The sequence below is a fragment of the Salmo salar genome, chromosome 02 (genome assembly GCF_965601325.2).
Source record: "Salmo salar chromosome 02, fSalSal1, whole genome shotgun sequence".
NCBI classification, from domain to species: domain Eukaryota; kingdom Metazoa; phylum Chordata; class Actinopteri; order Salmoniformes; family Salmonidae; genus Salmo; species Salmo salar.
In genome coordinates this window covers 80,623,967-80,768,145 of record NC_138292.1, presented here as the reverse complement: position 1 = coordinate 80,768,145, position 144,179 = coordinate 80,623,967, and the positions used below count along the sequence as shown (strand labels likewise).

Genomic DNA, 144,179 nt, shown 5'->3' with positions numbered 1-144,179 from the left:
AAAATTACCATGCAATGGTAAAATAAGAATTATTGTAAGGGATGGGGTGGATGGTTTATGGATCCCGCCTTCTGTTAGGGTCTGGCCACATCACCTCATCCACATCACAAGCAATGTCATCCCTGGCTAGGCAACGGGGAAAATATTGCCTTGCGTGCCGTATCCAACCCTGGACTGACCCCACCTCAATGTCTCTGCATGCCTCTCCCATTGCTTGCAGAAGAGGCAGGCGGGCATGTGGTTGGCGGTCATACACTTTCCAACGCTAAGCCGAAAATAATTCCTCAATCGGATTGAGGGGTAAGGGGGCAAATATACAATTGTGAAGTTATGTGGTTGGTGAACCAGTCCCTGACCAGAGCTGCCCGGTAGAAAATAACATTATCCCAGATGACAACAAACCAGGCTGCTCTGGTCCATCCTGTACAACTGTATTAGGTAGTGCATCCAGAAATATGATTATGTGTGCAGTATTGTAGGGACCTAGGGTGGCATGGTGATAGAGAACTCCTTGCAGACTAATGGCTGCACACAAGGTGATATTTCCCCTGCGCTGCTCTTAGGGTTCGTTCCTTTCGTCCTTGTCAATCATTGGCTCATTGGTGAAATTATCATTATGACAATGTCTTTAATTAAATCATTCAAAAACCTTTATTAATGCAATTGCAGACAGAAGTTGACAATCAGGAACATAGCATGCATGTTTCCGAGTGAGGTCTGCCCTATAGGTCCACGTTGCTTTTATCATGCTTGTAGTCAACCCCTGTGATGTCATTGCATACGTCATTACCTGCTACTCCTCATACCAAGTCCATGCATACACAGCTATACTAACTTGCAAGAGAAACAATAGTTCCAGTGTTTTCTAAGGCCTCAGCAGTAAATGTCCACTCCCCCAAGTTGATGTATTGTGGAATGTCTGACTAGTCTCTTATTGTCACGTCCTGACCAGCAGATGGAGCTGTTGTTGTAGTTTTGGGGTCAGGACGTGGCAGTCTTGTGTTCTGTGTTGGTCTTGTGACTCCTGATCAGGAACAGCTGGGGATCGTTGTTCCTGATTGGGAGTCATATATGTAGGAGTATGTTTGTCACTTGGTTTTGTGGGTAGTTGATTTTGCACTGCTGTATGTAAGTACTTAGCCTGTAAAACTGTCGGTCTGTCGTTCTCTTTTGTTTATTGTTTTTCCCGTGTTCACGTTTATTTAATAAATTATCATGATGAACACGCAACCTGCTGCACCTTGGTCCATTTCCACAGAAGACAGCCGTTACAGAACTACCCACCACCAAAGGACCAAGCAGCAGAAGAGGAGGAAGCCACAGGAGAAGGAAATGGAAGAATGGACCTGGCAGGACGAAAGAAAATTCTGGGCGGACAAGTTAAGGGAGCTAAGGGAACCCGAGAGGCAGCCCCAAGATTTTTTTGGGGGGGGGGCACACGGGTAGTTTGGCCAGGCCAGGGAAGAGCCGTAAGCCAGCTACCCGTGACTACAGGGAGGTGCGTACGAGGTGGAGGGCGTCATGTTACGCTGAGGTGCGCACCATCTCGCCTATACGGACGCACAGCCCACTTCGCCCAGTACCAGCGCCCCGCAGGTGCCAGGGCAAGGGGAGCATCGAGCCGGAAGGGGTGATGCCAACCCTGCACTCAAGACCGCCAGTGCGCCCTTTCGGTCCGGTGTTTCCCGCTAGACACACTAGCATGGAGGTGCGTGTCTCCAGGCTGGCACGTCCTATACCAGCCCCACGCATCAGGAGTCTAGTGTGTCAACCCAGCCTCGCCAGTCAACAGTCACCAGAGCTGCCCGCCAGTCAACAGTCGTCGGAGCTGCCCGCCAGTCAACAGTCGTCGGAGCTGCCCGCCAGTCAACAGTCGTCGGAGCTGCCCGCCAGTCAACAGTCGTCGGAGCTGCCCGCCAGTCAACAGTCGTCGGAGCTGCCCGCCAGTCAACAGTCGTCGGAGCTGCCCGCCAGTCAACAGTCATCGGAGCTGCCCGCCAGTCAACAGTCGTCGGAGCTGCCCGCCAGTCAACAGTCGCCGGAGTGGCCGGACTGCGCTGAACTGCCGGAGTGGCCGGACTGCGCTGAACTGCCGGAGTGGCCGGACTGCGCTGAACTGCCGGAGTGGCCGGACTGCGCTGAACTGCCGGAGTGGCCGGACTGCCCTGAACTGCCGGAGTGGCCGGACTGCCCTGAACTGCCGGAGTGGCCGGACTGCCCTGAACTGCCGGAGTGGCCGGACTGCCCTGTTCTGCCGGAGTGGCCGGACTGCCCTGTTCTGCCGGAGTGGCCGGACTGCCCTGTTCTGCCGGAGTGGCCGGACTGCCCTGTTCTGCCGGAGTGGCCGGACTGCCCTGTTCTGCCGGAGTGGCCGGACTGCCCTGTTCTGCCGGAGTGGCCGGACTGCCCTGTTCTGCCGGAGTGGCCGGACTGCCCTGTTCTGCCGGAGTGGCCGGACTGCCCTGTTCTGCCGGAGTGGCCGGACTGCCCTGTTCTGCCGGAGTGGCCGGACTGCCCTGTTCTGCCGGAGTGGCCGGACTGCCCTGTTCTGCCGGAGTGGCCGGACTGCCCTGTTCTGCCGGAGTGGCCGGACTGCCCTGTTCTGCCAGAGTGGCCGGACTGCCCTGTTCTGCCAGAGTGGCCGGACTGCCCTGTTCTGCCAGAGTGGCCGGACTGCCCTGTTCTGCCAGAGTGGCCGGACTGCCCTGTTCTGCCAGAGTGGCCGGACTGCCCTGTTCTGCCAGAGTGGCCGGACTGCCCTGTTCTGCCAGAGTGGCCGGACTGCCCTGTTCTGCCAGAGTGGCCGGACTGCCCGGTTCTGCCAGAGGTGCCCGCCTGCCCTGATCTGCCAGGGTGCCCGGCCTGTCAGGATCAGCCCGAGGGGTCCTCCTGCCCTTCGGTCCAGCCCGAGTGGTCCTCCTGCCCTCCGGTCCAGCCCGAGTGGTCCTCCTGCCCTCCGGTCCAGCCCGAGTGGCCCGCATGCCTTCCGGTCCAGCCCGAGTGGCCCGCATGCCTTCCGGCCCAGCCCGAGTGGCCCGCATGCCTTCCGGCCCAGCCCGAGTGGCCCGCATGCCTTCCGGCCCAGCCCGAGTGGCCCGCATGCCTTCCGGCCCAGCCCGAGTGGCCCGCATGCCTTCCGGCCCAGCCCGAGGGGCCCGCATGCCTTCCGGCCCAGCCCGAGGGGCCCGCATGCCTTCCGGCCCAGCCCGAGGGGCCCGCATGCCTTCCGGCCCGGCCCGAGGGGCCCTCCTGCTCCCCGGCCCGGCCCGAGGGGCCCTCCTGCTCCCCGGCCCGGCCCGAGGGGCCCTCCTGCTCCCCGGCCCGGCCCGAGGGGCCCTCCTGCTCCCCGGCCCGGCCCGAGGGGCCCTCCTGCCCCCCGGCCCGAGGGGTCCTCCTGTCCTCCGGCCCGGCTCGAGGGGTCCGTCTGCCTGGCGCAGCTATCGGCTCCACCGAAGTGGGCGACGCCGAGGGTGGAGCAGGGTCCACGTCCTGCACCGGAGCCACCTCCAGGATAGGTGGGTTGGGGAGGGAGGGTGTAGCACAGTGCCGTCGTTGACGGCAGCCACCCTCCCTTCCCTCCCTTATTGTTTAGGGGTTATTGTTTATGGGTTTTGTTGGGGATTTTGTTTGTTGGTGTTTTTTCGTTGTTAGGTGCATTCCGGGGTCTGCACCTTGAGGGGGGGGTACTGTCACGTCCTGACCAGCAGATGGAGCTGTTGTTGTAGTTTTGGGGTCAGGACGTGGCAGTCTTGTGTTCTGTGTTGGTCTTGTGACTCCTGATCAGGAACAGCTGGGGATCGTTGTTCCTGATTGGGAGTCATATATGTAGGAGTATGTTTGTCACTTGGTTTTGTGGGTAGTTGATTTTGCACTGCTGTATGTAAGTACTTAGCCTGTAAAACTGTCGGTCTGTCGTTCTCTTTTGTTTATTGTTTTTCCCGTGTTCACGTTTATTTAATAAATTATCATGATGAACACGCAACCTGCTGCACCTTGGTCCATTTCCACAGAAGACAGCCGTTACACTTATCTCCCCCACAGAGCTCCTTCTTCACAGTCACACATTTCTCAGAGGGGCCTCTTTATAATGAGGCAGAGAGAGAGAATTAGAAAACAACTGTGGAACAATATTAAAACCTCAATGTATATATATTGTTAATCTGTAGTCTAGGACCCTATAAATGTAAGGAGGGAGGGGTCTTATAACCCCTCCACTTCTATTCATATAACATAAGCAAAATGTATTATTCTAATACATCAAACATTTGAACAGTCCATATCATGACCCCTAGGTGAACTGCCCAAAGTTCTCACAACAGAGGTGAGCTTACCTGAGGTCTATTTGTAGTGCTAAGGCTCAGACTAATTGGTGTTCAATTACTGTAGAAGGGTCAAAGACGTATAAGGTTTTGAAAGTAGCAAAAAATTATATTAGTTCAAGAATAAAGCCAATAATTCATTTTTATTGTGATTCATATGAATGTACCCTAGTAAAACGTCATTCAGTATTCAGTTTTTCTTTTATGCCCATTTTTAATAATCACAAGGTTATATATCCATGCTTACACTGGCAGAAATATAACTACCCAGAACAAAAATTACATTATTTTATTTTGAATACCACTTATTTGATGTGCTTTTTACAAAAACTTCCTGCCTTACACTGAAGAAAAATGCAAAAATCTACAAAAAATATCTTACACTTCATCCTTTGTTAATAATGTTAATAATAATCACTTTACTATAATTTGAGCCTGCGTCAACACTTTACGTTGCATTAAGGTGCATTATTACACGATTCATGATAGTTAATGTTGTAATTCTGCATTGTTACACTGTAACTGGTCAATTTATATTCAATGCAGGTACACAAATGCAATTTCAAGATACCTAAACAAAATTGCTACATAAAATGCCCATCAAACTACTTCAATTCAAACTTGTACAGTCTCGACTTTTCATAAAATGCCCCAAATGTGAAGCTGCTATTAACTAATATAATTCATAATCAATTTTTTTATCCATAATTGTGCGTGTAATATTATTTTAACTAATATAATCCATCAGTTATACCTTAACTGCAGTGCAATTAAACACTAACTACAGTGTAATAGTGCAACTTAATGTTGTGTTATCCACCCAGCTATATATACTATTGTATCCTATTCTGTTGCTGAAACCATGAAAACAATGCCTTGCTTTTCTTCTGGCTAGTCTTTCCTCCCTAGCAACTGGATCTGCGTTAATCATTTGTCTGTGCTGTGCAGCCTTCTCCTTATTAGACAACGGCATCAACAGTATAAAGATAATGTGCCTTGAAAATACCTTAAAATGCCATAAAATAGTTTAAAATGATAATATTCAGTATTCATACAAGTAAATATGCATGATATTGCATGATTAAATGTTGTAATCTAGTGAAAACATGGGATAACAAAGCTACTGTCATTCAGCATAATGGGTGACATTTTGGTATAACATGAAACTTTTGTTGTGCTGAAGGACAAAAGCGTGATACCGAAGGACGGATTTCATACATAAACATATTTAACAGGCAGTTCCTTGGCCACCTATATAAAGTAATGACCTTGACCTATAAAGATTATCCTTACCTTTTCATATTTAATATAGATTTTATAAAATAATAACATGAATTGTATGTTTTCTGTGTTGTACTGAAGGACATGTGTTTTTGTTACAAAGGTTACTAGAGGGTGAAAAGGTGAATTCATCAAATATTTCAGAGAGATTTACTCACCTCATCACATTGATAGAGGGTCTTCAATGGGTCTTCTTTGTGATGTCACACACTGTCACATGATTACCATCATGTGATATGCTTTAAAATGGCTTTTTACCTTTGTTATACTGAATGACATTGATGAAGCGTCAAAGTCCGGACAAAAGTTATTCAAGTTTTAAAATAATTTTTAGATACAGTACGTCGCCCATTATTCAATATATTGTTGCAAACACTAACACAATTATGCCATGGGTATTCATTTATATTTTTAGGATGAATTTCTACATTTAAAAACACTTTTGTCATTAAAATTGTAACCCAGACAGTTACACTGAAAGACATTTTGACACTTTAGGGCTCAATAACTCCCTTAATTTAATAGTTTGCAACACAAATATTTCTGGGTCAAAAGAAGGGTAAGAGTTGAGTGATTTAATATTATATTAATACATATTTATTTTTTTATGTTAAATGAATGGCCTTCGGACACCAAGTGTTTTCTCTCCAGTGTGCACTTTCTGGTGGTTTCGAAACCACCAGAAAGTGCACACTGGAGAGAAACCTTATGCCTGCCCCGACTGTGACAAGAGCTTTGCTTTCACTTCAGCCTTAAAAAGACACCATACGTTACACACAGTAGAGAAAACCCACTCCTGCTCTGTGTGGGGGAAGAGATTTACTCAATCATCCACCTTGAAGGATCCCTTCAGGACGCATTCAGGAGATAAACCCTGCTCTGTCTGCGGCTTATCTCCTGTGTGAGTTCTCATGTGTCTTTCCAGTGATGAAAGCTTTTGGCAATCTCTTCCACACACTGAACAGCAGTGAGAGCTCTTAGCTGTGTTGTACTCCTGCTGTTGTTCAGGTTCTCCTGATGTAGACGGACTCTCCTACTGGTTATTCTCTCCTATGGGAATAACAAAGCATGGGTTAGACAAAGCAGAAAACTAGTTAATGTTGGATTGTTCATAGAAATAGAATCCAATCATTAAATTCAATGATGTCACAATGGGTGGACTAAAGATACCCAGGTTAGGACAAGAGGATTCTAATATCCCATACATTTTTGCATAAAATGCAGACAAATTCTAAAATACAGGACCAGCAATGCAAGCAAATATGGCTGAGAGTGAACGTTAGCAGTGCAATCCAGCATCACAATACCAGGAAATGACTGCATCACAATACCAGGCAGCCATTGCGAATGTACCCATGAGTTTACCAGTCAAATTGCCAGGGTTAGAGGTTCCAAACCCTTCCTAGGAATTCTATTTTTATGGTATTGTTGTTTGACTGCAGTCTGATTCCCCACCATTTTTCCCCAAACTGTATACCTGCTCACTCCCCCTCATGGATTTACAAAATACTGGGTCAGTGAAAGCATTGGCTAGAGGGAGTTTCTTACATCACTCCATTCCTATTGAATCCATAAGGGGGAGTGAATGAACGCACCCTTAATGAAGAAAAGGAGAGAATGGGACCTCCACTTACCATGATGATCCAACCCAACTTCTTCTCCATCAGAATTGATCAGACCACCACCAACTTCTTCTTTTACCTGCAGTTCCTCTAAGGCATCACTAATCCCAGGTATCTGACGGAGGCCCTCGAGGTGCTCAGGTAACATTGACACATGGTCGTTGGAGGTACAGTCAGTCGGTGGATCAAGAGCATCACCATCAGCAGGGACCAGGCTAGCATCAGGGACCTGGCCAGCCTCTCTGGAGTGGATCAGCTGATGTCTTCTCAGACTTCCTGATTGTGAGAAGCCCCTTCCACAGTCAGAGCACTGGTAAGGTTTCTCTCCAGTGTGTGTCCTCTGATGGGCCCTCAGGTGTGTGGATTCAGAGAACCCTTTCCCACAGACGTCACAGACGTGACCCCTTTCTCCTGTGTGTCTTTTCTGCTGTTTAGTGAGATTCCACGTAGAGAAAGTCATTCCACATATAGAGCAAGAGTGAGGTTTCTCTTCTGTGTGCATCCCCTTGTGTTTCAGGAGTACTGTGTGCTTCAGCAGGTGTATTTTCATGGCTCCTGTTTGAGCAAACCTCTTCCCACAGTCAGGGCAGGGGTAAGATTTCTCTCCTGTGTGTATTTTCTGGTGTTTGTTAAGGTTGCCCCTCTCACTGAATTGCTTCCCACACACATAGCAGGAGTATGGTTTGTCACCAGTGTGTGTTCTCGTGTGTTTGTGAAGGTCTGATAACCTTTGCCAACCTTTTCCACACACAGAGCAGGGGTAAGGCTTCTCTCCTGTGTGTATCCTCATATGTATTTGCAGTCTTCCTCCTCCTTGACTACAATGTTAAATCTGGGTATTTCACTGCAGTTGTCGATGTCTCTATGTTCAGGAACCAGTGACTCTGGAGGGTTGGGTTCAGTGGAGCAGGAGAGAGGGGGGTCGGATGGGTGAGCAGAATCCTAAAATAAGGGATGACTATAAAATAGCAACGTTCATCATCAGCTACCACTTGTGCTTATCAAGGTTCCAAAACGCGTACGCACTGCAGTGTTCTAGAACGTTTGCTTTAATACTTTTTGAATTGTGTCCCATTGTGTTGAAATTGTGGGAAGGCATGCGTTCGGGCTCTGTCCCCCGCGTTGAACGCATACATTTCCCTAACACCCAACTGCCTCTGATCTGGTGGAGTCACTAAACACAAATGCTTCATTTGTAAATGATGTCTGAATGTTGGAGTGTGCCCCTGGCTATCCGTAAACAAAAAAATCAAGAAAAATCATGCCATTTGGTTTGCTTAATTTATTTTTTACTTTCACTTTTCATACTTAAGTATATTTTAGAAATTACACTTAGTTTTGATACTTAAGTATATTTAAAACCAAATACTTGCTGGGTGACTTTTACTTGAGTCATTTTCTATTAAGGTATCTGTACTTTTACTCAACTATGACAATTGGTTACTTTTTGCAACACTGTAAATGTGAAGCATCCGGTTGGCGTTTCCACACTACCAAACATGGTGATGAGAGGAAACCCAGTGTCCGGCTGTGGGAGAAGATGGAGTGAGATGGATTTAGGGCGACATTCTGCAAATTTTCTCACCGATTAAACATTTGATCTCCATTCAGTATTCTGTTTCCAAAACTAGAATCTGTAACACAGTGGACTGCGTTTTGTAGACTTTACCCTTTGCCAAAGTTTCCAAAAAATGGTGTTGTTTAGACGGGCGTATTGAGCACACACACACTTAAGAGTAGACGTTCCCTAACGCAAATATGCAAATAAATGCTAGGATCTCACTAGCTCGTGTTCGGCTCTGCCCACTTCTTTGCTTGTTCTGAAAACTATGATACATTTTCTCCCATTGGAAACGACAGGCTATGGTTGATCTTGGGTTAGTTATAAAAAATATTTGGTAATACTGTTGACCAATCACCGACGAAGGGGCGTAGACTTCAGCTACCAAATTTCAACTTGCCTCAAGAAAATGAAGTGTCCTCGAACGTCACAAATGTTCGTCATAGTACATGTGCACACTATTTCGACTGGAAAGCAACGCCAGAGGTTTAGCATTAACCACCTAACATTAGCTACAGTCATTCCATAGAGGTTGCACCATTGTATATGTTCTACTACGGCATCTCTCAGAGCATGGGCAGCGCCATTGAGGCTATCTCCATTTTGAAGTAGTCCATTTTCTTCTTCTACTACTTCTATGAGTTGGTAAACAAACTGAAAGGGTGCATACTGCCACCTGGACTGTGTTATTTGAACAGATATAAAGCCAAGGTTGGCAATTGACTGTCACCTGCAGTTTTGGAACGTTTGCTCACAAATATAATTAATTGGCTGATCCCTCCTGATGACCTGAATGGAATTATGAGATCCTTCCGTAACCCACAGGAAGTCCCACCCAGTTGATTACTTCTAAATGGTCAACGTCCTCAATGGTACTAGTCCTCCATCTATCTCTGAGTCTATCTCACCTCACCCATCATGAATTCTTCTATAGCTTCCTAGGAATGATGTAGTTAGCGCACTGAATTATAGCAGATTATTCTGAAATCACCGTCATCATTCCACTGACCGTTCACCACGAGCCCACATTAGCTAGATAGCTAATTGCTTTCTATGCAGAACTGATTGAAAACTAACTAAGTTAGCGAGTTAGTAAGCTAGGCTTTAGCTAACAAGCTAACTTGCTTTCCTTGACCCGATAACACAAGGATATGGAATTGTGGTTGGTAACATCGTTGGTTCCACGTTTATAGTCCGTGTTTGGCAATATCAAAATCTAATTTAAACCGTATCAAATGATATCGGACACATTTTCACACACTTGGAAAATAACCCAGCTAGCTAACTATCAACGTTAGTGTGTTTCTTCTTCCGGGCCAGCTTCCGGGTTAGATTCCTCAGTCGATCCGCGTTAGCGCCACCATCTGTTCTGGAGTTCAAACAGCAAAAATATTAATGGGACTTTGTCTACAGTACAGTAGTGTACATACAACACAGTATGATATAAACAGGGTTGGGTAAGTAACTTTCTAAATGTAATCTGTTACAATCTGTTACCGGTCCAAAATTGTACTCAGTAGGATTACCCAAACTCAGTAATGTTATCTGATTACGTCCCCTTAAGAGGCATAGATGGGTTGGTTGTTTAGTAACAAAACCAACACATGCGCAACTATGGGGAAAACAGAGTTGGCTGATGCCGCGTTCACATGCTAGTCAGAACTAGGAGGACATTTACGACTTGCTGATTCGTTGAATACAGCAGGTGTATAACTACAAGTTAGCAAGTCGAACATTTTATAGTTTCGACTAGCACTTGTACTTAGCATTAGACTGTTGACAACATGTATACTATATTTAATCTCCAAATGTTTATTGAAAACAAATACATTTTCACAATGAGCACTTGTCTCACATACATTGTTATGGTTGTTGGTTAGCTTGCTAGTGAATTTTTGCCATATTAGCATAAACATGACATCAGTCAAAACACCTCAAAACAAGACATTAATACAATGAGCACCACCTACTGTTGCCCCACATGGCAACTTATTTCATTTATTTTACTCCTTTTTCTCCCCTATTTCGTGATTTCCAATTGGTAGTTACAGTCTTGTCCCATCGCTGCAACTCCCATACAGACTCAGGAGAGGCGAAGGTCGAGAGCCATGCGTCCTCCAAGCCGCACTGCTACTTAACCCGGAAGCCAGCCGCACCAACGTGTCGGAGGAAACACCATCCAACTGGCAACCATGTCAGTGTGCATTGCGCCCGGCTCGCCATAGGAGTCACTAGAGAGCGATGGGACAAGGACATCCCAGCCGACCAAAGCCTCTCCTAACATGGACGATGCTGGGCCAATTGTGCGCCGCCTCATGGGTCTCCTGGTCGCAGCCGGTTGATACACAGCCCGGGATCGAACCCAGATCTGTAGTGACACCTCTAGCATTGCGATGCCGTGGCTTAGACCGCTGCACCACACGGGAGGTCCCCATGGCAACCTCTTGTCACTGAGGGGGTTTGTTTATCTGGCCCGGCTTACACCGGTGGGAGGAGTTTGAACCAGGTGGAAAGTGATTGCAGTAGTTTTGGAAGCAGGCTGCCTCCTGGGCATGAGCCAGGTGCTCTGGCTGACATGAAGTTGCCTCCAAACAAAAGTTCCATAATAGAGTAACAATTTCATTAGTCATTACTCATTGCTGATTAAAACAGACACTCTTCATTTCTTGAGCTCAGCAGTTTCATAGTTTATATAAAATAAAATAAAAATGGAGATTGGTTTGTGAAATCATTGCAATGATTTATTTAATCATGATACGACTACTGTGCACAGGTACTGTTGTATCAGGTGGTGACATTCCACACAGACACCGAGACCCGTCTGCGAGAACTTCAGATAAAACATTTAAGTGCTTATGAATGAGAGACAATTGAACAGAGTAATATGACATACAATAAAAAATAAAGTTACTCAAATAGTATATTTAGTGTAAAACAGACAAGCGTCTCAACTCAACGGATGGTCATAAAAAAGGCATTGATCACAAATCTTAATCGTAAAATAACACTTGCTTGGCTTTTCACCCGCTCCCAGAACCTGAACGTAAAGGACTAATGCACCTCTATGTGTGGACTCCCACTGATGATGGCATAACAGCCTGAACCTTGGTTTTTGGCCCTCCTCAGTCTAAATTAAGAAAAGAGCATACAAATAATTTTGAAAATAATATTTGTTTTTGTGCGGACCCTCCACAAATGAAACTCTCAAGGCAAACAGAGCCCAGTTAGCATCCATCTTTCATAACTGTGGTGGGGATCGGAGAAGGGGAACATACATAAATAACGGTAACCCCTGTATATAGCTCCGCTATTGTTATTTTACTGCTGCTCTTTAATTATTTGTTATTTGAACTTTTTTTTTAATGTATTTTCTTAACTTCATTGTTGATTAAGGGCTTGTCAGTAAGCATTTCACTGTAAGATCTACACCTGTTGTATTCGGCACGTGTGCCAAATACAATTTGATTTGATGCTAGCAAGCACATGAATTCCCACTACTTTTAACAGTCGAGACAAAAGTAGTGAGATTAACCACAGAGATAATATACTTGTCTGGTTTCCCGGATATAGATTAAGCCTAGTCCAAAGGCTGTATGTATGAAGCGGATATAGATTAAGCCTAGTCCAAAGGCCGTCTGTATGAAGTGGATATAGATTAAGCCTAGTCCAAAGGCTGTCTGTATGAAGCATCTTAAAGTAGGAGTGCTGATTGATGGTCAGCTTCACCTTTTCAGATCCCAATAAATAAGGTTACATGGACAGGGACCTGATCCTAGATCAGCACTCCTACTCTGAGACACATGATACTATTGAACATGCTTTTTAAATCCTGAACGAATCTTAAATCGGTGTCCGGGAAAGTGGCCTTAAATGTTGTAAGCAACGTAGCGGTGGTTAAAGGCGCAATCTGCAGTTCAAACTAGAGGTCGGCCGGTTAATTAGGGCCGATTTCAAGTTTTCATAACAAATCAGCATTTTTGGACGCCGATTATGGCCCGATTACATTAAATTCCATGAGGAAACTGTGTGGCAGGCTGACCACCTGTTACGCGAGTGCAGCAAAGAGCCAAGGTAAGTTGCTAGCTAGCATTAAACTTATCTTATAAAAAAACTATCAATCTTCACATAATCACTAGTTAACTACACATGGTTGATGATATTACTAGGTTAACTAGCTTGTCCTGCGTTGCATATAAATCAATGCGGTGCCTGTTAATTTATCATTGAATCACAGCCTGCTTCGCCAAACGGGTGAGGATTTAACAAAAGCACAATCATTGCACTAATGTACCTAACCATAAACATCAATGCCTTTCTTCAAATCAATACACAGAAGTATATTTTTTGAAACCTGCATATTTAGTTAAAAGAAATTCATGTTAGCAGGCAATATTAACTAGGGAAATTGTGTCACTTCTCTTGCGTTCATTGCACGCAGAGTCAGGGTATATGAAACAGTTTGGGCCGCCTGGCTCGTTGCGAATTAATTTGCCAGAATTTTACATAATTATGACATAACATTGAAGGTTGTGCAATGTAACAGCAATATTTAGACTTAGGGTTGCCACCCGTTCGATAAAATACGGAACGGTTCCGTATTTCACTGAAAGAATAAACGTTTTGTTTTCGAAATGATAGTTTCCGGATTTGACCATATTAATGACCTAAGGCTCGTATTTCTGTGTTTATTATATTATAATTAAGTCTATGATTTGATAGAGCAGTCTGACTGAGCGGTGGCAGGCAGCAGCAGGCTTGTAAGCATTCATTCAAACTTTACTGCGTTTGCCAGCAGCTCTTAACAATGCTTGAAGCACAGCGCTGTTTATGATTTCAAACCTATCAACTCCTGAGATTAGGCTGGCAATACTAAAGTGCCTATTAGAACATCCAATAGTCAAAGGTATATGAAATACAAATGGTATAGAGAGAAATAGTCGACGTGTCATAATTCCTATAATAACTACAACCTAAAACTTCTTAACTGGGAATAATGAAGAACTGGGAATACTGAACCACCAGCTTTCATATGTTCTCATGTTCTGAGCAAGGAACTTAAACGTTAGCTTTTTTACATGACACATATTGCACTTTTACTTTCTTCTCCAACACTGTGTTTTTGAATTATTTAAACCAAATTGATCATGTTTCATTATTTATTTGAGACTAAATAGATTTTATTTATGTATTATATTAAGTTAAAATAAGTGTTCATTCAGTATTGTTGTAATTGTCATTATTACAAATATTACCACACACATATATATATATATATATATATATATATATATATATATATATATATATATATATATGAGTGTGGTAATATATATATATATATAAAAAATAATTTAAAAAAATTGGCCGATTAATTGGTATCGGCTTGTTTTGGTCCTCCAATAATCGGTATCGGCGTTGAAAAATCATAGTCGGTCGACCTCTAGTTCAAACAACAACAAAAATTGAAAATGTCCCATTTAAAGGTGCCAGTACTGCCAGTGAGGTCTCTCCAGATCACTCTCAACTCTAGGTAGGCCTAGAGGCATGGGTCTCTCCACTCTGGGTAGAGGCACGGGTCTCTCTACTCTAGGAGCTGGCCTGGGCCTTCCCGTCCTGGGTGATTGGTTTGGTATGTCCATGCTGTCCGCGCTGGACGACTGCTTAGGCCTGCCTAGCTGGCGGGTCGGTCCGATGGGCTTGGGAGCGTGGGTCCTCTGGTGCTGCCGGAGTCCCTGTAGATAGTAGAAACTCTTCCCACACTCCTCACACTGATGGGGCTTCTCTCCCGTGTGGACTCTGAGGTGAACCTTGAGGTCAAATTCTCTGAAGTAACTCTTCCCACAGACGGAGCAGAGGTGGCTCTTCTGTCCAGTGTGCATACGGAAGTGACATGTAAGTTGGGACTGTTGCTTGAATCTCTTTCCGCACTCGGGGCAGAGGTGGGGTCTCTCTCCCCGGTGAGCGCTCTCGTGCTTCTTCAGCCCTTCTTCTGTGATGAAGCCCTTCCCACACTCAGCGCATTGGTAAGGCCTCTCCCCGGTGTGCATTCGCATGTGGATCTTAACGTAGTAATTACTGCGGAACCTCTTGCCACAGTCAGGGCAGGGGAAAGGCTTCTTGTTGTTGTGAGCCAACCGGTGTTCTTCTAACTGTGCCTTCTCAGAGAACTCCTCCCCACACAGCGCGCAGAAGAAAGAGGACTTCTCTCCGCTGTCCTGAGACGTCATGTGTTTCTGTACTGACGATAGATCTGGACGGTTGAAGTTCTCCTGAACTGCTGCTGCGGCGACGGTGTGATTCTCCCGGTGGTGTTCAGGACCTCTTGATGTAGAGGGAGCTAACCCACCAGCAGACAACAAACTAGGGTTCCCATCTGCAGGGAAGATAAAAGGTCGACATTTAGGTTGTGGCCCCAAAACGGACCCCTATTCCCTATATCAGGGCTCTTCAACCCTGTTCCTGGAGAGATACCCTCCTGCAGGTTTTAACTCCAACCCTGTTCCTGGAGAGATACTCTCCTGTAGGTTTTAACTCCAACCCTAACCTAGCGCACCTGATTCTAATAATTAGCTTGTTGATAAGATGAATCAGGTTAGTTTCAACTGGGGTTGGAGCAAAAACCTACAGGAGGGTTTCTCTCCAGGAACAGGAGTTAAAACCTACAGGAGGGTTTCTCTCCAGGAACAGGAGTTAAAACCTACAGGAGGGTTTCTCTCCAGGAACAGGAGTTAAAACCTACAGGAGGGTTTCTCTCCAGGAACAGGAGTTAAAACCTACAGGAGGGTTTCTCTCCAGGAACAGGAGTTAAAACCTACAGGAGGGTTTCTCTCCAGGAACAGGAGTTAACCTACAGGAGGGTTTCTCTCCAGGAACAGGAGTTAACCTACAGGAGGGTTTCTCTCCAGGAACAGGAGTTAACCTACAGGAGGGTTTCTCTCCAGGAGCAGGAGTTAAAACCTACAGGAGGGTTTCTCTCCAGGAGCAGGAGTTAAAACCTACAGGAGGGTTTCTCTCCAGGAACAGGGTTGGGAAAGCCCTGCCCTGTATAGTGCACTACTTTTGAACCGGGCCCTTAGTGCTCTAAAACAGTAGTTCACTACTTAGGGAATCGGGTGCCATTAGGGATGTATCTTAGGGTAAAGTAGTGCACTATGTAGGGAATAGGGTGCCATTAGGAATGTATCTTAGGGTAAAGTAGTGCATTATGTAGAGAATAGGGTGCCATTAGGGATGTATATTAGGGTAAAGTAGTGTACTATGTAGGGAATAGGGTGCCATTTGAGACACACACGCCCAGTGTTAAGTCCTTGAGACCAATAAGCTGTTCATAGCCTTTGTTCCAGATCTATCTATACCCCACTGCTGTCATTGTTTGGATGTGACAATGAGGGACAGGGAGTTGGGCATGTTAGCACAAACAGACTGGCCCCCAGCTACTTTTAAAACAGCATACATAAACCTCCCAAAAGACAATGAGAAAATATCAACGTTTAGCTGTATTTTCACATAAACCTGATAGGGACATTTTCAACCTCATATTCATCATCCCATCACCACCTCAACATCAACGTACAGTACAGTGCCTTCAGGAAGTATTCACACCACCTCAACATACTGTACAGTGCCTTCAGGAAGTATTCACACCACCCCAACATCAACATACTGTCCAGTGCCTTCAGGAAGTATTCACACCACCCCAACATACTGTACAGCGCCTTCAGGAAGTATTCACACCACCCCAACATCAACATACTGTACAATGCCTTCAGGAAGTATTCACACCACCAACATCAACATACTGTACAGTGCCTTCAGGAAGTATTCACACCACCCCAACATCAACATACTGTACAGCGCCTTCAGGAAGTATTCACACCACCCCAACATCAATATACAGTACAGTGCCTTCAGGAAGTATTCACACCACCCCAACATACTGTACAGTGCCTTCAGGAAGTATTCACACCACCTCAACATCAACATACAGTACAGTGCCTTCAGGAAGTATTCACACCACCCCAACATCAACATACTGTACAGTGCCTTCAGGAAGTATTCACACCACCTCAACATCAACATACTGTACAGTGCCTTCAGGAAGTATTCACACCCCCTCGACTTTTCCCACATGTTGTTGTGTTACAGACAGAATTTTAAATGGATACATGTGAGATTTTGTGTGACTGGCCTACACACAATACCCCATAATGTAAAAGTAATGACATAATGTTTTTAGAAATTGTTATAAATTCATTAAAAATGAAAAGCTGAAATGTCTCGTGTCAATAAGTATTCACTCCCTTTGTTATGGAAAGCCTAAATAAGTTCAGGAGTAAAAATGTACTTAACAAGTCACATATTAAGTTGCATGGACTCACACTGTGTGCAATAATACTGTTTAACATGATTTTTGAATGACTACCTCATCTCTGTACCTCACACATACAATTACCTGTAAGGTCCCTCAGTCCAGCAGTGAATTTCAAACACAGATTCAACCACAAAGACCAGGGAGGTTTTTCAATGCCTCGCAAAGAAGGGCACCTATTGGTAACATTTTTAAAAAGCAGACATTGAATATCCCTTTGAGCCTGGTGAAGTTATTAATTACACTGAATTTTTCTCCCACTTTGACTAGAGTATTTTGTGTAGATCATTAACAACAACAAAAAATAACAATTAAACCCATTTGAATCCCACCTTGTAACACAACAAAATGTGGAAAAAGTCAAGGGGTGTGAATCTTTTCTGAAGACACTGTACGTGGGCCACAACATCAGCATACGTTGCTGAAGGTCTTTCCAAAGTCTCTCTCACCTCTGTGTGTTTTCATGTGTGTTTTCAGGTTCCCTGGCTGAGTGAAACCCTTTCCACACAGGGAGCAACAGTAAGGTTTCTCCCCGGTGTGGATTCTCACGTGTAACTTCAGCTTGGACGCGTCGGATAGTTCTTTGCCACAGGTTGGACATCGGTGAGTCCTCTTCCCTCTCCCCAGCTGCTGTCCTGTAGTTGGACCTGCTGCCTCACCAGAGAACACACCCAGACTCTCCTCTGGAACAAACACACAGTTAGTGTATCTCAAACGGTACCCTATTCCCTATATAGTGCACTACCTTTGACAAGAGCCTATGGGCCCTAGTGTGCACTATGTAGAGAATAGGGTGCCATTTGAGGGACAGCCTACAGAGTGAATTCACTAGTAACCCGTCAGAAAGGCTATATAATAGTATTACAGTCATGACGTAGCCATCGTGAGTCTCCATCACAGGCTCTCTTACCGGTGTGCTCTTCCTGATGTCTCTGCAGCAGCTCTTTGTTGTTGAACGGTGCTCCACACACGTAGCAGTTGTAATCTAGATGTGTCTGCAGGTGTAGCAACAGCTCATATTCCCGGGGGAATCCCTCTCCACATTTAAAGCAGCGACGGTTGTTAAACCTCTTGGCTTTGGGTTGCTTCTGTTTGCCTTCTTTGACTCTGGTTTTCCGTTTGACCTGTTGTTTCTTCCGGTGTTTTCTCTGTCCTCCTGATGAAGAGGGACCACCGCCACCGGTCTTGGCTGTGTGACAAAAGAGACTGGGTTTAAAGAATTGGTCAAATACATTGTCCGTCGCCCAAATGGCACGCTATTCCCTATTTAGGGCACTACTTTTGAACAGAGCCCTATATAGGGGACAGGATGAAATTTATAAATGCAGCCAAATTAAGAGGCTATAGTTGAATGATTTTCTGTTGACAGTATGCCATTTATAACACAGCCAAATTAACAGGCTATAGTTGAATGATTTTCTGTTGACAGTATGCCATTTATAACACAGCCAAATTAACAGGCTATAGTTGAATGATTTTCTGTTGACATTCTACCTCCACTTACCAAGACGAAGAGCAGGTTTCCAACTGGCGTCGTCTTCTTCAGAATTACCCGAACCATCAACGTTCACCTCTTCCTCTTCTTCTTCTTCCTCCTCTTCCTCCTCTTCTTCAGCTCTGGCCTTCAACCGAGGTGTATGACTGGATGCCTTGCTGCCATGGCTTGGATCAGGACCCTGGGACTCTATAGCTTTAGGGCTGGATTGGTCACCAGGATCCTACAATGAAAACACAAGTCATTCTTGGTTAACAGTCTGTAGTAATATAATGTTTGTTGTAGGATTTCCCAGGGTAGCGTCCTCCTCGGCCCCCTTTTTGTTCCTTGTCAAACAGGAAGTGTATATGTAGCAGATTTTGAGTGGCGGTCGGCTAAATCTATGCCTAACTTTAACCTAATCCCCACCTATTCTAACCATAAACCCAAACCGATTCCATAAACTTCTAGATTTCAGAGTGAACCCCCCCCCCCCAAAACAAAACCTGAAAGCGATAGCCTTAGCTTACAGCAAACCAAACCACATACCTTTCTGATAAGGGATGTTGGAAGACCACTTCCTCCACTGCCGTAGCGAGGGCCTGTGGGGATGGGTGGGGTTGGTTCCACTATAGGCTTCCCAGGGTGCATCTGCTGCATGTGTGACCGGATGCCTGCTCTGTACCTGTAGCTCTTGCCACACTCATGGCACTGGTAGGGCTTCTCTCCAGAGTGGACTCTGAGATGCACCCTGAGGTCAAACTCTCTTGCGAAACTCTTCCCACACAGGAAGCAGAGATGGCTCCTCTCTCCGGTGTGGATCTTGAAGTGACAGGTCAGCTGGGATTGTTGTTTGAAACACTTGCCACACGCAGGGCATCGGTACGGCCTCTCTCCTCGGTGAGCACTCTCGTGCTTCTTGAGCCCCTCCGCTGACAGGAAAGTCTTATCACACTGGACGCAGTGGTAAGAGATCTTCCCACTGTGGATCTTCCGGTGGATCTTGATGTAACTCTTGCTGGAGAATCTCTTCCCACAGTCTGGACAGGGGTAAGGTTTCTCTGGTTTCTCATGGGAGTGGGCGATCACCAGGTGATCATCCAGAAGGCCTTTTTGAGAGAACTCTGCCCCGCAGAGAGGGCACTGTGGATTAGACTGGTTCTCTACAGTGTGAGTTCTCATGTGTATCTGTAGAGTTGGAGTTTGGCATTCCTCTCCTATTGGCTTAGCTGTGCGGTTGTCATGGTATTGGTCCAGGACTCCTATTGGCTTAGCTATGCGGTTGTCATTGTATTGGTCCAGGACTCCTATTGGCTTAGCTGTGTGGTTGTCATGGTATTGGTCCAGGACTCCTATTGGCTTAGCTGTGTGGTTGTCATGGTATTGATCCAGAACTCCTATTGGCTTAGCTGTATGGTTGTCATGGTATTGGTCCGGGACACCTATTGTAGGAAGCCTCTCCACAATGTCAGGCCAGAAACTGGGATTCCTGACTTCTCCTGCATGGAGAAGATAGTGTTAGTTCATGTTAAGTCTAACCAGACAATGTCTGGGGTCAGGACAGTACCAGTATCACCCTACTCAGATAATGACTGGGGTCAGGACGATACCAGTATCACCCTACTCAGATAATGACTGGGGCCAGGACAATACCAGTATCACCCTACTCAGATAATGACTGGGGACAGCACGATACCAGTATCATCCTACTCAGATAATGACTGGGGTCAGGACAATACCAGTATCACCCTACTCAGATAATGACTGGGGTCAGGACAATACCAGTATCACCCTACTCAGATAATGACTGGGGTCAGGACAATACCAGTATCACCCTACTCAGATAATGACTGGGGTCAGGACGATACCAGTATCATCCTACTCAGATAATGACTGGGGTCAGGACGATACCAGTATCACCCTACTCAGATAATGACTGGGGTCAGGACGATACCAGTATCATCTTACTCAGATAATGTCTGGGGTCAGGACAATACCAGTATCACCCTACTCAGATAATGACTGGGGTCAGGACGATACCAGTATCACCCTACTCAGATAATGACTGGGGTCAGGACGATACCAGTATCACCCTACTCAGATAATGACTGGGGCCAGGACAATACCAGTATCACCCTACTCAGATAATGACTGGGGCCAGGACAATACCAGTATCATCCTACTCAGATAATGACTGGGGTCAGGACAATACCAGTATCACCCTACTCAGATAATGACTGGGGCCAGGACAATACCAGTATCACCCTACTCAGATAATGACTGGGGCCAGGACAATACCAGTATCATCCTACTCAGATAATGACTGGGGCCAGGACGATACCAGTATCACCCTACTCAGATAATGACTGGGGTCAGGACGATACCAGTATCACCCTACTCAGATAATGACTGGGGTCAGGACGATACCAGTATCATCCTACTCAGATAATGACTGGGGCCAGGACGATACCAGTATCACCCTACTCAGATAATGACTGGGGTCAGGACGATACCAGTATCATCCTACTCAGATAATGACTGGGTCAGGACGATAACAAAAATATATCTAAAGATTTGTTTTTACAAAAGCTTAAAGGGATACTTCGGGATTTTGGCAATGAGGTCTTTTATCTACTTCACCAGTCAGATGAACTTGTGGATACCATTTTTATGTCTCTGTGTCCAGTATGAAGGAAGTTAGAGGTTGTTTTGTGAGCCATTGCCAACTAGCGTTAGCGCTACGCTAGTTAGCAATTATGATTATTTTTTAAATGTTTTATTTAACCTTTATTTAACTAGGCAAGTCAATTGCGCTGCCGCTAGATAGCAACTTCCTTTAAACTGCAAGCAGAAACATAAAAATGGTATCCACGAGTTTGGGGAAGTAGATAAAGGGCCTCATTACCAAATCCCAAAGTATCCCTTTAAGAGGACAAACGTATTTCCACAGTTGAGTCACTGGGCAGATGTACGAGTTCTCACCTTTGTGCACACTCTGGTGTATTTTCAGATTTCCTTTCTGAGCGAATCTCTTCCCACACACAGAGCACTGGAAAGGCTTCTCTCCCGTGTGTATCCGCTCGTGCATCATCAGTTTATGTGCATCGGATGCTTCGTAACCACACGTTAAGCAGCGGTGAACCTTCTTAGTTTTGAACATGGTAGTTCCATCTATATGAATGGTCTGGTGTAAGAGCATGTCGTAGATACGGGAGAATCCCTCTCCACATTTAAAGCAGCGGTGGGTCATCTTAGCTTTCTTCTCCTTCTTCGGTTTCTTCTCCTTCTTCGGTTTCTCTTCTTTCTTCGGCTGCTTTCGTTCTGGACTCTTCTTCCGTTTGGTCCCCTGTGTCTTCTCTTTCTCCTGGTGTTGTTGCTCCAGTGCTCCTGGTGTTGAGGTCGTTCCCTCACTACCGTGGCAGGAGTTAGGACTCATTCCTGTGGAGAGAAGAGAGTTCAGTGGGTCAGTATGGGTAGAGTTCCCTCACTACCGTGGCAGGAGTTAGGACTCATCAGTATGGGTAGAGTTCCCTCACTACCGTGGCAGGAGTTAGGACTCATCAGTATGGGTAGAGTTCCCTCACTACCGTGGCAGGAGTTAGGACTCATCAGTATGGGTAGAGTTCCCTCACTACCGTGGCAGGAGTTAGGACTCATCAGTATGGGTAGAGTTCCCTCACTACCGTGGCAGGAGTTAGGACTCATCAGTATGGGTAGAGTTCCCTCACTACCGTGGCAGGAGTTAGGACTCATCAGTATGGGTAGAGTTCCCTCACTACCGTGGCAGGAGTTAGGACTCATCAGTATGGGTAGAGTTCCCCCACTACCGTGGCAGGAGTTAGGACTCATCAGTATGGGTAGAGTTCCCTCACTACCGTGGCAGGAGTTAGGACTCATCAGTATGGTTAGAGTTCCCTCACTACCGTGGCAGGAGTTAGGACTCATCAGTATGGGTAGAGTTCCCTCACTACCGTGGCAGGAGTTAGGACTCATTCCTGTGGAGAGAAGAGAGTTCAGTGGGTCAGTATGGGTAGAGTTCCCTCACTACCGTGGCAGGAGTTAGGACTCATCAGTATGGGTAGAGTTCCCTCACTACCGTGGCAGGAGTTAGGACTCATCAGTATGGGTAGAGTTCCCTCACTACCGTGGCAGGAGTTAGGACTCATCAGTATGGGTAGAGTTCCCTCACTACCGTGGCAGGAGTTAGGACTCATCAGTATGGGTAGAGTTCCCTCACTACCGTGGCAGGAGTTAGGACTCATCAGTATGGGTAGAGTTCCCTCACTACCGTGGCAGGAGTTAGGACTCATCAGTATGGGTAGAGTTCCCTCACTACCGTGGCAGGAGTTAGGACTCATCAGTATGGGTAGAGTTCCCTCACTACCGTGGCAGGAGTTAGGACTCATCAGTATGGGTAGAGTTCCCTCACTACCGTGGCAGGAGTTAGGACTCATCAGTATGGGTAGAGTTCCCTCACTACCGTGGCAGGAGTTAGGACTCATCAGTATGGGTAAAGTTCCCTCACTACCGTGGCATGTAGCGTACATGCTACTGTGTGAAAACAGTGGCAACGTATTCCCTATATAGTGCATACAACCGTCTCCCTCTCTACAGTGTACTATATAGGGAATAGGGCCCTGGTCTATAGTAGTGTTCTATATAGGGAATAGGGCTCTGGTCTATAGTAGTGCACTATATAGGGAATAGGGCTCTGGTCTATAGTAGTGCACTACATAGGGAATAGGGCTCTGGTCTATAGTAGTGTTCTATATAGGGAATAGGGCTCTGGTCTATAGTAGTGCACTATATAGGGAATAGGGCTCTGGTCTATAGTAGTGCACTACATAGGGAATAGGGCTCTGGTCTATAGTAGTGCACTACATAGGGAATAGGGCTCTGGTCTATAGTAGTGCACTATATATGGAATAGGGCTCTGGTCTATAGTAGTGCACTATATAGGGAATAGGGCTCTGGTCTATAGTAGTGTACTATAAAGGGAATAGGGCTCTGGTCTAAAGTAGTGCACTATATAGGGAATAGGGTGCCATTTGGGATGAACATATTCTTTAACTCACCTTCTGTCACCACTTGTAACCAAAATATGTTTACATATCTTACATTACTCATCTCATATGTATATACTGTATTCTATCCTATTCTACTGTATCTTAGTCTATGTATTACTCATCTCATATGTATATACTGTATTCTATCCTATTCTACTGTATCTGTCTATGTATTACTCATCTCATATGTATATACTGTATTATATCCTATTGTACTGTATCTTAGTCTATGTATTACTCATCTCATATGTATATACTGTATTCTATCCTATTCTACTGTATCTTAGTCTATTCATTACTCATCTCATATGTATATACTGTATTCTATCCTATTTTACTGTATCTTAGTCTATGTATTACTCATCTCATATGTATATACTGTATTCTATCCTATTCTACTGTATCTTAGTCCATGTATTACTCATCTCATATGTATATACTGTATTATATCCTATTTTACTGTATCTGTCTATGTATTACTCATCTCATATGTATATACTGTATTCTATCCTATTTTACTGTATCTTAGTCTATGTATTACTCATCTCATATGTATATACTGTATTCTATCCTATTCTACTGTATCTTAGTCTATTCATTACTCATATGTATATACTGTATTCTATCCTATTTTACTGTATCTTAGTCTTTTCATTACTCATCTCATATGTATATACTGTATTCTATCCTACTGTATCTTAGACTATACTGCTCTGACATTGCTCGTCCAAATATTTATATATTCTTAATTCTATTCCTTTACTTTAGATTGTGTGTATTGTTAGATATTACTGCACAGTTGGAGCTAGAAACACAAGCATTTCGCTACACCCACAATAACATCTGCTAAAAACGTGTATGTGACCAGTAACATCTGCTAAACACATGTATGTGACCAGTAACATCTGCTAAACACGTGTATGTGACCAATAACATCTGCTAAACACGTGTATGTGACCAATAACATCTGCTAAACACGTGTATGTGACCAATAACATCTGCTAAACACGTGTATGTGACCAATAACATCTGCTAAACACGTGTATGTGACCAGTAACATCTGCTAAACACGTGTATGTGACCAATAACATCTGCTAAACACGTGTATGTGACCAGTAACATCTGCTAAACACGTGTATGTGACCAATAACATCTGCTAAACATGTGTATGTGACCAGTAACATCTGCTAAACACGTGTATGTGACCAATAACATCTGCTAAACACGTGTATGTGACCAGTAACATCTGCTAAACACGTGTATGTGACCAATAACATCTACTAAACACGTGTATGTGACCACTAACATGTGATTTGACTTTGATTTACCAAGATGAGGAGTATCCCAGGAAGCTTGTTCTACTACAGAATTCAACAGATCACCAACTTCCTCTTCCTCCCCTTCCTCCTCCTCTTCTTCATCTTCACCCTCTTCTTCCTCTTCCACCTCCCACTCTTCCTCCTCCTCTTCTTCCTCCTCCTCTTCTTCTTCCTCCTCCTCTTCTTCCTCCTCCTCCTCTTCTTCAATATGAATGTTCATCCCAGGTGTTTGAGTGATGTCCTCCTCATGTCTTCGGTCAGGACCCAGGGACTCTGTCGACCCCGATTGAGCCCCAGGATCCTAGAATAAAGACAGGACCTTTTCTAGTCAAGTTACCGTGGAAACCAAGTTGGAACAAAAATGGGTTCAATAGAACAGTAAAATATAGAATAATAATGTTTATAATGCTAACAATATCTCCTATTAAAATATTTGTTATTATTTTCTCCCACCTTGTTGATGTGTGATGTAGGGGAACTTCCTCCTTCACTACCAGAGCCATGGACAGGACCTTCTCCTGTAGAGATAGGTTGGTATTATGGGTTATAATGAGACTACCAGAGCCATGGACAGGACTCTCTCCTGTAGAGATAGGTTGGTATTATGGGTTATAATGAGACTACCAGAGCCATGGACAGGACTCTCTCCTGTAGAGATAGGTTGGTATTATGGGTTATAATGAGACTACCAGAGCCATGGACAGGACTCTCTCCTGTAGAGATAGGTTGGTATTATGGGTTATAATGAGACTACCAGAGCCATGGACAGGACTCTCTCCTGTAGAGATAGGTTGGTATTATGGGTTATAATGAGACTACCAGAGCCATGGACAGGACCCTCTCCTGTAGAGATAGGTTGGTATTATGGGTTATAATGAGACTACCAGAGCCATGGACAGGACTCTCTCCTGTAGAGATAGGTTGGTATTATGGGTTATAATGAGACTACCAGAGCCATGGACAGGACTCTCTCCTGTAGAGATAGGTTGGTATTATGGGTTATAATGAGACTACCAGAGCCATGGACAGGACCCTCTCCTGTAGAGATAGGTTGGTATTATGGGTTATAATGAGACTACCAGAGCCATGGACAGGACTCTCTCCTGTAGAGATAGGTTGGTATTATGGGTTATAATGAGACTACCAGAGCCATGGACAGGACTCTCTCCTGTAGAGATAGGTTGGTATTATGGGTTATAATGAGACTACCAGAGCCATGGACAGGACTCTCTCCTGTAGAGATAGGTTGGTATTATGGGTTATAATGAGACTACCAGAGCCATGGACAGGACTCTCTCCTGTAGAGATAGGTTGGTATTATGGGTTATAATGAGACTACCAGAGCCATGGACAGGACTCTCTCCTGTAGAGATAGGTTGGTATTATGGGTTATAATGAGACTACCAGAGCCATGGACAGGACTCTCTCCTGTAGAGATAGGTTGGTATTATGGGTTATAATGAGACTACCAGAGCCATGGACAGGACCCTCTCCTGTAGAGATAGGTTGGTATTATGGGTTATAATGAGACTACCAGAGCCATGGACAGGACTCTCTCCTGTAGAGATAGGTTGGTATTATGGGTTATAATGAGACTACCAGAGCCATGGACAGGACTCTCTCCTGTAGAGATAGGTTGGTATTATGGGTTATAATGAGACTACCAGAGCCATGGACAGGACTCTCTCCTGTAGAGATAGGTTGGTATTATGGGTTATAATGAGACTACCAGAGCCATGGACAGGACTCTCTCCTGTAGAGATAGGTTGGTATTATGGGTTATAATGAGACTACCAGAGCCATGGACAGGACTCTCTCCTGTAGAGATAGGTTGGTATTATGGGTTATAATGAGACTACCAGAGCCATGGACAGGACTCTCTCCTGTAGAGATAGGTTGGTATTATGGGTTATAATGAGACTACCAGAGCCATGGACAGGACTCTCTCCTGTAGAGATAGGTTGGTATTATGGGTTATAATGAGACTACCAGAGCCATGGACAGGACTCTCTCCTGTAGAGATAGGTTGGTATTATGGGTTATAATGAGACTACCAGAGCCATGGACAGGACTCTCTCCTGTAGAGATAGGTTGGTATTATGGGTTATAATGAGACTACCAGAGCCATGGACAGGACTCTCTCCTGTAGAGATAGGTTGGTATTATGGGTTATAATGAGACTACCAGAGCCATGGACAGGACTCTCTCCTGTAGAGATAGGTTGGTATTATGGGTTATAATGAGACTACCAGAGCCATGGACAGGACTCTCTCCTGTAGAGATAGGTTGGTATTATGGGTTATAATGAGACTACCAGAGCCATGGACAGGACTCTCTCCTGTAGAGATAGGTTGGTATTATGGGTTATAATGAGACTACCAGAGCCATGGACAGGACCCTCTCCTGTAGAGATAGGTTGGTATTATGGGTTATAATGAGACTACCAGAGCCATGGACAGGACTCTCTCCTGTAGAGATAGGTTGGTATTATGGGTTATAATGAGACTACCAGAGCCATGGACAGGACTCTCTCCTGTAGAGATAGGTTGGTATTATGGGTTATAATGAGACTACCAGAGCCATGGACAGGACTCTCTCCTGTAGAGATAGGTTGGTATTATGGGTTATAATGAGACTACCAGAGCCATGGACAGGACTCTCTCCTGTAGAGATAGGTTGGTATTATGGGTTATAATGAGACTACCAGAGCCATGGACAGGACTCTCTCCTGTAGAGATAGGTTGGTATTATGGGTTATAATGAGACTACCAGAGCCATGGACAGGACTCTCTCCTGTAGAGATAGGTTGGTATTATGGGTTATAATGAGACTACCAGAGCCATGGACAGGACTCTCTCCTGTAGAGATAGGTTGGTATTATGGGTTATAATGAGACTACCAGAGCCATGGACAGGACTCTCTCCTGTAGAGATAGGTTGGTATTATGGGTTATAATGAGACTACCAGAGCCATGGACAGGACTCTCTCCTGTAGAGATAGGTTGGTATTATGGGTTATAATGAGACTACCAGAGCCATGGACAGGACTCTCTCCTGTAGAGATAGGTTGGTATTATGGGTTATAATGAGACTACCAGAGCCATGGACAGGACTCTCTCCTGTAGAGATAGGTTGGTATTATGGGTTAGACCAGGGGTCTGGGTTAGACTCAGGCCCCCTGGGGGGGGGGCACTTCCAGCATTGGGGGGGGGGGAGCCCCCCCCGCAGACACGCCATGTCTATTTCTATGGGACAAGCACTGTTCATGACACAAACTGTTCACACCCCTCTTGTTGGTGGAGACAACATTTTGCGGGTTTAAAGCTTATTTCCTGCAATTCTACACATTTTTGTCATGGGGTACAGGGAACATTTTTGCCATATTGAAGCCATGTCTAATGTGTATTCATGTGATATCTGAGTGACTCAAACAATGCAACAAAATCTATGAGCTAAAAATCCTAGCTAAGAAAACGTTAGCTGACATGGGTTAGTTGACCTGGACATTTCTGACCAGTTATAAATAGTTTTCCAAGGTATGTAATGACTGACATGACAACAGGAACTGATGATGAACTACCCAGTTTCTACATTGCACCTTGTGCGTTCTACTATTACAACTTTCAAGAGTACATTTAAAGCCAGACTGAGTTCCTTAAAACCACTGGGTTAGATAATGAGTCAGACTCTATTACTGTGTAACTAAAGAACAGTCAGCCTTCTGCCTCCACTTACTATGTTGAACAGAATCCCAGTCAACTAAAGAACAGTCAGTGTTCTGTCTCCACTTACTATGTTGAACAGAATCCCAGTCAACTAAAGAACAGTCAGCCTTCTGTCTCCACTTACTATGTTGAACAGAATCCCAGTCAACTAAAGAACAGTCAGTGTTCTGCCTCCACTTACTATGTTGAACAGAATCCCAGTCAACTAAAGAACAGTCAGTGTTCTGCCTCCACTTACTATGTTGAACAGAATCCCAGTCAACTAAAGAACAGTCAGTGTTCTACCTCCACTTACTATGTTGAACAGAATCCCAGTCAACTAAAGAACAGTCAGTGTTCTGCCTCCACTTACTATGTTGAACAGAATCCCAGTCAACTAAAGAACAGTCAGTGTTCTGTCTCCACTTACTATGTTGAACAGAATCCCAGTCAACTAAAGAACAGTCAGCCTTCTGTCTCCACTTACTATGTTGAACAGAATCCCAGTCAACTAAAGAACAGTCAGTGTTCTGCCTCCACTTACTATGTTGAACAGAATCCCAGTCAACATTCTGCCTCCACTTACTATGTTGAACAGAATCCCAGTCAACTTCTTCTCCATCAGAATTAATCAGCCCTCCAACTTCCTCTGCATTATCCGTCGCCTCTTCTCCATCCTCCTCCACCTCGTCCTTCTCCTCGACTTTAGCCTTCAGCCCCAGTGTTTGACAGAGGTCCTGTAGGTTATCAGATACCATCTCCTGCCCCTGTGATGTGCTCTCCTCCTCACAGTGGATGGGTTTCTCTGCTTCTGTTGTGTGTGACCGCTGGTGCAAATTCAAACTTCCTTTTGTAGCAAAATTCTTCCCACAGTCGGGGCAGGGGTATGGCTTCTTTCCTGTGTGGATTCTCATGTGGATCTGTAGAGATGATGAAGTTTTGAAATGTTTCCCACATTCTGAGCAGCAGTGAGACGACGTCTTACTTTTGTGATTCTCCTGGTGTTGTTCAGGTTCTGCTGCTGATGCAGACAGACTTTCAACTTTTTTGCCGTGTGACTGTTGGTGTATTTCTTTCAAATTTAGCAAGTCCTTTCTCTCCTGTGTGTTGCAGCTGGTGTCTTTTCAAGGATGTACAGAAGGTAAATCTCTTGTCACACTCGGAGCAGGCGTAAGGCTTCTCTCCAGTGTGCAGTTTCTGGTGTTGTTTCAGATATGCTTTCTGAGTGAAGCCCTTCCTACAGATGGAACAGGAGAAAGGCTTCTCTCCTGTGTGGGAGAGCTGGTGGGCAGTCAGGTTGGCTTTCTGGGTGAAGCACTTGCCACAGACAGAGCAGGAGAAAGGTTTCTCACCAGTGTGCACTAGCATGTGTTGGTTCAAATTTCCCTTTTGGTTGAAGCTCTTCTCACACACGGAACATTTGTAAGACTTCTCCCCGGTGTGTTTCAGCTCATGTGATTTCAAGGTGTGTAGATAAGTATAACTCTTCCCACACACGGAGCAGGAGTGAGGCTTTTCCCCCGTGTGTGTCAGCAGGTGTCTGCGTAGTTTGTAAGCACTAGAGAACTCTCTTCCACACTCCAGGCAGCAGTTCTTTGCCTGTTCAGGATCTCCCGATATAGAGGGACTGCCCTCCCCATTAGAACAGTGGAACCGCTGGTGTGTCTTCAGATGTTCCTCCCGAGTGAAACTCTTCCCACAGTCAGAACAGAAGCAGGGCCTCTCTCCTGTGTGAGTCAGAAGGTGTCGTTGTAGTTTAGATGGACATGGGAACTCCTTCCCACAGTCCAGGCAGCTGTAGCTCTTCCTGGGTTTGGGACTGGTCTTCTTCTCTCCTGTGTGTGTTGTGTTACGATGTTTTCTTAGATAATGCTGGGTAGGGAACTCCTCTCCACACTCTCTGCAGCTGTGTGTGTTCTTGGCTGTGTGATTGTCCTCCTGTCGTTCAGGTTCTCCTGAGGTAGAACTTGTCCCCTCACTGTCAGAGTGACGGCTGGAACTCTCTCCTGTCTCTCCTGTGGGGATATAGGAAGAGTCTGATCAGGATTGCTCGAGTGGAAACCAAAGGGGTGTATTCATTAGTGTACACCGTAGCAAATGAAAACAATTGTTTCTTATTGTCCCTTTCCCTGTTTCGGCCATTAGCTTCCTAGTGAACACACCCCAGCTTGTGTAAGTGTTGCACTGTTTTGTTCACGCTGTACCTAAACAACACCGTCAGATGGTTTAAACATTCAGTCTGCCTCAGCCTCCACCTACTAAAGTTAATGGACATCTCTCAACCGACTTACCTCTCAATCTTAGAAAGTCCCTGAAGTAGTCAAGGCTCCTAGGAACCATCTCTGGACCGCTTGTGCTCTGGTCACCATGGATACAGTCAGGAACCAGTAGATTTGACTGGGGTTCATCAAAATCCTGATTGAAAAGTACAGTCAGAGATAGGCCTCGAAGATAATGTCATGTCATTGGCTTTGGTCTTAATAACGAACTGACTTGATAAAAGAATCCTTACTACTTGACAAATGTATACCAACTTCTACAAATGACAAACTAACCTTGAACAAGACAATGACAATGGAGTTGACTAAAGCAGAGCCATGTATTTACATAACTAGCTAACCAGCTATATCTATCGATACCTGCTGTATCTATGGCTTTGGGCTCAAGCAAAACAGGTTTTAGTTTCAGGGCAACTAGCTAGCTATAGCTCACTTCTCACCTCATACATTGTGTGAGCCAAAGCAACAACAACAAAATTGCCGAGAAAATGTTGTTCTCTGGCTGTAGCAAGCAATCAGTTCAAATGTTGCTTTGCTATGAGAAATCACAGCTATTTCGCAAAAATAGATAGCAGGCTAAGTTAGCATAGCATACTGAGCTAGCTAACGGTACTTAGCTAGCTAATAATGTTAGCTTAACTTGTCGTTTGTAACTTCACGTCTGTCTGGTTTAATAGTTCCATATCTACGTTATCACAGGATGGAAATAGTCTACGCCAAGTATATAGAAGATATATTTGTAAATAACTCTAGCTACAATGCTTTTGAGTAAGGTTTATCTAAGCAGGCTAGCTATGTTGACAGAACCGCCTAGAACTACTTCCGGGGCAGCAGCTAACCCGGAAAAAAGGTTGATGCCATCACTGGACGCCATTCCACATAGTTTGGATATGACCATTCTTTGATTGCATTAACGGTGAGGGGAGAATGGGAAAATGTTTAAATAAAACATTAGGTATTGGCTTTGTCCAAACGGTGTAGTTAGCTAGTCGTTACCGTTGCATAACTGTTAACTAGGTAACGTTTCCTGCTCATCATCAGACAGCTACATTCTTAGCTTGGTACTGTTGGCTAGCTAATAGCTCCTGCTAACTAATTTGAAGCTCTGCTCATACAGAGTCGATGTAGGAGTAAAACGACGATTGTTTTCTATTTGGTAAGTAAAAGCAGAGCGACTGTACATATAATCAATGAGTTACTGCTGTACCTAATGTTCGTGTTACATTAGTTAACGTTAGTTAGCTTCAAAATACAAGCCCTCATCGTGGGAACCTTGACATTTCATATATATCTTACAAAAATATTTTTATTATCATTAATATTTTTTTTATTATATTGTTCCAATAAGTAAAAATGAAATAGTGACAGTAAATTAAAAGTCAACATTTCACGGACTTGACAAATATAGAATGTCACTATACATATTGCACGGCCTGTATAAAATGTTTTTGTCTTACACCATATCGTCCTATTTACACAGGTGACCTCACAAGGGATTCCACTGTTCTGGTGACAGGAAGAAGGTCGGACCCTGAAATAACTTGTCTTTGACAGAGACTCATAATGCAGCACTTCCTGAAGCTCCCATTGTGGCAGGAGATATAGGAGACCTTTGAATACACAGGAGAGAGACACACCTCACACTAGTGACAACCTAATTCAAAAGAAAGTTGTTATTTTTATTTTATTTTTACAAAAACAAAACATTCAACTGCTGGGACAAAATGAGTTCTGAGAAGGAAACGTTGATGGATGAAATCGAAAAGAGTTTGTGGAATTTAAGTGAGGACAACTTACGCTACCTGTGTGAACGTTGTGGAATAGATGGCTCTGAAGTTAAAGGGATGAATCATCGTTTATTACGGCGTAAAGTCATGGAGGAAATGTGGGACAATACGGAGTCAATGATATCAGAGGAGCAGGGAATGTCTTGGTTAGTCCAACTGAAAGACGACATCAGGAGGATACAGGAGGAGGGTAGCAGTGCACGCATGAGTCCCAGCCAAGCCGACGATGATGTAGACTGCAATGAAGAACGCAACAAGGGGGACAGGGATTGGTTGCCTAGCAACGGACTGACAGCGAAACCCTTGCATCCCAGCCAATGTGATGGTGATGCTGTCGACTGCGATGAAGAATGGAATGAAGAGGGAGGAGCTGGGTTGCTTAGCAACACACCAGACCAGAGTAAATTAAAGAGGCATGTCAGATCGCACACTGTTAAACAACACACAGTGAATCCCTCAGTGAAACCTCACCACTGCTCGGATTGTGGGAAGCAATTCATTGTAAAATCAAGCCTTAAACATCACCGGCTAGTTTTTCACACAGATCACCCTCACCGTTGTGGTCAATGTAAGAAGAGTTTCATAACTGCAGAAAGACTGGAATCGCACACAAAAACACGACACCCGCAAAGTGATCCTCTGAAGAACCCACATGTGTGCTCTAAATGCGGTAGGGCATTCCCTGTGGCTGCCAGTCTTAAGAGACACCTGAGAACTCATACTGGGGAGAAACCGTACGTCTGCCCCAAATGTGGAAAGGACTACAGTGACTGTGGAAACTTGAGGAAACACATGAGAAGAACTCACCCAGTAGAGGAGATGGTTGTGGAGAGTTTCGCCACTCAGAGGAGCATCCCTACAGGAAATGTGGAGGAAATGCAGGACAATACGGATTCAATTAAATCGGAGGAGCAGGGAACATCTTGGTCACTCCAACTGAAAGAGGACCTCAAAGGGATACAGGAGGATGGTAGCGTTGTACCCATGAGTCCCGGCCAAGCCGATGATGATGGTGCTGATGACGACGACGATGATGATGATGCTGTAGACTGCAACGTTAAGGACAGAGATTGGTTGCCTAGCGACGGACTGAAGGCGGAGCCCATGAGTCCCAGCCAATCCGATGACACTGTAGACTGGGACGAGGAGGACAGGGATTGGATGGCTAACGATGGGCTGGAGGTGGAGTTATCTCCAGAGAGGCACACACCAGAGCAGAGAGTGAGAGGGGTGAGTACTTAAATTCCCAGTGTTAAACAGGGGTCGCATTAGCTTTTATAAATCAGCATTCTTTTTAAACACAGACCATAAAGTGTTTTAAACCATTTCCCCTGCGTTTTTATCTTGAAAGTCAAGTGTTTTTTGCTTCAATAGATCAACAGACATGCAACTACAGTTTTAATTAACATGCATTTCATCATATGACAACAGAAGCTATTTGGCTAGCAGCCACAGAAGTAAATGAGCTTACAATAAAAAACAAGGTATATTTTACCAAAACGATGCATGGCCATCATATTTCTAATGTTTATCGTAGAAAATCGAGCCAGATACATTTCCTGATGTTTTGCTTTGAAGTTAATCTTTAAGCATTGTAACTGAACTTAAGCACACAGCAGTCAGAGTGGTGGAATGTAATTGGTCAAGACGAGAGCGAAGATATTTCATTCGATTGGAGAAGTGCAACTGAAGCACAAAAATGTGTCCTTTTTTAAATTCATGATTTGGAGTGAAACCTACTGAAGTTTTACAAAAACGCAACAAGATTTTTTCTGTGTTTTATCTTTCCTTTTATGCGTGAAGAACTGCGTTAATGCGACCTCTGCTTGAAGTGTGTTTCTCTTTCCTTGGTTCCTCTCATCGTTGATTCCTGGACCTCCTTTTATAAATGCATTGGAGGAAAAAGTTCTAGGTTCTTTCCCTCTGACTTTATCCTCCAATGCATTTTAAGAAGGATGCCGAGTAATCGAAAGATGATGAGAGGAATCAAGGAAAGACTTCTGATTTTCTCTGCAAAGATTTTAAAATGACTTGATCGGTAGGAAAGTGTTTCCCTGATTCATTCCATCTCTATTTTTATGATTTTCTAGGACAAATCTCCCCCGCCCCCCTTTGCCCTCCCAGAGTCCCCGGGTCGTGCCTCTCCCGGTAGCGCCTTATTGTGCGGTCTGAAGAGGGTGTCTGTGCGGCTTGTCGACTGCAGGAAGACACCTGGGCAGAGTGGCCATATAATACACAAGGCAACACAGACTGGAGAGAAACCCCACAGCTCATCTAATGCTGAACAACACAAAACCCTCTCAGGAGACAGGCCTGGCTACCATATCTGTGATCACTGTGGGAAGAATTTTACCACAGCAACCAATCTGAAAACACACTTACTTTATCTGTCTGGAGAGAAACCACACGTGTGCTCTGAATGCGGAAAGAGTTTCACACAGGCCGGCTGTCTTAAGAGACACCTGAGAAGGCATACTGGGGAGAAACCGTACGTCTGTCCTCGTTGTGGGAAGGCTTGTACTGATTCTGGAAACTTAAAGAGACACATCAGAAAAACTCACCCAGGAGAGGAGGTCATTGTGAAGAGACTTGCCTATCAGAAGAGCATTCGTAATGCTAAAGAACACAAACAAGCCCACTCCGGAGATGGCTCCCATATCTGTGATCACTGTGGTAAGAGTTTTACCACAGCAAGAAGTCTAACACTACACATACAGTCCCTGCAGAGAAGGAGAGAGAACTTGACTGCAGAGAAAGCTCATGTGTGCTCTGAATGTGGAAAGGGCTTCCATCAGGCTGGAAGTCTTAAGAGACACCTGAGAACTCATACAGGGGAGAAACCTTACGTTTGCCATCATTGTGGGAAGGCTTGCAGTGATTCTGGAAACTTACAGAAACACATCAAAAGTCACATGGGTAAACAACACACAGTGAAACCTTACCTCTGCTCTGAATGTGGGAAGCAATTCATTGGAAAACAAAGCCTTGAACATCACCGGGAGGTTTTTCACACAGATCACCCTCACCGCTGTGGTCAATGTAAAAAGAGCTTCATAACTGCAGAAAGATTGGAATCACACACAAAAACACGACATCCGCCAAGTGATCCTCTGAAGAATCCACACGTGTGCTTGGAATGCGGAAGGGGATTCCCTGTGGCCGCCAGTCTTAAAAGACACCTGAGAATCCATACTGGGGAGAAACCATACTCCTGCCCTCAGTGTGGAAACAGTTACAATGATCGTGGAAATTTAAAGAAACACATCAGAACTCACACAGAAGAAAAACCTTACCACTGCTCGTTGTGTGGGATGAAGTTCCGTCATACAAAAACGTTACAACGGCATCACCAGGAGAACCACAAGGGGGAGACACTGGGTCCCATCCACAGGCACCAAGACCCTCTTCCATGCCCCCACTGTGGGGAGGAGTTCTCATCCAAGGCTCTTCTAAGGGATCATCTACGGACCCACTCTAGCCGGGTCCACTGCTCCCGATGCGACAAGACCTTCTCCACTAAAAGTAACTTACTGGTTCATCAGAGGATACACACTGGAGAGAGGCCTTACCTTTGCCCTCAGTGTGGGAAGAGTTTTTCTCTGGCAGGGAGTTTAAAACTTCATCTCCGGATTCATGCTGGTGAGAAGCCTTACTGCTGTACTTATTGTGACAAGAGATTCACAAGTAAGAGCCACTGCAATCTTCATCTGCGAATCCACACTGGAGAGAAGCCGTACCAATGCCCTGACTGCGGGAGGTGTTTTGCTGACGGGAATGTCCTGAAAAACCACAGGCGGACCCATACGGGAGAGAAACCGTTCCAGTGCCGCTTGTGCGATAAAGCCTTTGCCCAGTTGAGCAGTCTGAAGAAACATCAGGAGACACATAGACAAACTCAGCCTGTCTCTGTCCCAAGACTCCCTGATCCCTACCCACCACACAATCAGCATGTCCCTTATCCCTACCCACCACACATTCAATGGTAACCTTGTTTACACCTGACCAAGTTGTCCGGTGTTCTGTTACCTGGTAACCTATCTGTTACCTGGTAACCTATCTGTTACCTGGTAACCTATCTGTTACCTGGTAACCTATCTGTTACCTGGTAACCTATCTGTTACCTGGTAACCTATCTGTTACCTGGTAACCTATCTGTTACCTGGTAACCTATCTGTTACCTGGTAACCTATCTGTTACCTGGTAACCTATCTGTTACCTGGTAACCTATCTGTTACCTGGTAACCTATCTGTTACCTGGTAACCTATCTGTTACCTGGCCCAGATAGGAAGGATGCATTTCTAACGTATTGGGACAGGAACCTAGACTCAGTCCCAAAACCCAACCCAACCTACCACGCACTCAGTGAATGGTAAGCTTGCTTAAACCTGTCCAATCCCTTTTAGATAACTAGATGGAAATGAATTGAAGGATCCATTTTATTTTATTTTTATTTTTATGTTTTTATTGAGACAGGTTTGCTGTCATTGAGGATTGATATGCTGTATATAGAGCTTGGAATAGAATGGTATTTTGTCCATCTCTCTCAAAATAATTATTTTGCTCAAAGTCCATGTTTTAGCTCCAGAGTTTTTGTATTCACAGTTGATATTTGTATATGTTGTCCATTTTAAAAGGTGTTTAAAATTCACTGCTGAACCTCAACTGGTGGAAATAAAATGGTGACGCTATGTTGTTGGGGTAATTATTTTTCTAATTCTTTGAGTAAGAAGTTGTATGCATAAATAAGGGTCCTAGGCAGGGGTCAAAGTAAGCCGGTACGCTCTGGTACCGCGACCCGGAAATAAATAGTGGGGGTACACCGTACCGGTAAAATGTGAACCTATCACAATCATTTCTAAGAAATTCCAAGAAAACTAGAGGCAATTACACCATTATTTAACAATACCGCATGTCAGCTGCATGAAAATTTGTGAATTCACTTGAAAACTGTCAGTAAACCCTCAAAATTGCATTGTAATTCCACGAGAACACTAAAATGTTGCCAAAGCGGCACGTACAAAAGTGGATGCATCAATTCAGGCAACAAGTGTCCTGGGCCTAATGACTACAATTGAGTAACTCTTTCTATTCTCCAAATTGTGGGTGCACTGTTTGGATGCTGGAATTATTTTGTGAAAATCAAATTTTATTTATCACATGCACCGAATACAACTTGACAGTAAAATGCTTACTTACCAACCTTTCCCAACGATGCAGTTTAAAAATAATAATAAAAAAAAAAAATAGTAACTAACTCGAGGAATAAAATAAAATGGGTAAGAATGAAGCTACAGTTTGTACAGGGAGTACCAGATCAATGAGCAGCTATATACAGGGAGTACCAGATCAATGAGCAGCTATATACAGGCAGTACCAGATCAATGAGCAGCTATATACAGGGAGTACCAGATCAATGAGCAGCTATATACAGGGAGAACCAGATCAATGTGGAGTAATATATAGGAAGTACCAGATCAATGTGGAGCTATATATAGGGTGTACCAGATCAATGTGGAGCTATATACAGGGAGTACCAGATCAATGAGCAGCTATATACAGGGAGTACCAGTACCAGATCAATGAGAAGCTATATACAGGGAGCACCAGATCAATGTGTAGCAATATACAGGGAGTACCAGTACCAGATCAATAAGCAGCTATATACAGGGAGTACCAGATCAATGTGGAGCTATATACAGGGAGTACTAGTACCAGATCAATGTGGAGCTATAAACAGGGAGTACCAGTACCAGATCAATGTGGAGCTATATACAGGGAGTACCAGATCAATGTGGAGCTACGTATATACAGGGAGTACCAGATCAATGAGCAGCTATGTATATACAGGGAGTACCAGTACCAGATCAATGTGCAGCTATATACAGGGAGTACCAGATCAATGTGCAGCTATATACAGGGAGTACCAGATCAATGTGGAGCTATATACAGGGAGAACCAGATCGATGACCAGCTACGTATATACAGGGAGTACAAGTACCAGATCAATGTGGAGCTATATACAGGGAGTACCAGTACCAGACCAATGTGGAGCTATATACATGGAGTACCAGATCAATGTGCAGCTATATACAGGGAGTATCAGTATCAGATCAATGTGGAGCTTTATACAGGGAGTACTAGTACCAGATCAATGTTGAGCTATATACAGGGAGTACTAGTACCAGATCAATGTGGAGCTATATACAGAGAGTACCAGTACCAGATCATTGTGGAGCTATATACAGGGAGTGCCAGATCAATGAGCAGCTATATACAAGGACTACTAGTACCAGATCAATGTGGAGCTATATACAGGGAGTCCCAGATAAATGTGGAGCTATATACAGGGAGTACCAGATCAATGTGGAGCAATATACAGGGAGTACCAGATCAATGTGGAGCTATATACAGGGAGTACAAGATCAATGTGGAGCTATATACAGGGAGTACTAGTACCAGATCAATGTGGAGCTATATACAGGGAGTACCAGATCAATGAGCAGCTACATATATACAGGGAGTACCAGAAGCAGATCAATGTGCATCTATATACAGGGAGTACCAGTACCAGATCAATGTGGAGCTATATACAGGGAGTACCAGATCAATGTGGAGCTATATAGAGGGAGTACCAGATCAATGAGCAGCTACGAACATACAGGGAGTACCAGTACCAGATCAATGTGCATCTATATACAGGGAGTACCAGTACCAGATCAATGTGGAGATATATACAGGGAGTACCAGATCAATGTGGAGCTATATACAGGGAGTACCAGATCAATGAGCAGCTACGTACATACAGGGAGTACCAGTACTAGATCAATGTGGAGCTATATACAGGGAGTACCAATACCAGATCGATGACCAGCTATATACAGGGAGTACCAGTACCAGATCAATGTGGAGCTATAGACAGGGAGTACAAGTACCAGATCAATGTGGAGCTACATACAGGTAGTACCAGTACCAGATCAATGAGCAGCTATATACAGGGAGTACCAGATTCATGTGCATCTATATACAGGGAGTACCAGTACCAGATCAATGTGGAGCTATATACAGGGTGAACCAGATCAATGTGGAGCTACATACAGGGAGTACCAGATCAATGAGCAGCTACGTACATACAGGGAGTACCAGTACCAGATCAATGTGGAGGTATATGCAGGGAGTACCAGATCAATGTGGAGCTATATACGGGGAGTACTAGTACCAAATCAATGTGCAGCTATGTACAGGGAGTACCAGATCAATGTGGAGGTACATACAGGGAGTACCAAATCAATGAGCAGTAACGTATATAAAGGGAGTACCAGTATCAGATCAATGTGGAGGTATATGCAGGGAGTACCAGTACCAGATCAATGAGCAGCTTTATACAGAGAGTACCAGATCAATGTGGAGCTATATACGGGGAGTACCAGTACCATATCAATGTGCAGCTATATACAGTGAGTACCAGATCAATGTGGAGCTATATACAGGGAGTACCAGATCAATGAGCACCTACGTATATACAGGGAGGACCAGTACCAGGTCAATGTGGAGCTATATACAAGGAGTACCAGTACCAGATCGATGTGCAGCTATATACAGGGAGTACCAGATCAATGTGCAGCTATTTACAGGGAGTACCAGATCAATGTGGAGCTATATACAGGGAGTCTAGTACCAGATCAATGTGGAGCAATATACATGGAGTACCAGATCAATGTGGAGCTATATACATGGAGTACCAGATCAATGTGCAGCTATATACAGGGAGTATCAGTATCAGATCAATGTGGAGCTATATACAGGGAGTACTAGTACCAGATCAATGTGGAGCTATATAGAGACAGTACCAGTACCAGATCATTGTGGAGCTATATATAGGGAGTGCCAGATCAATGAGCAGCTATATACAGGGAGTATCAGTATCAGATCAATGTGGAGCTATATACAAGGAGTACTAGTACCAGATCAATGTGGAGCTATAAACAGGGAATACCAGTACCAGATCAATGTGGAGCAATATACAGGGAGTACCAGATCAATGTGGAGCTATATACAGGGAGTACAAGATCAATGTGGAGCTATATACAGGGAGTACTAGTACCAGATCAATGTGGAGCTATATACAGGGAGTACCAGATCAATGAGCAGCTACATATATACAGGGAGTACCAGTAGCAGATCAATGTGCATCTATATACAGGGAGTACCAGTAGCAGATCAATGTGGAGCTATATACAGGGAGTACCAGATCAATGTGGAGCTATATACAGGGAGTACCAGATCAATGAGCAGCTACGAACATACAGGGAGTACCAGTACCAGATCAATGTGCATCTATATACAGGGAGTACCAGTACCAGATCAATGTGGAGATATATACAGGGAGTACCAGATCAATGTGGAGCTATATACAGGGAGTACCAGATCAATGAGCAGCTACGTACATACAGGGAGTACCAGTACTAGATCAATGTGGAGCTATATACAGGGAGTACCAATACCAGATCGATGACCAGCTATATACAGGGAGTACCAGTACCAGATCAATGTGGAGCTATAGACAGGGAGTACAAGTACCAGATCAATGTGGAGCTACATACAGGTAGTACCAGTACCAGATCAATGAGCAGCTATATACAGGGAGTACCAGATTCATGTGCATCTATATACAGGGAGTACCAGTACCAGATCAATGTGGAGCTATATACAGGGTGAACCAGATCAATGTGGAGCTACATACAGGGAGTACCAGATCAATGAGCAGCTACGTACATACAGGGAGTACCAGTACCAGATCAATGTGGAGGTATATGCAGGGAGTACCAGATCAATGTGGAGCTATATACGGGGAGTACTAGTACCAAATCAATGTGCAGCTATGTACAGGGAGTACCAGATCAATGTGGAGCTACATACAGGGAGTACCAAATCAATGAGCAGTAACGTATATAAAGGGAGTACCAGTACCAGATCAATGTGGAGGTATATGCAGGGAGTACCAGTACCAGATCAATGAGCAGCTTTATACAGAGAGTACCAGATCAATGTGGAGCTATATACGGGGAGTACCAGTACCATATCAATGTGCAGCTATATACAGTGAGTACCAGATCAATGTGGAGCTATATACAGGGAGTACCAGATCAATGAGCACCTACGTATATACAGGGAGGACCAGTACCAGGTCAATGTGGAGCTATATACAAGGAGTACCAGTACCAGATCGATGTGCAGCTATATACAAGGAGTACCAGATCAATATGCAGCTATTTACAGGGAGTACCAGATCAATGTGGAGCTATATACAGGGAGTACTAGTACCAGATCAATGTGGAGCAATATACATGGAGTACCAGATCAATGTGGAGCTATATACATGGAGTACCAGATCAATGTGCAGCTATATACAGGGAGTATCAGTATCAGATCAATGTGGAGCTATATACAGGGAGTACTAGTACCAGATCAATGTGGAGCTATATAGAGACAGTACCAGTACCAGATCATTGTGGAGCTATATATAGGGAGTGCCAGATCAATGAGCAGCTATATACAGGGAGTATCAGTATCAGATCAATGTGGAGCTATATACAAGGAGTACTAGTACCAGATCAATGTGGAGCTATAAACAGGGAATACCAGTACCAGATCAATGTGGAGCTATATACAGGGAGTACCAGATCAATGTGGAGCTATATACAGGTAGTACCAGATCAATGTGGAGCTATATACAGGGAGTACCAGATCAATGTGGAGCTATATACAGGGAGTACCAGATCAATGTGGAGCTATATACAGGGAGTACTAGTACCAGATCAATGTGGAGCTATAAACAGGGAGTACCAGTACCAGATCAATGTGGAGCTATATACACGGAGTACCAGATCAATGAGCAGCTACATATAAACAGGGTGTACCAGTACCAGATCAATGTGGAGCTACATACTGGGAGTACCAGTACCAGATCAATGAGCAGCTATGTATATACAGGGAGTATCAGTATCAGATCAATGTGGAGCTACATACAGGGAGTACCAGTACCAGATCAATGAGCAGCTATGTATATACAGGGAGTACCAGTACCAGATCAATGAGCAGCTATGTATATACAGGGAGTACCAGTACCAGATTAATGTGGAGCTATATACAGGGTGAACCAGATCAATGTGGAGCTACATACAGGGAGTACCAGATCAATGAGCAGCTACGTATATACAGGGAGTACCAGTACCAGATCAATGTGGAGGTATATGCAGGGAGTACAAGTACCAGATCAATGAGCAGCTATATACAGGGAGTACCAGATCAATGTGGAGCTATATACGGGGAGTACTAGTACCAGATCAATGTGCAGCTATGTACAGGGAGTACCAGATCAATGTGGAGCTACATACAGGGAGTGCCAGTACCAGATCAATGAGCAGCTACGTATATACAGGGAGAACCAGTACCAGATCAATGTGGAGCTAAATACAGGGAGTACCAGATCAATGTGGAGCTACATACAGGGAGTACCAGATCAATGAGCAGTAACGTATATAAAGGGAGTACCAGTACCAGATCAATGTGGAGGTATATGCAGGGAGTACCAGTACCAGATCAATGAGCAGCTTTATACAGAGAGTACCAGATCAATGTGGAGCTATATACAGGGAGTACCAGTACCATATCAATGTGCAGCTATATACAGGAAGTACCAGATCAATGTGGAGCTATATACAGGGAGTACCAGATCAATGAGCAGCTACGTATATACAGGGAGGACCAGTACCAGATCAATGTGGAGCTATATACAAGGAGTACCAGTACCAGATCAATGTGCAGCTATATACAGGGAGTACCAGATCAATGTGCAGCTAAATACAGGGAGTACCAGATCAATGTGGAGCTATATACAGGGAGTACTAGTACCAGATCAATGTGGAGCAATATACAGGGAGTACCAGATCAATGTGGAGCTATATACAGGGAGTACCAGATCAATGTGCAGCTATGTATATACAGGGAGTATCAGTATCAGATCAATGTGGATCTACATACTGGGAGTACCAGTACCAGATCAATGAGTAGCTACGTATATACAGGGAGTACAAGTACCAGATCAATGTGGAGCTACACACAGGGAGTACCAGATCAATGTGGAGCTAATTACAGGTAGTACCAGTACCAGATCAATGAGCAGCTATATACAGGGAGTACTAGTACCAGATCAATGTGGAGCAATATACATGGAGTACCAGATCAATGTGGAGCTATATACATGGAGTACCAGATCAATGTGCAGCTATATACAGGGAGTATCAGTATCAGATCAATGTGGAGCTATATACAGGGAGTACTAGTACCAGATCAATGTGGAGCTATATAGAGACAGTACCAGTACCAGATCATTGTGGAGCTATATATAGGGAGTGCCAGATCAATGAGCAGCTATATACAGGGAGTATCAGTATCAGATCAATGTGGAGCTATATACAAGGAGTACTAGTACCAGATCAATGTGGAGCTATAAACAGGGAATACCAGTACCAGATCAATGTGGAGCAATATACAGGGAGTACCAGATCAATGTGGAGCTATATACAGGGAGTACAAGATCAATGTGGAGCTATATACAGGGAGTACTAGTACCAGATCAATGTGGAGCTATATACAGGGAGTACCAGATGAATGAGCAGCTACATATATACAGGGAGTACCAGTAGCAGATCAATGTGCATCTATATACAGGGAGTACCAGTAGCAGATCAATGTGGAGCTATATACAGGGAGTACCAGATCAATGTGGAGCTATATACAGGGAGTACCAGATCAATGAGCAGCTACGAACATACAGGGAGTACCAGTACCAGATCAATGTGCATCTATATACAGGGAGTACCAGTACCAGATCAATGTGGAGATATATACAGGGAGTACCAGATCAATGTGGAGCTATATACAGGGAGTACCAGATCAATGAGCAGCTACGTACATACAGGGAGTACCAGTACTAGATCAATGTGGAGCTATATACAGGGAGTACCAATACCAGATCGATGACCAGCTATATACAGGGAGTACCAGTACCAGATCAATGTGGAGCTATAGACAGGGAGTACAAGTACCAGATCAATGTGGAGCTACATACAGGTAGTACCAGTACCAGATCAATGAGCAGCTATATACAGGGAGTACCAGATTCATGTGCATCTATATACAGGGAGTACCAGTACCAGATCAATGTGGAGCTATATACAGGGTGAACCAGATCAATGTGGAGCTACATACAGGGAGTACCAGATCAATGAGCAGCTACGTACATACAGGGAGTACCAGTACCAGATCAATGTGGAGGTATATGCAGGGAGTACCAGATCAATGTGGAGCTATATACGGGGAGTACTAGTACCAAATCAATGTGCAGCTATGTACAGGGAGTACCAGATCAATGTGGAGCTACATACAGGGAGTACCAAATCAATGAGCAGTAACGTATATAAAGGGAGTACCAGTACCAGATCAATGTGGAGGTATATGCAGGGAGTACCAGTACCAGATCAATGAGCAGCTTTATACAGAGAGTACCAGATCAATGTGGAGCTATATACGGGGAGTACCAGTACCATATCAATGTGCAGCTATATACAGTGAGTACCAGATCAATGTGGAGCTATATACAGGGAGTACCAGATCAATGAGCACCTACGTATATACAGGGAGGACCAGTACCAGGTCAATGTGGAGCTATATACAAGGAGTACCAGTACCAGATCGATGTGCAGCTATATACAAGGAGTACCAGATCAATGTGCAGCTATTTACAGGGAGTACCAGATCAATGTGGAGCTATATACAGGGAGTACTAGTACCAGATCAATGTGGAGCAATATACATGGAGTACCAGATCAATGTGGAGCTATATACATGGAGTACCAGATCAATGTGCAGCTATATACAGGGAGTATCAGTATCAGATCAATGTGGAGCTATATACAGGGAGTACTAGTACCAGATCAATGTGGAGCTATATAGAGACAGTACCAGTACCAGATCATTGTGGAGCTATATATAGGGAGTGCCAGATCAATGAGCAGCTATATACAGGGAGTATCAGTATCAGATCAATGTGGAGCTATATACAAGGAGTACTAGTACCAGATCAATGTGGAGCTATAAACAGGGAATACCAGTACCAGATCAATGTGGAGCTATATACAGGGAGTACCAGATCAATGTGGAGCTATATACAGGGAGTACCAGATCAATGTGGAGCTATATACAGGGAGTACCAGATCAATGTGGAGCTATATACAGGGAGTACCAGATCAATGTGGAGCTATATACAGGGAGTACTAGTACCAGATCAATGTGGAGCTATAAACAGGGAGTACCAGTACCAGATCAATGTGGAGCTATATACACGGAGTACCAGATCAATGAGCAGCTACATATAAACAGGGTGTACCAGTACCAGATCAATGTGGAGCTACATACTGGGAGTACCAGTACCAGATCAATGAGCAGCTATGTATATACAGGGAGTATCAGTATCAGATCAATGTGGAGCTACATACAGGGAGTACCAGTACCAGATCAATGAGCAGCTATGTATATACAGGGAGTACCAGTACCAGATCAATGAGCAGCTATGTATATACAGGGAGTACCAGTACCAGATTAATGTGGAGCTATATACAGGGTGAACCAGATCAATGTGGAGCTACATACAGGGAGTACCAGATCAATGAGCAGCTACGTATATACAGGGAGTACCAGTACCAGATCAATGTGGAGGTATATGCAGGGAGTACTAGTACCAGATCAATGTGCAGCTATGTACAGGGAGTACCAGATCAATGTGGAGCTACATACAGGGAGTGCCAGTACCAGATCAATGAGCAGCTACGTATATACAGGGAGAACCAGTACCAGATCAATGTGGAGCTAAATACAGGGAGTACCAGATCAATGTGGAGCTACATACAGGGAGTACCAGATCAATGAGCAGTAACGTATATAAAGGGAGTACCAGTACCAGATCAATGTGGAGGTATATGCAGGGAGTACCAGTACCAGATCAATGAGCAGCTTTATACAGAGAGTACCAGATCAATGTGGAGCTATATACAGGGAGTACCAGTACCATATCAATGTGCAGCTATATACAGGAAGTACCAGATCAATGTGGAGCTATATACAGGGAGTACCAGATCAATGAGCAGCTACGTATATACAGGGAGGACCAGTACCAGATCAATGTGGAGCTATATACAAGGAGTACCAGTACCAGATCAATGTGCAGCTATATACAGGGAGAACCAGATCAATGTGCAGCTAAATACAGGGAGTACCAGATCAATGTGGAGCTATATACAGGGAGTACTAGTACCAGATCAATGTGGAGCAATATACAGGGAGTACCAGATCAATGTGGAGCTATATACAGGGAGTACCAGATCAATGTGCAGCTATGTATATACAGGGAGTATCAGTATCAGATCAATGTGGATCTACATACTGGGAGTACCAGTACCAGATCAATGAGTAGCTACGTATATACAGGGAGTACAAGTACCAGATCAATGTGGAGCTACACACAGGGAGTACCAGATCAATGTGGAGCTAATTACAGGTAGTACCAGTACCAGATCAATGAGCAGCTATATACAGGGAGTACTAGTACCAGATCAATGTGGAGCAATATACATGGAGTACCAGATCAATGTGGAGCTATATACATGGAGTACCAGATCAATGTGCAGCTATATACAGGGAGTATCAGTATCAGATCAATGTGGAGCTATATACAGGGAGTACTAGTACCAGATCAATGTGGAGCTATATAGAGACAGTACCAGTACCAGATCATTGTGGAGCTATATATAGGGAGTGCCAGATCAATGAGCAGCTATATACAGGGAGTATCAGTATCAGATCAATGTGGAGCTATATACAAGGAGTACTAGTACCAGATCAACGTGGAGCTATAAACAGGGAATACCAGTACCAGATCAATGTGGAGCTATATACAGGGAGTACCAGATCAATGTGGAGCTATATACAGGGAGTACCAGATCAATGTGGAGCTATATACAGGGAGTACCAGATCAATGTGGAGCTATATACAGGGAGTACCAGATCAATGTGGAGCTATATACAGGGAGTACTAGTACCAGATCAATGTGGAGCTATAAACAGGGAGTACCAGTACCAGATCAATGTGGAGCTATATACACGGAGTACCAGATCAATGAGCAGCTACATATAAACAGGGTGTACCAGTACCAGATCAATGTGGAGCTACATACTGGGAGTACCAGTACCAGATCAATGAGCAGCTATGTATATACAGGGAGTATCAGTATCAGATCAATGTGGAGCTACATACAGGGAGTACCAGTACCAGATCAATGAGCAGCTATATACAGGGAGTACCAGTACCAGATTAATGTGGAGCTATATACAGGGTGAACCAGATCAATGTGGAGCTACATACAGGGAGTACCAGATCAATGAGCAGCTACGTATATACAGGGAGTACCAGTACCAGATCAATGTGGAGGTATATGCAGGGAGTACAAGTACCAGATCAATGAGCAGCTATATACAGGGAGTACCAGATCAATGTGGAGCTATATACGGGGAGTACTAGTACCAGATCAATGTGCAGCTATGTACAGGGAGTACCAGATCAATGTGGAGCTACATACAGGGAGTGCCAGTACCAGATCAATGAGCAGCTACGTATATACAGGGAGAACCAGTACCAGATCAATGTGGAGCTATATACAGGGAGTACCAGATCAATGTGGAGCTACATACAGGGAGTACCAGATCAATGAGCAGTAACGTATATAAAGGGAGTACCAGTACCAGATCAATGTGGAGGTATATGCAGGGAGTACCAGTACCAGATCAATGAGCAGCTTTATACAGAGAGTACCAGATCAATGTGGAGCTATATACAGGGAGTACCAGTACCATATCAATGTGCAGCTATATACAGGAAGTACCAGATCAATGTGGAGCTATATACAGGGAGTACCAGATCAATGAGCAGCTACGTATATACAGGGAGGACCAGTACCAGATCAATGTGGAGCTATATACAAGGAGTACCAGTACCAGATCAATGTGCAGCTATATACAGGGAGTACCAGATCAATGTGCAGCTAAATACAGGGAGTACCAGAACAATGTGGAGCTATATACAGGGAGTACTAGTACCAGATCAATGTGGAGCAATATACAGGGAGTACCAGATCAATGTGGAGCTATATACAGGGAGTACCAGATCAATGTGCAGCTATGTATATACAGGGAGTATCAGTATCAGATCAATGTCGATCTACATACAGGGAGTACCAGTACCAGATCAATGAGTAGCTACGTATATACAGGGAGTACAAGTACCAGATCAATGTGGAGCTACACACAGGGAGTACCAGATCAATGTGGAGCTACATACAGGTAGTACCAGTACCAGATCAATGAGCAGCTATATACAGGGAGTACCAGTACCAGATTAATGTGGAGCTATATACAGGGTGAACCAGATCAATGTGGAGCTACATACAGGGAGTACCAGATCAATGAGCAGCTACGTATATACAGGGAGTACCAGTACCAGATCAATGTGGAGGTATATGCAGGGAGTACAAGTACCAGATCAATGAGCAGCTATATACAGGGAGTACCAGATCAATGTGGAGCTGTATACGGGGAGTACTAGTACCAGATCAATGTGCAGCTATGTACAGGGAGTACCAGATCAATGTGGAGCTACATACAGGGAGTGCCAGTACCAGATCAATGAGCAGCTACGTATATACAGGGAGAACCAGTACCACATCAATGTGGAGCTATATACAGGGAGTACCAGATCAATGTGGAGCTACATACAGGGAGTACCAGATCACTGAGCATTAACATATATAATGGGAGTACCAGTACCAGATGAATGTGGAGGTATATGCAGGGAGTACCAGTACCAGATCAATGAGCAGCTTTATACAGAGAGTACCAGATCAATGTGGAGCTATATACAGGGAGTACCAGTACCATATCAATGTGCAGCTATATACAGGAAGTACCAGATCAATGTGGAGCTATATACAGGGAGTACCAGATCAATGAGCAGCTACGTATATACAGGGAGGACCAGTACCAGATCAATGTGGAGCTATATACAAGGAGTACCAGTACCAGATCAATGTGCAGCTATATACAGGGAGTACCAGATCAATGTGCAGCTAAATACAGGGAGTACCAGATCAATGTGGAGCTATATACAGGGAGTACTAGTACCAGATCAATGTGGAGCAATATACAGGGAGTACCAGATCAATGTGGAGCTATATACAGGGAGTACCAGATCAATGTGCAGCTATGTATATACAGGGAGTATCAGTATCAGATCAATGTGGAGCTACATACAGGGAGTAACAGTACCAGATCAATGAGTAGCTACGTATATACAGGGAGTACAAGTACCAGATCAATGTGGAGCTATACACAGGGAGTACCAGATCAATGTGGAGCTACATACAGGTAGTACCAGTACCAGATCAATGAGCAGCTATATACAGGGAGTACCAGTACAAGATTAATGTGGAGCTATATACAGGGTGAACCAGATCAATGTGGAGCTACATACAAGGGAGTACCAGATCAATGAGCAGCTACGTATATACAGGGAGTACCAGTACCAGATCAATGTGGAGGTATATGCAGGGAGTACAAGTATCAGATCAATGAGCAGCTATATACAGGGCGTACCAGATCAATGTGGAGCTATATACGGGGAGTACTAGTACCAGATCAATGTGCAGCTATGTACAGGGAGTACCAGATCAATGTGGAGCTACATACAGGGAGTACCAGATCAATGAGCAGCTACGTATATACAGGGAGTACCAGTACCAGATCAATGTGGAGGAATATGCAGGGAGTACAAGTACCAGATGAATGAGCATCTATACACAGGGAGTACCAGATCAATGTGGAGCTACATACAGGTAGTACCAGTACCAGATCAATGAGCAGCTATATACAGGGAGTACCAGTACCAGATCAATGTGGAGCTATATACAGGGAGTACCAGTACCAGATCAATATGCATCTACATACAGGGAATACCAGTAGCAGATCAATGTAGAGCTATTTACAGGGAGTACCAGATCAATGTGGATGTATATACAGGGAGTACCAGATCAGTGTGGAGCTACATACAGGTATTACCAGTACCAGATCAATGTGCAGCTATATACAGGGAGTCAATGAGCAGCTATACACAGGGAGTACCAGATCAATGTGGAGCTACATACAGGTAGTACCAGTACAAGATCAATGAGCAGCTATATACAGGGAGTACCAGTACCAGATCAATGTGGAGCTATATACAGGGAGTACCAGTACCAGATCAATATGCATCTACATACAGGGAATACCAGTACCAGATCAATGTAGAGCTATATACAGGGAGTACCAGATCAATGTGGATGTATATACAGGGAGTACCAGATCAGTGTGGAGCTACATACAGGTATTACCAGTACCAGATCAATGTGCAGCTATATACAGGGAGTACCAGATCAATGTGCAGCTAAATACAGGGAGTACCAGATCAATGTGGAGCTATATACAGGGAGTACTAGTACCAGATCAATGTGGAGCAATATACAGGGAGTACCAGATCAATTTGGAGCTATATACAGGGATTACCAGATCAATGAGCAGCTACGTATATACAGGGAGTACCAGTACCAGATCAATGTGGAGCTATATACAATGAGTACCAGTACCAGACCAATGTGGAGCTATATACAGGGAGTACTAGATCAATGTGGAGCTATATACAGGGAGTACCATATCAATGTGCAGCTATATACAGGGAGTACGAGATCAATGTGGAGCTATATACATGGAGTACTAGTTCCAGATCAATGTGGAGCTATAAACAGGGAGTACCAGATCAATGTGGAGCTACATACAGGGAGTACCAGATCAATGAGCAGTAACGTATATAAAGGGAGTACCAGTACCAGATCAATGTGGAGGTATATGCAGGGAGTACCAGTACCAGATCAATGAGCAGCTTTATACAGAGAGTACCAGATCAATGTGGAGCTATATACAGGGAGTACCAGTACCATATCAATGTGGATCTACATACAGGGAGTACCAGTACCAGATCAATGAGTAGCTACGTATATACAGGGAGTACAAGTACCAGATCAATGTGGAGCTACACACAGGGAGTACCAGATCAATGTGGAGCTACATACAGGTAGTACCAGTACCAGATCAATGAGCAGCTATATACAGGGAGTACCAGTACCAGATTAATGTGGAGCTATATACAGGGAGTACCAGTACCAGATCAATGAGTAGCTACGTATATACAGGGAGTACAAGTACCAGATCAATGTGGAGCTACACACAGGGAGTACCAGATCAATGTGGAGCTATATACAGGGAGTACTAGTACCAGATCAATGTGGAGCAATATACAGGGAGTACCAGATCAATGTGGAGCTATATACAGGGAGTACCAGATCAATGTGCAGCTATGTATATACAGGGAGTATCAGTATCAGATCAATGTGGATCTACATACAGGGAGTACCAGTACCAGATCAATGAGTAGCTACGTATATACAGGGAGTACAAGTACCAGATCAATGTGGAGCTACACACAGGGCGTACCAGATCAATGTGGAGCTACATACAGGTAGTACCAGTACCAGATCAATGAGCAGCTATATACAGGGAGTACCAGTACCAGATTAATGTGGAGCTATATACAGGGTGAACCAGATCAATGTGGAGCTACATACAGGGAGTACCAGATCAATGAGCAGCTACGTATATACAGGGAGTACCAGTACCAGATCAATGTGGAGGTATATGCAGGGAGTACAAGTACCAGATCAATGAGCAGCTATATACAGGGAGTACCAGATCAATGTGGAGCTATATACGGGGAGTACTAGTACCAGATCAATGTGCAGCTATGTACAGGGAGTACCAGATCAATGTGGAGCTACATACAGGGAGTGCCAGTACCAGATCAATGAGCAGCTACGTATATACAGGGAGAACCAGTACCACATCAATGTGGAGCTATATACAGGGAGTACCAGATCAATGTGGAGCTACATAGAGGGAGTACCAGATCACTGAGCATTAACGTATATACAGGGAGTACCAGTACCAGATCAATGTGGAGCTATATACAATGAGTACCAGTACCAGACCAATGTGGAGCTATATACAGGGAGTACTAGATCAATGTGGAGCTATATACAGGGAGTACCATATCAATGTGCAGCTATATACAGGGAGTACGAGATCAATGTTGAGCTATATACATGGAGTACTAGTTCCAGATCAATGTGGAGCTATAAACAGGGAGTACCAGATCAATGTGGAGCTACATACAGGGAGTACCAGATCAATGAGCAGTAACGTATATAAAGGGAGTACCAGTACCAGATCAATGTGGAGGTATATGCAGGGAGTACCAGTACCAGATCAATGAGCAGCTTTATACAGAGAGTACCAGATCAATGTGGAGCTATATACAGGGAGTACCAGTACCATATCAATGTGCAGCTATATACAGGAAGTACCAGATCAATGTGGAGCTATATACAGGGAGTACCAGATCAATGAGCAGCTACGTATATACAGGGAGGACCAGTACCAGATCAATGTGGAGCTATATACAAGGAGTACCAGTACCAGATCAATGTGCAGCTATATACAGGGAGTACCAGATCAATGTGCAGCTAAATACAGGGAGTACCAGATCAATGTGGAGCTATATACAATGAGTACCAGTACCAGACCAATGTGGAGCTATATACAGGGAGTACTAGATCAATGTGGAGCTATATACAGGGAGTACCATATCAATGTGCAGCTATATACAGGGAGTACGAGATCAATGTGGAGCTATATACATGGAGTACTAGTTCCAGATCAATGTGGAGCTATAAACAGGGAGTACCAGTACCAGAGCAATGTGGAGCTATATACAGGGAGTGGCGCCCCTCCTCGGTCGGGCGGCGCTCGGCGGTCGTCGTCGCCGGCCTATTAGCTGCCACCAATCGTTGTTTCTGTGTCTTTTGGTTTTGTCTGTCTATCCCGCACCTGTTTTGTGTCTGTCATTAGTGGGGGGTTATTTAGTGTGTATTTTCAGTTGGGATTCTCGTGCGGGATTGTTTATTGTCTACTCTAGACAGTTGCGAGTATAGCTGTTTGTTTGCTGGATATTGTCTATTGTATTGCCGGGCTGCGCCCCGTGCGCTTTTTCCAGAGCGTTTAATTTTTGGGAATGTGTTTTTCCCTGGCGGACTTTGTGCCCTACTGCTATTGTGTTGGCATTTATTATTAAAACACTGTTGCTCCGGCCCTCTGCCTCCTGCTCCTGATTCCACATCTCCACTGGTCCTAGACAGCCGTGACAGAATCCCGCACCATCTATGGAGTCAGCAGGAGCAGAAGCGCCGTCCATGGCTGAGCAGGTCTCTCACCACGCCAGCCTCCTCCACCGCCTAGGCTCGGCCATGGACCAGGTGTTGGCCGGTTGGAGAACTGGGAGAGAGGTGCTTCCCCAGCTGGACCAGCTCCGGTCCCTCACCCTGCGCCCCTACCCACACCCACTGAAGCGGGCGCCGGCGGTATCCGGATTACTCCTCCCCGGGAGTTCGATGGGTCGGCCGCTGGGTGCAAGGAGTTCTTGCTCCAATTGGAACTATACCTGGCGACCGTCCGCCCCCCTCCCTCCGACGAAGAGAGGGTGAGCGTCCTCGTCTCGTGTCTCACGGGTCGAGCCCTGGAATGGGCCAATGCGGTCTGGGATGGCCCAGACTCGGCTCGGGGCGACTACCCTGAGTTCACCCGCCGCTTCCGGGCGGTTTTCGATCATCCCCCGGAGGGCAGGGCGGCGGGTGAGCGGCTATTCCATTTGAGACAGGAGACGAGGAGCGCTCAAGATTTCGCCCTGGAATTCCGGACTCTCGCTGCTGGATCGGGGTGGAACGAGCGGGCCCTGATAGACCACTATAAGTGTAGCCTTCGCGAGGACGTCCGCCGGGAGCTGGCTTGTAGGGACAACACCTCCACCCTAGACCAACTGGTGGATTTGTCCATTAGACTGGACAACCCTGCTGGCTGCCCGGGGACGTTCCAGTCGGGGCCTGTTCGTTCCGCCTCCCAGTCCTCCCGCTCCACAGCCCATGGAGATAGGGGGGGCTGCGTTGAGGAGGACCGGAGGGGGGGGTCTCTCCTGCACCCGCTGTGGGCGCAGAGGACACACTGTGGACCGGTGCTGGAGAGGTCCACCCGGGAGTTCGGAGGGCAGGCAGAGCACTACTTCGACCCCCCAGGTGAGTCCGCACCAGCCACACCCAGAGCCCCCTGTCGACCACATGTACACCTCCGTTTGTTTTCCTGATTTTTCCCCTCACTTCCAGTATAAGGCACTAGTCGATTCAGGTGCAGCTGGGAGTTTTATGGACCGTGGGTTAGCGAAGAGGTTAGGGATTCCCCTGGTTCAGCTGCACCACCCCTTCCCCGTGCACGCCCTAGATAGTCGACCACTAGGGTCAGGCCAAGTAGGGGAGGTCACAGTGCCACTGGTTATGCAGACGTGGGGGGGTCATGAGGAGCGTATCAGCCTGTTCCTTATTGACTCCCCAGCGTTTCCGGTGGTACTGGGAATCCCCTGGCTAGCCACGCACAACCCTCAGATTTCGTGGAGGCAGAGGGCTCTTACGGGGTGGTCGAGGGAGTGCTCAGGTAGGTGCATAGGAGTTTCCATCGGTGCGACTACGGTGGAGAGTCCAGACCAAGTCTCCACCGTGCACATTCACTCAGAGTATGCCGATTTGGCTATCGCCTTCAGTAAGACGAAGGCGACTCTATTACCCCCCCATCGACGAGGGGATTGTGCGATAAACCTCCAGGCCGACGCGGTTCTTCCTAGGAGTCACGTGTATCCTCTGTCTCAGGAGGAGACAGTGGCTATGGATACATACGTCACTGAGTCCTTGAGACAGGGATACATTCGGCCATCTAAGTCCCCCGTCTCCTCAAGCTTTTTTTTCGTGAAGAAGAAGGAGGGAGGTCTGCGCCCGTGCATTGACTATAGAGGTCTAAATGCTATCACAGTGGGTTTCAGTTACCCGCTACCTCTCATTGCTATGGCAGTGGAGTCATTTCACGGGGCGCGCTTCTTCACGAAATTAGATCTCAGGAGCGCGTATAACCTGGTGCGTATCCGAGATGGAGACGAGTGGAAAACCGCATTTAGTACCACATCGGGCCATTATGAGTACCTCGTCATGCCGTATGGGTTAAAGAACGCTCCCGCTGTCTTCCAATCCTTTGTGGACGAGGTCCTTCGGGATATGCTCGGGCAGGGTGTGGTGGTGTACATCGATGACATCCTGATCTGCTCCGCCACACGCGCCGAGCATGTGTCCCTGGTGCGTAGAGTGCTTGCGCGGCTGCTGGAGCATAACCTATACGTCAAGGCTGAGAAATGTGAGTTCTCCAAACAAGCCGTCTCATTTCTAGGATATCGCATTTCCACTTCGGGGGTGGAGGTGGAGTGTGACCGCGTGACGGCTGTGCGTAATTGGCCAACCCCAACCACTGTGAAGGAGGTGCAGCGGTTCTTGGGGTTCACTAATTATTATCGGAGGTTTATCCGGGGTTTTGGCCAGGTGGCGGCTCCCATTACCTCACTGATGAAGGGGGGGCCGGTGCGGCTACGATGGTCAGCAGAGGCGGACAGAGCCTTCCATCGTCTGAAGGTTCTGTTCACCAACGCACCTGTCCTGGCGCATCCGGACCCCTCTTTGCCATTCATAGTGGAGGTGGACGCGTCCGAGGCTGGGGTAGGAGCTGTGCTATCGCAGCGCTCGGGCGTTCCTCCGAAGCTCCGCCCATGTGCATTCTTTTCTAAGAAGCTGAGCCAGGCGGAGCGCAACTATGATGTGGGGGACCGGGAGCTGTTAGCCGTGGTCAGGGCTTTGACGGTGTGGAGACATTGGCTTGAGGGGGCACGTCACCTTTTCTCATCTGGACCGACCACCGTAACCTGGAGTATATTCGGGCAGCGAGGAGGCTTAATCCCCGTCAGGCAAGGTGGGCCATGTTTTTTACGAGGTTTCACTTAACCCTCTCGTACATTCCAGGTTCCCGGAACCGGAAGGCTGACGCACTGTCGCGTCTCTACGACACCGAGGAGCGGACCATCGATCCTACTCCCATACTTCCCGCCTCCTGTCTGGTGGCACCGGTGGTATGGGAGGTGGATGCGGACATCGAGCGGGCGGGTCGGTCAGAACCCACTCCACCGCAGTGTCCCGTGGGCCTGAAATACGTTCCGCTTGGTGTTCGCGATCGCCTGATCCGATGGTCCCACACTCTACCCTCCTCGGGTCATCCTGGGGTGGAACGGACAGTGCGGGGCCTGAAGGGAAGGTACTGGTGGCCCACCTTGGCTGAGGATGTTCGGCGTTATGTCTCTTCCTGTTCGGTATGCGCTCAGTGCAAGGCTCCTAGGCACCTGCCTCGATGGAAATTACAGCCCCTCCCCGTTCCACAACGGCCTTGGTCTCACCTCTTGGTGGATTTCCTCACGGATCTCCCGCCGTCCCAGGGGAATACGGCGATCCTGGTGGTTGTGGACAGGTTCTCTAAGTCCTGCCGTCTGCTCCCTTTGCCTGGTCTTCCTACGGCCCTGCAGACCGCGGAGGCCCTGTTCACCCATGTCTTCCGGGCACTATGGGGTGCCCGAGGACATCGTATCTGATCGGGGTCCCCAGTTCACGTCCAGGGTGTGGAGATCGTTTATGGAGAGGCTGGGGGTCTTGGTCAGCTTGACCTCGGGGTTCCACCCCAAGAGTAATGGGCAGGTAGAGCGCATTAACCAGGATATGGGCAGGTTCCTGCGGTCGTATTGCCGGGACCGGCCAGGGGAGTGGGCGCAGTTAGTGCCATGGGCCGAGATGGCCCAGAACTCTCAGCGCCACTCCTCTACCAACCTGTCACCCTTCCAGGTGGTATTGGGGTATCAGCCGGTCCTGGTGCCATGGCAACAGAGCCAGACGGAGGCTCCTGCGGTGGAGGCATGGGTGAAGCGCTCTCAGGAGACCTGGAATGGTGTCCAGGAGTGCCTCAGGAGGGCTGGTGAACGACACAAGGAGAGCGCTGACCGCCACCGCAGTGACGCCCCCGTGTTTAACCCGGGGGACAGAGTCTGGCTCTCGACCCGGAACCTGCCTCTCCGCCTGCCCTGCCGGAAGCTGGGTCCGCGGTTTGTGGGGCCGTTCAAAGTCCTGAGGAGGATAAACGAGGTGTGTTACAGGTTACAACTCCCTTCATATTACCGCATTAACCCCTCGTTTCATGTGTCTCTCCTCAGGCCGGTGGTAGCTGGTCCGCTGCAGGACGATGAGGTGCTGGAGGTCCCCCCGCCCCCCCCTGGACATCGGGGGGGCCCCGGCGTACACAGTCCGAGCCATACTGGACTCCCGACGTCGGGTAGGGGGCCTGCAGTACCTTGTGGACTGGGAGGGGTACGGTCCGGAGGAGAGGTGCTGGGTCCCGGCGGCAGACATTCTAGATCCACCTATGCTACAGGAATTCCACCGTCGCCGTCCGGATCGGCCGGCGCCTCGCCCTCCGGGCGGTCCCCGAGGTCGGCTGGAGCTGCGCGTCAGGGGAGGGGTACTGTCACAGTATCTAACGAAGGTGGCGCCCCTCCTCGGTCGGGCGGCGCTCGGCGGTCGTCGTCGCCGGCCTATTAGCTGCCAACAATCGTTGTTTCTGTGTCTTTTGGTTTTGTCTGTCTATCCCGCACCTGTTTTGTGTCTGTCATTAGTGGGGGGTTATTTAGTGTGTATTTTCAGTTGGGGTTCTCGTGTGGGATTGTTTATTGTCTACTCTAGACAGTTGCGAGTATAGCTGTTTGTTTGCTGGATATTGTCTATTGTATTGCCGGGCTGCGCCCCGTGCGCTTTTTCCGGAGCGTTTAATTTTTGGGAATGTGTTTTTCCCTGGTGGACTTTGTCACGCGCCCTGTGCCCTACGGCTATTGTGTTGGCATTTATTATTAAAACACTGTTGCTCCAGCCCTCTGCCTCCTGCTCCTGACTCCACATCTCCACTGGTCCTAGACAGCCGTGACAAGATCAGCTTTAATATTGATAGATTGTAGCTTCAATTATTGTAATTGTCTGCATTTCCAATCCATCATATTTGTTTGTAAATTATATATATATACACACAGTACCAGTCAAAAGTTTGGACACACCAACTCATTCAAGGGTTTTTCTTTATTTTGATTATTTTCCACATTGTAGAATAATAGTGAAGACATCAAAACTATGAAATAACCCATATGGAATCATGTAGTAACCAAAAAGTGTTCAACAAATCTAAATATATTTTAGTTTCTTCAAAGTAGCCACCCTTTGCTGTGATGACAGCTTTGCACACTCTTGGCATTCTCTCAACAAGCTTCACCTGGAATGCTTTTCCAACAGTCCAACACCCTTTCTTTCTAAAATGATCTGCCGAAATTGTTGCAACCCCTATTACTAGCCTGTTCAACCTCTCTTTCGTGTCATCTGAGATTCCAAAAGATTGGAAAGCAGCTGCTGTCATCCCCCTCTTCAAAGGAGGGGACACTCTTGACCCAAACTGCTACAGACCTATATCTATCCTACCCTGCCTTTCTAAGGTCTTCGAAAACCAAGTCAACAAACAGATTACCGACCATTTCGAATCCCACCGCATCTTCTCCGCTATGCAGTCTGGTTTCAGAGCTGGTCATGGGTGCACCTCAGCCACGCTCAAGGTCCTAAACGATATCGTAACCGCCATCGATAAGAAACAATACTGTGCTGCCGTATTCATTGACCTTGCCAAGGCTTTCGACTCTGTCAATCACCACATCCTCATCGGCAGACTCAATAGCTTTGGTTTCTCAAATGATTGCCTCGCCTGGTTCACCAACTACTTCTCTGATAGAGTTCAATGTGTCAAATCGGATGGCCTGTTGTCCGGGCCTCTGGTAGTCTATATGGGGGTGCCACAGGGTTCAATTCTTGGGCCAACTCTTTTCTCTGTATACATCAATGATGTCGCTCTTGCTGCTGGTGAGTCTCTGATCCACCTCTACGCAGACGACACCATTCTGTATACTTCTGGCCCTTCTTTGGACACTGTGTTAACAACCCTCCAGATGAGCTTCAATGCCATACAACTCTCCTTCAGTGGCCTCCAACTGCTCTTAAATACAAGTAAAACTAAATGCATGCTCTTCAACCGATCGCTGCCTGCACCTGCCCGCCCGTCCAGCATTACTTCTCTGGACGGTTCTGACTTAGAATATGTGGACAACTACAAATACTTAGGTGTCTGGTTAGACTGTAAGCTCTCCTTCCAGACTCACATCAAACATCTCCAATCCAAAGTTAAATCTAGAATTGGCTTCCTATTTCGCAACAAAGCATCCTTCACTCATGCTGCCAAACATACCCTCGCAAAACTGACCATACCAACTGATCCTCGACTTTGGCGATGTCATTTACAAAATAGCCTCCAATACCCTACTCAATAAACTGGATGCAGTCTATCACAGTGCCATCTATTTTGTCACCAAAGCCCCATATACTACCCACCACTGCGACCTGTACGCTCTCGTTGGCTGGCCCTTGCTTCATACTTGTCGCCAAACCCACTGGCTCCAGGTCATCTACAAGACCCTGCTAGGTAAAGTCCCCCCTTATCTCCGCTCACTGGTCACCATAGCAGCACCCACCTGTAGCACGCGCTCCAGCAGGTATATCTCTCTGGTCACCCCCAAAGCCAATTCCTCCTTTGGCCGTCTCTCCTTCCAGTTCTCTGCTGCCAATGACTGGAACGAACTACAAAAATCTCTGAAACTGGAAACACTTATCTCCCTCACTAGCTTTAAGCACCAGCTGTCAGAGCAGCTCACAGATCACTGCACCTGTACATAGCCCATCTATAATTAGCCCAAACAACTACCTCTTCCCCTACTGTATTTATTTATTTATTTATTTTGCTCCTTTTGCACCCCATTATTTCAATTTCTACTTTGCACTTTCTTCCACTGCAAATCTACCATTCCTGTGTTTTACTTGCTATATTGTATTTACTTTGCCACCATGGCCTTTTTTGCCTTTACCTCCCTTTTCTCACCTCATTTGCTCACATTGTATATAGACTTATTTTTCTACTGTATTATTGACTGTATGTTTGTTTTACTCCATGTGTAACTCTGTGTTGTTGTATGTGTCGAACTGCTTTGCTTTATCTTGGCCAGGTCGCAATTGTAAATGAGAACTTGTTCTCAACTTGCCTACCTGGTTAAATAAAGGTGAAATAAATCAAATAAATAGAAAGTTCCCACAAATGCTGAGCACTTGTTGGCTGCTTTTCCTTCACTCTGCAGTCCAACTCATTACAAAGCATCTCAAATGGGTTGAGGTTGGGTGATTGTGGAGGCCAGGTCATCTGATGCAGCACTCCCTCACTCTCCTTCTTGGTCAAATAGCCCTTATACAGCCTGGAGGTGTGTTGGGTCATTGTGTTGGGTTGGCGCCCCCCCCTTGGGTTGTGCCATGGCGGAGATCGTTGTGGGCTATACTCGGCCTTGTCTTAGGACGGTAAGTTGGTGGTTGGAGACATCCCTCTAGTGGTGTGGGGGCTGTGCTTTGGCAAAGTGGGTGGGGTTATATCCTGCCTGTTTGGCCCTGTCCGGGGGTATCATCGGATGGGGCCACAGTGTCTTCTGATCCCTCCTGTCTCAGCCTCCAGTATTTATGCTGCAGTAGTTTATGTGTCGGGGGGCTAGGGTCATTCTGTTACATCTGGAGTATTTCTCTTGTCTTATCCGGTGTCCTGTGTGAATTTAAATATGCTCTCTCTAATTCTCTCTTTCTCTCTTTCTGTCTTTCTCTCGGAGGACCTGAGCCCTAGGACCATGCCTCAGGACTACCTGGTATGATGACTCCTTGCTGTCCCCAGTCCACCTGGCCGTGCTGCTGCTCCAGTTTCAACTGTTCTGCCTGCGGCTATGGAACCCTGACCTGTTCACCGGACGTGCTTGTTGCACCCTCGACAACTATTATGATTATTATTATTTGACCATGCTGGTCATTTATGAACATTTTAACATTTTAACATCTTGACCATGTTCTGTTATAATATCCACCCTGCACAGCCAGAAGAGGACTGGCCACCCCTCATAGCCTGATTCCTCTCTAGGTTTCTTCCTTGGTTTTTGGCCTTTCTAGGGAGTTTTTCCTAGGGAGTTTTTCCTAGCCACCGTGCTTCTTTCACATGCTTTGCTTGCTGTTTGGGGTTTTAGGCTGGGTTTCTGTACAGCACTTTGAGATATCAGCTGATGTACGAAGGGCTATATAAAAATAAATTTGATTTGAAATTTGATTGTCCTGTTGAAAAACAAATGATAGTTCCACTAAGCACAAACCAGATGGGATAGCGTATCGCTGCAGAATGCTGTGGTAGCCATGCTGGTTAAGTGTGCCTTGAATTCTAAATAAATCGCTGACAGTGTCACCAGCAAAGCACCATCACACCTCCTCCTCCATGCTTCACGGTGGGAACCACACATGCAGAGATCATCCGTTCACCTACTCTGCCTCTCACAAAGACACGTCGGTTGTAACCAAAAATCTCAAATTTGGACTCAGGCTAAAGGACAGATTTCAACCAGTCTAATGTCTATTGATTGTGTTTCTTGGCCCAAGCAAGTCTCTTCTTATTATTGGTGTCCTTTAGTAGTGGTTTCTTTGCAGCAATTTGACCATGAAGGCCTGATTCACGCAGTCTCCTCTGAACAGTTGATGTTGAGATGTGTCTGTTACTTTAACTCAACAAAGTATTGATTTGGGTTGCAATCTGAGGTGCAGTTAACTCTAATGAACTTATCTTCTGCAGTAGAGATAACTCTGGGTCTTCCTTTCCTGTGGCGGTCCTCATGAGAGCCAGTTTCATCATAGCGCTTGATGGTTTTTGCGACTGCTCTTGAAGAAACCAAGTTATTGACATTTTCCGTATTGACTGACCTTCATGTCTTAAAGTAATGATGGACTGTCGTTTCTCTTTGCTTAATTGAGCTGTTCTTGCCATAATATGGACTTGGCCTTTTACGAAATAGGGCTATCTTCTGTATACCACCCCTAACTTGTCACAACACAACTGATTGGCTCAAACGCATTAAGAAGGAAAGAAATTCCACAAATTAACTTTTAACAAGGACTGTTAATTGAAATGCATTCCAGGTGACTACCTCATGAAGCTGGTTTAGAGAATACCAAGAGTGCAAAGCTATCATCTAGGCAAAGGGTGGCTACTTTGAAAAATCTTAAAATATATTTTGGTTTGTTTAACAGTTTTTTTGGGGGGGGGTTACTACATGATTCTATATGTGTTATTTCATAGTTTGACATCTTCACTATTACACGGAACCCAAACCGGCTGTGCGCATGCGCCATCGTGCATACATTTATTTTGTCCCCCTACACCAAACGCGATCACGACACGCAGGTTAAAATATCAAAACAAACTCTGAACCAATGACATTAATTTGGGGACAGGTCGAAAAGCATTAAACATTTATGGCAATTTGGCTTGCACTTGCTAGATAATTTGTCCTATTTAGCTAGCTTGCTGTTGCTAGCTAATTTGTCCTGGGATATAAACATTAGGTTGTTATTTTACCTGAAATGCACAAGGTCCTCTACTCCTACAATTAATCCACACATAAAAACAGTCAATTGAAACGTTTCTAGTCATCTCTCCTCCTTCCAGGCTTTTTCAATGTTTAACTTATATGGTGAGTGGCTAAACTTTCATAGTACTACCACGACAACCGGCAACAGTACATCTTTCAATCACCCACGTGGGTATAACCAATGAGGAGATGGCACGTGGGTACCTGCTTCTATAAACCAATGAGGAGATTGGAGAGGCAGGACTTGCAGCGCGATCTGCGTCAGAAATAGGAATGACTTCTATTTTAGCCCTTGGCAACGCAGACGCTCTTTGACGCGCGCGAGCAGTGTGGGTGCAATAATTGAATAACAGTGGTGTAGTCAGCGTATTGTTCTACAATGTAGAAAATAGTAAAAATAAAGAAACTCTTGAATGAGTAGGTGTGTCCAAACTTTTGACTGGTACTGTATATAGTCCAGTGAGTGTGCATAGGGTCAGTGCAAGATAGAATCAGTGCATATAGTTCAGGTACCATTAATTGACCATTTAGCAATCTGGCTATTTAGCAGTCTGGCTATTTAGCAATCTGGCTATTTAGCAGTCTTATGGCTTTGGGGTAGAAGCTGTCTGGGAGTCTGTTGGTCCGAGACCCGATGCTCCGGTAACGACTACCTCATCTCTCTACCCTACCCATACAATTCACTTTAAGGTCCCTCAGTCGACCAGTGAATTTCAACCACAAAGACCAGGGAGGTTTTCCAATGCCTCGCAAAGAAGGGCACCTATTGGTAGATGGGTAAAACAAAAACAAAAAGCAGACATTGAAAACCCTTTGAGCATGGTGAAGTTATCAGTTACACTTTGGATGGTTTATCAATACACCCAGTCACTACAAAGATACATGCGTCCTTCCTAACTCAGTTGACGGAAAGGAAGGAAACCGCTCAGGGATTTCACCATGAGGCCAATGGTGACTTTAAAACAGAGTTTAATGGCTGTGAAAGCTACAGTGCCCTCCACTAATATTGGCACCCTTGGTAAATATGAGCAAAACGGGCTGTGAATTAAAAAAAAAAAAATGTTTATCCTCTTGGTCTTTCATTCAAAATATTCACAAAATTCTCACCTTTAATTCAAATAAAACAATTGAAAGAAAAAATTAATTCTTATAATAAAACAAATATTTTTCTCAAACATATGTGTGCCAAAATTATTAGCACCCCTTCATTCAATACTTTGTGCAACAGCTCTGAGTCTTCTCCTATAATGCATAAAGAGGTTAGAGAACACATGACAAGGGATCTGAGACCATTCCTCCATACAGAATCTCTCCAGATCCTTCAGGTTCCAAGGTCCACGCTTGTGGACTCTCCTCTTCAGTTCATCCTACAGGTTTTCTATGGGGTTTAAGTCAGGGGACTGGGATGGCCATGGCAAAACCTTGATTCTGTGGTCAGTGAACCATTTTTGTGTTGATTTTGAGGTGTGCTTTGGATTATTGTCCTGCTGAAAGAGTTTAAGCTTCCTAGCAGAGGCAGTCAGGTTTTGATTTAATATCTGCTGGTACTTGATGGAGTCCATGATATCATGTATCCTAACAAGTTGTCCATTGCCTTTGGAAGAAAACCAGCCCCACAACATCAAAGATCCACCACCATACTTCACAGTGGGATGAGGTACTTTTCTGCATGGATATCTTTCTGTCTACGCCAAACCCACCTCTGGTGTTTGTTTCCAAAAACCTCTATTTTGGTCTCATCTGACCATAGAACCGGTCCCACTGAAAGTTCCAGTAACGTTTGGCAAAATGTAGGCGCTTAAGTTTGTTGTTCGATGACAGCAAAGGTTTTTCATGGCAATCCTCGCCAAACAACTTGTGGTTATGTACATTAGGTGGCGTCTGATTGTAGTTTTGGAGACTTTCTGACCCCAAGACCCAACTAACGTCTGCATTTGTCACGATTCCCACCGACGGTGGCGCCCCCTCCTGCTCGGGTGGCCTCGGCGGTCGTCGTCACCGGCCTATTAGCTGCCACTGATTCCCTTTTTGGTTTTCCCTTCTTTTTGGTTTTGTGCACCTGTGTTTAGTTTGGTTAATTAGCGGGGCTATTTTTGTTAGCTGGTCCGCTTCCGTGTTGTGCGGGATTATTTCTATTGTGACGGCTCATGTTCGTGTCGGCGCTATTTTACGCCGTGTGTATTTTCTCCCGTGTTTGGGAGTATTTTGTTTGATGAGTGAGTGTAAATTAAATACGCCACTACCCTGTGCTCGCTGCTTCCTGTGCCTCATTCCTTCACCACGACTGCCAATCCGTTAAAGAATCCCGCACCACGAAAAGGCATGGAATCAGCAGGAGCAGCGGCCACCCCTGTCCCCTCGATGGAGGAACGCGTCCTCCACCACACTACGGTCCTCCACCGCATAGGATCCGCGATGGACCAGATGATGGAGAGGATGGACCGATCGGAGAGAAGTGGTCTCCTCTCTCCACCTCCGGCTCCTCCGATACAGCCACCTCCTCCTCCCACTACGTCTTGCTCAGGCGCGCTTCGTTTGGCGCTCCCGAGGGAGTATGATGGGGCGGCGGCTGGGTGCCAGGGATTTCTGCTCCAGCTCGAGCTGTACCTGGCCACCGTCAGACCTGCTCCCTCAGGAGAGGAGAGCGTGAGTGCCCTCGTTTCCTGCCTGACGGGCCGAGCTCTGGAGTGTGCTAATGCGGTCTGGAATGGCCCAGACTCAGCGAGGGACCATTATCCAGAGTTCACCCGCCGCTTTCGGGCCGTGTTCGACCACCCTCCGGAAGGAAGAGCGGCGGGTGAACGGCTGTTCCACCTCAGGCAGGAGACGAGGAGTGCTCAGGACTTCGCGATGGAGTTCAGGACCTTGGCTGCTGGGGCGGGGTGGAACGACAGGGCCCTCATAGACCACTATAGATGCAGTCTCCGGGCGGACGTCCGCAGGGAGCTGGCCTGTCGAGATGCCGCTCTATCCCTGGACGAGCTCATCGACATGTCCATTTGTTTGGACAATCTGCTGGCTGCCCGCGGGCGTTCGGAGAGGGTCCTGCCCGTTCCACCTCCGTGCACCCCCGCCCCTACCCCTATGGAGGTAGGGGGGGCCGTGCCAAGGGGCACCGGAGGAGCTGGCTCCTCCTGCACCAGCTGTGGTCGGAGAGGACACACGGCCGACCGGTGCTGGAGGAGCCAGTCTGGGAGTTGAGAGGGCAGGCAGAACACTTCTCAGTCACCCCAGGTGAGTCAGCACCAGATTCACCCAGAATCCCCTGTTGGTCACGTATTCTTACCTGTTTTGTTTTCTAAATTTTTTCCCTCTTCCCAGCATAGGGCGCTAGTCGATTCAGGCGCAGCTGGGAACTTTATGGATCGTGGACTTGCCATTAAGCTGGGCATTCCGCGGGTGCCGATAGATCCCCCCTTCCCCGTGCACTCCCTAGATAGCCGACCATTAGGGTCAGGGCTAGTCAGGGAGTCTACGGTGCCACTGGACATGGTAACGCAGGGGAATCATAAGGAACGCATTAGTTCTTTTTCTTATTGATTCGCCTGCGTTTCCGGTGGTGCTGGGGGTCCCCTGGCTGACTGGTCACAATCCCCGTATTTCGTGGAAACAGGGGGTTCTCCAGGGGTGGTCAGAGGAGTGTTCAGGGAGGTGTCTAGGAGTTTCCATAGGTGCCACGTCGGTGGAGAGTCCAGACCAGGTGTCCCCCGTGCGCATTCCCCCTGAGTACGCCGATTTGGCGATCGCCTTCTGTAAAAAGAGGGCGACTAAATTACCACCCCATCGACAGGGGGATTGTGCGATAGACCTCCAGGTTAACGCTGCGCTTCCCAAGAGTCACGTGTACCCCTTGTCACAGGAGGAGACAGCGGCTATGGAGACATATGTCACTGAATCCCTGGGACAGGGGTACATTCGGCCCTCCATCTCACCCGCCTCCTCGAGTTTCTTTTTTGTGAAGAAAAAGGAGGGAGGTCTGCGTCCGTGCATTGATTACATAGGTCTAAACGCTATCACGGTGGGGTTTAGTTACCCACTACCTCTCATCGCTACGGCGGTGGAATCATTTCACGGAGCAAAGTTCTTCACGAAACTGGATCTCAGGAGCACGTATAACCTGGTGCGTATCAAGAAGGGAGACGAGTGGAAAACCGCCTTTAGTACCACATCGGGCCATTATGAGTACCTCGTCATGCCGTATGGGTTGAAAAATGCTCCAGCCGTCTTTCAATCATTTGTTGACGAGATTCTCAGGGACCTGCACGGGCAGGGCGTGATTGTCTATATCGATGACATTCTGATATATTCCGCCACCCGCTCCGCGCATGTGTCCCTGGTGCGCAAGATGCTTGGTAGACTGCTGGAGCATGACCTATACGTTAAGGCTGAGAAATGTGTGTTTTCCAAACGAGCCGTTTCCTTTCTGGGTTATCGCATTTCCACCACGGGGGTGGTGATGGAGTGTGACCGCGTTAAGGCCGTGCGTAATTGGCCGACTCCAACCACAGTGAAGGAAGTGCAGCGGTTCTTAGGCTTTGCCAATTACTACCGGAGGTTTACCCGGGGTTTTGGCCAGGTAGCGGCTCCCATTACCTCACTGCTGAAGGGGGGGCCGGTGCGTTTGCGATGGTCGATGGAGGCTGACGGAGCCTTCAAGAAGTTGAAGACGCTGTTCACCGACGCACCCGTGTTGGCGCACCCGGACCCGTCTCTAGCATTCATAGTGGAGGTGGACGCATCTGAGGCTGGGGTGGGTGCCGTGCTATCACAGCGCTCAGGTACGCCATCGAAACTCCGCCCCTGCGCTTTCTTTTCGAAGAAGCTCAGTTCGGCGGAGCATAACTATGATGTGGGGGACAGGGAGTTGCTAGCAGTGGTAAAAGCTTTGAGGGTGTGGCGGCACTGGCTTGAGGGGGCTAAACACCCGTTTCTCATCTGGACCGACCACCGAAACCTGGAGTACATCCGGGCAGCGAGGAGACTGAATCCGCGTCAGGCAAGGTGGGCCATGTTCTTCGCCCGGTTTAGGTTCACTATCTCCTATAGACCGGGTTTCCCTTAACACTAGAGCCGACGCGCTGTCCCGTCTCTATGACACGGAGGACCGGACCATCGATCCAACTCCCATCATTCCAGCGTCTAGGCTGGTGGCACCGGTGGTATGGGAGGTGGACGCGGACATCGAGCGGGCATTAGTGTTGGAACCTGCGCCTGTGCAGGTTCCCGTGGGTCGCATGTATGTGCCGCTCGGTGTTCCTGATCGTTTGATTCGATGGGCGCACACGCTACCTACTGCGGGTCATCCTGGTGTGGCGAGGACAGTGCGGAGTCTCAGGGGGAAGTACTGGTGGCCCACCTTGGCTAAGGACGTGAGGTCCTATGTCTCTTCCTGTTCGGTGTGCGCTCAGAGTAAGGCTCCTAGGCATCTACCGAGAGGGAAGTTACAGCCCCTCCCCGTTCCACAACGGCCATGGTCGCACCTGTCTATAGATTTCTTGGCAGATCTTCCCCCCTCTCAGGGGAACACTGCGATTCTGGTGGTTGTGGATCGGTTCTCTAAGTCCTGCCGTCTCCTCCCATTGCCCGGTCTCCCTACGGCCCTGCAGACTGCGGAGGCCCTATTTACCCACGTCTTCCGGCACTACGGGGTGCCGGAGGACATTGTCTCTGATCGAGGTTCCCAGTTCACATCCAGGGTCTGGAGGGCGTTTATGGAGCGGCTGGGGGTCTCGGTCAGTTTGACCTCCGGTTTTCACCCCGAGAGCAATGGGCAGGCGGAGAGGGTGAACCAGGAGGTGAGCAGGTTTCTGAGGTCGTATTGCCAGGACCGGCCAGGGGAGTGGGCGAAGTACATTCCCTGGGCTGAGTTAGCCCAGAACTCACTTCGCCACTCCTCTACTAACATGTCACCCTTTCAGTGTGTTTTGGGTTACCAGCCGGTCCTGGCACCATGGCACCGGAGCCAGACCCGAGGCTCCTGCGGTGGAGGACTGGGTACAGCACTCCAAGGAGACCTGGAGAGCCGTCCAGGACTCCCTGAAGGAGGCCAGTGGACGGCAGAAGAGGAGTGCTGACCGCCACCGCAGTGAGGCACCCGTGTTCATACCGGGAGACAGGGTCTGGCTCTCGACCCGGAACCTGCCCCTCCGCGTGCCCTGCCGGAAGCTGGGGCCGCAGTATGTGGGGCCCTTTAAAGTCCTGAGGAGGATAAACGAGGTGTGTTATCGGTTACAACTCCCTTCCTATTACCGTATTAACCCCTCGTTTCATGTGTCTCTCCTCAGGCCGGTGGTAGCTGGTCCCCTGCAGGAAGGTGAGGTGCCGGAGGTCCCTCCACCCCCTCTGGACATCGGGGGTCCCCGGCGTACAGCATACGGGCCATTCTGGACTCGAGACGCCGGGCGAGGGGCCTGCAGTACCTCGTGGACTGGGAGGGGTACGGCCCGGAGGAGAGGTGCTGGGTGCCGGCGGAGGACGTCTTGGACCCATCCATGTTGAAGGATTTCCATCGCCTCCGTCCGGATCGCCCTGCGCCTCGCCCTCCGGGTCGTCCTCGAGGCCGGTGTCGGCGCGCTGCGGGAGCCGCGCGTCAGGAGGGGGGTACTGTCACGATTCCCACCAACGGTGGCGCCCCCTCCTGCTCGGGTGGCGCTTGGCGGTCGTCGTCACCGGCCTATTAGCTGCCACTGATTCCCTTTTTGGTTTTCCCTTCTTTTTGGTTTTGTGCACCTGTGTTTAGTTTGGTTAATTAGCGGGGCTATTTATGTTAGCTGGTCCGCTTCCGTGTTGTGCGGGATTATTTCTATTGTGACGGCTCATGTTCGTGTCGGCGCTATTTTACGCCGTGTGTATTTTCTCCCGTGTTTGGGAGTATTTTGTTTGATGAGTGAGTGTAAATCAAATACGCCACTACCCTGTGCTCGCTGCTTCCTGTGCCTCATTCCTTCACCACGACTGCCAATCCGTTACAGCATTTCTCCAGTTGTGATCCTTGGAGATTTTTTTGGCCACTGTGCATGGGGTCAATATAGAAACACGTCCTCTTCCTGGCCGATTGTTAACATCTCCAGTTGCTTTAAACTTCTTAATTATTGCCCTGATAGTGGAAATGGGCATTTTCAACCGTTGAGCTATTTTCTTATAGCCATTTCCTGATTTGTGCAGCTCAACAACCTTTTGTCGCACATCTTTACCGTATTCTCGGGTCTTTCCCATAGTGGTGGATGACTATGGGAACTTGGCCTGTGTGTCACCTCATATTTATACCCCAGTGAAACAGGAAGTCATGGCTTACCACTTAAGTGGTCCAAATCACTCAGGTGAACTTAAAAATTTAATTTTACTTACATTAAAGGTTTGATTTAGTGAATGTGTTGAATGAAATACCAAGAGGATAAACAGCAAATAAATTTTTTCACAGCCCGTTTTGCTCATATTTACCAAGGGGGCCAATATTAGTGGAGGGCACTGTATTAACCTTTGGTCCTGAATACAAACTGTTATGTTTGGGGCAAATCCAATACAACACATTAATGAGTACCACTCTCCATATTTTCAAGCACAGTGGTGGCTGCATCATGTTATGGGTATGTTATGGGTATGCGTGTAAGTTTTTCAGGTTAAACAAAGAAATAGAATGGAGCCAAGCACAGGAAAAGTCCTAGAGGAAAACTTGGTTCAGTCTGCTTTCCACCAGACACTGAGAGATGAATTCACCTTTCAGCAGGACAATAACCTAAAACACAAGGCCAAATCTACACTGGAGTTGCTTACCCAGAAGACAGAGAATGTTCCTGAGTGGCCGAGTTACAGTTTTGACTTAAACGTATATATGAAAATCTATGGCAAGACCTGAAAATGGTTGTCTTGCAATGGTCAACAACCAATTTGACAGATTTTTAAGAATTTTTTAAAGAATAATGGGCAAATGTTGCACAATCCAGGTGTGGAACACTCTTAGAGACTTACCCAGAAAGACTCACAGCTGTAATCGCTGCCAAAGGTGCTTCTACAAAGTATTGACACAGGGGTATGAATACTTATGTAAACAAAATATTTCAGTATTTAATTTTCAATCAATTTGAACACATTTCTAAAAACATGTTTTCACTATGTGTAATCTATGCATCTATATGTCATTCTATGAATAGACAAGTAAAAAAACATGGTAGGTCTCATACCGGTAACAAATTGAATCTCCTTTCACCCCTGGTCCTCGGCACAGCTGCTGGCAGTGCACTAGTGTTGACTGTAATCACATGATGCCTTGTGTTGTCTTTATCATGTCCACCTTATAAACAGGTGATTGTTGTTAACATGGTTCGGTCATTTAATGAGGAGCTAGCTTCTACTGTCTGGTACAACTTATCCAATCATTCATCGGAAGAAAGAGAAGGGATGGAGTGGGTATGAAGGTTTGAGGAAATGTCAAGTCTTGAAATAAGGGCTTTTATTTAGAAGGATTTCTTATTACCATACCGGAAATGACATCGACATGCTCCCCGAGGTCAAAAGGTATACATCAGAACACATCGGAAGGAAAGTCACAGACCATATAATAAAATATATTTAGAGTAATCAGGTATTTCTATGCGTATATAGCGAAATTATATTCGCTTTGTAGATAGGTATAGCCAGAACCATGTAGTCGTTAGCTAGCTAGGTCCACATGGATAGCTAGCTAAGTTAGCCCACGCTGATCTAGCTAGCTCCGCCAACGTTAGCTGCTTTGTACACCGCTAGCTATCTAGCTATAGCTGTTGTAGCGTGGACTGTAAAATAATCCCAATCTTACAGTCCACGCTACAACAGCTATTGGGTTTATTATGCTTGCTAGTTACGTCCCGACTGATTTGCTCCAATGTTGGGATTGATTTGGGTCCCCTACACAACATGAATATAATAGCTAAGTACAGTAACTAGCTAGCCAGCTAACTCATGCTAACAGAGCAATGGCCAAGTTCCAGGCTGATCTTAAAACGGATGGTTATATGTTTTAAATTTCAGCTAATAATGACATGAAATTACAGATGAGTGCTTTGATGTATACATATTTTTTTTACAGGTACTCTAAAGTCCTGCCATTGACTGCATTGTCGTTGTTGCCGCACAAGCAGGACAATATGAATCCACTCAGTTCAGAGAAGGAAACATTGATGGATGAAATCGAAAAGAGTTTGTGGAATTTAACTGAGGACAATTTACGCTACATGTGTGAACGTTGTGGAATAGATGGCTCTGAAGTTAAAGGGATGAATCATCGCTTATTACGGCGTAAAGTCATGGAGGAAATGTGGGACAATACGGAGTCAATGATATCAGAGGAGCAGGGAATGTCTTGGTTAGTCCAACTGAAAGACGACATCAGGAGGATACAGGAGGAGGGTAGCAGTGCACGCATGAGTCCCAGCCAAGCCGATGATGATGTAGACTGCAATGAAGAACACAACAAGGGAGACAGGGATTGGTTGCCTAGCAACGGACTGACAGCGGAGCCCTTGCATCCCAGCCAATGTGATGATGATGCTGTCGACTGCGATGAAGAATGGAATGAAGAGGGAGGAGCTGGGTTGCCTTGCAATGGACTGGAGGCGGAGTCAGCTCCAGAGAGGAACAGTTACGTGAGTATTTCCCAGTCAGAAAGTGTTTTGTTTCTCAACAGTCTTTTCTTGGTTCCTTGACCTCCTATAAATGCATTGAAGGAGAATATCTGAGTTTTTTCCTCTTGGACTTTATCCTCCAATGTATTTTAAGAAGACCAAGTAATCAAAGATGATGGGAATCAAGGAAAGACCTTTGAGATCACTTTAAAAAAATACATTTTAGTCACTTAGCAGACGCTCTTATCCAGAGAGACTTACATTTATTTAACTAGGCAAGTCAGTTAAGAACAAATTCTTATTTGCAATGACGGCCTAACCCCGGCCAAACCCTAACCCGGACAGCGCTGGGCCAATTGTGTGCCGCCCCAAACATGAGCAATTAGGGTTAAGTGCCTTGCTTAGGGGCACATTGACAGAGGCTTGAAGATTCGAATCAACAACCTTTCGGTTAATGGTCCAATGCTCTTAACCACTAGGCTACCTTTTGAGACTTCAAAATTCCTTGACAAGTACGAGAGTGTTTCTCACCCTGATTCTCTATTTTTATGATTTCCAGGACAAGCCTCCACCACCCCCCTCCCCTCTCCCAGAGTCCCCAGGTCGTGCTTCTCCCGGCAGCGCCTTATTGTGCGGTCTGAAGAGGGTGTCTGTACGGCTCGACGACTGCAGGAAGACACCGGGGCAGAGTAGCCATATAATACACAAGACAACACAGACAGGAGAGAAACCCCACAGCTCGTCTAATGCTGAACATATCTGTGATCACTGTGGGAAGAATTTTGTCACAGCTACCAATCTGAAAACACATTTACTGTGTCTGTCTGGAGAGAAACCGTACATGTGCTCTGAATGTGGAAAGAGATTCACGCAGGCCGGCAATCTTAAGAGACACCAGAGAACTCATACTGGGGAGAAACCGTTTGTTTGTCCTCGTTGTGGGAAAGACTACAATGATTCTGGAAACTTAAAGAAACACATGAGATCTCATGCTGTTAAACAACACACAGGGAACCCCACAGTGAAACCTTACCTCTGCTCTGATTGTGGGAAGCAATTCATTGGAAAACAAAGCCTTGAATATCACCGGGAGGTTTTTCACACAGAACACCCTCACCGCTGTGATCAATGTAAGAAGAGCTTCATAACTGCAGCAAGATTGGAATCACACACAAAAACACGACACCCGCCAACTGATCCTCTGAAGAACCCACACGTGTGCTTGGAATGCGGAAGGGGATTCCCTGTGGCCGCCAGTCTTAAAAGACACCTGAGAATTCATTCTGAGGAGAAACCGTATGTTTGCCCTCAGTGTGGAAACAGTTACAATGATCGTGGAAATTTAAAGAAACACATCAGAACTCACACAGAAGAGAAACCCTACCACTGCTTGGTGTGCGGGATGAAGTTTCGTCATACAAAAACGTTACAACGGCATCACCAGGAGAACCACAAGGGGGAGACACTGGGTCCCATCCAAAGGCATCAAGACCCTCTTCCATGCCCCCACTGCGGGGAGAAGTTCTCTACCAAGGCTCTTCTAAAGGATCATCTACGGACCCACCCTAGCCGGGTCCACTGCTCCCAGTGTGACAAGACCTTTTCCAATAAAGGTAACTTACTTGTTCATCAGAGGAAACACACTGGAGAGAGGCCTTACCTTTGCCCTCAGTGTGGGAAGAGTTTCTCTCTGGCAGGGAGTTTAAAACTTCATCTCCGGATTCATGCTGGTGAGAAACCTTACTGCTGTACTTACTGTGACAAGAGATTCACAAGGAAGGGCCACTGCAATAGTCACATGCGAATCCACACTGGAGAGAAGCCGTACCAATGCCCTGACTGCGGGAGGAGGTTTGCTGACAGTAATGTCCTGAAAAACCACAGGCGGACCCACACAGGAGAGAAACCGTTCCAGTGCCGCATGTGCGATAAAGCCTTTGCCCAGTTGACCAGTCTGAAGAAACATCAGGAGACACATAGCCATAATCACACTGTGCGATAAAGCCTTGGCCAGTTGCGCAGTATGAAGAAACATCCAGAGACACAAATTCAGCCTGTCTCTGTCAGGAATCCCTACGTACCACACAATCAGTCCGTCCCTAATACTTACCCACCACGTCCCTTTGGCCCTCACCTTTCCATGTTGGCAGTTCTAGAGAGGGATTTGGGACCAGGTGACTGAAGTTACCAAAGACAAACAGCTGGAAATACAACTTTGTATCACCGACTTCCTCTCATTAGGGCCATCTGAAGGCATTGGATCAGGTGTCTTCTTGATCTCTGGTTTTAAAAGACTTGTCAGCAATCTTACCACCATGACCAGTTCATTTTAAATGACAAATGTGGGTATCCTGTTAGCCTGACATCCAGACCTGTTTTGTGCTAACATTCCACTCTCCATGCCATGTTTGGCATATTAGAATTAGAAAAATGGATACTGTGTGGAATGTAAGCACATCTAGACTGGTACCCAGGATAGTATCTTGTATCTTGTAACAAATAATATTTTTCTGTCTCAAACTGAAATGATTCTGCTCGGCTCCCCATTCAAGTTGAGTTCACATTTTAGCCCGGGAGTTTTTGTATTTACTGTTGATGTTTAGATACGTTGCCCATTTGAATTTATTGCCGAACCCAACTAGAGTTAATAAAAATGGTGACAGAAATGTGTTGTTGGAGTAGATCTTTATGAGTAAGAAGGATTATGCATAACATAGGGTCCTAATATAACCTAGGGTCGTAGCATAACCCAGGATCCAAGCATAACCTAGGATTCATGCATAACATAGGGTCCTAATATAACCTAGGGTCGTAGCATAACCCAGGATCCAAGCATAACCTAGGATCCATGCATAACATAGGGTCCTAATATAACCTAGGGTCGTAGCATAACCCAGGATCCATAATAACCTAGGATCCATGCATAACCTAGGGTCCTGGCATAACCTAGGGTTCAAGCATAACCTAGGGTCCAAGCATAACCTAGGGTTCAAGCATAACCTGGGGTCCTGGCATAACCTAGGGTCCTGGCATAACCTAGGGTTCAAGCATAACCTAGGGTTCAAGCATAACCTAGGGTCCAAGCATAACCTAGGGTTCAAGCATAACCTGGGGTCCTGGCATAACCTAGGGTTGAAGCGTCACAGGCAAAGTGCATGTAGTACAACATCAAAATTGAGTGAGGACAGAAATTATTATATTGTTTATTATTAATCAATATTGGCATGACCAGTGTAATTCTATACTGAACAAAAATATAAACGCAACATGTAAAGCGTTGGTCCTATGTTTCATGAGCACAAAAAGCTTATTTCTCTCACATTTGGTGCACAAATTTGTTTACATCCCAGTTAGTATTTCTCCTTTGTCAAGATAATCCGTGACATATCAATAAACTGATTATACAGCATGATCATTACACAGGTGCACACTGTGCTGGGGACAATAAAAGTCCAGCTCCAAAACATCAAAGTTGTCTCAAGTTTTGAGGGAGCGTGCAATTGGCATGCTGACAGCAGGAAAGACCACCAGAACTGTTGCCAGAGAATGTTATGTTGATTTCTGTACCATAAGCCGCCTACAATTTGGGTCCACTGCTCCCGATGCGGCAAAACCTAGTCCATTAAAAGTAACTTACTGGTTCATCAGAGGATACACACTGGAGAGAGGCCTTACCTTTGCCCTCAGTGTGGGAAGAGTTTCTCTCTGACAGGAAGTTTAAAACTTCATCTCCGGATTCATGCGGGTGAGAATCCTTACGGCTGTACTTACTGTGACAAGAGATTCAGAAGTAATAGCCACTGCAATGGCCACATGCGAATCCACACGAGAGAAGCCGTACCAATGCCCTGACTTCGGGAGGAGGTTTGCCGACGGGAATGTCCTGAAGAACCCACCGGCGGACCCACACAGGAGAGAAACCGTTCCAGTGCTGCATGTGCGATAAAGCTTTTGCCCAGTTGAGCAGTATGAAGAAACATCCGGAGGCACAAATTCAGCCTGTCTCTGTCAGGAATAGGAATGGTAAACGCAGCGGTCAGGCTGGTTCCACCAGGCTAGGTTTTGAAAGTTAATTGGGACAAAACTCAACTGTTTTGACCAGGTCAAATGTCACCAATCTGATTCAAGTGTCCTCCCTGTTCCATTTCTAGGAATGCTGACAGTGAGGGAATGTGATGCTTAGAGTCCCCTTGCTGGTCTTCTATATGTTGAACGTCGCAAACACCAAAAAGTACTTGTTACATTTTGACAGGAAAATGTCTTTATACTGTTTAGTACTTTGCTTCTTTTGGAGTATTTCCATTGATAATTAAAATGTTGCTTCAACACAAGACCTGAACATGTTTCTGACTTGCCTAAATAGACAGATTGGTTGTTTAGCAACAAAACCGACACATGCGGTGTTGGCTTAGACTGTTGGCAACATGTCAACTATATTTAGTCTCCAAATATTTATTGAAAACATAAATACATTTGCACAATGAGCATTTTTTGTCTCTCAAATCATTATGGTTGTTGGTTGGCTAGCTAGCAAATTGTTGCCATATTAGGGACAGATCGAAATTTCCTGGGGGGGGGGGGGGGGGGGGGTCCAACTCAAGGTGTCATAAAAAGAAATCACCCCCCTCCCCAAAGTTACAAATATTTTCACATGACCCTCCCCTTGTACTGTAAAATAAATTGAACACCCCCCTCATAGAATTAACACAAAATAATGTTTACGACCACAAATAACAACTGTAGTGACCCTGTGTTTATGAATATGATGTCGACTTTGCCACTTCAGGATGCTTTTTGTGGCACAGTCGACGCCACGCAGGGCTACAGGCCAGAAGGTTGCGGGTTCACCGACCATCACAGACAAGTTCACTCTCCCTGCATTACACTACGGTCGGATCCGGCTGATCAGCCAGGGGGAAATTTGATTTTCAACATTTTTATGCAATATTTCTAATTATATAAAATATATGCAACAGATTTTCCACCTTGAAAAAGAAAAGGAGATCCTTACACTCTAGGAGCTCAGATGCAATAATTGTATAACCAACGTTTGGACAGACAAGCTGTCTTCATCAGGGTATAACAGATTTTCCACCAACAGGTTTCGGTGCCAATGCGCCACACAACCAATAAAACAAACCAGTGATCCAGGTCATGGCACCAATGTAACAGTTTTGCTTCCGTCCCTCTCCTCGCCCCTACCTGGGCTTGAACCAGGGACCCTCTGCACACATCAACAACTGACACCCTCGAAGCATCGTTACCTATCGCTCCACAAAAGCCACAGCCCTTACAGAGCAAGGGAAACAACTATTTTAAGTTCTCAGAGCGAATGACGCTATTGAAACGCTATTAGCACACACCCCGCTAACTAGCTAGCCATTTCACACCGGCTACATGTAGACACATTACACTATTTTTTACATACTGTCACGTCCTGACCAGTAAAGGGGTTATTTGTTCTTATAGTTTGGTCAGGACGTGGCAGGGGGTATTTGTTTTATGTGGTTCAGGGTGTGTTTGTGTATGTGTTCATGTAGAGGGGGTATTTGGCTTATATGGTTCGGGTTGGTTATGTATGTAGATGGGTATTTGATTTATCAGTCCAGGGTTTTGGTTATTGTTCTATGTTAGTTTATTTCTATGTTCTGTCTAGGCGTTTGTATTTCTATGTTTAGTTAATTGGTGTTGGGGCCTTCAGTTGGAGGCAGCTGTCTATCGTTGCCTCTGATTGAAGGTCCTATAAATAGGTACGTGTTTGGCATGGGATTTTGTTTCCGTGTATAGCTTCATGCCTTACAGGACTGTTAATCGTCGTTGTGTTCTTGTATACGTTTTGGTTTTCCTTCTTTGTCCTAAATAAAAGAAGATGAGTATACATTTTCCCGCTGCGTCTTGGTCTAAACCCTATGACACCCGTGACAGAATCTCCCACCAAACACGGACCAAGCAGCGGAGAAGGGAGCAGCAACAGAGCCCAGTGGAATCATGGACATGGGAGGAAATTCTGGACGGGGCTGGACCATGGCACCAGGCTGGGGAATATCGTCGCCCACCGGAGGAGATAGAGGCAGCCAAGGCGGAGCGGCGCCGGTATGAAGATTTGTACGCGCCGATGGGGAAGCATGAGAGGCACCCCCAATAAAAAAAAAAATTGGGGGGGGCACACGGGTAGTTTGGCTGGGCCAAGGGTGAGCCCTAAGCCAACTACCCATGCTTATTATGGGAAGCAACTGGAGGGGAGAGCGCCGGAGTATGCGGAAGTGCGCACGATCTCGCCCAGGCGCACGCACAGTTCGGTGCGAGCGATCCCAGCCCCTCGCAAGTGCCGTGCTAGAGTAGGCATCCAGCCTGGGGGGAGGCTGCCTGCACAGTGCATCTGGCCACCAGTGCGCCTCCTAGGCCCAGGCTACCCTACGCCTGCTCTACGCACGGCAACCATCAGGCCTCTGCACAGCCCAGTTCGCCCTGTACCAGTACTCCGCTTGTGCAGGGCTGCTATTTCCATCCAGCCAGGACGGGTTGTGGAAGAGGTGCGCTCCAGACCTCCAGTACTTACCCATGTCCCGGTGTATCCAGTTCCTGCTTCTCGTGCTGACCCTGAGGTGCGTATCCATAGTCTGGAGTCTCCTAAACCAGCACCAGGCTTCCAGTGCGTCAGCCCAGTCCAACTTGTCCTGTTCCTGCTCCCCGCACTAGCCCTGTGGTGCGTGTCCCCAGTCTGGTACCTCCACTACCAGCCCTACGCATCAGGCTTTCAGTGCATCAGCCCAGTCCCGAGCTTCCGACGACAGTGCCTCCTCCACTGTAGGAGGTTTGGGGAGGGGGGTTGTAGCACAGGAGCCGTTGGTGACGGCATCCACCTTCCCTCCCTTTAGTTTAGGGGTTTATTTTTGTTGGGTTTTTTGTAAGGTGTATCCGGCATTTGTATTTCTATGTTTTGGTAATGGGGATTGGGGCCTTCAATTAGAGGCAGCTGTCTATTGTTGCCTCTGATTGAAGGTCCTATATTTAGGAGTGTTTTGTTTTGGGAATTGTGGGAGATTGTTTCTTGTTTTGCTGTATGCCTGATGAGACTTTCCAGTTCGTTTGTTTTTTTGTATACGTTGTTTGTTTTCCTTCACTAAATAAAAAGATGAGTACATTTTCCCGCTGCGTTTTGGTCTACACCCGTGACAGAGTTGAAGTCGGAAGTTTACATAAACCTTAGCCAAATACATTTAAACTCAGTTTTTCACAATTCCTGACATTTAATTCTAGTAAAAAGTCCTTGTCTTAGGTCAGTTAGGATCACCACTTTATTTTAAGAATGTGAAATGTCAGAATAATAGTAGAGAAGGATTTATTTCAGCTTTTATTTCATTCATCACATTCCCAGTGGGTCAGAAGTTTACATGCACTCAATTAGTATTTGGTAGCATTGCCTTTAAATTGTTTAACTTGGGTCAAACATTTTGGGTAGCCTTCCACAATCTTCCCACAATAAGTTGGGTGTATTTTGGCCCATTCCTCCTGACAGAGCTGGTGTAACTAAGTCAGGTTTGTAGGCCTCCTTGCTCGCACACACTTTTTCAGTTCTGCCCACAAATTTTCTATTGGATTGAGGTCAGGGCTTTGATGGCCACTCCAATACCATAACTTTGTTGTCCTTAAGCCATTTTGCCACAACTTTGGAAGTATGCTTGGGGTCATTGCCCATTTGGAAGACCCATTTGCAACCAAGCTTTAACTTCCTGACTGTCTTGATGTTGCTTCAATATATCCACATTTTCCTGCCTCATGATGCCATCTATTTTGTGAAGTGCACCAGTCCCTCCTGCAGCAAAGCCCCCCCACAACATGATGCTGCTACCCCCGTGCTTCACGGTTGGGATGGTGTTCTTTGGCTTGCAAGCCTCCCCCTTTTTCCTCCAAACATAACGATGGTCATTTTGGCCAAACAGGTCTATTTTTGTTTCATCAGACCAGAGGACATTTCTCCAAAAAGTACGATCTTTGTCCCTGTGTGCAGTTGCAAACCGTAGTCAGGCTTTTTTATGGCGGTTTTGGAGCAGTGGCTTCTTCCTTGCTGAGTAGCCTTTCAGGTTATGTCGATATAGGACTCGTTTTACTCTGGATATAGATACTTTTGTACACGTTTCCTCCAGCATCTTCACAAGGTCCTTTGCTGCTGTTCTGGGATTGTTTTGCACTTTTCACACAAGTACGTTCATCTCTAGGAGACAGAACGCGTCTCCTTCCTGAGCGGTATGACGGCTGTGTGGTCCCATGGTGTTTATACTTGCGTACTATTGTTTGTAATATTGTTTGCTCCCAAGGATGAACCAGACTTGTGGAGGTCTACAATTTTTTTTTTCTGAAGTCTTGTCTGAGTTCTTTTGATTTTCCCATGATGTCAAGCAAAGAGTCACTGAGTTTGAAGGTAGGCCTTGAAATACATCCACAGGTACACCTCCAATTGACTCAAATGATGTCAATTAGCCTATCGGAAGCTTCTAAAGCCGTGACATAATATTCTGGAATTTTCCAAGCTGTTTAAACGCACAGTCAACTTAGTGTATGTAAACTTCTGACCTACTGGAATTGTGATACAGTGAAATAGTTATAAATAATCATATATAATTACAGAGATATAGACACATTACACTATTTTTTTACATAAATACATACAGTTGAAGTCAGAAGTTTACATACACTTAGGTTGGAGTCATTAAAACTTGTTAAAACTTCCTGCCCTCCTGGACACCTACAGCACCCGATGCCATAGGATGGTCAAAAAGATCAAGGACATCAACCACCCGAGCCACTGCCTGTTCACCCCGCTATCATCCAGAAGGCGAGGTCAGTACAGGTGCATCAAAGCTGGGACCGAGAGAAGCTGTTTTTCAGTCTATCTCAAGGCCACCAGACTGCTAAACAGCCATCACTAGCACATCAGAGGCTGCTGCCTATAGACATAGATTAGGAATACCTGGCCACTGTAAGGACATGAAACACTAGCCACTAATGTGTCTGTATCTTGCATTACTCATGTCATATGTGTAAACTGTACTCTATACTATGCCACTGTATCTTAGTCCAATGCCGCTCTGACATATATGTATGTATGTATATATATATATATATATATTCTTAATCCATTCCTTACATAGATTTATGTGTATTTGGGGTATATGTTGTTAAACTGTTAGATATTACTTGTTAGATATTACTGCGCTGTCGGAGCTTGAAGCACAAGCATTTCACTACACCGGCAATAATATCTGCTAAACACGTGTATGTGACCAATAAAATTGGATTTGATTTGAAATGGGAACTTCTTCAATGTCTGTATCTGGCCACCAGGGGGAGCTGTTGCTCTTGCCCATATTGTGAATCACTGGTCTGAGAATAAAGTAGTTTGACTGGCTCCAATCAAGATGGTTTATTATGTTCTGCAATATTGTTGCTACTGCTGTTTTTGACTTGAATATAGATATTGTTGAATATTTTTTGTATATGGCATAGTTTATGGTAGAGAAATTAACATTAAATTGTCTTGCAACAGCTCTGGTGGACATTCCTGCTGTCAGCACGCCAATTGCACGCTCCCTTAAAACTTGAGACATATGTGGCATTGTGTTGTGCGAACAAACTGCACATTTTAGAGTGGCCTTTTATTGTCCCCAGCACAAGGTGCACCTGTGTAATGATCATGCTGTTTAATCAGTTTCTTGATATGCCACACCTGTCAGGTGGATGGATTATCTTGGCAAACGACATATGCTCACTAACAGAGATATAAACAAATTTGTGCACAAAATTTGAGAGAAATATGCTTTTTGTGCATATTCAACATTTCTGGTATCTTTTATTTTTTAGCTCATGTTTAATACAGTGAAAACAAACTTAACAATACCAAAAACATTAACATGTTGCATTTATATTTTTGTTAAGTATAAATGACACACGTGTTTGTGTCATCACAAAACAGGAGAGCAACATCTGTCCGGTGAAGGCCACAAAGCAGATACTGTATGTAACCAACAGTTAGGTCAACATGACCTACAGCATGGTCAAGCACATACTGCATGGTACAAACAGTTAGGTCAACATGACCCACAGCATGGTCAAGCACATACTGCATGGTACAAACAGTTAGGTCAACATGACCCACAGCATGGTCAAGCACATACTGCATGTAACCAACAGTTAGGTCAACATGACCCACAGCATGGTCAAGCACATACTGCATGTAACCAACAGTTAGGTCAACATGACCCACAGCATGGTCAAGCAAATTCATGTTTTCAACAGTTTACTAAACAATTACTGATTGAGAACCACGAAGTTACTGCAAGTCAGAACAAAGACAACAGGAGCACTGCCTCTGCTTTTCCAGCACCATTTCAACTTAAACATTTAAACATCATCAAATCAACTGTGCTACATATGCTTAGTTTAATACAGTGAAAATTACCTTAATGATACCAAAAACATTTTAGTCCAATCATCTGATTCAGAGGGGTTGGGTTAAATGCTCAAGACACCTTTCAGTTGAAGGCATTCAGTTGTACAACTGACTAGCTATCCCCCTTTCCTGTTAAACATCATGCGGCTGTCCATGGTACTGGTGTGTGTGTGTGTGTGTGTGTGTGTGTGTGTGTGTGTGTGTGTGTGTGTGTGTGTGTGTGTGTGTGTGTGTGTGTGTGTGTGTGTGTGTGTATTTGTTCTTCTATCCTTGTGGGGACCTAAATTACCAAAAGTCCCCAATTGTAAAACAAGGAAAACTCTCACTCATGAGGACAAAGGCTATTTTAAGCTTAGAGGTTAGGTTTAGGGTAAGGGTTAGGGTTACAGTAAGGGTTAGGGTTATGGGTTAGGGTTACAGTAAGGGTTATGGGTTAGGTTTAAGGTTACGGTAAGGTTTAGGGTTATGGGTTATGGTAAGGGTTAGGGTTATGGTAAGGGTTAGGGTTAAGGTTAGGGTTATGGTAAGGGTTATGGGTTAGGGTTAAAGTTAGGGTTAAGGTTAGGGTTACGGTAAGGTTTAGGGTTATGGAAAGGGTTAGGGTTAAGGTTAGAGTTAGGGTTAAGGTTAGGATTAGGATTAGGGTTAAGGCCAGGGTTAAGGTTAAGGTTATGGTAAGGGTTAGGTTTAGGGTTATGGTAAGGGTTAGGGTTAGGGTTACGGTAAGGGTTAGGTTTAGGGAAAATAGGATTTTGATTGGAAATTAATGTTAGGTCCCCACAAGGTTAGAAGAACATCACGTGTGTGTGTGCACAAGTAAAAAAAAAAAACAATGTTGCCTCACCCTACTTGTAGACTAGTTGAACGCCAATGCCATCCTCATCTCTTTCCTGTTGGCTAAACGGTCTATGGCTCTGTTATACAGTACACTTTTAGTTTTTGTTCTCATAGGCTACCTTGCTAAAACACTTGCAAGCCTAACTTCCAGGCATGGGCAACAATGAACCAGCTAAGTTAGCTAGCTAGCCAATCTGGCATGGGCAACAGTGAACCAGATAAGTTAGCTAGCTAGCTAATCTGGCATGGGAAACAATGAACCAGCTAAATTAGCTAACTAGCTAGCTAATCTGGCATGGGCAACAATGAACCAGCTAAGTTAGCTAGCTAGCTAATGTGAGCCTACTAGGCTACATCTAGGCTACATATTGTAACTTCAATCATCTCAGGCCAGTGGAACAATATATGCATTTATGGTTAGATCAGAAATCACCGTCATAGTCTTTGGCCTGTACAGATAATTATGTCAAAACCAGAAGTCCAAATCCCCATCTCCATCCATGGCTTAGGAATGGGATGATTTAGCAAGCTAGCTACTGCAGGACATCAACACAAGCAGACCCAAAACAGACACGTTTTTCTGACAATCAATCAAATGTAATTATAAACTTGGTGGTTCGAGCCCTGAATGCTGATTGGCTGACAGCTGTGGTATATTTAAGCAATAAGGCCAAAGGAGGTGTGGTATATGGCCAATATACCACGGCTAAGGGCTGTTTCAACATCTTGGAGAACAATCTGGCCTTAATGGCCATGTACTGTTATAATCGCCACCCAGAACAGCCAGAAGAGGACTGGCCACCCCTCAGAGCCTGGTTCCTCTCTAGGTTTCTTCCGAGGTTCTATCTTTTCTCTGGAGTTTTTCCTAGCCACCGTGCTTCTACATCTACATTGCTTGCTGTCTGGGGTTTTAGGCTGGGTTTCTGTATAGCACTTTTTGACATCTGCTGATGTAAAAACGTTATAATTAAGCAATAAGGCCAGAGGAGGTGTGGTATATGGCCAATATACCACGGCTAAGGGCTGTTCTTATACACGAAGCAACGTGGAGTGCCTGGACACAGCCCTTACCCGTGGTATACGGTCTGATATACCACAGCTATCAGCCAATCAGCATTCAGGGCTCGAACCACCCAGTTCATAATAGACCGTATACCACGGGTATGAAAAAACATTTATTTTTACTGCTCAAATTACATTGGTAACCAGTATATAATAGCAATAAGGGTCCTCAGGGGTTTGAGGTTTTTGGCCAAAATACCACGGCTAAGGTCTGTGTCCAGGCACTCCATTTTGCTTTGTTTCTTGGGACTTAGCATTATCATCTCTGTTTTGTCCAAGTTTAAAAGTGAAAAATGTGCCACCATCCACTTCCTTATGTCTGAAACACAGGCTTCTAGGGTAGGCCACTGGGGACTTCACCATGTTTCATCGAAATGTACAGCTGTGTGTCATCCGCATAGCAGTGAAAGTTAACATTATGTTTCTGAGTGACATCACCAAGAGGTAGAATATATAGTGAAAACAATAGTGGTCCTAAAACGGAACCTTGAGGAACACCGAAACTTACAATTGATTTGTCAGAGGACAAACCATCCACAGAGACAAACTGATATCTTTCCGACAGATAATATCTAAACCAGGCAAGAACTTGACAGAGTCGACGAATTAAGGCTTCCAATCATCCCAAAAGAATGTGGTGATCGATGGTGTCAAAAGCAGCTCTAAGGTCTAGGAGCACGAGGACAGATGCAGAGCCTTGGTCTGACGCCATTAAAAGGTAATTTACCACCTTCACGTCTGCAGTCTCAATGCTATGATGAGGTCTAAAACCAGACTGAAGCGTTTCATATACATTAGTTGTCTTCAGGAAGGCAGTGAGTTGCTGTGCAACAGCTTTTTCAAAACATGTTGAGAGAAATGGGAGATTAAATATATTGACCAATAGTTTTTAAAAAAACATTTTCTGGGTCAAGGTTTGGCTTTTTCTAGAGAGGCTTTATTACTGCCTTTTTTAGTGAGTTTGGTACACATCCGGTGGATAGGGAGCCGTTTATTATGTTCAACATAGGAGGGCCAAGCACAGGAAGCAGCTCTTTCAGTAGTTTAGTTGGAATAGGGTCCAGAATGCAGCTTGAAGGTTTAGAGGCCATGCCTATTTTCATGAATGTGTCAAGAGATATAGGATTCAAAAACTTGAGTGTCTCCATTGATTCTAGTTCCTGGCAGTTTTGTGCAGACTCAGGACAACTGAGCTTCCGAGATATTCAAAGAGGAGTCCGTAATTTGCTTTCTAATGATCATGATCTTTTCGTCAATGAAGTTCATGAATTCATCACTGCTGACAGGAATGGAGGTCTTTATTTCAGTGAGATTGCTAAGGCGAACGCCATGTTTAGTTTTGCCCAACCTAGATCGAGGCACAGACACAGTGTCAATGGGGATAGCTGAGCTGACTACACTGACTATGCTAGTGGCAGACTCCACTAAGCTGGCAGGGTGGCTAACAGCCTGCTGCCTGGCCTGCACCCTATCTCAGTGTGGAGTTAGACGAGTTAGAGCCCTGTCTATGTTGATTGATAAGATGAGAGCACCCCTCCAGCTAGGATGGAGTCCGTCACTCCTCAGCAGGCCAGGCTTGGTCCCAGAAAGAGGGCCAATTATCTACAAATTCTATCTTTTCGGAGATAACAGTTTTCAAATCAAATTTTATTGGTCACGTACACATATTTAGCAATGTTATTGCGGGTGTAGCAAAATGCTTGTGTTCCTAGCTCCAACAGTACAGTAATATCTAACAATTCACAACAATACAAACACATTTAAAAGTAGAAGAATGGAATTAAGAAATATATAAATATTTGATCGAGCAATGTCGGAGTGGCATAGACTAAAATACAGTAGAATATAATACAGTACATACATATGAGATGAGTAAAGCATCATTTAAACATTATTAAAGTGACTAGTGTTCCATTATTAAAGTGGCCAGAGATTCCAAGTCTGTGTATATAGGGCAGCAGCCTCTAATGTGCAGGGTTGCGTAAGATGTCCTGGAGGGCAGGTAGTTTGTCACCGGTGATGCGTTGGGCAGACCGCACCACCCTCTGGAGAGCTTTGCGCTTGTGGGCGATGCAGTTGCTGTACCAGGCGGTGATACAGCCCGACAGTATTCTCTCAATTGTGCATCTGTAAAAGTTTGTGAGGGTTTTCGGTGTTAAGCCAAATTTCTTTAGCCTCCTGAGGTTGAACGGCGCTGTTGCGCCTTCTTCACCACACTGTCTGTGTGGGTGGACTGCTTCAGTTTGTCCGTGATGTGAAGGCCGAGGAACTTGAAGCTTTACACATTCTCCACTGCGGTCCCATCAATGTGGATGGGGGGTGCTCCCTCTGCTGTTTCCTGAAGTCCACGATCCTCTCCTTAGTTTTGTTGATGTTGAGTGAGAGGTTATTTTCCTGGCACCACACTCCCAGAGCCCTCACCTCCTCCCTGAAAGGCTGTCTCATCGTTGTTGGTAATCAAGCCTACTACTGTTGTGCCGTCTACAAACCTGATGATTGAGTTGGAGACGTGCTTGGCCACGCAGTCATGGGTGAACAGGAAGTACAGTAGGGGGCTGAGCACACAACCTTGTGGGGCCCCAGTGTTGAGGATCAGCAAAGTGGAGATGTTGTTTCCTACCTTCACCACCTCGGGGCAACCCGTCAGGAAGTCCAGGACCCAGTTGCATAGGGCGGGGTTCAGACCCAGGACCTTGAGCTTGATGATGAGCTTGGAGGGTACTATGGTGTTGAATGCTGAGCTATAGTCAATGAACAGCATTCTTACATAGGTATGCCTCTAGTTCAGATGGGACAGGGCAGTGTGCAGTGCGGTGGCGATTGCATAGTCAGTCTGTGGATCTATTGGGGCAGTAAGCAAATTGAAGTGGGTCTAGGGTGGCAGGTAGGGTGGAGGTGATATAATCCTTGACGAGTCTCTCAAAGCACTTCATGATGACAGAGGTGAGTACTAATGGGCGATAGTCATTAAGTTCAATTACCTTTGCTTTCTTAGGTACAGGGACAATGGTGGCCATCTTGAAGCATGGACAACAGACTGGGATAGGGAGAGATTGAATATATCTGTGAACACACCAGCCAGCTGGTCTGCGCCTGCTCTGAGGACGCGGCTAGGAATACCATCTGGGCCGGCAGCCTTGTGAGGGTTAACATGCTTAAATGTCTTACTCACGTCGGCCATGGAGAAGGAGAACACACAGTCCTTGATAGCGGGCCATGTCGGTGGCACTGTATTATCCTCAAAGTGAGCGAAGAAGGTGTTCAGCCAATGTTGTTATAGAGAATTTGGCAGTATGTCAAACACAGGAGGCTGCTGAGGGGAGAACGGCTCATAATAATGTCCGGAACGGCTCCAGCCATTACCACGAGCCCGTTCTCCCCAATTCAGGTGCCACCAACCTCCTGTGATGTCCAACCAGCCTCAAAACCGCAGACCAGTCGAACCAAGCCAGCCCAGGACCTTCACCTGCTGGATTATCTGAGACCAGCCACCTGATGAAACTGAGGAGTATTTCTGTCTGTAATGAAGCCCTTTTGTGGGGAAAAACTCATTTTGATTGGCTGTCCAGTGGGTGGGCCTGGATCCCCAGTGGGTGGGCATACACACTCCCAGGCCCACCCATGACTGCACCCATGCCCAGTTATGAGAAATCCAGATTAGGTCCTAATGAATTTATTTCATTTTAGTTATTTAGCAGACACTCTTATCCAGAGCAACTTACAGTTGTGAATGCATACATTTCATACATTTTTTTTTCTTCTCCATACTGGTCCCCGTGGGAATCAAACCCACAACCCTGGCATTGCAAACACCATGCTCTACCAACTGAGCCACACGGGACCACCATGTGGCTCAATTGATTGATTTTCTTATATGAACTGTAACTCTGTAAAATATTTGAAATTGTTGCATGTTGCTTTTATATTTTTGTCCAGTATATTTCGCCACTGTGTGACTGTTGTCTTTTTGTCATCTCGGCCTTATTGTATATCACGGTGGAGTATGAATGAATGGGTTATATAGCAATCAACACAATTATCACAACATAGGTTGTAATATGGCTTTTTTACTGGCCCCAGTGATTTTACCCGCTCACTGCAACTGCTTTAAGAGCCGCAAAATGAGCAGCAACGCTCCTCGGGGTGTAAACTCTGTGGATTTGGTAGAAGTGCTCCTGGGTAGAATGGATCCCCTTTTACTGCGACACAACGTACAGGCAGTTATGTACAGTCCAATAAATGAGAAGAGTACACACAGAAGAAAAACATTGTTGACCATTTAAATATCAACAATTGTTCACATTTTCCATTTATTTTCGCCCAAATGATTAATTTACAAAGTATACAGGACAAGACTCTTATTCTGAAAGATTCCAAAACTCGTGACACGGAAGTGCTTAGTTATTCCAGAGCTATTAGAGAACGAGAACATAGGAATCTCAGCTGGAAATAAATGTCGACCAATATGCAGTGGTGTAAAGTACTTAAGTCGTTTTTTGGGGTATCTGTACTTTACTATTTATATTTTTGACAACTTGCATTTTTACTCCACTACATTCCTAAAGAAAATCATGTACTTTTTACTCCGTACATTTTCCCTGACACCCAATTACATTTTGAATGCTAGCAGTTCAGGAAAATTGTCCAATTTATGCACTTATCAAGAGAAAGTCCCTGGTCATCCCTTCTGCCTCTGATCTGGCAGACTCACTAAACACAAATGCATCTTTTGTAAATGATGTCTGAGTGTTGGAGTGTACCCCTGGCTATCCATACGTTTAAAAAACAAGACAATTGTGCTCTCTGGTTTGCTTAATATAAGGAATTTGAAATGATTTATACTTTTACTTTTGATACTTAAGTATATTTAAAACCAAATACTTTTAGACTTTTATTCAAGTAGTATTTTATTGGGTTGGGTGACTTCTACTTTTCTATTCAGATATTTTAACTTTTACTGAAGTATGACAACTGGGTACTTTTTCGACATCTGCCATGAACGTCGACCAATGTGCTCACGCTGTCATGCTGCGTCACGTGGTTGTAAAAACGAATCGGCACGCAATTCCTTATTAAAAGTCAGGGTCGAGACACCTGCCTATTTTCCTCAATAGTACGTAATGTCATGTATTTTAAGCTATACGATATTACAGCGAACAAGTGAATTATCTCACACCCCGATAAAAATGTTGAATGGTGTACTTCTTGTTCACGTAATTCATGCTAAGGTTGGGTTTTTGAGCTGGAGCCCAATGGACTTCCATTCACCTCCAGAAGGAGTGAGTGCGTTGTCCAATAATCCCCCAGAATGCACCACGCGGCCCATTGACGAAGCACGGGCAACGTACACAATGGTCGTTAACACGATTACACTGGAGTTTCTCATCTCCATAAAGGTATCTCTGGTTATTCTTGCCCGCTTCACAACGGTGTCAATACCAAAGATGGTGGACGCCATTCTTCTTTGATTGAAGCAAGAATGGGGCAATTTTGGAATATAGCCGGTCAGTAAAGCATTATGTATCGGGGTTGTTCAAACGATGTAGTTACCTAGTCGTTAGGGTTGCGTAACTTAGTTACTGTTATGTACCTGCTCTTCAGAACGCTACTTTTTTAGTTGGGTAGCTAGCTACTCAATAGCGCCTGCTAACTAATGTGAATCTCTGCTCAAACATAGACGATACAGAAATAAAATGACAATTGTTTTCTGTATGGTAAGAACAGGCAGGGGACTCTACATATAATTAATGAGCTGTTGTACCTAATGTTCCTGTTATGTTATTTAGCTAGCTAGTTAGCTTCCAAAATTCCAAATTGTAACCTTCAAAATAAAAGTCCTCATTGTGGAAACCTTTCAATTTAAATGGTAATAAAGACCACTAATATTGTTCTACTATATTGTTATATTAAGTAAACATGAAATAGTGACGGTAAAATATAGAACATTTAAACATTTGATGGACTTGACAGAAATAGAATGTCACTACATATTTGACCGTACAAATGGCTTTTGTCCCTTTTAGGACGGGATTCGTTTTACTGGGGGAGATCGGGAAAAGTAATTATGCGCACGATCACAAAACTCAACTAACCTAATTTTTGTCCCGTGCGAATCTGCCATGTCCAGTCATTTTCACATGGAGGGAGAATAATAATTCTAGCCGGAAAAACCTACAGTTCTTTTTTTGGCAAACTCCAAGATCCTCTGATAGTACTTATTCTGAGCGAATCGACATCATTGTGTTTTGAAGGGTATTACAGCGTTTAACAGGTGCTGCTTGCAGTTTGGGTAAGAACATGGGAACAAGGCTGTGCAGTGCTCGCTATGTACAGAGCCTACAGATAAGTTATATTTTTGTCATAAACTTTCCTGGTGCCTATTTCTCTTTTAAAAAGATAAAGTGCATGATATTGTGCCAATGAATTGATAAATGGCCAAATACAACAGTTTTAAATAGATGTCTGCATACAGTTCATGGTTCTTATTGATATTATTTTGATTTTCTCCGATCTTAAAGCAAGTCAATATTATATTAGGCTATCCATAGACAAGTTGAAATATCCGCATGCCAAGAACAGCCTCCAGGCTTCCATCATAACGGTCAAGTTTGAATGAGGAAAAATACAAATAAATTACAGGGGGCAGTTTGGTAAAAACTGATCCTGTCCGACTTGCCCTTTACACCATGTCTGCCTATTTTTACACAGGTGACCTCACAAAGAGATTCCACTGTTCTGGTGACAGGAAGAAGATCTGGTTTTCTGAGATAACGCTCACCCTGGAATAACTTGTGTCTTGGCCAGAGACTGGCAAAACAGCACCTCTTGAAGCTTCCTGTGTGGTGCAGCGGTCTAAGACACTGCATCTCAGTGCGAGAGGTCAACACTACAGACACCCTGGTTCTATTCCAGGCTGTATCACAACCGGCCGTGAATGGGACTCCCATAGGGTGGCGCACAATTGGTCCAGTGTCGCCCGGGTTTGACCGGTGTAGGCCGTCATTATCAATAACAATTTGTTCTTAACTGACTTGCCTAGTTAAATAAAGGTTAAATAAAAAATAAAGCTCCCAGTGTGAAGGGAGATATAGGAGACCTGTGAATACACAGGAGAGAGACACCTCACATTAGCGACAGCTCCGTTCAATAACCAGTTGTTATAGATTTTTTTAAAACCAAGAAACATTCTACCTCTGCTGAGACAAAATGAGTTCAGAGAAGGAAATGTTGATGGATGAAATCGAAAAGAGTTTATGGAATTTAACTGAGAACAATTTATGTTACCTGTGTGAACGTTGTGGAATAGATGGCTCTGAAGTTAAAGGGATGAATCATCGCTTATTACGGCGTAAAGTCATGGAGGAAATGTGGGACAATACGGAGTCAATGATATCAGAGGAGCAGGGAATGTCTTGGTTAGTCCAACTGAAAGACGACATCAGGAGGATACAGGAGGAGGGTAGCAGTGCACTCATGAGTCCCAGCCAATCCGATGATGTAGACTGTGACGAAGAATGGAACGAAGAGGGAGGAGCTAGGTTGCCTAGCAACAGACTGGAGGCGAAATCTGATCTAGAGAGGCACACACCAGAGCAGAGGGAGAGTGGTGTGACTACTTCCCAGTCAGAAAGTGTTTTTCTCAAACCACACTTGTGCACTACATGCGGTAAGGGATTCCATCAGGCCGGCTGTCTGAAGAGACACCTGAGAACTCATACGGGGGAGAAACCGTTCGTCTGCCCTCGTTGTGGGAGGGCTTGGAGTGATTCTGGAAACTTAAAGAGACACATGAGAAAAACTCACCCAGGAGAAGAGAGAGTTAAGAGGCTCAACACACAGAGGAGTGACCCTACAGGAAATAGGGAGGAAATGAATGAGGATTCAATTAAATTGGAGGAGCAGGGAACATCTTGGTCACTCCAGCTGAAAGAGGAGGATGCTTGTGGTGCACCCGTGAGTCCCAGCCAGGCTCATGCTGATGATGTAGACTGCAACGTTGAGGACAAGGATTGGTTGCCTAGCATCGGACTGAAGGCGGAGCCCGTTAGTCCCATCCAATCCGACGATGACTCTGCAGACCGCAAAGAAGAATGGAACGAAGCGGGAGGCGCTAGGTTGCCTAGCAATGGACTGGAGGCGGAGTCAGCTCAAGAGAGCCACAGTTGCGTGAGTACTTTCCAGTCATTATGTATTTTGTTTCTCAACAGTCTTTCCTTGATTCCCCAACCTCCTTTTTATAAATGCATTGGGAGGAGAATAACTGAGGCTCCACCTCTTGGACTTTGTCCTCCAATGCATTTTGAGAAGGAGGCAGAGTAATTGAGGATGAGAGTAATCGAGGAAAAACTCTTGAGACTTCAAAATTCCTTGACAGGTAGGAGAGCGTTACCCACACTAAGGGTTTTTCTGGATCAAAAATGGGCTTAGGGGGTGGGCGTGGCATGGGGGTGTGTCAATGGGCGGGGTCGGCCCATTGGCTCAGTTGAATTTTGGACAGCATTTTAGAGGCCCCCATCTTGGCAGTGTACAGAATTCTTAGCATTTTTAAGCCAATTTTCTGCAACTCTACAAATTTCTCCATGGAGCTGAGAGAGATTTTTAACACATTTTTAAAGCAACATTATTTTGCGTTTCTACGTATTCTGCCATGGACCTGAGAGAAGATTTTGCAGTTTGAAGCTAATTTCCTTGAACTCTATGCATTTTGCCGTGGTTAATGCTGTGTTATTCTGCGCAAACAAAAAAAATCTAAATCAATTTTGCTAAATTAATAGTTTTTGGCATTGTTTATTCTCCCTGTCTAGTTTTTATTTTGATGATTGTTAGTTCTCAGATTATATTATTGATACATGTATCGGTCTGTTATCTTTTCTACATACTTTCTATCTGGTTTTAGTCCTTTACCCTGAAAGTGTTTTTCCAGGACTTCAATGGCAGAAAAATCCCTGCACCCTGATTTTTGATTTCATGTCTATTTTTCTGATTTCCAGGACAAGCCTCTCTGGCCCTCCTCCACCCTCCCAGAGTCCCCGGGTCGTGCCTCTCCCGGTAGCACCTTATTGTGCGGTCTGAAGAGGGTGTCTGTGCGGCTTGTCGACTGCAGGAAGACACCTGGGCAGAGTGGCCTTAAAATACACAAGGCAACACAGACAGGAGAGAAATCCCACAGCTCATCTAATGCTGAACAACACAAAACCCTCTCAGGAAACAGGCCTCGCTCCCATATCTGTGATCACTGTGGGAAGAATTTTACCACAGCAACCAATCTGAAAAGACACTTGCTGTATCTGTCTGGAGAGAAACCATACATGTGCTCTGAATGCGGAAAGAGATTCACACAGGCCGGCAGTCTTAAGACACACCAGAGAACTCATACGGGGGAGAAACCGTTCATCTGCCCTCGTTGTGGGAAGGCTTGGAGTGATTATGGAAACTTAAAGAGACACATGAGAAGGCATACTGTTAAACAACACACAGTGAAACCTCACCACTGCTCGGATTGTGGGAAGCAATTCATTGTAAAATCAAGCCTTAAACATCACCGGCTAGTTTTTCACACAGATCACCCTCACCGTTGTGGTCAATGTAAGAAGAGTTTCATAACTGCAGAAAGACTGGAATCACACATAAAAACACAACACCCACCAAGTGATCCTCTGAAGAACCCACATGTGTGCTCTGAATGTGGAAAGGGCTTCCATCAGGCCGGCTGTCTTAAGAGACACCTGAGAACTCATACGGGGGAGAAACCGTTCGTTTGCCCTCGTTGTGGGAGGGCTTGGAGTGATTCTGGAAACTTAAAGAGACACATGAGAAAAACTCACCCAGGAGAAGACATGGTTGTTAAGAGGCTTGACACTCAGAGGAGTGACCCTACAGGAAGTAGGGAGGAAATTCATGTGGATTCAATTAAATCGGAGGAGCAGGGAATGTCTCGGTCACTCCAGCTGAAAGAGGCCATCAGAAGGATACTGGTGGATGCTAGCGGTGCACCAATGAGTCCCAACCAAGCCGATGATTATTCTGAAGACTGTGACGAGGGACAAACTAGGTTGCCTAGCAACAGACTGGAGGCGAAATCTGATCTAGAGAGGCACACACCAGAGCAGAGGGAGAGTGATGTGACTACTTCCCAGTCAGAAAGTATTTTTCTCAAACCACACTTGTGCACTAAATGCGGTAAGGGATTCAAAAAGGCCGGCTGTCTTAAGAGACACCTGAGAACTCATACGGGGGAGAAACCGTTCGTCTGCCCTCGTTGTGGGAAGGCCTGGAGTGATTCTGGAAACTTAAAGAGACACATGAGAAAAACTCACCCAGGAGAAGAGAGAGTTAAGATGCTCGACACACAGAGGAGTGACCCTACAGGAAATAGGGAGGAAATGAATGTGGATTCAATTAAATTGGAGGAGCAGGGAACATCTTGGTCACTCCAGCTGAAAGAGGAGGATGCTTGTGGTGCACCCGTGAGTCCCAGCCAGGCTCATGCTGATGATGTAGACTGCAACGTTGAGGACAGGGATTGGTTGCCTAGCATCGGACTGAAGGCGGAGTCCATGAGTCCCAGCCAATCCGATGATGACGCTGCAGACCGCAAAGAAGAATGGAACGAAGCGGGAGGCGCCCTTCGTTGTGGGAAGGCTTGGAATTATTAAAGAGACACATGAAAAGAGCTCACCCACCACACCATCGGCATGTCCCTTACCCCTACCCACCACACCATCGGCATGTCCCTTACCCCTACCCACCACACCATCGGCATGTCCCTTACCCCTACCCACCACACCATCGGCATGTCCCTTACCCCTACCCACCACACCATCGGCATGTCCCTTACCCCTACCCACCACACCATCGGCATGTCCCTTACCCCTACCCACCACACCATCGGCATGTCCCTTACCCCTACCCACCACACCATCGGCATGTCCCTTACCCCTACCCACCACACCATCGGCATGTCCCTTACCCCTACCCACCACACCATCGGCATGTCCCTTACCCCTACCCACCACACCATCGGCATGTCCCTTACCCCTACCCACCACACCATCGGCATGTCCCTTACCCCTACCCACCACACCATCGGCATGTCCCTTACCCCTACCCACCACACCATCGGCATGTCCCTTACCCCTACCCACCACACCATCGGCATGTCCCTTACCCCTACCCATCACACCATCGGCATGTCCCTTACCCCTACCCACCACACCATCGGCATGTCCCTTACCCCTACCCACCACACAATCGGCATGTCCCTTATCCCTACCCACATCAGACACCATTGTAACTTGGTTTACACCTGTCTAATCCCTTATAGATGTGTTTACTACTTCAAGGAGACAAGATGTGAAGGATTCGTTTTTTTAAAGGGGGGTATATTTGATGTTGTAATTGTTTTTAATGGAGACAAGTTAGAAGTAGAGGGGGAGACAGATGAGCAGGGAAGACAGTGAAGAGTAGATGCAGGGATTGAACTTTGGTCTCCAGTGGGGAGGCTGAGGCATACATAGAGCATCCAGCTGTGTTACCACAAGACTACAGGCTATGTACAGAAGGAAGCATTTCTAAAGTATTGGAATACTGCCCTAGAGTCAGCCTGTCCCAAATATCACCTTATGCCCTATATTGTGCACTACTTTTGACCCCTACCCAATGGGGTGCCATTTGGGATTCAGGACGTCCCAAACCCCTACCTACCACGTGCCCTTGCTCGGCCCTCACTAGGGCTGTTGCGGTCATGACATTTTGTCAGCAGGTGATTGCCAAGCAAATAACTGCCAAGCAAGTAACTGCCAATTAAATAACTGCCGGTCTCATGGCAATTGACCGTTTAATTATCATAAACGTGTTTAGAATCTCCTGGCTTCCACGCTTAACCTACAAGCCACTGATGCAGACCTTTGGGCTCCCTAGTGGCGCAGCGGTCTAAGGCACTGCATTTCAGTGCTATAGGCATCACTACAAACCCTGGTTCGATTCCAGGCTGTATCACAACTGGCCTTGATTGGGAGTCCCATAGGGCGGCGCACAATTGGCCCAGCGTCGTCCGGGTTAGGGTTTGGCCGGGGTAGGCCGTCATTGTAAATAAGAATTTGTTCTTAACTGACTTGCCTAGTTAAATAAAAAATACATTTAAAAAAGTATAAACATTGAATTTAATATATCACAATTGAACATAGCTTAATAAAATAGAAAGGATATTTTCCCCAAACAATTTCAAAGGAAGTGCACACTATTCTGTGTTGAGCGGTTAACAAAGAAACTGGTCTACCTTTATGCTTCGTTCAGAGTTATTTATTCGACTTTCGTTGTGATACGAACGTTGAGATATGTTCTTATTCTTAATATATTATAAGGCTGCATGATGGGACTCTGATGATTTGAAAAAAGTCACAAGCTGAACACACTTCATCAGTCTCTCATTCACAATTTGACAAGCACTTGACAATATTCTCACCAGGCCTCGAATTTCCCGGTGGCATCCCCCTTGTGTGGCTGTAATGCCCCATAAAAAAAGTCTGTGCCTTTTGCGGCCAATGTGAGTGTTATAATAATTATAATTACTCTCGCTCACATGGCTCCTTCAGATGTAGTCAATGCCCGTCACGTGATCGGGTCCATCTCAAAGTCATTTCAGCTAAGAAGTAGGCTAAAAGTGAATGAAGACAGACACATCGGGGGCGTAACTGTGCGCGTCCAATTCCGAGGCGCATATTGATAATGTTAGAACTGTCCACATTTTACTTTTCGTCAGCCAATCAGATGAGTCGGTCTAACCAACACCAACAGCACTAGCTTATGCCAATGTACTATCCCCCCATAGTGCAAAAGTTGACCTATGCTATTGGTCAACTGTTCTTCTTCTGTGCAAGAAATAAATATGCCAAACATACTCTAGGACAGTATGTGGGATGCGATAGTTGCCAAATGAATACAGCAACTCTCATCCCCAATTTTTTTTTTTTTAAAGCTATCTGGCTGGTGCAACAGATCAGAACGTTTAGCTTAAACTGTTGATACACTATTAGGCTATTTCTTCATATTAGAACTGTATCAATGCAATCAATTAGCAGGAAAACACTGTTCCTGAAAGTGAAGGCAAATGCGATTTGTGCATTTAATGGTTTATTATAAAGGTGTATATTTATGGTGAAAATGATCTTCCCCAAACTTGAAACTCACGCACAGCCAGTTAGGCTCTACACCGGTTATAATGCGGATTAATGGTTATTATTTTTTATTTAACGGGACAAGTCAGTTAAGAACACATTTTTATTTTCAATGACGGCCTAGGAACAGTGGGTTAACTGTCTTGTTCAGGGGCAGAATGACAGATTTTTACCTTGTCAGCTCGGGGATTTGATCTTGCAACCTTTCGGTTACTGGCCCAACGCTCTAACCACTAAGCTACCTGCGCTTCCTGTGCTTCATTTTAAGGAGTTATTTGGTGACTTTAGTTGTGATAAAAACCTTATCAAAACATGTAGGCCTATGTGCTTGGCTACATACGGTGTGCGCAAAAAAACACAAGTTATTCCTTGCATTACTGCACAAGCTGGGCATCATTCACAAGTGATAATATATAATCCACAAGTGATAGGCTAATATTGTCACCCATCAGACTATTCTTAATATAATGTTGTCTTTACATATAGTAAATAATATATGTGTGAAATTAGTTTTGATTTAGAATGGACAATTATCATGCACCTGTATCGAAACGGGTGTGGGGGAAAAATGTGTCAACTATGCACTTAAATAGCGAAATGGAGGACGCTTTTCCTGTGGTTCATTTTCATGCCAGCCAGGTAGGCTATACTCCTGTTGTAAAGGAAAGCAATGTGCTTAATATTAGGGAAGTTTATAAATATAATAGGCCTAGCCTATAGAAAGCTGATGGGATCCTCCTCTTTTTAATAGTCCATCAAAACGGTTTTCTCACGCAATTACATGGCCTATAGAAATGTTGACCAACATGAGCTCATGGACTGAAGTGTTTTGGTTAGATTTTGCATTACACTTGCATTGATGTCAGAGTGATTTAAAGGGACAATACAGTGCTGAGTACCAGGCAGTTAGCAAGTTTGGTAGGCTACTAATGACAATCAGTAGCATCAGAGAAGCCTAATTACCGTGACTAAACGGTCTCGTGGAATTTGACTGCCATCATGGCTTGTGACCGCCGATCTGGTGGTAATACCGTCACCTTGACAACCCCTCCATGTTGGCAGATCTAGGGACAAGATGACTGAGTTTACCAAAGACAAACGGCTGAATGTAGAACTCTATACAGCTGACTTTCTATCATTGGACCATTGGAGAAGGGCCCAATCCCAAATTGACATCTAGACCCTATGCACTTGTGGAGATGTAAGATAATCTAATTGGTTGTAAGCAATATGGTATTACTTCCACCTAGCCTATCATTGAGTGGTAGAGCTATTACCATATTGCGTACACTTGACAAAACCTCTCCGATCTCCACATGTGCATATGGCATAGGGTCTAGGGGGCATTTAGGATTGGGTCCATGTGTCTTGATCTCTGGTTTTAAAAGACTTGTCTTACCACCATGACTAGTTCATAATAAATTCAAAATGCCATGCTGTTGTATCCTGTATGTATAACTTGGAATATAATTATATTTTGTAAATTTGTCTCAAACTTAAATAATGCTGCTCGGCTCCCTGTTCAAGTTGAGTTCACATTTTAGCCCGGAGTTTTTGTATTAAGAGTTGACGTTTAGATACCTTTGTATATGTAGTGTACCGCCATGTGATCTCCATAGACAAACATTGGCAGTAAAATGGCCTTACTGAAGAGCTTAGTGACTTTCAACGTAGCATCGTCATAGGATTCCACTTTTCTAACAAGTCAGTTCATCAAACTTCTGCCCTGCTAGAGCTGCCCCGGTCAACTGTAAGTGCTGTTATTGTGAAGTGGAAACATCCCGGAGCAATGACGTCTCAGCCGCGAAGTGGTAGACCACAACAAGCTCACAGAACAGGACCGGCGAGTGCTGAAACACGCAGCGCGTAAAAATCGTCTGTCTTTGGTTGCAAAACTCACTACCGAGTACCAAACTGCCTCTGGAGGCAACATCAGCACAATAACTGTTCGTCGGGAGCTTCATGAAATGGGTTTCAATGGCTCAGCAGCCGCACACAAGCCCACGATAAGTAATGGTCTGTGGCTCTTAACACGACAGCGTACAATGACATTCTAGATGATTCAACTTTGTGGCAACAGTTTGGGGAAGACCCTTTTCTGTTTCAGAATGACAATGCTCCTGTTTTTTTTTTGTGGGGGGGGGGGGGGGTGATGCCCAACATTTTGGAGTGAGATGTTCGACGAGCATGTGTTCACATCATTTTGGTCATGTAGTGTATGTTGTACATTTCAAGGAATGTTTTAAATTTATTGCTGAACACCAACTAGAGTTAATAAAAATGGTGACAGCAATGTGTTGTTGGAGTAGATCTTTATGAGTAAGAAGGATTATGCATAACCTAGGGTCCTAGCATAACCAAGGGTTCAAGCGTCACAGGTAAAGTGCATGTGTGTAGTGTTACATCAACATTTTGTGAGGACAGAAATTTAAGAAATTCTTAGATTTGTAATTATTTGTTAATTGATCAATAATGACAATAAAGGTGTAATTCTAGCTTCAGTTAGATAACAATAGTCATATGTGTAATTTTTTACATAAACACACATTAATCCCGATAAGATTGCTATACTACCATTATTTGTCACCTATCTAAAAAATGTGGATCTTCATTTCAGTCCGTCTTTCATGGCAGAGTTTTGTGCTTTTGCATGGGGTGACTGTTCAAAATGGGGGGGACACTCATTATAACGTGTTCAGTTATGCACACCGCACGACTAATAAATCCATACTGTACATTCAAGCTAGAAAGCGCGTAATCGTGATTCGTGCATCATACAGCTTTTATTTTGTCGTAGACATATTTTGATTGACGCCGTGTCAAAAACGTCACTACGCCGGAAGTGTTTGTTGGAAAAGATTAAATTCTTCTTGAGTGACAGCAGCGGTTTGGTACATTGTATGTTTGTCTTTCTGTAGGGATGGAGGTGACACGAACAAGTAATTCACCTCTTTATGCACCCTTATAGATAATATACACCAAGATGATATTCATATGCTATTAGATACACAACGTTAGCTGTCGTTTCTCACAGCACAATCGCACGAATATGATTCCGTTCATGTCCGCGAGGTTGTGAATGCTAACCCGCTAACTAGCATTAATGGCTAGCTTGCGTGTTGAGTAAACCACCAACGCATGTTGGCTGATTGTTGTTTTTGTATTACAGATTTCAAAGACAGTTTAAACACTGTGTACAGCGCAATAGAGGAAGCAGACTTTCTCGCAATCGATGGGGAATTTTCAGGTGAGCCATTGTTGGGTAGCTATTTAACTGGCAAACGTTTATAGTTATATCTTAGCTAGCTCGCTGGCCAACCAGTTTCCGTGGCTGCTACAAGCCACACGCGCAGTCGGTTTTGAACTCTGACATCTATATCATTTTCTAGTTAATACAATAGAAAATACACTTTTCGGTTTCAGGTATTAGCGATGGGCCCAACGTCAGCGCACTGACTAACGGGTTGGACACGCCAGAGGAGCGCTACATGAAGCTAAAAAAGGTAAGTCAAGAGAGGCATGCGTTTAGAGTTGGGGTCAATGCGGTTTCTGCATTATGTTGCATTTACTTGACACTACAACATTTTATGGCAGCCATGTTAGTTCCCCGTTAGTTTAACATGGGGAATATTTAACAATGCTATGTAACGGCATGTCTAAAACTACAACGATATTCAAAACTCGAACAGATAGGCCTCCTTGCTCGCACATGTTTTTTCAGTTCTGCCCACAAATTTTCTATGGGATTGAGGTCAGGGCTTTGTGATAGCCACTCCAATACTTTGACTTTGTTGTCCTTAAGCAATTTTGACAAAACTTTGGAAGTATGCTTGGGGTCATTGTCCATTTGGAAGACCCATTTGCGACAAAGCTTTAACTTCCTGACTGATGTCTTGCGATGTTTCAATATATCCACATCATTTTCCTGCCTCATGATGCCATCTAGTTTGTGACACGAACCAATCCCTCCTGCAGCAAAGCACTTTTGCTTTGCCTCACCCTTTTTCCTCCAAACATAACGATGGTCATTATGGCCAAACAGTTCTATTTTAGTTACATCAGACCAGAGGACATTTCTCCAAAAAGTACGATCTTTGTCCCCGTGTGCCGTTGCAAACTGTAGTCTGGCTTTTTTATGGCGGTTTTGGAGCCGTGGCTTCTTCCTTGCTGAGCGGCCTTTCAGGTTATGTCGATATAGGACTCGTTTTACTGTGGATATTGATACTTTTGTACCTGTTTCCTTCAGCATCTTCACAAGGTCCTTTGCTGCTGTTCTGGGATTGATTTGCACTTTTCGCACAAAATTACGTTCATCTCTAGGAGACAGAATGCGTCTCCTTCCTGAGCGGTATGACGGCTGCGTGGTCCCATGGTGTTTATGCTGGCATACTATTGTTTGTACAGATGAACGTGGTACCTTCAGGCATTTGGAAATTGCTCCCAAGGATGAACCAGACTTGTGGAAGGGTACAATTTTTTTTTTTTTTCTGAAGTCTTGGCTGATTTCTTTTGATTTTTCCCATGATGTCAAGCAAAGAGGCACTGAGTTTGAATGTCGGCCTTGAAATGCATCCACAGGTACACCTTCAATTGACTCAAATGATGCCAATTAGCCTATCAGAAGCTTCTAAAGCCATGACATCATTTTCTGGAATTCTCCAAGCTGTTTAAAGGCACAGTCAACTTAGTGTATGTAAACTTCTGACTAGAGGTCGACCGATTACGATTTTTCAATGCCGATACCGATTTATTGGAGGACCAAAAAAAGCCGATATTTTTTTTATTTGCTATTTTTATTTTTTATATATATTTTGAATGAACACTTAATTTAACTTAATAGAATACATATAAAATCAATTTGGCCTCAAATAAATAATGAAACATGTTCAATTTGGTTTAAATAATGCAAAAACAGTGTTGGATAAGAAAGTAAAAGTGCAATATGTGCCATGTAAAAAAAGCTGACGTTTAAGTTCCTTGCTCAGAACATGAGAACATATGAAAGCTGGTGGTTCCTTTTAACATGAGTCTTCAATATTCCCAGGTAAGAAGTTTTAGGGTGTAGTTATTATAGGACTATTTCTCGCTATACGATTTGTATTTCATATACCTTTGACTTTTGGATGTTCTTATAGGCACTTTAGTATTGCCAGTGTAACAGTATAGCTTCTGTCCCGCTCCTCGCTCGAATCGACAACAGCCACCCTCGAATCAGCGTTACCCATGCAGAGCAAGGGGAACAACTACTCCAAGTCTCAGAGCGAGTGAAGTTTGAAACGCTATTAGCGCGCACCCCGCTAACTAGCTAGCCATTTCACATCGGTTACACCAGCCTAATCTCGGGAGTTGATAAGCTCGGGAGTTGATAAACAGCACAATGCTTGAAGCATTGCGAAGAGCTGCTGGCAAACGCATGAAAGTGCTGTTTGAATGAAGGCTTACGAGCCTGCTGCTGCCTACCATTGCTCAGTCAGACTGCTCTATCAAATCATGGACTTAATTATAACATAACACACAAATACAAGCCTTTGGTCATTAAAATGGTAGAATACAGAAACAATCATTTCGAAAACAAAACGTTTATTCTTTCAGTGAAATACGGAACAGTTCTGTATTTTATCTAACGGATGGCATCCCTAAGTCTAAATATTGCTGTTACATTGTACAACCTTCAATGTTATGTCCTAATTAATTACGGCCTTTGTTAGTAATAAATGGACTTCACACAGTTCGCAACGAGCCAGGCGGCCCAAACTGCTGCATATACCCAGACTGCTTGCATGGAACGCAAGAGAAGTGACACAATTTCCCTAGTTATAAGAAATTCATGTTAGCAGGCAATATAAACTAAATATGCAGGTTTAGAAATGTATACTTGTGTATTGATTTTAAAGAAAGGCGTTGATGTTTATGGTTAGGTACATTGGTGCAACGACAGTGCTTTTTTCGCAAATGCGCTTGTTAAATCACCCGTTTTTCGAAGTAGGCTGTGATTCAATGACAAATTAACAGGCACCGCATCGATTATATGCAACGCAGGACAAGCTAGATAAACTAGTAATATCATCAACCATGTGCAGTTAACTAGTGATTATGTTAAGATTGTTTTTTTTTAATAAGTTTAATGCTAGCTAGCAACTTAACTTGGCTTCTTCCTGCCCTCGTGTAAAAGGTAGTTAGCTTGCCACGCAGGCTCCTCGTGGAGTGCAAAGTAAGGCAGGTGGTTAGAGCGTTGGACTAGTAACCGGAAGGTTGCAAAAACGAATCCCCGAGCTGACAAGGTAAAAATCTGTCGTTCTGCCCCTGAACAAGGCACTTAACCCACCGTTCCTAGGCCGTCATTGAAAATAAGAATGTGTTCTTAACTGACTTGCCTAGTTAAATAAAGGTGTATAAAAAAAACAGCAAATCGGTGTCCAAAAATGCCGATTATGAAAACTTGAAACCGGCCCTAATTAATCGGCCATTCCGATTAATCGGTCGACCTCTACTTCTGACCCACTAAAATTGTGATACAGTGAATTAAGTGAAATCTGTCTGTAAACAAAATGACTTGTCATGCATAAAGTAGATGTCTTAACCGACTTGCCAAAACTATAGTTTGTTAACAAGAAATTTGTGGAATGGTTGAAAAACGAGTTTTAATGACTCCAACCTAAGTGTATGTAAACCTTCGACTGTATATAACTAATAATATAGCGAGGTAGCTCGCATAACTTTTTATTTCATGGCTGAATTTGATGATGGTTTTTGGGTGTTTTTGATTCCTGGAGTCTATGTATGGCCCCACGTGGGCCACAACAAGCCCACGTGCTATCGGTCCTGCTTTAAATGTACACGTTTGACTCTCTCTCCACTCCTCTGGCTCTCCACCCCCCCCCCCCCCCCCCTCTCTCTTATCCAGCATTCTATGGATTTCTTGCTGTTTCAGTTTGGACTGTGTACGTTCACATATGACCAGGCAGAGTCCAAGTGAGTGGGACTTTTCTCTCTTAGATTTAACCTTCCTTCCTCCACCACAATTGTTATGGTCCTTGGCCACACACGCAGTCGGTTTTGAACTGAGTGACATCTGAGTAACATGAAGCTTCTCAGAGTAGGAGTGCTGATTTAGGGTCAGTTTTTAGCCTTTCGGCTCATTCTGAATGAGACACCATATTGACCTGATCCTATATCGGCCATCTTAATTAGATAAGCTTGACACATAGGACCCCTGACCTGACTCCAGATCAGTTAGTGATTTAGCCAACTTTTCTCTGCTGTGTTGTTACAACCCGTTTGTTATGACAGTGTGTCTGAAATACAGATCTGTGACCAGTCTGCCACAGAATGAAATAGAAGGCTGATTTAGTGTTAAATAGAAGTCAGCTATATTGAATGATGTGATCTCTATGCAGGCTATAGGAATGTTTAACCTACCTGACCTGCTGTTCTTTCTCTCCCGGTGTTTTTGTCCCCACAGGTACGTCATAAAGACTTTTAATTTTTATATATTCCCAAAGCCATTCAACAGAACCTCACCAGACACCAAGTTCATCTGCCAGGTTAGAAAACCTTGGTCTGTTTTATTTAATCCGGGTGGTACAAGCATTTCTTATTGGACAGGTTTAGGTAGTCACTCCCCGTTTCAGCCCTTTTGCTTCCCTTTCATTCCCGGAGAGAAGGACCCATGTTGCCCCTGGCGGTGCTTCGTTAAATATGATTGTTTGTTATTTCAGAGTTCCAGCATAGACTTCCTGGCCAGTCAGGGTTTTGACTTCAACAAAGTGTTCCGTCACGGTAGGTGGCATTCTGTCTGGTTGCCGTAGAAATCCCAACTGGGACAATAGAGATGATGGATTGATTTTATTGATTGAAGCTACTCTAGCTAACTCCTCCTCGGTTCTGGTTGCTCTAGATATTCCAACTGGGACAATAGAGATGACTAGCTAACCAACACCCAGCCATCTAACCCCGCCTCCTTTTGTGGTTGCCGTAGGGATCCCGTACCTGAACCAGGAAGAGGAAGTGCAGCTGCGGGAGCAGTATGAGGAGAGGCGGAGTCAGAGTAACGGATCAGGAAACCCCTCCTACATCTCCCCCAACTCAAACAAAGGCCCCGGCAGCATCCCTGAGGAACACAGGGAGTACATCGGACGAGTGGTGTAAGTTTAAACCTGACTCCCATTTCTAGTTACAACTTTAGATTGTAGTTGCATGTGGTAACGGAGTGGTGAGAGAGATGACAGCCTGGTCCCAAATCTGCCCCTTTCCCTAGCCACCTGCTGACACCAGTTCCTCCAGCCACCACCAGCCCCTTTCCCTCCCGAGCCACCTGCTGACACCAGTTCCTCCAGCCGCCCCTTTCCCTTCCTAGCCACCTGCTGACACCAGTTCCTCTAGCGGCCCCTAGCCCCTTTCCCTCCCTAGCCACCCTTCAGCTCCAGCCCTGAATGCATCCCTGTAGGCGTTTTGTTAAGTCTTCCTCTCGTCCCTTACAGAGAGAAGGTGGAATCTCTGTTCACTACCTCAGAGAAGACTGTGGACCTGGAGCCCTGCACTGGGTAAAGAAGTGTGTGTGTGTGAGAAATGTGCATTTATACAACACTTTTTTTCGGTCTCAAAGGGCTTTACCATGTTAACATGGCTCTCCTGATCCCCCAGCTACATTTACCATTGTTTTGTTTATTAAAAACCTCCATTCCCCCTGTTCTGTTCTCTGCTCCACTCCAGGTTTCAGAGGAAGCTGATATACCAGACACTCAACTCCAAGTAAATACTTTCTCTCCTTCAAGAGCAGCAATGTTCTGGAACTCTGCAGATATAATTCAGTGCTCCACCCCATGAATACAGGGAGATGAATGAAATCCACTTTGTAATTGTTTGTTTACATTCTGCTATTTCTAAAACAAATGAATTGGGGTTTATTACTGTACTTTTAACGCTGCTTAGTCACAGTTAATGTTAATCATAAAATGTTTATATATTTACCAGTACTGAGTGTGTATATTGTACAGAGATTACATATCTTTATGGAAGGATAATGTTGGTCTAATCTCCTATAGGTTCCCAAAGGGCCTTCATGTTGAGACCTTGGAGACAGAGAAGGTCAGTCTGCCAGCTAGATCAGTGGTTCTCAAACCTCACCTCGGGGGGGACCCACAGCCAGTCCATGTATTTGATCTATTCCAGAGCTAGTATTTGATCTATTCCAGAGCCCTACGGGACTTCTGATCATGGCCGGTTGTGATACAGCCTGGGATCGAACCAGGGTCTAGTGATGCCTCTTGCACTTTCGATGCAGTGCCTTAAACCACTAGCACACCTGATTCAACTAATCATCAAGACCTTTTATATTAGGGACAAGGGTCCTGAGTGGCGCAGCGGTTTAGGCACTGCATCGAAGTGCTAGAGGCGTCACTACAGACCCTGGTTCAATCCCGGGCTGTATCACAACCGGCAGTGATCAGGAGTCCCGTAGGGCAGCGCACAATTGGCACAGCATCAACCGGGTTAGGGGAGGGGTAGGCCGTCATTGTAAAATAAGAATTAGTTCTTAACAGACTTGCCTAGTTAAATAAAACCATTAAGCTAGAGGATGTAATGCGTGATACCAGTTTCAACTTTAGTTTAGGGCTCCATTTTAACTGTCTTTATACCTATGGCAGAGTTACATAGGGATTTTCTACGTTAGTAATCAGCAGTTACTCAGGGATTTTCTACGTTAGTAATCAGCAGTTACTCAGGGATTTTCTACGTTAGTAATCAGCAGTTACTCAGGGATTTTCTACGTTAGTAATCAGCAGTTACACAGGGATTTTCTACGTTAGTAATCAGCAGTTACACAGGGATTTTCTACGTTAGTAATCAGCAGTTACACAGGGATTTTCTACGTTAGTAATCAGCAGTTACACAGGGATTTTCTACGTTAGTAATCAGCAGTTACACAGGGATTTTCTACGTTAGTAATCAGCAGTTACACAGGGATTTTCTACGTTAGTAATCAGCAGTTACACAGGGATTTTCTACGTTAGTAATCAGGAGTTACTCAGGGATTTTCTACGTTAGTAATCAGGATTAATGAAATTAATTAATTTTCTCTGGAGTATAACTGTGCTTAGAGTAACTTTTGTCTCCAGTCAGTGTGAGGTGTATGTTTGTTTACATTATAAAAACATGTATGTTTTATGTTATATATGGTGTTCCAGAAAGAGCAACACCTCCAGATCTAGAAGGGACAACACAATGCTTAGAGTACAGAAATACTATCCTGCCAGTGTTCTAGTCTGACCGCCTGCCGGTGTTCTAGTCTGACCGCCTGCCGGTGTTCTAGTCTGACCGCCTGCCGGTGTTCTAGTCTGACCGCCTGCCGGTGTTCTAGTCTGACCGCCTGCCGGTGTTCTAGTCTGACCGCCTGCCGGTGTTCTAGTCTGACCGCCTGCCGGTGTTCTAGTCTGACCGCCTGCCGGTGTTCTAGTCTGACCGCCTGCCGGTGTTCTAGTCTGACCGCCTGCCGGTGTTCTAGTCTGACCGCCTGCCGGTGTCCTAGTCTGACCGCCTGCCGGTGTTCTAGTCTGACCGCCTGCCGGTGTTCTAGTCTGACCGCCTGCCGGTGTTCTAGTCTGACCGCCTGCCGGTGTTCTAGTCTCATCCAGATCTAGAAGGATTAACACAATGCTTAGAGTACAGAAATACTATCATGTAATGTGAGTCATGCTGTGGGATTGTCTCCAGTCAGTAGGTGTTATATTATCAGTAGGTGTGTGTTGTACATTATAGACAGGTGTATTATGATGATATATGGTGTTTCAGAAAGAGCGTTACATCCAGATCAGCAAGGTGGACGACGAGGAGCGGAAGAGGAGAGAACGGCAGAAACAGGAGAGGGAACAGGTGACGTTCCGTCTACCGTTTTTCTAAAAAGCAAACCAACGTTCCAGAACATTTCTCCCTGTGGTGTTCTAGATGGAAGCAGTCTAAACACAGTAACTCCAAAATAACATGACCAGCTGAATTTCCTTCTACTGTATCTAAAAAGCAGACGGTACATTTCTTCTTGAAATGTTCCAAACCTTCACCCCCCCCAATAAGAGACATTCCTTTGTAGTTTCTTTGCAATGTTTTGCTATGTTTCCTACTGAACATGACCCTCGTCAATCCTTCCAGGAGGAGCTGAATGACGCTGTGGGATTCTCCAGGGTCATACACGCCATCTCCAAATCTGTGAGTTACCCTGACAACCTGTTATCAAATTGTTGTTTTAGTTTTAATCTGCATCTTCTGATATGTTACGATGTACAGTATATGCCAACTGCCTTTGCAATCCACCACTGAAACTAGAAGGAATATTTTAGTTGAGTGAGTTCTCCTTTATCTCTCTTGGGCGCTATACCTTTAGGATGGGACTCATCTCTTTTCCCCCTCTCTCCAACCCAGGGAAAGTTGGTGGTTGGCCACAACATGCTGTTGGACGTCATGCACACCATCCATCAGTTCTACTGCGTACTGCCAGAGGTACAAACACGCACCATTTATATGAACGCAATGGTTTATTTTTTTTATTTCACCTTTATTTAACCAGGTAGGCTAGTTAAAAACAAGTTCTAATTTACAACTGCGGCCTGGCCAAGATAAAGCAAAGCAGTGCGACACAAACAACACAGAGTTACACATGGAATGAACAAACATATAGTCAATAACACAATAGAAAAAAAAGTCTATATACAGTGCGTGCAGAAGATGAATGTGCAAGTAGCAATACTGGGGTGCAAAGGAGAAGGAAAAAAATAACAGTATGGGGATGAGGTAGTTGGATGGGCTATTTACAGATGGGCTATGTACAGGTGCAGTGATCTGTGAGCTGCTCTGACAGCTGATGCTTAAAGTTAGTGAGGGAGATATGAGTCTCCAGCTTAAGTGATTTTTGCAATTCGTTCCAGTCATTGGCAGCAGAGAACTGGAAGGAAAGGTGGCCGAAGGAGGAATTGGCTTTGGGGGTGACCAGTGAAATATACCTGCTGGAGCGCATTGCTACGGGTGGGTGCTGCTATGGTGACCAGTGAGCTGAGATAAGGCAGGGCTTTACCTGGCAAAGACTTATAGATGCCCTGGAGCCAGTAGGTTTGGCGACGAATATGAAGCAAGGGCCAGCCAACGAGAGCATACAGGTCGCAGTGGTGGGTAGTATATGGGGCTTTGGTGACAAAACGGATGGCACTGTGATAGACTGCATCCAATTTGTTGAGTAGAGTGTTGGAGGCTATTTTGTAAATGACATTGCCGAAGTCAAGGATCGGTAGGATAGTCAGTTTTACGAGGATATGTTTGGCAGCATGAGTGAAGGATGCTTTGTTGCGAAATAGGAAGCCGATTCTAGATTTAATTTTGGATTGGAGATGCTTAATGTGAGTCTGGAAGGAGAGTTTACAGTCTAAGCAGACACCCAGGTATTTGTAGATGTCAGAACCGTCCAGAGTAGTGATGCTGGACGGGCAGGCAGGTGCTGGTAGCGATCGGTTGAAGAGCATGCATTTAGTTTTACTTGCATTTAAGAGCAGTTGGAGGCCACGGAAGGAGAGTTGTATGGCATTGAAGCTTGTCTGGAGGTTAGTTAAGTGTCCAGAAGTATACAGAATGGTATCGTCTGCGTAGAAGTGGATCAGAGAATCACCAGCAGCAAGAGCGACATCATTGACGTATACAGAGAAAAGAGTCGGCCCAAGAATTGAACCCTGTGGCACCCCCATAGAGACTGCCAGAGGTCCGGACAACAGGCCCTCCGATTTGACACACTGAACTCTGTCTGAGAAGTAGTTGGTGAACCAGGCGAGGCAGTCATTTGAGAAGCCAAGGCTGTTGAGTCTGCCGATAAGAATATGGTGATTGACAGAGTCGAAAGCCTTGGCTAGGTCGATGAATACGGCCGCACAGTGATGTCTCTTATCGGTTATGATATCGTTTAGGACCTTGAGCGTGGCTGAGGTGCACCCATGACCAGCTCGGAAACCAGATTGCATAGTGGAGAAGGTACGGTGGGATTCGAAATGGTCGGTGATCTGTTTTGTTAACTTGTCTTTCAAAGACCTTAGAAAGGCAGGGTAGGATAGATATAGGTCTGTAGCAGTTTGGGTCTAGAGTGTCTCCCCCTTTGAAGAGGGGGATGACTGCGGCAGCTTTCCAATCTTTGGGGATCTCAGACGATACGAAAGAGGTTGAACAGGCTAGTAATAGGGGTTGCAACAATTTGGGCTGATAATTTAGAAAGAGGGTCCAGATTGTTTAGCCCTGCTGATTTGTAGGGGTCCAGATTTTGCAGCTCTTTCAGAACATCAGCTATCTGGATTTGGGTGAAGGAGAAATGGGCTTGGGCAAATTGCTGTGGGGGGTGCAGGGCTGTTGACCAGGGTAGGGGTGGCCAGGTGGAAAGCATGGCCAGCTGTAGAAAAATGCTTATTGAAATTCTCAATTATTGTGGATTTATCGGTGGTGACAGTGTTTCCTAGCCTCAGTGCAGTGGGCAGCTGGGAGGAGGTGCTCTTATTCTCCATGGACTTTAGTGTCCCAGAACTTTTTTGGAGTTTGTGCTGCAGGATGCAAATTTCTGTTTGCAAAAGTTAGCCTTATCTTTCCTAACTGCCTGTGTATATTGGTTCCTAACTTCCCTGAAAAGTTGCATATCGCAGGGTCTATTCGATGCTAATGCAGTACGCCATAGGATGCTTTTATGCTGGTCAAGGGCAGTCAGGTCTGGAGTGAACCCAGGGCTATATCTGTTCCTGGTTCTACATTTTTTGAACGGGGCATGCTTATTTAAGATTGTGGAAAGCACTTTTAAAGAATAACCAGGCATATTCTACTGATGGAATGAGGTCGGTGACACAGTGGTTTAGAATCGGAGACACAGTGGTTTAGAATCGGAGACACAGTGGTTTAGAATCGGAGACACAGTGGTTTAGAAGAACCTTGCAGCTTTTCTATTTGACAAAGTCTTTCTTTCTTCCCCACAGGACCTGAATGACTTTAAAGAAGTCACTCAGTGTGTCTTCCCCAGGTAAATACATTCTGCTGCGTCAGGGTTTCGGTGGGTCTTCTCCGGGTAAATGCATACTGCGCTCTGTCAGGGTTTAGGTGGGTCTTCCCCAGGTAAATGCATTCTGCGCTCCGTCAGGGTTTAGGTGTGTCTTCCCCAGGTAAATGCATTCTGCGCTCCGTCAGGGTTTAGGTGGGTCTTCCCCAGGTAAATGCATAATGCGCTCCGTCAGGGTTTAGGTGGGTCTTCCCCAGCTAAATGCATACTGCTGCGTCAGGGTTTTTGTGGGTCTTCCCCGGGTAAATACATACTGCTGCGTCAGGGTTTAGGTGGGTCTTCCCCGGGTAAATACAGTGAGGGGGGGAGAGTATTTGATCCCCTGCTGATTTTGTACGTTTGCCCACTGACAAAGAAATGATCAGTCTATAATTTTAATGGTAGGTTTATTTAAACAGTGAGAGACAAAATAACAAAAAAAATCCTGAAAAACGCATGTTAAAAATGTTATAAATTAATTTGCATTTTAATGAGGGAAATAAGTATTTGACCCCCTCTCAATCAGAAAGTTTTCTGGCTCCCAGGTGTCTTTTATACAGGTAACGAGCTGAGATTAGGAGCACATTCTTAAAGGGAGTGCTCCTAATCTCAGTTTGTTACCTGTATAAAAAGACACCTGTCCACAGAAGCAATCAATCAATCAGATTCCAAACTCTCCACCATGGCCAAGACCAAAGAGCTCTCCAAGGCTGGAATGGGCTACAAGACCATCTCCAAGCAGCTTGGTGAGAAGGTGACAACAGTTGGTGGGATTATTCGCAAATGGAAGAAACACAAAAGAACTGTCAATCTCCCTCGGCCTGGGGCTCCATGAAAGATCTCACCTTGTGGAGTTGCAATGATCATGAGAACGGTGAGGAATCAGCCCAGAACTACACGGGAGGATCTTGTCAATGATCTCAAGGCAGCTGGGACCATAGTGACCAAGAAAACAATTGGTAACACACTACGCCGTGAAGGACTGAAACCTTGCAGCGCCCGCAAGGTCCCCCTGCTCAAGAAAGAACATATACATGCCCGTCTGAAGTTTGCCAATGAACATCTGAATGATTCAGAGGACAACTGGGTGAAAGTGTGACACTAAGAACACCATCCCCACCGTTAAACATGGAGGTGGAAACATTATGCTTTGGGGGTGTTTTTCTGCTAAGGGGACAGGACAACTTCACCGCATCAAAGGGATGATGGACGGGGCCATGTACTGTCACATCTTGGGTGAGAACCTCCTTCCCTCAGCCAGGGCATTGAAAATGGGTCGTGGATTGGTATTCCAGCATGACAATGACACAAAACACACCGCCAAGGCAACAAAGGAGTGGCTCAAGAAGAAGCACATTAAGGTCCTGGAGTGGCCTAGCCAGTCTCCAGACCTTAATCCCATAGAAAATCTGTGGAGGGAGCTGAAGGTTCGAGTTGCCAAACGTCAGCCTCGAAACCTTAATGACTTGGAGAAGATCTGCAAAGAGGAGTGGGACAAAGTCCCTCCTGAGATGTGTGCAAACCTGGTGGCCAACTACAAGAAACGTCTGACCTCTGTGATTGCCAACAAGGGTTTTGCCACCAAGTACTAAATCATGTTTTGCAGAGGGGTCAAATACTTATTTCCCTCATTAAAATGCAAATCATTTTATAACATTCTTGACATGCGTTTTTCAGGATTTTTTGTTGTTATTCTGTCTCTCACTGTTCAAATAAACCTACCATTAAAATTATAGACTGATAATTTATTTGTCAGTGGGCAAATGTACAAAATCAGCAGGGTTTAGGTGGGTCTTCCCCGGGTAAATGCATAGTTCGCTACGTCAGGGTTTAGGTGGGTCTTCCCAAGGTAAATACATACTACGTCAGGGTTTAGGTGGGTCTTCCCAAGGTAAATGCATACTTCGCTACGTCAGGGTTTAGGTGGGTCTTCCCAAGGTAAATGCATACTACGTCAGGGTTTAGGTGGGTCTTCCCAAGGTAAATACATACTACGTCAGGGTTTAGGTGGGTCTTCCCAAGGTAAATACATACTACGTCAGGGTTTAGGTGGGTCTTCCCAAGGTAAATACATACTACGTCAGGGTTTAGGTGGGTCTTCTCCAGGTAAATACATACTGCGCTGTGTCAGGGTTTAGGTGGGTCTTCCCCGAGTAAATACATACTGCGCTACGTCAGGGTTTAGGTGGGTCTTCTACCAGGTAAATACATACTGCGCTGTGTCAGGGTTTAGGTGGGTCTTCCCCGGGTAAATACATACTGCGCTACGTCAGGGTTTAGGTGGGTCTTCCCAAGGTAAATACATACTGCGCTGTGTCAGGGTTTAGGTGGGTCTTCTACCAGGTAAATACATACTGCGCTGTGTCAGGGTTTAGGTGGGTCTTCCCCGGGTAAATACATACTGCGCTACGTCAGGGTTTAGGTGGGTCTTCTACCAGGTAAATACATACTGCGCTACGTCAGGGTTTAGGTGGGTCTTCTACCAGGTAAATACATACTGCGCTGTGTCAGGGTTTTGGTGGGTCTTCCCCGGGTAAATACATACTGCTACTACTTCTCTATGGGCCGTTCTGGCTCTGACAAGGCTTACCACTACTTTGACCTAACCTCTCTGGGAGTCAGTCAATTTATCTGGTGCACTGTTATTCTAGAATCCTCTCCAGTAGCCGAGGTTGGAGAGGGGGACCAGCAGCTGGAAGAGCCGGCGACACACATGGGAATGAACTGACAGCTGGAAGGCTGCTGGTCTGATTACACCCCCCCCCCCAACCACCAAATCTCCTGTCATTGTCAAGGCACTTAACCCACATGTTAAGTGCCGCCCTCCCCCCACAGCGCGTGCGACGCCCTCAGCGCGTGTATGTCTGGTGCTGTTGGTAAAGACAGATGTCCCTCTCTAACCAATGGACCAAGTATTTTCTCTATTGTTTCCTCAGGCTGTTGGACACCAAGCTCATGGCCACTACGCAACCTTTCAAGGTAATACTATTTCAAGTATTTAGATGTCAGGTTAAAAAAGGATGTCATGAAACCCCCTGTGGAAGTCTGAAGAATATTTATTGTGACTTTGTTATTTTAACCCTTCTAGGAGTTGATCAACATCACGTCTCTAGCAGAGCTTCAGAAACAGCTGAAAGAGAGCCCCTTCAAATCTCCGAAAGTTGGTAAAAGAACATGACAACTACACCATGTTAAAGGAACGGGAAGTTTATTTCAAAAGCTAGCAGCTGGCGCTCGGACAGCTGATGCAAAGGCTAAAATGGCTTTGAAAAAAATATGATTTCAGCTAATAGGGAGGAGTATCTAACAAAATAACTACATCGCATGAACTAAATCATACAGCTTTTAACATTATAATAGAAATGGTGGTACATTTGTGTACAAAATTCTAACTTACTCAACCTATATTGTCTATAGTAAGGGACAAGATTCTATAGCAGTGGTTCTCAACCCGGTGTACTAGGAGCCCCTGGCGGTACCAGACCTATCCACAGGGGGTGCCTGAAGACTCATGAGACCATAGGCTTACTGTTCAAATGCAAGAGGGAGTACTTCAGGGGTACTCCGGACAGAGCAAAATATACTTGGTATTTTAACCGAGGTTGAACCATAGATCTATAGGACCTGTGTAGATACTGTAATGGTATTCAAAGTAGGGGAAGTGACCCCAGGGCAACTGCAGTGGGGGCACTTTTTTTTTACGAGTACAGATTATTGTATGGGACCATATACTAACAAAAGATACGTTTATAGTCTTTAGATTTTGGGTCGCAAGCTGTAGCAGTGTGGACAAAATCAATGGGTTAGCAGAGCCAGAAAGAAATTCAACGTTTAACCAACCCATGTCAGCGTTTCCCAAACTCTATCCCCGGGACCCCAATGGGTGCACGTTTTGGTTCATGGTTCTCACCCCCTACCATAGACTTACACAGTAATTATGACGACTTCCAGAGGACGTCCTCCAACCTATCAGAGCTCTTGTATGAACTGAACTGACATGTTGTCCATCCAATCAAAGGATCAGAGAATGTCAGAATCTGGTACTGAAAGTAGAAGCTACAGCTAGCTAGCACTGCGGTGAAATACAATAGTTGAACGTTTTTTAACAAAGTAATTTCTTCCAAAATAAAGAAGCTAGAGATAAATTATTCAGTTTTACTCAAGTAGCTAGCAAATGCAGCTACCTAGTTTAGCCTACTGAAACACGCTGCTCAAACATGGGATGCTATGTTAGCTGGCTATGACTATCCAACACTGGAACTCTTCCAAGTCAAGGTAAGCTTTTGGTTTTACCAATTTATTGCCCCTGGGGTCCGCCAACTAAGTGCTAAACTGCTTAGTGACTGTACACTGTAATGTTACTGCATGATTGTAGCAGGTTTACTATTGGCTGTGTTGACTATGTTACTTGAGCTAATATGGCGAAAACGATGTAGTCCTTGTGTTAGCGGTTATATAGTATGGCTTAGAAGGTTTTTTTCGCCTGGTCTCACACAGCGCATGTGTTGTGCATTGAAGTCCACAAGCGAAGGGATAAGTTGAGAGGGGAGAGCGCATAGACGTGAGCAGGAAAACAACGTGGCTGCTATGAAAGTCAACACGTGATAAGGGGTGTATTCATTTATCCGATTCTGTTAACTTTTCTTCAACTGAAGCAACTGGAACAAAACGAGGTTAAACGTACTTGAATTTGTCTAGTAGAAACTCTCATTAGAAATTTGGACTAATGATTACACCCTAGATCAGCTAGACGCAGGCAAGAATGTGCAAGGCTGTATTGAATGTGTCACGGTCACCTAGAATGTTATTCTCGACCTGTGTGCACCTACTTTGTAAACTTTCATTCATAGGCTAGGTTGTAGCAACATCACGATGGGTACAGGGACAATTAGAGTATCATGTAGTAGCCTAAACCTATCAATGTTACATTGAACTGGGTGAATGGAATATGAATGACCGTCAATATGCTGTAATAGAAATAAGGCCAAGCTCATGGGGGGAAAAAACCCTGACCTGTGTTGTGATAATTGCTTTGTTTGCTCTATAAGCTGTTAGTTCATATGCCTTGCCACCGTGATATATAGTTCTAAGGCCGAATCAATAAGACTGGCAGAATTCATTCTAACACAACTTTTTGTTTCATCACAAAACCGAACAGCAACATCTGTCTGATGTCCACAAATCATTTTGCATGTAACAAACAGTTGCTTGACCATGCTGTAGGTCATTTCCGACATTTTTTGGACTGCTAAACAACTATCGATTTCGAACCACGGAGCGTTCCCGCAAGTCGAAAATAAATCAAGAGCTTTCCATCTTGTCCAGCTGTGTATGTAACATTTAACGTAAACCCTGTTTCTTGTCTGCATCGAAGTAGCGGTCCTTGTACCTAGCATCGAGCATGGTGGCGACACAGTAAAGAGGCTCAGAGAGAATACCACCGAATCGCTTGTGCACAGACTCTAGTAGAGTACTTTTGTAAGTTAACCGCACGGTCTGTGTCGGCAGTTTTGTTGAGCAGGCGCGTCAATACCATTAGAGGGTATCACGTCTGCTGCAGACGCAGTTGATGAGCTTATTTCTCGAGTCAGTTGTTCGAATGGAGCTAGGAGTGTGTTCATGTTTCAAACATGTTCTCAAATGCCATTGAAATGGCAGCAGCGGTATGAGAACCAGCACATTCTTGAGCATGCAATACGGCTTTCCTCAGTACAAAATCCTCATCGACACACTGTGCTGTCAAACTCAGCATGCTCATGGGGATGACATCGCTGGTCCAAATGGAAGTCGTGACGCCAATAGCAAGCAGCATAATGAATTCCATTATCTTGGCTTTAATGGATTTCGCCTTTGAGTTGTCTCGCTGAAATGTAATAACTCTTTCAAATGACTGCTCGATTTGAACTTGTTTAGTTGTTGGAAGTGTATTTTTCTGGTTTTGTTCTGTGTCGCGCTGTATTTTTCGTGGCGTCATTAAGTCATGTACTTACGTTATATATGTATGCAGTCAGTAGAATAGGACAGGTCTCCATGGCTAATGTGGTGTCTGATTACAGTAGAATAGGACAGGTCTCCATCCATGGCTAATGTGGTGTCTGATTACAGTAGAATAGGACAGGTCTCCATCCATGGCTAATGTGGTGTCTGATTTATCCCTGCTTCTTTCCTCTGTGGCCCAGTAACGGCGGAGGGGTTCCCCAGCTACGATACAGCCCAGGAACAGCTCCACGAGGCGGGCTACGATGCCTATATCACTGGCCTCTGCTTCATCTCCATGGCCAACTACCTAGGTACTACCATTTACACTGTATACTGCTATTGTCTCTGCTCTCTCTACTACTACTATTGTGGCTCTAACCCTACACCACTGGCCTGGTGCTCTAACCCTACACCACTGGCCTGGTGCTCTAACCCTACACCACTGGCCTGGTGCTCTAACCCTACACCACTGGCCTGGTGCTCTAACCCTACACCACTGGCCTGGTGCTTCAATGGCCTTTTCTCATTTGGGCAAAAGTCTGCTCTCCTCCTTTCTCTGTTCTGTGGTCAAAGATGTCAGTTGGTTAGTAGGGAACGGAAGTCCTCCCCTCCTCGACAGTCACTTTTCCATTGAGGATAGTCGAAGTGTATCCTACCCTAAGTCCTTCATGGAAGAGTTTATCTGCCACTTCCCATTTTTGAATCAGGTGTTGTCGGAGGAGACAAGCATGTACTCACTTAAAACGATAAGTAGCATATTGTTTTTATCTATAAAAAGTCCTGCACAACTTAATTTGTTTACGTCACTTGACACATTTTTCTTTTAAGATCCACCCTGTAAACGTAATTTGCCTCATGTGGTGCTAGGGGAGGACTCATGTCATACAAGCGCATTTTCATCCACGTTCCCTTATCGTTGCCTCTCCTCGATTTTCCTCTTACCATTTTCAAAAGGAGGTGGGAGAGGATGCGTGAGTTGAGAAAAGACCATCTCCATGGAAACACTACCGCTTACCGTTAGTGAAAACGGATGGGGGACAGTACCATGGACAGCTTTGAATCTCTGATGCCATGTAGACTATATCAGTAGCTGCTGTCATGTGTTTGGTCATCGGTGGCTGTTTCTCAATCTTTGAAACTCTCTTTCCTTCTCAGGTACTTTCCTGACTCCTCCCAGAGCCCACATCCCATCCCAATCTAAACTCATCCAACCCTTCGTCAACAAGTAAGATCTTTGTTCTCCCCTTCAGTTTCTTTACCTCTCCGAAGGGGACTCGTATACCCCCTACCTCAATTTAATCCTAGTGTAGTTATAACGCATCTGTCAACTGTATGAAGCATTATAATGCGACGTTGACGTCTCATGTCTTCGCCAGACTGTTCCTGATGAGGATCATAGATATTCCCTACCTCAACATCAGCGGACCAGACCGTGAGTATTTCAATGTGGTACAATATACTGTACAACACATCCTACAGCACAGTATTTCAATGTGATACTGTATACTGTACAACACATCATCCTACAGTACAGTAGTATTAGTAGTTCAATGTGATACTGTATACTGTACAACACATCATCCTACAGCACAGTAGTATTAGTAGTTCAATGTGATACTATATACTGTACAACACCATATCCTACAGTAGTATTAGACACTACCTCGTCTGCATATAGTCGGCAGCCAAAGGAAAATGGAGAGGATTTATTAAAGATGGCATATAGAAATGGACCGTGGCAATGATGTATATAAACCTATCACTGGCCAGTGGTGACTGAACTTTCCTTGTTCCCCTCTTTCCCCCTCTCTTTATCTCCCCCCTTTCCCTTCATTCCCCTCTACAGTCCAGCCCAAGAGGGATCATGTTCTGTATGTCACCTTCCCTAAGGAGTGGAAGACCAGTGACCTCTACCAGCTGTTCAGTGCCTTTGGTAAGACCCACCACATTATATGATAATAATAAAGGCTGTTCAGCAGACACTTTATCTAAAACAACGTACAATTTCGCGTTGGTGGTCCCAGTGGGAATCAAAGCCACCGTCCTGGCCTTGCGACTGGGCCACCACGCCCACTAGTCACTACCAACTGGGCCACCACGCCCACCAGCCACTACCGACTGGGCCACCACGCCCACCAGCCACTACCGACTGGGCCACCACGCCCACCAGTCACTACCGACTGGGCCACCACGCCCACCAGTCACTACCAACTGGGCCACCACGCCCACCAGTCACTACCAACTGGGCCACCACGCCCACCAGTCACTACCAACTGGGCCACCACGCCCACCAGTCACTACCAACTGGGCCACCACGCCCACCAGTCACTACCAACTGGGCCACCACGCCCACCAGTCACTACCAACTGGGCCACCACGCCCACCAGTCACTACCAACTGGGCCACCACGCCCACCAGCCACTACCAACTGGGCCACCACGCCCACCAGCCACTACCAACTGGGCCACCACGCCCACCAGCCACTACCAACTGGGCCACCACGCCCACCAGCCACTACCAACTGGGCCACCACGCCCACCAGCCACTACCAACTGGGCCACCACGCCCACCAGCCACTACCAACTGGGCCACCACGCCCACCAGCCACTACCAACTGGGCCACCACGCCCACCAGCCACTACCAACTGGGCCACCACGCCCACCAGCCACTACCAACTGGGCCACCACGCCCACCAGCCACTACCAACTGGGCCACCACGCCCACCAGCCACTACCAACTGGGCCACCACGCCCACCAGTCACTACCAACTGGGCCACCACGCCCACCAGTCACTACCAACTGGGCCACCACGCCCACCAGTCACTACCAACTGGGCCACCACGCCCACCAGTCACTACCAACTGGGCCACCACGCCCACCAGTCACTACCAACTGGGCCACCACGCCCACCAGTCACTACCAACTGGGCCACCACGCCCACCAGTCACTACCAACTGGGCCACCACGCCCACCAGTCACTACCAACTGGGCCACCACGCCCACCAGTCACTACCAACTGGGCCACCACGCCCACCAGTCACTACCAACTGGGCCACCACGCCCACCAGTCACTACCAACTGGGCCACCACGCCCACCAGTCACTACCAACTGGGCCACCACGCCCACCAGTCACTAGCAACTGGGCCACCACGCCCACCAGTCACTAGCAACTGGGCCACCACGCCCACCAGTCACTAGCAACTGGGCCACCACGCCCACCAGTCACTAGCAACTGGGCCACCACGCCCACCAGTCACTAGCAACTGGGCCACCACGCAGAAAACCTTTTTTTAATTCCCATGTCTTCCCCCATGTCTCCTAGGTAACATCCAGGTGTCGTGGATTGATGACACGTCAGCGTTTGTCTCTCTGAGTCAGACAGACCAGGTACAGATCGGTGAGTACTGGCCTATCCATAAGCCTGTTCCCTATATAGTGCGCTACCTTTGACCCAGAGACCAGCCCTGTTCCCTATATAGAGCGCTACCTTTGACCCAGAGACCAGCCCTGTTCCCTATATAGAGCGCTACCTTTGACCCGGAGACCAGCCCTGCTCCCTATATAGAGCGCTACCTTTGACCCGGAGACCAGCCCTGTTCCCTATATAGAGCGCTACCTTTGACCCAGAGACCAGCCCTGTTCCCTATATAGAGCGCTACCTTTGACCCAGAGACCAGCCCTGTTCCCTATATAGAGCGCTACCTTTGACCCGGAGACCAGCCCTGTTCCCTATATAGTGCGCTACCTTTGACCCAGAGACCAGTACTTGACTTGGGCCGGAGCTCACATGATCGGAGTACCGGGCCAGCAGCACCTCAGCTCACATGATCGGAGTACCGGGCCAGCAGCACCTCAGCTCACATGATCGGAGTACCGGGCCAGCAGCACCTCAGCTCACATGATCGGAGTACCGGGCCAGCAGCACCTCAGCTCACATGATCGGAGTACCGGGCCAGCAGCACCTCAGCTCACATGATCGGAGTACCGGGCCAGCAGCACCTCAAATGTTCTACTGCTTGAGTTCTGTCACCTCCTTATAGAATACGTTGAACTATTGCAGAGTTCCTGCAGCTGTAAATTAATGGTCCAGGATGAACAGCTGTTTCAGGCCTTGTGGAGCACTGCCATAGACCTGACCCTGTTCCCCTGCCTTTAACCAGAGACCTGACCCTGTTCCCCTGCCTTTAACCAGAGGCCTGACCCTGTTCCCCTGCCTTTAACCAGAGGCCTGACCCTGTTCCCCTGCCTTTAACCAGGGGCCTGACCCTGTTCCCCTGCCTTTAACCAGGGGCCTGACCCTATTCCCCTGCCTTTAACCAGGGGCCTGACCCTGTTCCCCTGCCTTTAACCAGGGGCCTGACCCTATTCCCCTGCCTTTAACCAGGGGCCTGACCCTATTCCCCTGCCTTTAACCAGGGGCCTGACCCTATTCCCCTGCCTTTAACCAGGGGCCTGACCCTGTTCCCCTGCCTTTAACCAGGGGCCTGACCCTGTTCCCCTGCCTTTAACCAGGGGCCTGACCCTGTTCCCCTGCCTTGCCTTTAACCAGAGGTTGATGTGGCTGTACTGCAGGTGTGGTCTCACTCTGTTCCTGTCCATCTCCAAACCCTGGAAACACCAGGTTGACCAACACTGCTCTAGAAAACAACTGAACATTTCACTTCAAATTAGTCAAAGTTTATTTATATTCTGACTGACTCCCATTCTCTCCTCTGTGTGTCTAGCGATTAACACCAGTCGCTATGCAGAGAGCTACCGTATCCAGACGTATGCAGAGTACGTCCAGGGCAGACAGCAGGTCAGGGAGAGCCAGGGCCACTCTACCCAGTCCTGGGATGAGGACGGCTGGGTTAAACCACACTACACCTCCCCCTCTACAGTTGGTGCTGGTCCTACTGGCTACAGCTACGGTCACAGCAGGTACACCTCTTACATAGACACCACTTCATTTCATGGACTTTTAATGGACGTGTCTTGAAAGGCGTCTGTCAATTAAAATGTCCATTTTTTAAATTAAAATAAGTTAACCTCTCTTGGGTATGTGGGACGTTGGGCTGTTGGGACACACTCCCAACAGCCAGTGAAATAGCAGGGCGGCAAATTCAAAACAACAAAAATCTCATAATTCTAATTTCTCAAACATACGACTATTTTACACCATTTTAAAGATGCACTTCTCCTTAATGCAACCACATTGTCCGATTTCAAAAAGGCTTTACAGCAAAAGCAAAACATTAGATTATGTTAGGACACCACCTAAACAAGTAAAGCCACACAGCCATTTTCCTAGCAAGGAGAGGCGTCACAAAAACCAGAAATACAGCTAAAATTAAGCACTAACCTTTGACGATCTTCATCAGATGACACTCATAGGACATCATGTTACACAATACATGCATGTTTTGTTCGATCAAGTTCATATTTATATCCAAAAACAGCATTTTACATTGGCGCGTGATATTCAGAAAATGTTTGCCTCCCAAAACTACCGGTGACTGTGCACATTAATTTACAGAAATACTCATAAACCTTGACAAAATATATAACAATTATTTAAAGAATTGTAGATGCACTACTTCTTAATGCAACCGCTGTCAGATTTCAAAATAACTTTACGGAGAAAGCACATTGTTCAATATTCTGAGTACAGAGCTCAGCCATCAATGCAAGCTATACAGCTACCCGCGAAGTCATGGCATCAACAAAACTCTAAATTAGTGTTATAAATCTTTCCTTCCTTTGCTGATCCTCGGCGGAATGCACTCGCAGGACTCCCACTTCCACAAGAAATGTTCATTTGTTAAATAAAGTCCATTTATGTCCAAATACCTCCATTTTGTTGGCACGTCCAGAACACTATTCCAAAGGCACGATGCGGGCGCGCAAATCAATAGACGAAAAGCTCAAGTTCCGTTACCGTTTGTAGAAACATGTCAAACGATGTTTACAATCAATCCTTAGGGTGTTTTTAACATAAATAATCGATAATATTCCAACCGGACAATAGCGTATTCATTACAGAAGAAAAATAAAAAATGCTAGCCATGCGTGAACGCACATGAAGTAACTACATGACCTCACAGTCCACTGCTTGAACCGGCTGTTATTCCCTCAAAATTCGCCATAGAAGCCTCAAACAAGTTTCTAAAGACTGTTGACATCTAGTGGTAGCCTTAGGAAGTGCATAATGACCCCACAGATACTGTAGTTTCAATAGGCAATGGTTTGAAAGACTACAAGTCTCAGATTTCCCACTTCCTGGTTGGATTTCTCAGGTTTTTGCCTGCCATATGAGTTCTGTTATACTCAGACATCATTCGAACAGTTTTAGAAACTTCAGAGTGTTTTCTATCCAAATCTACTAATAATATGCATATTCTAGTTTCTGGGCCCGAGTAGTAGGCAGTTTAATTTGGGTATGTTTTTCATCCGGCTGTGAAACTACTGCCCCCTACCCAAGAGAGGTTAAGGATGTTCTCCATGGAATCTCTAAGGCAGGTTGATGTTTAAATGTGAAGGCCGGTCTGTGTGTTGTATCTTGTTGTACGTGTCAGGCCGTCATTGGGGAAACGCTGCGTCAGTCCTATCCAGGAGGAGCAGCCTACAGACGGAGAGGCTCAGAGATCACACGCTGACGGATGGAGTGCCTACACGCACTCTCACACACACTCCGACACGGGCAGCAAGAAGATCAGGACCGACGGTAAGGAGACACACACTCCCCTGCTAGAAGACAGACAGTAACTAAGTGTATATATCCACCACCAGAGTACAAACCATGAACAAAATGTTTAAAGGAAAACACTGATCAAGAAACGCCTGTTCTGATCTGGTCTGTGTTGTCGTCTCTAGGGGGGTGGAGATCTGGTCTGTGTTGTCGTCTCTAGGGGGGTGGAGATCTGGTCTGTGTTGTCGTCTCTAGGGGGGTGGAGATCTGGTCTGTGTTGTCGTCTCTAGGGGGGTGGAGATCTGATCTGGTCTGTGTTGTCGTCTCTAGGGGGGTGGAGATCTGATCTGTGTTGTCGTCTCTAGGGGGGTGTGGAGATCTGATCTGTGTTGTCGTCTCTAGGGGGGTGTGGAGATCTGATCTGTGTTGTCGTCTCTAGGGGGGTGGAGATCTGGTCTGTGTTGTCGTCTCTAGGGGGGTGGAGATCTGGTCTGTGTTGTCGTCTCTAGGGGGGTGGAGATCTGATCTGTGTTGTCGTCTCTAGGGGGGGTGGAGATCTGGTCTGGTCTGTGTTGTCGTCTCTAGGGGGGTGGAGATCTGATCTGTGTTGTCGTCTCTAGGGGGGTGTGGAGATCTGATCTGTGTTGTCGTCTCTAGGGGTGTGTGTACGGACGTATGCAGGAGTAGTGGACAGTAGGACGTCAGAAGGCTGGATGAAAACTCAGTAAGTAAAGATGTGCACAGTTGAACATGTAACTCCAGTACTTTTAGTGCTGCCTTAACTACCTGGGTGTTCGTTGAAGGAAGTTATGCCTGTGATTGGTTGCTGTTCCCTGTAGGTCTGGGTCTGATTCGTCGAGCATGAGTCCGATCCAGGAAGAGGTGGGGTCGGAGGCGGTAGACGACGCTAGTGATCCGGCGCTGGGCGAATGGCAACAGCAGCCTTCTACCAATCAGAGCAAGAAGGGCCGCAAGAAGAGGAAGACTGATGGTGAGACGAGTGAGAGAACCATGCGTGTGTTCTGGAAGGCTTGTTTTAATGTGTATTGATCCATCAAATCAAGCTTTATTTCTACAGCACATTTCAGACATGACTGTACACAAACCATGGATTAAAAACACTGAAAATAGAAACTGAAATATTTACTACACAACAAACATAGGTGGATAAAAAAAAACGAATAACAACAACTGAGTGACTAAAGCACCTTAAGGAAATGCAAAGCTACAAATGTGCATTTTAAAAATGTCCACAGTTTTGCCCCCCTCAGGTTCTCTGACAGGCTATTCCAGAGGCTGGGGGTATAGTAACTAAAGGCTGTCTCTCCATGCCTCTTGGTCCCCCTCAGGTTCTCTGGTAGACTATTCCAGAGGCTGGGGTATAGTAACTAAAGGCTGTCTCTCCATGCCTCTTGGTCCCCCTCAGGTTCTCTGACAGGCTATTCCAGAGGCTGGGGGTATAGTAACTAAAGGCTGTCTCTCCATGCCTCTTGGTCCCCCTCAGGTTCTCTGGCAGGCTATTCCAGAGGCTGGGGTATAGTAACTAAAGGCTGTCTCTCCATGCCTCTTGGTCTGAGGCGTTGGGAGAGTTAAAAGGCCAGAGGACCTGAGGGACCTACTGGGTACATCACTTAAAAGCATGTCTGACATGTATTGATTGACGTGCACAATCATGGATTGATTTAAAAACCAATAGAAGGATGTTAACATGAATTGTAAAACTCGCAGCCAGTCCAGAGACCTTAAAACCGGTGTGTTGTGTTCTCTGTCTGGTCGCGTTGCAGCGTTCCGTATGTTTTGCAGTTGACCAATGGCTTTCTTGGGTAGACCAGACAGGAGAGCATTACAGTAGTCAAGCCTGCTTGTAATAAAAGCATGGATGAGTCTCTCTGTATCAATGTTCTTTTATTGCTGGTGAACTAAAATGTGCGGCCAGATTCTCTGGGTTTCGGCTCCAGCAATAAGAACCTCGGTCTTGTCTTGATGTAGCTGGAGGAAGTTGAACCATCCAAGTATTTAAATCTCTAATAGTCTAATTGATCTGTGGAGCTAACATCCTCTGGTGCCAGACCCTGATAGTTGGCTGTGCTTTTGCTCTCTGCTTCTCTGGATTGGAACAGTTGTCCGTAGCACTGTCACCAGTACAACAACACACCAGTGGTGTACCTCAGGTTGACTGACTGGGACTGTCTCTCTGTATCTCTCATCTTTCCCTCCCTCTAGGTGCAGAGACGACGTCTTCTCTGTTCGACGTTCCTGAGGTCTGGTAGCGATGGAACCGAGCCCCTGGCTCCTTACCACCTTGGTTCCTACTTCGTACCCCTGGCTACTTGACTCCTACCCCCTAGGACCGGGTTTGGAACTAGGCCTGAAATTTCAACCAGCTGCACTTATCTGACTGGCTGAGAGAAATGTCTTAAAGCCATAAATCATGGTAGGAGTCCTCGGCATGTGGTATAGCAGGATATTCCTTAGGAAAGATTAATCAGTCTTAAATGGCTCCCTATTCCCTATATAGTGCACTACTTTTAACCATGGTCAATAGGGCTCTGGTTCAAAGTAGTGCACTATGGATTGAAATAGGGTGCTATTTGGGACATTTTCAATCTTTTTTTCACTGTCTCTATTTTGCTCGCACTGTTTTTCAAGTCTGATTTATTGATTGCTAAATCCTGTGTCGTGATGGATTAGGTAGTTACCACTGCATGTTGTGGTGCTACTGACACCTGTTCAATACAGTGAGAGAACTCACACCCAGGCTTAGTTCTAATCACCTAACCCATCAGGTTCTGAAATGGCAGCCTAATCTCTGTTCCACTACTCTTAACTAGGGTCTATAGCGCTCTGGTCAAAACTAGTGCTCTATATAGGGGATGGGGGCCATTTGGTACACAGCCAGGGTCTGTGTTCCATGAGGATCGACGTTACAGAATATTCATCTAGAAATAAACTATCTAGATTGATGTGCTTCTTTGTTCTATAGAAGAGGGAATCGTGTCCTTCATCTGGTGTGTATTTTCAACGTTGTATCATCCTGAACACCAGGCTAGTTGTTCTACGACCACCTAGTTTGTCACCGAGTCTGAAATGTTTCCCCTCACTGTGTCTGTTACCGGTGCCAAACCGGTTTAGTTTTAACCGTGAAAATGTTGCCTCCGTGTCCCGTTCATAGTGAACCATTTAAGTGTCTCTTAAACCCCCCGCCCCCCCCAATGCCACTTGACTGATTCTAGTGTAATACTGTCCTGGTGCGGTAATAATATTTTAAATGTAGTTTAACTTCCTTTTAAAAAAAAAAATATGTATAACGTTAAAGCCCCTCCCCTCTAATTTTATAGATCCTGCTAGAACCTTCTCCAAGGGTGTATCCTAAATGTCTCCCTGTATAGTGCAGTGTACTAGAAAGGGAATAGGGAGCCATTTTGTGATACAACAAGAGATGTGGTTTTTGGCGTGGTTGGTCTTTTCCCTACAACAGACGGTCTAGTGGCATTACTTTTGTATGGAAGACATTTTTGTGGCGTTTAAATGTCTTTATTTTTGCTGTCTTACTTTCCCCTCATTGTAACTCCTCCCCTGCAACTGTGTCAAATATTGTATCAATGCAAAATGTGTCAACGTTAAGAATACGTATGCTGTTTTTGTATGAAAAATGTTAAAACAAATATTTCCTTATGAACAGGAACAATTAAAGAACGTTTCTTAGTAATCCAGTGTTTCACTGTGTTCCTTTTTCATCTATTAGAACTGTTCTATATCCATGGCAACGTTACATCTCAGCCGTCGGTGTAGGATCTATTTAGTACTGTTCTATATCCATGGCAACGTTACATCTCAGCCGTCGGTGTAGGATCTATTTAGTACTGTTCTATATCCATGGCAACGTTACATCTCAGCCGTCGGTGTAGGATCTATTTAGTACTGTTCTATATCCATGGCAACGTTACATCTCAGCCGTTGGTGTAGGTGTTTTCTTCGGTTTTTGTGCATTTCTTTTCAACACAAACATGTATAGACAGATCCACATCTTAACAAATATAATCAAACCTTAAGGTATCATGTGTTTTTATTAGAAATGAGCTCCGATCAGTTTATCCTTCAATTTCTAAAAGTGGAAGATTTTTCTAAATGTCTGTCAGTTTGCCTGTGAAGTGCCAACCCTGGTCATTGATATGATGGCGCAGACCAGATCACAATTTAAATGTTTCTTACGTCCCTGCCAATGAAGGCACCCAACTGCCCGGCACTGAAGGCTAGAAAGCCAGTAGCAATTATATCTGGATAATGTTAGTCAAAATTACATGTATGTAATTATCTAACTGCACCTCCAATTAATTCCACTTCATGTCCATATTGATAATCTCTAAATCTGCTGTAAAACTCTCCACTGACCAGACAGTCAAAACTGAAGACAAGAACTACAACAGAACTCAGTTCAAACACGTTTACTGTCACGGTTTCCAAGTTTTTCCATAGACTCAAACAGCCTTTGAAACACACATTCTTCAATATCATCTGCCAAAGTATATTCTTAGGCCTAGATTCAATGAGATTAACCGGCATAGCGGACGTTTTGGTGGCGTCTGAGGGGGAACTGCTGGAGCTGTCGACTATACATAGAAAGAATACACTCAGATTTAAAAATCATTCAACTGGCTGTAGATTACATCACATTCCAGTGTTCCAACTTCTAAACAATTGGATTTCTGTTAATGCGACTGTGGAGCCGATTGCAATGTCCGCTTTGGGTATAAAGCCAGGAGGATGGATTTGACAGCTCTAACGCAGTTCTACCTCCCACATCACTGAAACGGATCTGATCGAATAGAGCCCTAAAAATGTAAAACAAAAAATGACTTGCTATACACAACTGTGAAACGTCAATATACTATAAGTTCATTGAGTCTCTTAGGTAGAGGGGCACTTGTTTTTAATTGTCTTGTTTCTTGGTAACTAAAGAGTTGTGGAAATGTTATCTTGAAGGACAAACAGTCAATCAATGAATGGATCCATTTTAAATCCAATGGCTGTAAACGGTAGCTGTGTAAAATGCTATGGGCAGCTTTCTGTTGCCATGTCTATGAATTTGAGGTTGTTTTCTCATCCTTTAGCTTGTTTACACCAAAGATGGAGTGTTGATCTCGTCGTCTTGGTGTTTCCAGACTCCCGACCAAATGATCTCCTCACGCTCTTGGTGCAATTACTTTTTTCTTCAATAATATATATTATGTTATATAATTGGGCAAAGTCTCAATACAACATGCAACGAAACAAAATGTCTCCTAATTAAAGCAGAATTGTCAGACTGAAGGTTAACATACTGTGAAGAGGAAAAAGCCTGGAGAACTGCTGGCCAAAACAATAAGACAACACAATCATATCTGCCCTGTTTTAATGAGGTCCTGGTCTCATCTGACTGGGGGTCAATACTGAAGTCCTGTCTGAGTCTTTATAATGAGGTCTGAGTCTTGGTCTGTCCTGTCTTTGTGAGTTTTGGTCTGAGTCTTTATAAAGAGGTCCAGTCTTGTCTGAGTCTTTATAAAGAGGTCTGAGTCTTGGTTTGAGCCTTGGTCTGTCCTGTCTTTGTGAGTTTTGGTCTGAGTCTTTATAAAGAGGTCCAGTCTTGGTCTTGGTCAGAGTCTGAGTCAGTATTAGAGTGTTGCGGGTCTTGACTCCATCGCTGCAGTATACCGGACCAATAGGGGGCGCTGTCTCTCCGGTGTGTCTTCTGGTGATTCGTAAGAGCTCTTTTCTCTGAAAAACACTTGCCACAGTCAGGGCATTGGTACGGCTTTGCTCGAGGGCTCCGGTCTTGACTCAATCTCTGTTTTTTACCAGGCAAAGAGAAAGCAGAGTTGTGTGCCCCTGACCCGTGTGTGTTGCTGTGTGTCTCTGTCCCGTGTGTGTCACGCAGGTGTTTTTTCATGGCTTTCTTTTCAGTGAAACGCTTCCCGCAGTCGGGGCACTGGTACGGTTTCTCTCCGGTGTGCGTTAGTATGTGTGTTTTCAGCGTATTTGACTGAGAGAAACTCTTGTCGCAGTAAGTGCAGTGGTACGGTTTCTCACCTGAGTGTATTAGGCGGTGCCGTATTAAAGATGCACCATGCGAGAACTTCATATCGCAGACGGAGCATTGGAAAGGTTTATCTCCCGTATGCACCGTCTGGTGGCGTTTCATGTAAGACTTCTCAGTGAAGCGTTTGTCGCAATGGGAGCATTGGTAAGGCTTCTCTCCTGTGTGCTTTCTCTCATGGATTACCAATCTATGCTTTGAATTGAATTCCTGGCCGCAAGTAAGGCAGAGGAACGGATTCTTCTCTCTTACTTGCTCGTTTGTTTTCTGATGCTTGGTTCTCTGATGATTTGACAAGGCCTGAAGCACCCTGAAGGTCTTCCCGCAGTCGGGGCAGAGGTGCTGTTTCTCCTCGTGGGTCACCACATGTTTCTTCAGCGCTCCAGATTCCATGAAACCTTTTCCACAGACAGAACAGACGTGTGGCTTCGCTACTTGCTCTCCGTGCTGCGTTTTCTGATGTCTTCTCAAAGCTGAGTGGAAGCCAAAGCTCTTGCCGCAGTCGGCGCAGAGGTGAGGTTTCTCTCCAGTGTGGGTCCGCAGGTGAGTCTCTAACCCTGCCTTAGAAGCCAGCCTCTTCCCACAGTGAGGGCATGGCTCAGAGACCTGTGTTTTACCTACCTTCTCTCCTTTATGTCTTCTAACATGTGTTCTAAGATTTGAAGAGTCGTTAAATTGCTTCCCGCAAAGGGGGCAAATGAAGGGTTTCTCCCCAGTGTGCATACGAAGGTGCCTTTGATAACTACTTGAGTGAGAGAAGCGTTTGTGGCATTGGGAGCAGCGAAATGGTTTCTCTCCGGTATGCGTCCTCTGGTGGCTTGTCAGCCGTTCCTTTGTTGGGAAATGGCGCTTGCATTCAGGGCATTGGAATTGGTCTCTGTTTAAACGATGCAATTTGGAATGATTTGTTAAGGTAAATAAGGATGCAAAAGTCTTTCCACAATCAGAGCAGAGGTGAGGTTTCTCTTCCGAATGGATGGCTTGATGTTTTTTTAAGTATCCAGAATCTCTAAAGCCTTTCCCACAGACAGAGCACATGTGGGGCTTTGCACTACCTGCTGCGTGAAGTGCCTGATGTCTTTTCAGAGACGACTGAAAAGAGAAACTCTTCCCACAGTCAGCACAGAGATGAGGTTTCTCTCCAGTGTGTGTTCTTTGATGGGACCTCATGGCTCCTGGTTGATTAAAGACTTTACCACACACTGAACATTCGTGCCGTTTCACTCCTCCGTGCTCTGAATGACTAAGTTTCTGATGTTTGGTCAAGGAGGGACGGAAAGCAAAGCTCTTTCCACAGTCAGGGCAGACGTGAGATTTCTCTACAGTGTGGGTCTTCAGGTGAATCTTTAGTCTTGTCTTGGTTGACAACTTCTTCCCACAGTGAGAACATGGATGAAGGACTGGCTTCTTTACTGTCTCCTCCTGTTCTGAAGAACCAACATTGTTCTCAGAAGGTTTCTCTTTGGAATGTTCTCCGGAGTGAGTTCTTTTTATGTGTTTCTTCAAGTTTCCTGGATCATTAAAAGGCTTGCCACAACGAGGGCAAATGTATGGTTTCTCCCCAGTATGAGTTCTCAGATGCCTCTTAAGGCTAGACAATTCATTGAATCCCTTCCCGCAGTCAGAGCACTGGTGAGGTTTCTCTCCTGTGTGGGTTACCAGGTGCTCCTCCAAAGCCTTCTTTGTGGGAAACTTCTCCCCACAGTGAGGACACGGTTCACGGTAGAGCCTCTCCACACCCAACTTCTCTCCTGGGTGAGCTCTCCTGATGTGTTTCTTCAAGTTTCCTGGATCATTGAAACCTTTCTTACAACGAGGGCAAACATATGGTTTCTCTCCAGTGTGAGTTAGCAGATGTCTCCTAAGACTGGAATGTGTACTGAATGTCTTTCCGCATTCAGAGCATGTGGTTTCAGAAACATGACATGTCTCTCCAGTATGGGTTTTCAGATGCCTGGTAAGGCTGGAAAATGTACTGAATACTTTTCCACAGTCAGCGCATATATTTTTCTGTTTCTCTCCAGTGTGAGTTAGCAGATGTCGCTCCAGAATGTCTTTTGTGGCAAGACTCTTCCCACACTGAGCACAGGAGTGGGTTTTCTTGCAGGTTTTCTGCCCCAGTGGTTTCCTGCAGTCCATCAACTGCACAGACACCCTCTTCAGACCCCAAATTAAGGCGCTACCGGGAGAGGCACGACAAAGGGTCTTCGGTGGGCGACGCTTGTCCTAGAAATCACAAAAAAAGAGACTTAATTAATCAGGATGGGAAACCCTCTCCTACCTGACAAAGAACTTTGAAGTCTTTCAACTCCTCTCATCCTCGATTACTCAACCTCCTCCTTCTCAATAAAGGAGAAAGTCTAAGAGGAAGATCATCCGATATTCTCCCAAAGCCTTGTATAAGTTGTTGAGGAATCAATGAAAGCATTGAGAAACAAACTAAATACTCACTTTCTGACTGGGAAAATAAATACTCACTTTTTGACTGGGAATTAAATACTCACTTTTTGTCTGGGAATTAAATACTCACTTTTTGTCTGGGAATTAAATACTCACTTTTTGTCTGGGAATTAAATACTCACTTTTTGACTGGGAATTAAATACTCACTTTTTGACTGGGAATTAAATATTCACTTTTCGACTTGAAAATAAATACTCACTTTTTGACAGGGAAATAAATGCTCACTTTCTGACAGGGAAATAAATACTCACTTTCTGACAGGGAAATAAATACTCACTTTCTGACTGGGAAAATAAATACTCACTTTTTGACTGGGAATTAAATACTCACTTTTTGACCGGAAAAATAAATACTAACTTTTTGCCCGGGAAAATAAATACTCGCCGGGACTCCTTTCGACTGGGAAAATAAATATTCACCTTCTGCTCTGGTGTGTGCTTCTTTGGAGATAACTCCACCTCCAGCCCATCGCTAACCATCCAATCCCTGACCTCCCTGTCCAATTCTTCATCGCAGTCTGCAGTATCACAATCATCGGACTGGCTGGGACTCATGGACTCCGCCTCTAGCCCATTGCTAGGCAACCAATCCGTGTCCCCTGCGTCACAGTCTGCAGCGTCATCATCATCAGATTGGCTGGGACTCATGGGTTCCACCTCCAACCTGTTGCTAGGTAATCCAGACCCTCCCTCTCCATTCCATTCTTCATCGCAGTCTACAGGATCATCTTCATCGGCTTTGCTGGGGCTCACGGGTGCACCACTGGAATCCTCCTGTATCCTCCTGATCTCCTCCTTCAGTTGGACTAACCAAGATATTCCCTGCTCCTCTGATTTCATTGAATCCGTATTGTCCCACATTTCCTCCATGATTTTACGCCGCAACGACCGGTGATCCATTGCTTTAACTTCAGGTCCATCATGTCCATGATGTTCACAAAGGGAGCGTAAATTGTCCTCAGTCAAATTCCATAAACTCTTTTCGATTTCATCCATCAACGTTCCCTTCTTTTGACTCATATTGTCTGTTGATTTAGAATGATTCTTGGTAAAAACAGCAATAATAACACCTAGTTATTGAATGGAGCTGTCACAAGTTTGAGGTATCTCTCCTCCCACTGGGCACAGGCGTCAATTCAAGGTCTATTCCATGTTGGTTCAAAGTAATTGAATTAAAATGATGTGAAAACAACGCCAATTCAATCAGTGTGTGCCAAGTGGGCTGCGTTTATTCACAAGTCTTCTAGAACTGGAGTCTCATAACACCAGATCTTGTATGGTCACCTGTGTACATAGGAGGATATGGAGTGAAACAAAAACTGTTTGTACCATTCAATATCTACATGTATAGTCCGATTCTATTTTTGTCAAGTGTGTCAAATTTCTCCACTTGTCAAACCTTTTGTATAATGAATGTGTATTTTTAGTTAATAGAACAATATCAGTGACACATTTATTTACCGATTTAATAACATTTCAACGTTCCCATGAGGGATTTTATTTTGAAGGATCCAACCCGGAAGCATAATTCCGCTAGCTAACAAGCTAAGAAAAGAGGAACAGAAAGTACAACAGTAACTATTGATTATACACATCTACAATCGATATGCATGTAGCTACCAGTCAGCAGAAACAATAATTGTATTATTATATCGACTCAATTTGAGCACAGCTTCAAATTGGTTAGCAGGAGCAATTAGCTAGCTAGCTACCAAGCTGCAGAGCAGGTAGCTAGCCTAGCTAACGGTTATGCAAACCTATCAACTAATTACAACGTTTAGACGACCTTTATGACTGCTGGTAGATACCTGATACTTAACTTACCAGTTCGATTTAAGAAAAAATATTTCCCTGTATTTAGCAGTGTACTATTAGCTAGCTAGCTTTTCAAACGCGACCTGTTCACGTTCGAGGAGAAAAGAAACAAAGGGGCGGGGCCAACAGAAAGTACGGAAGCTGAGAAAGGACATGAGAGGAGAGCAGTGGTTCTCAACCAGGGGTACTAGGACCCCTGGGGGTACTCGGCCCATCCACAGGGGGTACTTGAGAAGATTCATGAGACCATAGGCTTTCTGTTAAAATGCAGAACAAAATTCAGTTGGTGGTACAGTAACCGAAAAAGGTTGGGAACCACTGGCATAATGAGTGAGAGCCTTCCCTGTAGCTCAGTTGGTAGAGCATGGTGTTTGCAACGCCAGGGTTGTGGGTTCGATTCCCACGGGGGGCCAGCACAGAAAAAAAAATGTATGAAATGTATGCATTCACTACTGTAAGTCGCTCTGGATAAGAGCGTCTACTAAATGACTAAAATGTAAAAATGTAAATGTAAGGTTAGAGATGAGAACTAATGAAGATATCCTCATTGAGGACGTGGATACACTTTATATTGCATCATAGCTGAATAAAAAAGTAACATTACTCAATATATGCACAAATTAATTAACGTGTTTTTATTAACCCCTTGCCTACGTAATGACACAGCACAGTGACAGAGAGGAGTGTTCATTGAGTTTCCTGATGATTTTCACTAGTTTGTTTACAATGGTTATGATTGAGGAGTTTGCCAAAACCGGCAGATGAATGCAAACTTTAACGGTTCAATCTGCGATTGGTCCATCCATTTTTGGACTAATTAATTCTACATACCCATTGATCCTTGAAGAAAATAACCTATAAATACCTCATGAGCTTTAGCTCAACTGTCATACCCTATCAAAACCCCAAATACACTTCTTGTTTTACTCTATTGTTTGTAAACAAACAAACACTGTATAGCCTCAAAACATTATTAAAACTATTATTTTGATATCATGAATGGTGAGTTCTTGCATCTATAGCTATGTCTATGAATTTGACAGTGGCTACATTTCTCCAAACCTTATCCCTCAGCTTTTTACCATAACAATGACAGGGTGACCACTTTGTTATTGTTTGAACTGCAGATTGCCCTGTAGCCCTTTCCTGCAGTCAAATTACTTAGTGGCCTCATGCGTGAAATGTTATTCATATTTTTCATAATTAATAAATATTTATATATTTTTTTTAAGCAGCAGAAAATCTGGTGTTTTTATGTCAAACGCATTTGTTATATTTCAGTCTTCTGTGATGTAATATTGGGATGCAAACTCAAAATGTAATACATTTCAACTCTATATCTGACATGGTACAGGTGTCTTCTATTTATAAGCCCATAAACATGTGTGTGAGGTGTAGACTTTGGTTTCAAAGTAGATTTGTTTAAGACGAACAAGAAACACTCTGTGTAACTCTGATTCATGGTAAAAACAGCAATAATTAATAAGTCATAACTGAATTGAAATGATGTGAAAACAACGCTGTGTGTGCCCAGTGGGCTGTGTTTATTCACAAGTCTTCTAGAACTGGAGTCTCATAACACCAGATCTTGTATGGTCAAAAATAGTCTTATTGAAAGATATATAAATTATATAAGATATATAAATGAGTCCATGTTTCTATCCACTTGAAACCACTTTTGCTTCCAGATGATTAATCTATACAGCTAAATAAAAATAAAACAAACAAAAATAAACATCACTTTCAAGATCAGGAAATGTTTCGAGCTCAAATTCATGACTTTTTATCCTAACCAGACTTACCGCTGGGGCCAAGCGGAGAAAAAACATGTTTATTTTGAGACATTTACAAACCTTCAGATCAAAATTAAATTTCAGATTCACAACTGTTTCAGACATGGCAACATTAATGACTTCCACCTCCAATTAAAATATAGAACTGAGACTCCTGGAGGAGCCTGGGTAACAGTCTGTTTAGATATGTTCTATCATTCCACTCCTTGTGAGATTCTCAATGAGGAGAGTGTCAATTTGCTAGTAGGTGATACAAATGAGTCTTCTCCCCTCCTCGATTCCCTACTTCGGCAGAGGATGCACAAGAGTATCCTCGTAGTGGCACACGCGGAAGTTTTCTAAAATCCGCCACACCCCCTTTGAATCAGCTGTTGTTTTCTCGAAGGAGAAAAGCATGCAAACATTAAAAAAAAAACGATATGCTACTTATCCTTTTATCTATAAAATGTATTTCACAACTATACAGTGCATTCTGAAAGTATTCAGATTCCTTGACCTTTTCCACATTTTGTTACGTTACAGCCTTATTCTAAAATGGATTAATAGCTTTTCCCCCCTCATCAATCTACACACAATACCCCATAACGACAAAGCAAAAACAAGTTAAGACATTTTAGCAATGAAATATCACCACATTTACATAAGTATTCAGATCCTTTACTCAGTACTTTGTTGAAGCACCTTTGGCAGCGATTACAGCCTCGAGTCTTCTTGGGTATGATGCTACAAGCTTGACACACCTGTATTTGGGGAGTTTCTCCAATTCTTCTCTGCAGATCCTCTCAAGCTCTGTCAGGTTGGAAGGGGAGCGTTGCTGCACAGCTATTTTCAGGTCTATCCAGAGATGTTTGATCGGGTTCAAGTCCGGGCTCTGGCTGGGCCACTCAAGGACATTCAGAGACTTGTCCTGAAGCCACTCCTGCGTTATCTTGGCTGTGTGCTTAGGGTCGTTGTCCTGTTGGAATGTGAACCTTCGCCCCAGTCTGAGCTCCTGAGCGCTCTGGAGCAGGTTTTCATCAAGGATCTCTCTGTACGTTGCTCCTTTCATCTTTGCCTCGATGCTGACTAGTCTACCAGTCCCTGCCGCTGAAAAACTTGCCCACAGCATGATGCTGCCACCCCCATGCTTCACCGTAGGGATGGTGCCAGGTTTCCTCCAGACGTAACGCTTGGCATTTAGGCCAAATAGTTCATTCTTGGTTTCATCAGACCAGAGAATCTTGTTTCTCATGGTCTGAGTCTTTAGGTGCCTTTTAGCAAACTTTAGGTGCCTTTTTGGCTGTCATGTTCCTTTTACTGAGGAGTGGCTTCCGTCTGGCCACTCTACCATAAAGGCCTGATTTGCAGAGGGCTGCAGAGATGGTTGTTCTTCTGGAAGGTTCTCCCATCTTCCACAGAGGAACTCTGGAGCTCTGTCAGAGTGACCATCAGGTTCTTGGTCACCTCCCTGACCAAGCCCTTCTTCCCCGATGGCTCAGTTTGGCCGGGTGGCCAGCTCTATGAAGAGTCTTGGTGGTTCCAAACTTCTTCCATTTAAGAATGATGGAGGCCACTGTGTTCTTGGGGACCTTCAGTGCTGCAGACATTTTTTGGTTCCCTTCCCCAGTCCACCTTGTGGTCAATTGAATTGACCACAGGTGGACTCCAATCAAGTTGTAGAAACATCTCAAGGATGATCAATGGAAACAGGATGCACCTGAGCTCAATTTCGAGACTCATAGCAAAGGGGGGTCTTAATGCGTATATAAATACTGTATTTCTGTTTTTGCTTTGTCAATATGGGGTATTGTGTGTAGATTGATGAGGAAAACAATTCATTTAATCCATTTTATAATAAGGCTGTAATGTAACAAAAAGTGGAGAAAGTCAAGGGGTCTGAAAACTTTCCGATTTGCACTGTATATGCTTAGAATACCAGTAAAATGACATGTACTGAATGATATTGTGAAACGGTCCCGTGTGGCTCAGTTGGTAGAGCATGGTGTTTGCAACGCCAGGGTTGTGGGTTCGATTCCCACGGGGGACCAGTACGGAGAAAAACATTTATGAAATGTATGCACTCACTACTGTAAGTCGCTCTGGATAAGAGCGTCTGCTAAATGACTAAAATGTAAATGTAAGATAACAGGCAGCTAACAGGCAGACTGTAAATAATGATATGGATTTGAAAGGATTTTTGTACTTGCACAGACAAAAAGATCCCGTAACAATATTTCTCCATTATCACTAGTTTTGACTTAATAGCATTCCTTTAATGGGCAACTCAACCACCTGGTAGAGCATATTTTTTAAGATTTCTTAAAATAAAAAAACATATTAGTAATTTAATCATTCTTAAATTACATTACAACCTTGTAATTTCCCATTTTATACACAATTAGTACAAAAACATTTGTGGTAAATGAGGTTTGGTTTTGCTCACGTTCACTTCCTGGTTTTTAACCATCTTTGAATGGATGTTTAAAAATATGTGAGTCTGATAAATAGCATTGTTTGAGATGATAAAATATGCCAAACAAAATGCATATGTTTAATTTCATAAGAAAATTGCAGTTCAAATTAGCTCAACTGCAGGTTTGAGCTGCCTGTTAAAGGGTTTTAAGTCCCTAGCAACAATAAATGCGGCCTCAGGATATGCAGTTTCCAGTTTGCAAATAGTCCAGTGTAGTTCCTTGAGAGTCGCCGCAGCGTCGGCTTGGGGAGGGAATATACACGGCAGTGACGATGACCAAATAAAACCATTTTTGTGAAGTAATGCGGTCGGCATATGATGGTGAGGTATTTCAGATCCGGAGCACAGAAGGACTTGAGTTCCTGTACATTACCACAATCACACCATGAGTTGTTAATCATGAAACAAACCCTTCTGCCTCACTTAATAAGGTAACACTCATTTCATATGTACATACAGTATTCTATTCAACTATTGCTGTACATTAACTCTTCTATCCTACGAATTCTACAGATATACAAAATATTATTTCCACATACTGTCCATAATGTCTATACATTCCATCACATATACATTTTGCTCTTTTATTTTTAGATTCATGTGTATTATTGTTGTGAATTGTTAGATATTACTACACTGTTGGAGCTAGGAACACAAGCATTTCGCTACACCCACAATAACATCTGCTGAATATGTGTATGTGACCAATAAAATGTGATTATATTTTTCCTGGGGAATTCTTTCTTCCTGTCGGCGCGATGGACAGAGAACCCGCGTTGGCTGAATGGATGGGGGATAATATATCCGGAGAGAGACACTATTCTGTAAAACAGAGTATGTTACAGTCCCTGATGTCTCTCTGGAAGGAGATCCTCACCCTGAGCTTGTCTACTTTATTGTCAAGGGACTGAACGTTAACGAGTAACGTACTCTGAAGCGGTGGATGGTATGTGGTGTCTGACTAGGGCTCCACTTCTTCTTCTTCTCCGACGTCAGCGTTTTGGTGCAGCTCCCAGGATGAAAATAATGACCTGTCTCAGAAAGTTCAAACAAAGGATCCAGGTCAGGAAGTCAAATTTGTGCTCATCTTATATCCAAAAGTTATTTTCGGCTGTAGATAATAATACAAGAAACGTTCTGAGCAAATAACGTCCGAAACATCAGAAGAAAAAAAAATACTGCAAAGTTAGAAGCTCATAGCTTTTCCTGGTTAAATAAAGGTTAAGTCTACCTTCACATGTAGGGAGGTGAATGCATACCTTACCTAGCCTAGCTTCACATGTAGGGAGGTGAATGCATACCTTACCTAGCCTAGCTTCACATGTAGGGAGGTGAATGCATACCTTACCTAGCCTAGCTTCACATGTAGGGAGGTTAATGCATGCCTTACCTAGCCTAGCTTCACATGTAGGGAGGTGAATGCATGCCTTACCTAGCCTAGCTTCACATGTAGGGAGGTGAATGCATACCTTACCTAGCCTAGCTTCACATGTAGGGAGGTGAATGCATGCCTTACCTAGCCTAGCTTCACATGTAGGGAGGTGAATGCATACCTTACCTAGCCTAGCTTCACATGTAGGGAGGTGAATGCATACCTTACCTAGCCTAGCTTCACATGTAGGGAGATGCTCTTTATTAAAAAACAATAGAACCATTGATAAAATAATTTATATGTCTGAGGTTTTGACTAAAGTATTCCACTCTGAAACCATATAACTTTGTGAAATGTATTAGAATTATGAGACTATAATAATGTGTTAAACTATAATCCAATACTGTGTGTGAGTAGACTGTTTAAGACTAAGACACTGTTACTATTTCAAAATGAACAGGGCATAGTTGATAAGACGACCTCGTGAAAGGAACAGGAAAATGGGCCTCGGAAAACGGCTAGGCTGGCAAAAGATAAGGAGACAGGTGGTATGTGTACTGTGGAAAAATACAGCCGCCTAAAGCGGGGTGGAGTTCTCTACTGATGTGAGTTCATTTTTGTGTTTGTGTGTGGTAATATAAAAGGCTGTGTGCATTGTATGATTTTTCGAGCTCTCGTAAATAAACATCCTGATTATTGTAGGCTGGGTCTCAGTCTGTTTCCTTCAACCGGAACCTTACACCTTCTGGTATACAAACTGAGTAGTTAAATTGAAGTTCGGTTTAAGAACATTAATAACTTAATTCCCGTATCAACCATAGACTATCATCTTCCTTTTTCCTCAGTTCACCAATCATCTCAGGCAACGGGCACCAACCACACCTTAGATTATTTTCTTGAGGTATTCAGCCTCAACTGCCATAGACACCCCGGAGATGACTTGGGGTATTCAGCCTCAACTGCCATAGACACCCCGGAGATGACTTGGGGTATTCAGCCTCAACTGCCATAGACACCCCGGAGATGACTTGGGGTATTCAGCCTCAACTGCCATAGACACCCCAGAGATGACTTGGGGTACTCAGACTCAACTGCCATAGACACCCCAGAGATGACTTGGGGTACTCAGCCTCAACTGCCATAGACACCCCGGAGATGACTTGGGGTATCCTACTAATTGGACTGTTTCCATTTACTATGTTACGTCTACACCTGAGTCCAGGTTGCATCTGGTCACTCTGATTGACTCCACTTTTCATGTACAACAGGGATAGGCAAGTTGCGGCCCATCAATTTCCAAAACAAATGTTTTTTTAAAGATTTTTTTTTGGGGGGGGGACTCAGTCAGGGTATCAACTTACTGTTGAGAGTTAGAATAGTAGAATACACAAGGTGACATTTCGATATTTTATAGATATTTTATAAACTCAGCAGTTTCTCTCTTGTTATGTGAGTCCCTCAATTAGCCCATGTAAGCTAACATTTTTTAGATCCGTAAATTAGTCTAACCAGCCATCTAAACTTCTTGAAATTGTGGGCGAATTACCGACCGTTGGGCCCCCCATTGATTTTGTTAGTCACTCAAATATTATATTAAAAATAGCAAACATTTCTCTCCACCCTATGGTAAAATATGTATAAGGAAATTTCAGCCAAATTACTTTAAAACTGCAACATTTGATCTCCTCGGTCGGGGGGGGGGGGGGGGGGGGGGTATTGATGTGGGTATGCTGACCCTTGAGCCACTGTGAACCCCTCATGCTGTTCAGATTGTTTGTGGCCCCCACCCCCATCCAAGTTGCCCAGAACATCATTAGATACAATCTTTTGATATGAATCTTTTGTACTTCCAAAGATGGTGGATTAATAAGATATTTATTAAGGCTGTTTACCGTAAAAAAAATATTCAAGGTTCCTGTCAGTGTAAGTGGGTGTTCCCTCTCTCGCGTGAGCTCAAAGCTATTGGCTGGCTCTGGTCTATTTATTGTCCCCTCCCCGTTTGCCTGCCCAGAAGAAATTAGGCAGTGAAATTTCTCGCTCTGGGGCACCCCATATTTTTTTTAATTAAGGAATGTTATCTGGGAGATTCGATTACTGGCCACACTGTTCCAGTCTCTCTCCTCTCTCCTACTGACCACACTGTATCAGTCTCTCTCCTACTGACCACACTGTATCAGTCTCTCTCCTACAGACCACACTGTATCAGTCTCTCTCCTTCTCTCTCCTACAGACCACACTGTATCAGTCTCTCTCATACTGACCACACTGTATCAGTCTCTCTCCTTCTCTCTCCTACAGACCACACTGTATCAGTCTCTCTCCTTCTCTCTCCTACAGACCACACTGTATCAGTCTCTCTCATACTGACCACACTGTATCAGTCTCTCTCCTTCCCTCTCCTACTGACCACACTGTATCAGTCTCTCTCATACTGACCACACTGTATCAGTCTCTCTCATACTGACCACACTGTATCAGTCTCTCTCCTACTGACCCCACTGTATCAGTCTCTCTCCTACTGACCACACTGTATCAGTCTCTCTCCTACTGACCACACTGTATCAGTCTCTCTCATACTGACCACACTGTATCAGTCTCTCTCCTACTGACCACACTGTATCAGTCTCTCTCATACTGACCACACTGTATCAGTCTCTCTCCTTCTCTCTCCTACAGACCACACTGTATCAGTCTCTCTCATACTGACCACACTGTATCAGTCTCTCTCCTTCCCTCTCCTACTGACCACACTGTATCAGTCTCTCTCATACTGACCACACTGTATCAGTCTCTCTCCTACTGACCACTCTGTATCAGTCTCTCTCCTAC

At 45.1% G+C, this 144,179-nt stretch overlaps 5 protein-coding genes and 1 non-coding gene across 9 annotated transcripts; 4 read left to right on the top strand and 2 right to left on the bottom strand.

The window, feature by feature from the left end:
• Positions 1-10,570: 10,570 nt before the first annotated feature.
• On the bottom strand, positions 10,571-31,803 carry LOC106595531 (uncharacterized). Of its 2 annotated transcripts, XM_045710527.2 has the most exons (11): positions 31,433-31,803; positions 31,005-31,128; positions 29,300-30,728; positions 25,464-25,528; positions 25,020-25,311; positions 21,608-22,063; positions 19,175-20,124; positions 18,656-18,869; positions 18,062-18,340; positions 17,601-17,834; positions 10,571-15,156 (listed from the first exon to the last, which is right to left on the bottom strand). In XM_045710527.2, the coding sequence occupies exons 3-11, from the start codon at positions 29,625-29,627 to the stop codon at positions 14,261-14,263; spliced, it is 3,714 nt and encodes a 1,237-aa protein (XP_045566483.2). In that variant the 5' UTR covers positions 29,628-30,728; positions 31,005-31,128; positions 31,433-31,803; the 3' UTR covers positions 10,571-14,260. The 2 variants fall into 2 exon arrangements, with proteins under 2 accessions (XP_045566483.2, XP_082823597.1); XM_082967471.1 differs by lacking the exons at positions 29,300-30,728; positions 31,005-31,128; positions 31,433-31,803 and adding an exon at positions 28,745-29,285.
• A 44-nt stretch (positions 31,804-31,847) lies between these two features.
• LOC106596877 (uncharacterized) lies at positions 31,848-37,468 on the top strand. The gene is made up of 3 exons (XM_014188128.3): positions 31,848-32,148; positions 32,473-34,009; positions 34,870-37,468. Exons 2-3 carry the CDS (start codon positions 32,717-32,719, stop codon positions 36,763-36,765), a joined length of 3,189 nt encoding a protein of 1,062 aa, XP_014043603.1. The 5' UTR covers positions 31,848-32,148; positions 32,473-32,716; the 3' UTR covers positions 36,766-37,468.
• A 34,566-nt stretch (positions 37,469-72,034) lies between these two features.
• On the top strand, positions 72,035-75,835 carry LOC106593583 (uncharacterized). Of its 3 annotated transcripts, none has more exons than XM_014184943.1 (3): positions 72,035-72,084; positions 72,635-73,190; positions 73,729-75,835. In XM_014184943.1, the coding sequence occupies exons 1-3, from the start codon at positions 72,065-72,067 to the stop codon at positions 75,169-75,171; spliced, it is 2,019 nt and encodes a 672-aa protein (XP_014040418.1). In that variant the 5' UTR covers positions 72,035-72,064; the 3' UTR covers positions 75,172-75,835. The 3 variants fall into 3 exon arrangements, with proteins under 3 accessions (XP_014040418.1, XP_014040428.1, XP_014040411.1); XM_014184953.1 differs by having other exon boundaries at positions 72,073-72,151; XM_014184936.3 differs by lacking the exon at positions 72,035-72,084 and having other exon boundaries at positions 72,091-73,190.
• A 14,982-nt stretch (positions 75,836-90,817) lies between these two features.
• Positions 90,818-100,127, top strand: LOC106593569 (uncharacterized). The gene is made up of 3 exons (XM_014184922.3): positions 90,818-91,022; positions 92,227-93,684; positions 94,509-100,127. The coding sequence occupies exons 2-3, from the start codon at positions 92,725-92,727 to the stop codon at positions 96,171-96,173; spliced, it is 2,625 nt and encodes an 874-aa protein (XP_014040397.2). The 5' UTR covers positions 90,818-91,022; positions 92,227-92,724; the 3' UTR covers positions 96,174-100,127.
• Positions 100,128-101,514: 1,387 nt separating this feature from the next.
• On the top strand, positions 101,515-129,094 carry LOC106593600 (poly(A)-specific ribonuclease PARN). Its single transcript, XM_045710481.2, has 26 exons — positions 101,515-101,632; positions 101,863-101,940; positions 102,117-102,196; positions 105,598-105,665; positions 106,156-106,237; positions 106,412-106,472; positions 106,672-106,837; positions 107,174-107,236; positions 107,406-107,444; positions 107,738-107,780; positions 109,485-109,565; positions 109,839-109,895; positions 110,109-110,186; positions 112,679-112,722; positions 115,674-115,716; positions 115,826-115,901; positions 118,917-119,027; positions 119,872-119,941; positions 120,093-120,148; positions 120,563-120,649; positions 122,041-122,115; positions 123,443-123,638; positions 125,273-125,421; positions 126,043-126,109; positions 126,225-126,376; positions 127,609-129,094. The coding sequence occupies exons 1-26, from the start codon at positions 101,614-101,616 to the stop codon at positions 127,653-127,655; spliced, it is 2,088 nt and encodes a 695-aa protein (XP_045566437.1). The 5' UTR covers positions 101,515-101,613; the 3' UTR covers positions 127,656-129,094.
• Positions 129,095-129,815: 721 nt separating this feature from the next.
• LOC106593561 (uncharacterized) lies at positions 129,816-135,864 on the bottom strand. Its single transcript, XR_014382155.1, has 3 exons — positions 135,743-135,864; positions 134,339-135,202; positions 129,816-133,684 (listed from the first exon to the last, which is right to left on the bottom strand). It is a non-coding gene; the product is annotated as an uncharacterized LOC106593561 (transcript).
• Positions 135,865-144,179: the final 8,315 nt, after the last annotated feature.

Coding starts and splice junctions, on each gene's coding strand:
- LOC106595531 (XM_045710527.2), bottom strand. CDS start 29,627: ATGAGAATCCACACAGGAAAGAAGCCATACCCCTGCCCCGACTGTGGG. Junction 25,529..29,299: donor CTGGGATTCTGTTCAACATA/GTAAGTGGAGGC, acceptor CTATCTCTACAG/GAGAAGGTCCTGTCCATGGC. Junction 18,341..18,655: donor GAAACCTGCTCTTCGTCTTG/GTAAGTGGAGGT, acceptor TTTGTCACACAG/CCAAGACCGGTGGCGGTGGT.
- LOC106596877 (XM_014188128.3), top strand. CDS start 32,717: ATGAGTTCTGAGAAGGAAACGTTGATGGATGAAATCGAAAAGAGTTTG. Junction 34,010..34,869: donor CAGAGCAGAGAGTGAGAGGG/GTGAGTACTTAA, acceptor ATGATTTTCTAG/GACAAATCTCCCCCGCCCCC.
- LOC106593583 (XM_014184936.3), top strand. CDS start 72,588: ATGAAATTACAGATGAGTGCTTTGATGTATACATATTTTTTTTACAGG. Junction 73,191..73,728: donor CTCCAGAGAGGAACAGTTAC/GTGAGTATTTCC, acceptor TATGATTTCCAG/GACAAGCCTCCACCACCCCC.
- LOC106593569 (XM_014184922.3), top strand. CDS start 92,725: ATGAGTTCAGAGAAGGAAATGTTGATGGATGAAATCGAAAAGAGTTTA. Junction 93,685..94,508: donor CTCAAGAGAGCCACAGTTGC/GTGAGTACTTTC, acceptor TCTGATTTCCAG/GACAAGCCTCTCTGGCCCTC.
- LOC106593600 (XM_045710481.2), top strand. Junction 109,566..109,838: donor AGAAACAGGAGAGGGAACAG/GTGACGTTCCGT, acceptor CAATCCTTCCAG/GAGGAGCTGAATGACGCTGT. Junction 120,149..120,562: donor CAACATCAGCGGACCAGACC/GTGAGTATTTCA, acceptor TCCCCTCTACAG/TCCAGCCCAAGAGGGATCAT.